This window comes from Phyllobates terribilis, unplaced genomic scaffold (assembly GCF_046119375.1).
Source record: "Phyllobates terribilis strain yellow unplaced genomic scaffold, ASM4611937v1 Scaffold_7__3_contigs__length_470593459, whole genome shotgun sequence".
In the NCBI taxonomy this organism is placed as follows: domain Eukaryota; kingdom Metazoa; phylum Chordata; class Amphibia; order Anura; family Dendrobatidae; genus Phyllobates; species Phyllobates terribilis.
The window spans coordinates 51331170-51438771 of NW_027362767.1; the positions used below are offsets into that span (position 1 = coordinate 51331170).

The window sequence follows — 107602 nt, forward strand, 5'->3', positions numbered from 1 at the left end:
TGGACTGTTTTGTTTTTCCTTTCTTTTTGCATTCCTCAACGAGCTGGATCCAATTTTCAGCCATCTTGCTTTTTTTTTACCGATTTTTGCCACCAGTATTTCATCTTTTCTTTTTCATATGTAAAAGAAAAAAACATGTTCTAAGCGTCTCCGGACCCGTATATGTTATGCAGCCAGCATTTACTGTCAGCAACCCTAATCATGGCTGTTTAACCCCTTATAAAATGCTGTTAATTTCTGATCGGCGCCTATTGTCCCAAACAACCTGCAATGTGATCACCGGGTGCTGATAAATTGTCAGGGCAGCTGGGGACCTGCTGAAGGCCTCCGTCACTGCCATCTTGATACTGCTTTGAAGCCGCAGGCTTAGCTTAGTGGGAGACCGTGATTTGTACTATACACTACAGTACTGCGGTATTGCAGTATACAGTACTTATGATCACGGTTTCAAGTCCCCTAAGATGAGCTAAAAAAAGGAAATATAAAGAAAGAGTTAAAAATATAAAGGAAGGAGGGGTTAGACTTGTATATAAAAATTTGCATCACACCCCTACCTTCTCCCTTTTTTCACAGTTAAAAAAATATTGAAATTTGTAAAATTGGCATTTTCAGTATTGCCACACTTGTCTGATCTATGAGAATATACAATTATGTAACCCGTACTGTAAACATCAAAAAGAAAAAAAAAATTGACCCAAACACCAAAAATTACTGCTTATTGGTCACTGAACTTCCTCCCCTCAAAAGATTTAAGAAAAAGCGATCAAAATGTTTTATATATATTCCAAAATGTTATAGATAAAAATTACAGGGCGCCAAAAAATAAGCTGTCACACTGGTCAGTCAGAGGAAAATTACAGTTTTAAATCTCAGAAATGGGGACATTTTTTTTTAGAGTTCAGAATTTTCTTTACCAACTAAAATAAAAAAAAAAATAATCGATACAAGTTTTAGAACGCTGTAAACTTACCGTCCTGGAGAATCTTGTGGTCAGGTCATTGTCAAGCTGTAAAAAAAAACAAGCAAAAAAAACAATGGTGTAATTGCGACTTTTATTATTCACCATTTCATCGCACTCAGAATTTTTTTTTCCAGTACAATATATGGTAAAGTAAAATGAAAATGCAAAATGAAATGGTAGAACGGTATAAACAACGTAGAAAATGAACAGCACACGCACAGCATCCTTCCTCTGTGAGTTTGAAACAAAAACAGACGTGTTTCGCGAAGAAACATGGACATAATGTGAACAGCCCCAAAGACTATTATGGTTGTGGCTCCTTCTGTGAAAAGGACTCACCTGATTGAGGCCTCAGTGCTTGTTCAAATGAGCGTTTATTTGGTCCGTTGGAGGCATGGAAAGCACACAGACCCATTAGCCAGTGCATGGGAGCGATTTTCCGCATGGATTATAAAAGTCACAATATGCGCTATTCTGGTTCATTGTAATGGACGGCTGATGAGCACACGGTGCTGCTGCCAGTCACATTTACGTTTTGTGGACCCGACTGGCCCATTTTGCCCGTGTGAATGAGGCTTTGTTCATACATTTGTATCTATGAGCTGGGACACAACTAGTACACTGACAGCGCAATGCTTTTTAGGGGGTTAATTTTCTCAGATAAGAAGAAGATGGGAAAAAAAAATTCTCTATTCTGTCAGTCTGTGAAAATCAGATGTGATCTGATTGTTGTCTGACGTTTTCCTCGGACTCATTGACTTGCATTGCCAATAATTCAATCTTAATTCGAATATCCTGCAATTTACTTCCTTGGACTGCCTCGGTCCAAGGAAAAAATTAGACATCTGCACGGCCCCATAAAATAACATTGGTTCAAGTGTGATTCGATGTTTTGTCGGACCGTACTTGGACCGAAAATACAGCTGTCTGCAAGAGCCGTTAGATAGCAGCCTGGATGAACACTTTCTGCCCACCCTCTCCATACACACGTACTTGTAGTTTGGCTGAGGGTCCATGTGTTCTTTGTGGGGAGAGGGAAGTAGGCTGCGACACACTGCGGGCCATGGCGGCGGCTAAAGAACAAAAGGGTCTGCTGTTGAAATTTAACATGTCTGATCCTTTTCTCTCCCAACATTGTTTGTTGAGAGATGCCGGCTTAAGGAAGCACAAAGGGGTTTCCAAATTCAAGATATTTATGACTTACTTTTAGGGCTCGTGCAGACAGCCGTATAACTCAGACGAGCACTATCCATCGTTTCGACGGATAGCACTCGTCCACATGTTATTCAAAGAGGCCGTGCACAGGGCTGGCGTCAGCACCCGGGCAAGTGCCGGGGCCCTGGTCCATCACGGCAAGGTCGGCACTGCTCCTTTAATTGTGCTTGTGCGTCGCCCCTGCAGCGTCATTACTAGCAGGCACAGCGCACTGCATGCGGCCAAGTCTGGTGAAGTGCCGGCAATCAAGCAGCAGCGCCGGCCGCCCTGCAAAGATGCTGTGAGAGCGGCGCCTGGGCACCGAAGGCGAGTGGGCCCCCGTGATGGTCCAGGGCCATGTCTCTGACGGCCAAAGGCACACTGGCGACCCTGCACAGCTGGATAGGACACAGATGGGGGGCAGGTAAGAGAGGCTTGTTGCCAGCTTCCCCAGTCGCCATATTAAATATATTTCTAATGCGCGTGCGTGCGTGCGTGCGTGCGTGTGTGTGTGTATGACTGTGAATATATATTTACCATTGTGCTCAAAAGTTAACATATCCCGACAGAATTTTTGCTTTCTTGGCCTTGTTTCAGAGAATATGAATGATAACAAAGAAACTTTGTAACAAAGGAATTGATAATACCAGTCAGCAGCGTTCAAACTGTGATTAACAAATGGAAAATCAGGGGCTCTGTAAAAACCAAACCACGGTCAGGTAGACCAACAAAAATTTAGGCCACAACTGCCAGGAAAATTGTTCGGGATGCAAAGAAAAACCCACAAACAACATCAGCTGAAATTCAGGACTCTCTGAAAACTAGCGGTGTGGCTGCTTCAAGATGCACAATAAGGAGGCACTTGAAGAAAAATGGGCCGCATGGTCGAGTCACCAGAAGAAAGACATTACTGCGCAAATGCCACAAAGCATCTCACCTACAATATGCCAAACAGCACAGAGACCAGCATCAAAACTTCTGGAACAAGGTAATTTGGAGTGATGAGAGCAAAATTGAACTTTTTGGCCACAACCATAAACGTTACATGTGGAGAGAGGTCAACAAGGCCTATGATAAAAGGAACACCATTCCTATGGTAAAGCATGGAGGTGTTATCAGCAAATACTGAGGGCAAATTTGCACTCATCAGCCTGGAAGCTGCGCATGGCACTTACTTGGACGTTCCAACATGACCGATCCAAAATACAAGGCCAAGCCGACCTGTCATTGGCTACAGCAGAACAAAGTGAAGGGTCTGGAGTGGCCATCTCAGTCTCCTGACCTCAATATCATTGAGCCACTCTGGGGAGATCTCAAGTGCGTAGTTCATGCTAGACAGCCCAGGAATTTACAGGAACTGGAGGCTTTTTGCCAATAAGAATGGGCAGCTTTACCATCTGAGAAAATAAAGAACTTCATCCACAACTACCACAAAAGACTTCAAGCTGTCATTGATGTTAGAGGGGGCAATACACGGTATTAAGAACTGGGGTATGTGAACTTTTGACCAGAGTCATTTGGATGTTTTTGGTTGTCATTAAAGGGAATCTGTCACCCCCTGGGCGATATTAGACCTCTACTATGGCCATACAGGGTATAGAAAAGTAAATCTATACATACCTGTATGACCCATAGCAGAGGTCTCATTGCAGAGAAATCTGGTTTTATAAAGCCTGTTTTACAGAGGCTTGGCGTCCAGGGGATGCCAAGCAAACCCCTCCTATCAGCTTACTATTCCCCTAAATCGCCGCCTCTGTGGTAAATTACTATATTCCCCCCCTCCCCTGCACATCACATGGCCCTGTGACGTGCCCTGCTCTGCCACCCCTCCGGTGCATGCGCAGAGCGTCGCTCCCATGGAGCTCGCTTTGTTTCCATCCCGTTTGGCTGCGTATTGCGCCTCAGCCTTGTATTGCTCAAGCGACGGTGAGTCACTGAGACTTCCTTTCCGCTGACAGTACGCCAGTTCCCCTGGACGCCAAGCCTCTGGAAAACAGACTTTATAAAACCAGATTTCTCTGCAATCAGACCTCTGTTATAGTCCATACAGGTATGTATAGATTTACTTTTCTATCACCTGTATGCCCATAGTAGAGGTCTGATATCACCCAGGGGGGTGACACATTCCCTTTAAGATTTAAAAAGAGAAAACACAGTAGTTTGACAATAAATGGCTTCACCCAACCAATAACCACGAGTGGAGAAAAAGTTATTTTGTTATCATTCATATTCTCTGAAACAAGACCAAGAAAGCAAAAATTCTGCCGGGATATGTAAACTTTTGAGCACAATTGTATGTCTGTTTTTATATGTGTATTTTAAGAATTTATGTTCAAATATGTACATATGTCTGTATGGGCAGGTATCTGTGTATATGTTTGTGTATGTGCGTGACTGTGTAATGTATGTGTGCATATCTGTGTACCGTGTGTGCCCACGCATGTCTGTGTGCATAATAAAAACCTGGGAGTCTGAAATGAAATGTAAATTGATGTGCATGCAAAATGTAAATGCATGTTCACACAAGGCCACTAGACAGAGAAAAACCAAAAACAAGCAAAATACCCAAATAACTGGAAGTAAATGGATAAATCTCTCTGCCCTTATCCATATGTATGTCACTTGACAAATGGTAAGGTTTTAATATTAAAGTTAGGACTGTCCCATAAGGGTTACCGTGACATGGTGGGATGGCTTTTACATTACTTTTATCAAAAATTATGTTAACTAAATACCCTTTATTATTTATCATTATTTTTGCATTGTGCGATGTATCCATTTACCTCCAGTTATTTGGGTATTTTGCTTGTTTTTGGTTTTTCTCTGTCTAGTGGCCTTACGTGAACATGCATTTACATTTTGCATGCACATCAATTTACGTTTCAGTTCAGACTCCCAGGTTTTTTCTTTGCAGTTTAGTGTGCTTTAGTGCATTTAAGGGTGTGGCCGCCCTTTGTCTGAGATGGAAGGTTCATTCTGCCTCTCAGGTCCATGCTTCTACTATGGGTTCAGTCTCTCTGCCCTTATCCATATGTATGTCACTTGACAAATGGTAAGGTTTTAATATTAGAGTTAGGACTGTCCCATAAGGGTTACCGTGACGTGGTGGGATGTCTTTTACATTATTTTGATCAAAATTATGTTAACTAAATACCCTTTATTATTTATCATTATTTTTGCATTGTGCGATTTATCCATTTACTTCCAGTTATTTGGGTATTTTGCTTGTTTTTGGTTTTTCTATGTCTGTGTGCATGTCTGCGTACCGTGTGCATGTGTGTGTGTGCGTGTCTGCGTACCGAGTGCATGTGTGTGTGTGTCTGCGTACCGTGTGCGTGCATATCTGCCTACTGTGTGTGTGTGCATGTCTGCATATGTGAAGGATGAGGGGGCAGGCTGGGCCCTGTGTTGTATACCTATATTTCTTCACCGTATCTGTGCATCATGAATTGAGCTAAGCGTTAAAGGAACCACTGAGACTCTTTCGCCCGGGGCCCACGAAAACCTGGAGCCAGCCCTGCATGCACATGTCCACTTCTCTCCTCGGAACGAGTGGCCTGAGGACAAAGATGGCAGCATGCACGATTTGTCTTGGATAATCAGATCACACTCGACCATTCAAGTCTATGGGTCCATGGAAAACATTGGACTGCACTTGGATGATATCACGGGCAGACTGAATGGAGAAGGGGGAGAAACTTTTTTTTTTTCCTCCACCTTTGAGAAAATTGGATTAGACTATGATTACACTCTGATTAGACTGTGATCAGCATATTTGAACCTATTTTCTCGGATGAGAGAAAAACAGGCGTATGACCCTAGCCATAGGATAAGTCATCAGTATCAGTTGGTGACGGTCTGACACCCGGCACTCCCAATGATCAGCTGACTGTAGCCTGATGGCGGCAGCCAGAAGTGCACAGTGTACAGAGCCATGACAGCCCCCCCGCTGAATGTGTAGTGGTCTTGGTTTGTACTGCAGCTCAGCGTCTATAGAAGTGAATATGATCTGAGTTGCAGTACCAAGAATGTCCACTACACGGTGTGATGAGCTGTGCTGTTTTGGCTCCATACACTGTGTATACCCTGCCACTGTGGGTACTCCAAACAGCTAATCATTGGGGGTGCTGGGTGTCGGACCTCCAACCATCTGATACTGATGACCTATCCTATGCATAGATCATCAGTTTTCCCAGTGTAAACCTTCGATAGACCTTTTAGGCTGATGGATATGTCCAGCGTGCTCCAGAGCTTTCCTGACAACCCTGAAAGACATAATTATTAATAATAATAGTTATTTTGTGACATTTTGCATAGTAAGTCTCAGCCTGCCAATGCAGCATCTTAATAATTCCCAGACAATGTTGCACAGATGGGATGTTGTAAGTTAAGAATCTGCACAAGGTGTCCGGATATTTGAGGTCTGGATGTTGGAGAATCGTCAAGCAGTGGTGGAAACACATGAGCTATATTAGTAATGTGGGATGTCTTCTCCTGTATTATTGCACACAGCTCTGCTCCCACGTGACTGGTCCTCCTCCTCCTCCTCCTTCTCTCAGCATCCTCTCATCCTGCAGAAGCAGCTGAGGCTCCATCACCAGACCCCTCACACCCCGCCACCTCCTGCTGCCTCACCCTACCATGGCCCGAAACCGAAAAGAAAGAAACAGCTGGGGTAAGTAAGCACCTGACTATGTGGGGTCTGGTTTACATGACTGCTGGGGGGCGCAGTGAATCAGGTACACAGCCGTCTCTTCCCTGGGTGTGTTCCATTGTATTTTTCTGCTGTACTGAGGAGGAGGACAGGTCTGATGTCGGATCCTGACAACCTTTAGTGGAAGTTTACATCTACAAAGCAGTGAGATTGGAAAAAGTGAACCAAAAAGGTTAGGTCTGCTCCGCAAAGAGGTTCTGCAGCAGTGGCTAATTAGCAAGCAGCGGGAAGTCAGTGTCAGCCTGGCACTTGTTTACCAGGACTGCTACACCCTGACATGCCCCGAGCTCCTGCTGCTTGCTAATTAGACATCCATGCCATCCTGAGCTATCAATACCAAGCATAGTCATGATGGCAGAGCCCCTGTGAGTAATCTGGTTGTGCAGGACAACTAATATGTATGCCAATACAGAGGATGCCACCCAGCTTTCCCAGAGTCCTGAAAGTCTAGTCTTCCTGGTTAAATAGTGATGCATCCTCCAATATGATATCATTACATTACTAGGCAGATTTGGAGGAGACAAAGAAAACTTGATGGCAATCCCCGTAGTAGTTGTACTGGCAGCCATATTGTCACCCAGCTTTCCCAGAAACAGATATAACCCTAAAAAGATCCATAGCTACTTTTAACCGTTTGATAGACGAGACTGAAAGGTAATGCTGAGTATTATGGTTCAGAAATGATTAAAAAAAAAAATGCTGTTTATTTATCAGCTTCATTATTTGCAGACATCATGCCCCATTTACTATGGGGGGAGTGATAGTTTACTGACACCTGTAAATGGAAAATCCATTAGTCTGTGTGTTTGCGGTACAGGGTGGGTCTCCAGCGCTGCAGACGTTCAGTTATAATGTATAAATCCCATTAATAAAACAGTCGCCCGCTATGGTCTAAATTACTGCAATCAGGCTCCATTTTTATGGAGAAGACACAGCCCAGGATCAGATATTATTTTGTGAGGGGCTCCGGCGGCGCTCGTGGGGGCAGGTTTCTATATGGAGAATATATGGTTTCTTTGTCATAAGTGGAATGATGTCAGACACAATTCTTTTTTTTTTTATTATTCATTTTCCATGATGGGCGACATTAATAGCTGAGCTAATCTGCATAGTGACTGGAAAGCTAACTTTTGGGGTACACGCTCATGGAACGTATTTACTCCGGAATTTCCTCAGGGGTAAACTCTGCAGCAAATTCCCATCTGCGCTTAGCGGGGATATCGCTGCGGTTTCCCCTGTGCAAATACTGCTGATAAATCGCCAGCTTCACCATTTGCATTGGGTAAAATCGGTGGTGAATATCCATCCACAGCATAAATGAGCAGGCAGCGACGGTCAATCTACGCAGCGCGGGCATGCGCATGTTGGTCGGAAAATCGGCTGCAAATACGTCCCATGTGGGTGTACCCTTAAAGGAGACCTATTGGGCTTCTTACTTTTATTATTGCTGGAAGTTACAGGCCCAAAGCCTGAGGCTGCACTACTGAGATCCTGATGACAACGTCTGATTTCTGTGGGGTGCAGGGTTATTAGCAGATACATCAATGTTCTGTGTCACTCTTATATAGCGCAGGTAGGATGTAGATATTGATGTGGATGGTGATTTGGTGCCACACAAGGTTTTCACGCGCTGGACAAAAAATAAGGAGGAGACATGCTGCAGTAGTGCAGCCTCAGACATCAAGATTTTCTTTAAGACGCCCTACATTATTGGTCTTCGCTTGCAGACTAGGTGAGATATTCCACTCATCACAATTTTTCCAGAATGGTACCGAAACTGCAGCGTGACGTGTGATTCCACCCGAGGACTGAGAGTAGCCATTGTGATTTCCTGGTCCTTGTTATCGGTGCCGGCCCTGGTCCTAACACTTTAATGTTTTTGCGCTCATTATGAATGATGAACTTGCGATGCGAAAAGCAGCCAGGAGACCGAGCATTAATCAGCGTTATTACTGCCGGCGCACCTCATCCTGCGGTGACTGATGGGCTGTCAGGGTCCAGCTCAGGATAAGACATATCGACTTATCAGCAAATTATAGTGAGTAGGTAGGTCCCATCCTCTTAGCCATGTGGGATCAGCAAGGGGCATCTCACCCTGTGAGTGTCAAGCATTGAGAATAGGCACTTTTGAGTACAAGGAATTTTGCAGGTGCAGTACTGCTCAAGCCCCTGAAGAGGGCCCCATTGTGGTCCCAGGAGGTTTCAAGCAAGTGTTAATATCTTCATCCATACTCCCTATGCAGTGTCTGTGTGCCTGAACAGATTACAGCAAGAACCTGAGAAATCAATATAAAACCCTTCACTACCCCAGACCACCAGGGATGTAACTATAAACTATAAACCCATCCACCACCCCAGACTACCAGGGATGTAACTATAAACTATAAACCCATCCACTACCCCAGACTACCAGGGATGTAACTATAAACTATAAACCCATTCACTGCCCCAGACCACCAGGGATGTAACTATAAACTATAAACCCATTCACTGCCCCAGACCACCAGGGATGTAACTATAAACCATTTCACTGCTCTAGACCACCAGGGATGTAACTATAAACCCATCCACTACCCCAGACCACCAGGGATGTATTTATAATGATTTCACTGCTCTAGACCACCAGGGATGTAACTATAACCCCATTCACTACCCCAGACCACCAGGGATGTAACTATAAACCCATTCACTACCCCAGACCACCAGGAATGTAACTATAAACCATTTCACTGCTCTAGACCGCCAGGGATGTAACTATAAACCATTTCACTGCTCTAGACCGCCAGGGATGTATCTATAAACCCATTCACTACCCCAGACCACCAGGGATGTATCTATAAACCCGTTCACTACCCCAGACCACCAGGGATGTAACTATAAACCCATTCACTATCCCAGACTACCAGGGATGTAACTATAAACCCATTCACTGCCCCAGACCACCAGGGGTGTAACTATAAACCCATTCACTGCCCCAGACCACCAGGGGTGTAACTATAAACCTGTTCACTACCCCAGACCACCAGGGAGGTAACTATAAACCCATTCACTGCCCCAGACCACCAGGGATGTAACTATAAACCCGTTCACTACCCCAGACCACCAGGGAGGTAACTATAAACCCATTCACTATCCCAGACTACCAGGGATGTAACTATAAACCCATTCACTGCCCCAGACCACCAGGGGTGTAACTATAAACCCATTCACTGCCCCAGACCACCAGGGGTGTAACTATAAGTGATTTCACTGCCTCAGACCACAGGGATGTAACTATATACCCATTCACTGGCCCAGACCACCACGGATGTAACTATAAACCCGTTCACTACCCCAGACCATAGGGATGTAACTATAAACCTGTTCTTTACCCCAGACCACCAGGGATGTAATTATAAACCCCTTCACTACCGCAGACCACCTGGGATGTAACTATAAACTATAAACCCATTCACTACCCGAGACCACCAGTGATGTAACTATAAACCCATTCAGTACCCCAGACCACCAGGGATGTAACTATAAACCCATCCACTACCCCAGACCACCAGGGATGTATCTGTAAACCATTTTCCTGCTCCAGACCACCAGAGATGTAACTATAAGTGATTTCACTGCCCCAAATCACCAGGGATGTAAGTATAAACCCATTCACTGCCCCAGACCACCAGGTATGTAACTATAAACCATTTCACTGCTCTAGACCGCCAGGGATGTAACTATAAATGATTTCACTGCTCTAGACCACCCCAGGGATGTAACTATAAATCCCTTCACTACCTTAAACCACCAGGGATGTAAGTATAAACCCCATTCACTCCCCCGAACACCATGTTATGGTGGCACTGCAGCTCAGATAACACTCACTTCAATAACAGATGAGCTGCAGTACCGAGAACGGCTACAATAAAGAGTACAAAGCTGTGCTGCCGCCCCTGGGCCTGAGAGCAGCTGATCATGGCACTGTTTGGTGTCAGGACCCCATCGATCAGATATTGATGACCTATGCTACAGATAGCAAAGAGGAGCTCTGGAGATGTAAGTCCTCGGTGTGCCGGGGATCGTGGGACCCTCACGTTGTTCTTGCACAGGGGCCCTCAGCTTTCTGTATCCAGCCCCACATGGTGCTGATCATTAGGATAATCAGTAACAAGGGTCTTCTCTGCTTGTACTGACCGTTATATGTGTGGGCTCCTTTATGCAGTGATGGATCTCCCCCTTCACTGTACGGGTTGGCAGACGATGCAGATATTTAAAGCAAATATTTCTGTTCTTTTTTTGCTGCAGAAATACCTACTATTATACTCGGTGCCAAGTAATTCTCTAGTGACTTGTCCATTACACCCTGGCAGAGCTCCAGCTCCCGCCCGCAGGTTGTGCACCCGGATTTCTATAGGGGCCTATTAGGGGCAGAAGTCTTGTTACATTAGCCCATTCCCTGCAGGTAAAGTGCCCCCTCCTGTGCGGATCTAAATGCTTCTTTATAGGGGGCAGTGTCCAGTATGAGCTTCTTCTACAACACACTAAGCATCATTTTCGGGTTCCTGTTACTATTTGCTCCTGAAGGTATATACTAATATACTTCTTATATAGTGCTGACATATTCTGCAGATCCCCCAAAAGTTTGTTCACACATCACAGTCATGTCATGCTCCTAGCTGTGATTTTTTTTTTCCAATATTGTGGCAAAATGCTGTGTTTTTGGAAAAACTGTGTGCAAAACAGCAACTTGTCATTAAACCCTAAGGGGCTATCTCATAAGGAACACATATATATATATATATATATATATATATATATATATATATATATATGTACTGGGACCCACATTGATTGGGGTCCTAGAGTCCTCTATGTGCATGTAGTGGTCAGCGATAATGAACGACCACCTCTCTATTCATTGTCTACATACAACAGGTGCACGATATCGGCCATGTGGAAGTGAGAAATGCCCAAATAGCCCTTTATCTCAGGTGCTGCTGCTCTGCGGCATTAGGACGGCCATGCAGTTTGCTGATTATATTGGTAGATGGAGGCTTGGAAGTAACTTGTATCTTCGCTCTGCGCCCCCTATAGCAATGCCTATAGTGTATATTGAAAATGTATAAAGTGTGCAGAAGAAAAGAATGCGTAGGTAATATGGTCATAAATGCTGTTACATGAAAACACCACTAGATGGCGATGCTGTTTTTTTTTTTGTTTTTTTTTATAAGCGATGAAGGTAGGAAGTGGAAGATACATTTTATTGTCATTAGTTAAATATTGACTTTTCATTCTTTTTTTATTTGTAAGAGGTAAAAGTATTCATTTTCAGTTACTATAAATATCCTATAAAAAAACAAACATAAAAAAAGTTAATGGCCCGTACGGGGATCGAACCCGCGACCTTGGCGTTATTAGCACCACGCTCTAACCAACTGAGCTAACCGGCCACTGATGGGGGTTGTCTTCCAAGCAGTCATTTTGGAACTTTAGCATGGTTAAGTGACCGATAGTTCTGCTGAGATTGTAGTGCTACTTTGTGGTTCTGAATTTAGTAGCGTATATATATCTGGGTAGCGATTTACATCGTCAGGATGAAGGACCCCACGTCCGAAACGCGCGTCGGGGTGTGCTCAGCATTCAGTTATAGGATCGTTCATCAGGTATGCCATACAGCCATCCTCTTTTTTCTATAATGAGCCCTCCATAGCAATTTATTGATCATTCTATCTTTTTTCCTTCCTTCTACCATGAGGCTATCATATATCAGTCATCTCCCATTATGGACACTGTAGTGATTTGGTAATGTTACATCACTTCACCACTACTCACTGGTCTGTATGGGGTGCCCATTAGTATAGCACTATTGGTATATTTATTTACATTTCATATTAACATTATTCAAGCATTTTTTGTGCATTTAATGGGCACAACATACCATCCAGTGTGCATCTATTGATGGTGCCTTAGTCTCCATACTTTTCACTGTTCTTGGTGGTGCTTTGGTTCTTATACATTATAGTACTTTGCATAGGTTGGCAGTACCCGATTGTTACATTCCTTGTATTGATATTGCTTCTATGCACATTCTGTATTTGATCCACTATTTTGACTTATATGTCTAGTTTTTTGTAATTGAATGCGGGCACTCTTGTGCTTGTTTTGTCACTGTAACCAGTACTTTAATAAAGGTTTTTTATGTATACCAATTTACGTCATACTTATAACTGGACCCGACGTTCGGTGGTTCTCTTGTTTGTTGTGTGTCTAACCGAATGGTCTGCCATTTATATTTCGTCCATATAGCACACAATCTTGATACTATGGGTATTTTATATTGACCAACTGGTCCTTGATGAAAACCCCTACATATGTGGCTATATCCTTGGTGTCTTTGTGTTTAGGGATTTTACCATGGAGACACATAAGAGCTGTATATACCAAACGGCAGATAACTATTTTCACAGCAGATTTATTTTTATATTCATTAGAGCAATAAAAATCATTGCAAAGTTATACACACGCTTTACACATGTATAAACAAGTGATCAATACTTCAATACATGGAGAGAAGTATTGGGACACACGTCTTAGTCACTGAATTCAGATTTTTTTCAGCCGGCCCCGTTTTCCGCGGTGTATTATTTCCAGGCCCAGTGTCCCTGGCGTACAAAATCCAGCCCCTTTGTATAGCCTCCACCCCCCCCAGTGTATAGCCTCCACCTCCCCAGTGTATAGCCTCCACCCCCCCAGTGTATAACCTCCACCCCCCCAGTGTATAGCCTCCACCCCCCCCAGTGTATAACCTCCATCCCCCCCAGTGTATAACCTCCGCACCCCCAGTGTATAGCCTCCACCCCCCCCAGTGTATAACCTCCACCTCCAGTGTATAGCCTCCACCCCCCCAGTGTATAGCCTCCACCCCCCCCAGTGTATAGCCTCCACCCCCCCAGTGTATAGCCTCCACCCCCCCAGAGTATAGCCTCCACCCCCCCAGTGTATAGCCTCCACCCCCCCCAGTGTATAGCCTCCACCCCCCCCAGTGTATAGCCTCCACCCCCCCCAGTGTATAGCCTCCACCCCCCCAGTGTATAACCTCCACCCCCCCAGTGTATAACCTCCACCACCCCCCAGTGTATAACCTCCACCAACCCCCAGTGTATAACCTCCACCCCCCCAGTGTATAACCTCCACCCCCCCAGTGTATAACCTCCACTCCCCGCCATGCCGTCTGCCTTTACTAGCATGTGATAGACTGGCTGGTGGTGCGGAGCTCACTGATACCGGCGCAGTCCTGTAATAGGAGCCATCGGGGTAACAAGTCCGTCCATGACATTTATTCTAAATATTCCTCTATCACCTGTGAGTGATATTATTGGGAAGTGGAAGGAACCGCAGCCATGAAGTAGATACCCTGTAATGTTATAGAGCGGGGGGCTGAGTGCTGAGGACAGAAAACTCACCACCAGAGCTGACCCCATAACTGCAGAGTCCAGACCTCCTCTGGTATTATCATCAGAACAAACACTGCGTCCCCGCCAGGAGCTTCATGGCCGAGCAGCTACATGCAGCCTTACATCACCAAGCACAATGCCGAGCGTCGGATAGAGTGGTATAAAGCCGCCACCACTGGACTCTGGATGAGACATGTTCTGTGCAGTGACGGATCACACTTCTCTATCTGCGTCTGATGGAGGAGTCTGGGTTTGGTGATCATAGGAGGACATTACCCCCTGACTGTGACGCGCCCAGGGGGATATGGGGGGAAACTCTTGGCCTTCTGTGGGATGTCACGGCAGTCGGCTCCCGGGCCTGTACCCTGGGGTCACTCTTTAAAAGGGGGTTTGTTAACAGTTTTTGTCTCGTGACGCCACCTGTGGTTCCCGGTAATGAGTACCGGCGCTGCTGCAGACCTCCGGGGGTGATGGGATGGCAGCTGGGATGTTTCTGCTCCCCACAGGCGGAGCGTGCCCCCGGGGCAGAGTTGATGGAAGGGATGCAGGTCAGAGGTGGCTCAGTCGGGTCAGGGGGAATGACGGACACGCACACAGGGGATTCGCTTCAGTACCTTTACTGGTGTAGACGGCAGGTACGGTCCATTGTACTTGATAGGACGGGTGCACTTCTGGACTCTCCCCAGTGAGCGGGTATAAGGCCTCCTGATCTGTTTCTTCCTCTCTCTCTGAAGCTTCTGACCAGCCTGAAACTAGGCCTAACTTCTGTACTCTTTCACTCTCCTCACCTGCATGCTTGGTGGTAAGCACTTTCTTCTGGCTACCACTATCCCTGGACGCTGGGGCCTTCGTGGTTCCTAGTTCTTTAAATGATTGTAGCTTCAGGTTGACCAGGGGTTTAGAATCCTCCTGGTATACTGGTTATTCCTACTGGGCGTAGAGGACCCTGTAGGCGCGGACCCGGTGTCCGGCTTGTGTTCTGGGGTGAGCCTAAGATTCTCCTCTGCCCCCATAACTGCTCTCACTCCTTGCCTCCGGCCCCGCTCTAGGCCCCCAGGGCTTCAGCACGTGCTTTAGGCCCTGGCTGGCCCTCAGCACAGCAGCTCACATGCTGCTTCTTCACTGATCTCTGTGGCAGCACACACACACTGACTGCCTAACTCCACCCTCCAGTATATATATCCCTAACAGGGCTCCCTCTGGTGGTGTGAGGTGGAAGGATGGAGGTGTCTGTTATGTAATGGGGGCCTCTGGTGGAGAAGTCCGTCCATGTACCCTTTTGGGTTCTGTAGTACCTGTAATAGCAGGGTGCCACAACTGCATTGTACCCCCTGTACAGATGGTGGAGGAGGATAACGCTATGGGTTGTTATCAGGAATTGGCCTCGGAATCTTAGATCCAATAAAAGGAAATCTTAATTCTTCAACACAAGACATTGTGGAAAATTGTAACTTCCAGCTTTGTGGGAACAGTTTGGAGAAGGCTCTTTTCTGAGCCCTATGACTGCGCCCAGTACACAAAACAGGGTTGATAAAGACATAGTTGGGTGAGTTTGGTGGAAGAACATGATCGCCCGCACAGAGCCCGGACCTTAACCCAATATAACACCTATAACGGAGATTGTGAGCCCGGCCTCTCCCCAACATCAGGGTCTGACCTCACAAATGTTCTTCTGGATGAATGAGTAAAAATTCCTACAGACACCTCCAAAATCTTTTAGAACTCGTTCCCAGAGGAGTGGAGGCAGTAATAGTCAAGATATGGGGGGACAACTCTATGGCTGTTGAATGGGAGGTCAGAAAATCTCCTGTGGGCGGAATGTGAGGGGGCACACTACTTGTCTATCAACCTTTACTACTCCTTCACCAGCTTTAGTCATTGTCTGCCGCAGCCAAGTATTAACTTTGGTGTCTCCTCGTTACCCTAGGTGGGTTTTCTGACCGAAACTACGATTGGAGTTCTGAGGAGGAAGACTATGAAAAAAAGGCTCAACCTGTACAGGTGCTGGTGGTTAAGGACGACCATTCCTTCGAGCTGGACGAAGGGGCATTGAACCGAATTCTGCTTTCTGAAGACGTGAGAGATAAGGAGGTTGTGGCCGTGTCAGTGGCAGGAGCATTCAGGAAAGGAAAGTCCTTCCTCATGGACTTCATGCTGCGATACATGTATAAAACGGTATTGATCTATTGCACCTTGTCTATATACTATATATCTACTGACTGCAATTATAGCTTATGTGGTGTTATCTGAATAGTGTGCGCACCGGAGCAAGCTTTTCTATAGCATTTCTATAACTTTTATTATTGTGGAATCAAGTATAATAACCAGTAGCTCCGAAAAGTCCCGGAGTCTTCAGAGGAACGCTCGTTACTGATCATGTCCAACAAGTGGCTGATAAATGGGGTGATGCCTCTCTGTCTGTCCTAAACATCAGAAGTGGCCAGCAGCATGTCCCCTCATGTACACAATGATGTGCTGGGGACAATAATGACAGGAGGAGGAACAGACAACCCCCCTTCCAAAGCATTGCTAGAGGACAATGGCTCCCATCAAATTTCTATATCGTCGACTGGCACTTCTCTGAAGGAGTATAGTCGAACCTTCTGACCCCTGGCCACTTTTCTTTATAGGAGCCCGTGGATTGGCTTGGAGATTATAATGCACCACTGTCTGGTTTCTCATGGAGAGGTGGATCGGAACGAGAGACTACGGGAATTCAGATATGGAGTGAAGTATTCTTGGTGGATAAGCCTGATGGGAAAAAGGTAAAAGATTTGTGCCAAATGTAAAAAAAGGGAATCAAAGTTTGTTATTTCCAATGCTAAAAAAAAATTTTCTCCATGTAATCAGTTCATTCTAGAAAAACAAAAACGCCTTACTTACTCTCCCCAGGTCTAGCACTGTGTCTCCACCACTGCTCTGTGTCTTTTGTTTTGCTGCAGCGGTGATGTCACATCGACAGCATCGCAGCCAATCACTGAATTTAGCAGCTCATGCCATGTACAGTGGCCGAGCCGCTGAACTCATTGATTGGCTGCAGGGATGTCAAGTTGACATCAGTGCTGCAGCCAAACAGAGACCAAGGCAGCGGCAAAGACTCAGCACTGGACCTGGGTAGGGTGAGTAAAGCTCAGTTTGTTTTTTTTAGAACAAATTGACAGTATAGGAAAACATTTCTGAATAGGGATGACCCACGGTAAGGTTCAGACAGCATAATTGTCATTATAACACCATTATAAATGAAAACTATGAGTTCTGTTTTGAAAATGTTCAATAAAAAAATTATCTGATAAATGAAAACTATGAAAAAAAAAGAGTTCAAAAGTTTACATAAATTACGTTTACAGGCTTTAAAAGTGTGTATAAAGTGGGATGTAATTTGCAAACTTCTCAATACTGGTTGCTATGTCTTAGTATGTGGCAGCCATATCTTACTGCTTCCGCTGTAGTTATGGACAAACCCTTTAAGACCATGTTGCTCCTCTTCCGTATACAGTTTATCCTCATTGAGTCCATATAAGCAATGTCAAAAACAGCAGAAAATCCAATAATGCCAAAGTTTTTTCTATTTTTATTCTGCAGGTTGCAGTGTTGCTGATGGACACTCAAGGGACATTTGACAGTCAGTCAACGTTGAGAGACTCAGCCACAGTGTTTGCTCTGAGCACAATGATCAGCTCCATTCAGGTAAGGTTTTAAGGTTTTTTAGGCCCTGACAATATGATGATTGTAGCTTTTAAAGCTTCGTTCCCACCATGAGCTTTTGGTGAGTTTTTGATGGTAAAATAGGTGACTTGCATTTTTTTCCAAAAATATGCAGCGTAAAAAAACTCACCAAAAACTCATCATGGGAAAGTAGCCTAATACGCACATTACATGAGCAAAAATTGCACTGCGACAATACTGCAATTTACCATCATGAGAGCCAATGTGGTTGCACTGTGAGCAAAAAAAAACACAGAAAGGCCAGATCTGCTGGACTTTTTGTAACATGTGCGTCGCAGCTGCTCAATTTTGTAGTCATAATGCAACAACATAGTGTCCATAAAAGCACTTGTTTCTGGGGGACAGCATAGGTAGCCTTTTATTATTATTGTAATTATTATTATTATTATTATGTGATTGTTTTCAGACCCTCTGCAATCGAAATGAGGTTGTCAGAAAAAGATCAAACCTTTTAAGACGTATTAAAAAATGTTTTGAACATTTATCCCAAATCTTAATTTATTTCATTTTTATTTTTTAAAGGTTTACAACTTGTCTCAGAATGTGCAAGAAGATGATCTACAACACTTACAGGTAATTCACCATTTACTGCTCAGGGCAATGTCATGTCCCCACGCTGTGGAAAAATTCAGAAATGAAATCAGCATGACACATGACACATGCAGAATTTGCTGCATATTGTGCCGCAGATTTGGTGAAAATTTCTTCCTGTTAATTGAAAGGGGGAATTTGGCAATGAACATTTCTGAAAATCCACAGATGCTCATTTTTTTCTGCATAGATATTTCCACTAGATGTGGAGAAAATCCCTGTCCATGTGCACTGTTCTGTAAATTGCTGCAGGTTTTACTTATGGAATTCTGCTGCATTTGAACCTACTTTGGACAGATCTTCTGTAGGAGAGCTAATAATTATAGCTGTAAACTTTGAAATAGACTTAGGCTATGTGCCGACGATGCAGAAATGAAGCAGAAAATCTCTGCTTCATTTCTGCATCTCCTTGCCCGGAAAAACACGTGCGGAATTTAACACGCGTTTTGCACATGCGGAATTGCCATGCGTTTTCTAATGCATTGTAGATGGCAATTCCGCATGCGTAAACGCACAAATAATGGAAATGCTGCGTATTTTTGAGCGCATCAAAAACGCTGCGGAAAAATCCGCAGCATGGGCATTGAAAGTGCGGAATTTCATTGGGGACAATGGGGGACGGATTACAAAGCATTTACGCTGCAAAAATTCCGCAGCATAAACGCTTGAAAAACACATCGTGGGCACGGACCCTAAACCTATTCCTGGAAAGAATTTTGCAAATCTGCTTTGCCTGTGACGTTGCCCCACACTTAACAATGTCTCTACCCATGTACCCAAGAATAGACTGGGTAAGTGCATGAACCCACAGTGGCTAAGGTCGGGTTCACATCACATCTCAGTACCAGTTCATGACTTTGGGGCTTCTGCCTGAATCCCGGGTTTTTAGGATTGTGTCCAGCTAAACAGACACTGTCTGAGCAGAGGTCAAAAAGAGTCCAAAGATTCATACTGTGGACTCTGTTTGCCTCATTGAAATCAATGGCTCCGCTGGGGACAATACTGAATTCTGCCAGAAACTTAAATCTATACCTACTATGAGCCAAATACTGGCATAAATCACAGTGACTTTATGCCAGTATTTGCAACAAAGCATCTATACATAGCATATAGTTTCATGCCCCATCGTTCCCTCCCTGGGTCTCGTTTTGATCATTCATTACCTTGACTATGGTTTAGTGTTTCTGTGTCAATTCCACATCAAATGATATACAAAGTAAGTATCTAACTATCTGACTTGTCCCCCACATCTAGCTCTTCACAGAATACGGCAGATTGGCTATGGAAGAGACATTCCTGAAACCATTTCAGGTCAGTAGGTTTTTTACTGGATAGCTGTTAAAGGGAAACTTCAGTTAAAACTGACTTTTCTATTGTAATTGTTCATTAGGAAACATGGTGTTATCTTTACAGTATAGTGCATTTATGATTGTGAATCCTCAGTAGATGTCACTATTCTATCTGTGATTGTACATATAGGAGCTCAGTATGGTCGGCTCTGAGCACTCGGCGTCTGAGCCGTTTGTCGGCAGCATATCTGGATACATTTTCTGTGTGTTTCTGTATAAAACGCATCTGTCACCAGGTTTATGCCGCTGTGTTAGAGCGCTGGGATACTTAATTATCACTATGGAGTAGTTTCCACAAAATCACAATTTACGAGGTGCAGCGTGAGCGGAGCCAGGAGTCCCCTCAATGATGTATATAAGCTTAGTAGTCCCCTGTATTCCTGAGCTGCGGACTTTCCCCACCCTCCTGCCACTGATTGACATCTTTTTCCCTACTACTGTGCATATGGAGGAAACTGTCGATCAGCTTCAGGAGGGAAGGGAAAACCAATGGTGCATAAGAACAGAGTTTCTGTGCTCATACGTATTGAGAGGACTCCTGGCTGGGATTATGCACTTGATAAATTGTGATTTTATGGAAAGTACATCATATAGCTGGGCAGCTTTTTTACATACAGATGGTGAAAAAAACATGTCTACTGTGGACAATATGACACCTTTTTATCCTTGTTGGGTAAGTGGAGCCAGTAGGGTCATGTAGAAGAGTTTGGAGCTATGGAGCAGACAGGACAAGTCAGGTTATCAGCTGCCAAATGTATGCTTGGTCAGAGTGCTGTTCGTGTGAAATCAGCGTTGGTGTCACGCAAGGTGAGGAAAGGAACAAGTGTACAACGACGGGAAGAGGGGGAAGGGAGCCCAACAACTAGGGAAAGGGGGAATGGACACCCCTAAGCAGATCTAATAACACCCTGACTACCCTACCATCCCTATATAGGTTCTGCACCTATCGCCGAGCAGGAAACCTAATCCCTGAATGTCCCTAGAGCTAGGCCCTAGGTAGGGAGGGGACGGGGTGAGCACTGGTCAGGCCCCACTGTAACTAAAGACAACAAGGTAAACAAAGGGGATACACTTAGCTTGGGAAGACACCAGAGAGATAATGCCAACTGTCCTCCAAGGTAAGTCCAAGAAGAAACTAGCCAACTACTAGTACTCCAGGCATGGACAGAGGAACATAGAACTATCACCTGCGACTCTCTGGAGACAATGAGAGTGTTTAACTACCAAGCAAAGGTGTGTCAATTAGCAGCAGGAGGTGGAGGTCACTGCTGAGTCCTAAGGGAAGGAAAACCAGAAAAATATTCACCAAACTAAATTGGTAATAGGGTTGGATAGTCCCGATCAGAAAAACGGCCCTTAAGGTCCCTAGCCTTATGAAAATAGTCAGAGGTAGAGGAGCAATTTCTCCTTAATCTTAAGAACTGGCCTTTAGGGATCCCTTGTTTCAAAGGAACCGGATGATAACTATCCCATTTTAATAGGCTATTTGCTGCTGATGGTTTTCTAAAAATAGATGATCTCAATGAGCCAGATTCATCAATTGATATTATAACATCCAAAAAGGCAATCTTTTTACCTCCTATCTCATAAGTAAATTTAAGGCCCAAATCATTTTCATTGAGGCGCTGTATGAACCCAATGAAGGACTCCTCATCTCCAGTCCAGAGGACGAGGATGTCGTCAATGTATCGGCCCCAAAATTGAATGTGGGGGCCCCTGACGACATCCTCGTCCCCAAAGACTATGTTGTCCTCCCACCAGCCAAGGAGCAAATTAGCATAAGTGGGGGCACAGGGGCTCCCCATCGCTGTGCCCCTAAGCTGGTGGTAGAATCTCCCATGAAAAAGAAAAAAATTATGCGTAAGAACATAATCAAGCAACTGAAGAATGAATTCGTTGTGTGGGATCAAGTGGTTTCCCCTTGTTTTCAAAAAGGACTCCACTGCCATCAGACCAGCCGTATGGTGGATACTAGAATACAATGCCTCCACGTCTATGGAAACCAAAATAGTACCAGGATCAACTGTAATGTCATCCAATTTTGTTAATAAATCTGTTGTGTCTCTCAGATAGGATGGGAGAGCTGTAACAAAAGATCTAAGCATCTGATCAAGATAGATGCTTGAGTTTTGACTCAATGCATCCACACCTGAAACTATTGGCCTCCCTTTCAATGGTGGATAGCCCTTATGAACCTTAGGAAGGGCATAAAAAGTTGCAATCACAGGAAATTTTGGAAGCAGAAAATTCAGTTCACTCAATGAAATCAGATTATTTTGTCTAGCTTGTTGCAGAATGTCAGATAAGGTCCTCATAAAGGCAGATGTAGGATCACCCTGTAATACCTGATATGTCATGGTATCTGAAAGAATATTCATACACATAGAAACATATTGATCACAATCTAGAAGCACTATGTTCCCTCCCTTATCGGAGGGTTTTATGATAAGGGAAGTGTCACCACTCAAATCCTGTAATGCTCTCCGTTCATCAAATGTAAAATTGGGGTTCACCCTATGTGCCCTTGGATTTATTCTCCTGATTTCCTCCGTGACTAACGACGAAAAAATATCTATACTACCAATATCTCCTACAGGTGGCATTTTACTACTTTTAGGTTTTAAATCCGAGAAAGGGCCCTCTCCCAATCCACGAGTGCCCTCTTTTTCAAGTTCAGCTAAGAGATGAACATCCTGGAGATCCTCCATTGAGATGCCCAATTGTAAACATTTATTTTTGTCATTGAGTGCAAAAAACTTTCTCCATCTCAACTTCCTCAAGAATAGGTGAATATCTTTAACCCACGAAAAAGGGTCAAAGTGAGTCGTTGGTACAAAGGACAGTCCTGTCCCTAAGACCCTTCGTTCAGCCTCTGTAAGTGTGTGTGAGGACAAATTTATCACATTCTTATCATTACCTGCATGTAATCGATGTGGTATTTTCTTATTGGCTAACGATTGTAATTCACCATTCTTTCCCGCAAATGGTAGCGTGCTTCCCTGTTCTCTAAAAAAGAGGGAGTTGAAGTAGAGGATAATCCCATAGATGGTGATGTGGAGAAAGATGGACCCTGGCCTGAATAACCTCGATTTTGCCATCTTCTACCAAACCCTCTCCTTCCTTGCCCCCTAGATCTACTAGACAGTCTAGGGGTTTCCTTCGGAGTACGTTCAGTATCAGAGGACTCCAGATCAGAGGAGGAGATGTCCGTTGTTGGGCCACCCTTACTATTTAGGGCAGGATATGCTCGTTTTTCCCTAAAATCAGTCAAATCTCCAGTGAATCGTTTATGTTTTCTATCTTTCAAAACGAGTTGATATTTTACTACTGACACTCTCAGTGCTTCTTCTCTTGTGGAGAAGTCCAATGCGGACTTAAAGTTAAGGGCCCTATCTATCTGCTCTTTAAGGGTGGCTGCAGACTTCTCAAAAGTGACCTTTTCTTCCTCTAGTAGGATTTGCATAAACCTCAAAGATGAGGCTGTAGATTCTTTCTCCCACTTAGATAAAAGTGAAACTGACCTGCTCCTATGTGCTGGTAACAAGTTAATCCTTAGGCCACGTGGCACTATCCCTTGTTTTATATAGTTGTCCAATGATTGGACCTCCCACCATGACTTGATGTTTTCTTTATAGACTTCTAATAAATCCGCAAAGACATTCTTAATACTGGGCTCTGTTGAAATATTGACCCCACACTCAGTCCCTGAAAAAACTTCCTTAGCCTCGTCCAACCATCTGTTAGTGTTTAAAGGTCCCGACAAAAATCCAGCCATAATACTCTGAAGTAAAACCAGAAAAATATTCACCAAACTAAATTGGTAATAGGGTATATATATTTACCAGAGAACCATAGACAGAAAAAATACCCAATAAAAATTAACTTTTAATAATTATCCTTAAAAGTGTACTCTATAGTACAAGTGAGAAAAAACTACACATATATCTAAAATACAGGATACCATGTAAGGAGAATATAATATGAAATTAGCAATTAATTCAGACAAACTTACCCTGGATAGCACCTAATAAGATTGCTCTCCCTACCTAACAGCGGAGTGTTTTTCACCCTAAGGTTCAGATGGTGTCCCCGCTCCTCGGAGGCTGTCCCTCTCCTTTCCCTAGGTATCCCTACACAGTCAAAAGATGCCACACACATACATATAAATGGACCAATTGTAGACTATTCATTTCATAATTGACATGCTCAATATAAAAAATTACAACAATACCATATCAGTGGGGAGTGGGCAAAAATATATATAGTTGCACAAATAGAAGGTTTTTGATTTACAGTAGCCCACTAATATAAATAGATAGAAATGTGTACCAGTCAGAGCAAGTCCGAAAAAAATATTAGGAATATTTTCATCCCCAATCAAACTAGGATTCAAGCAATGCCATAAATGATATCAATTAGTTGGCCTTTAGTACAATGACTAAATGTAGTCAATCCACAATACAAAATTTCCCAAAGCTATAATAGCAATATTCCAGACATCAATATTATAAGATTCCTCAGACTGGTGTAAAGTCATCCGCAAATAAGGTTATAATTAATCACTTTGTCCCAACCCACTGGAATAGGTAAAAATGTGTACTAGTCAGACCAAATAAGAAATAGTAATACACTTATCTTAATCTCTAGTCCATCTGAGATTCACACAGTGCCTTGAGTGGTGTCCATTAGATGTCCTTTTTTATATACATAACTGAATATAGTCAATCCACAATTCAGAACTCCCCAAAATAGTAACAGCACTCCAGGCATCAATTTTCCAGGTCCCTCAGACTGGTGTAAAATCATCAGCAGTAAAGTTATTCCTTAGGATTAGTCCCTTCGTCCCTACGCGTTTCACCCCCTCCTCAATGTGGGGCTCATCAGGGGACAAGAAATATTAGAGGAGATGAGCCATAATAGATGCCCGCATAATAGCTCCTTGTATACCGGAGTCCAACCGCATGTTCAATGGTGGGATTCATCCCTATATATCTGTGGAATGCCATGTGCCACGAGATTAATTTCACCTGTGATCAATCCCAGCGTTACCCTGACCACGAGACGCAAGCTTTAAGAAACTAGCGTACCACCGTGTTTAACATCACTTCCGGTCCCAACGTAATACGTCATTTCCGATTGCGTAGCCCAGGGTATTAGCTAAGGGATCGTACGAAGAATGCGTAAGCAAAGTACGTATCCTCCCGCTTTTTACGTCACTTCCTGGAACCACCAGGTGGAACGCAGACTGCGTTTCACTATCTGCATGGAGGATACCGCTACTCTCAGTTCAACGGGAACATGCAAGAGACAATCACTGCCACAAAACAATAGACCCGGAAAATCACAAGATGAGCTGAATATTCCACCATAATTAAAAAGATGTGCATCCATCCCCAAAGAAAAGGGGGGGGGAATAGGTAGCATATTATCCACTTATGTGTGAGTAACTAAGCCAGTATTAAAGTCCACCAGTATGATGAATACACACACCGGGACTATCTGTAGATATATAAAAAAGGCTGATCAGGATTTTTTATCCGTAAGGCTAATTGAAACAACAGTAAGGCTATACAAAGCTAGAAAAGCTTAACTGTTCATTAATACCCCCGGGATTCAGAGATTCGAGCCAGAAAATCCATCTGGACTCCCGCTGCAGAATTCTTTTATCCCAGTCCCCCTGTCGCACTGAGGGACTCACCACTTCAATAGAACGAAATGTAATAGAATTTAAATCACCTCCATGGTGTGTATTGACGTGTTTTGCTAGAGGAGTATCTCGCTTGTTTCGGATGTCACCTAAGTGTTCACCAATACATACTTTAAATTGTCTTCTGGTTTTTCCCACATAGTTTTTTGGGCAAGTGCACGTACATACATAGACGACACCTATTGTTTTACAATTAGCAAAATGTTTGTTCCTATAGGTGCGTCCAGTTACAGAGCTCACAAATGTATCGGAGATGGAGACATAACGACAATAAATGCACTGTCCACATCTAAAAGTACCAGTAGACCTCCTATCCAACCAGGTCCCCTCCTTCTTGGGGGGCACAAAGTGACTATGTACTAGGTGATCTTTGACAGATCTGCCTCTCCTAAAGGTGACAGAGGGATAGTCTGCAATCCATTTGGAAACATCCGGATCTGTCCTCAAGATACCCCAATATTTTCTCAGGATTGTCATAATCCTAGGATGTTGATCATCATATGTTCCAATTAGCCTAGTAAGGGAGGTCTGTTCGGGCCTGGAGTGAGACACCAGTAATTTAGATCTATCCTGTTTAAAGGCATGATTAAATGCTCTATTGATCACCCTTGTTGGATAGTCCCGATCAGAAAAACGGTCCTTAAGGTCCCTAGCCTTATGAAAATAGTCAGAGGTAGAGGAGCAATTTCTCCTTAATCTTAAGAACTGGCCTTTAGGGATCCCTTGTTTCAAAGGAACCGGATGATAACTATCCCATTTTAATAGGCTATTTGCTGCTGATGGTTTTCTAAAAATAGATGATCTCAATAAGCCAGATTCATCAATTGATATTATAACATCCAAAAAGGCAATCTTTTTACCTCCTATCTCATAAGTAAATTTAAGGCCCAAATCATTTTCATTGAGGCGCTGTATGAACCCAATGAAGGGTGATCAATAGAGCATTTAATCATGCCTTTAAACAGGATAGATCTAAATTACTGGTGTCTCACTCCAGGCCCGAACAGACCTCCCTTACTAGGCTAATTGGAACATATGATGATCAACATCCTAGGATTATGACAATCCTGAGAAAATATTGGGGTATCTTGAGGACAGATCCGGATGTTTCCAAATGGATTGCAGACTATCCCTCTGTCACCTTTAGGAGAGGCAGATCTGTCAAAGATCACCTAGTACATAGTCACTTTGTGCCCCCCAAGAAGGAGGGGACCTGGTTGGATAGGAGGTCTACTGGTACTTTTAGATGTGGACAGTGCACTTATTGTCGTTATGTCTCCATCTCAGATACATTTGTGAGCTCTGTAACTGGACGCACCTATAGGAACAAACATTTTGCTAATTGTAAAACAATAGGTGTCGTCTATGTATGTACGTGCACTTGCACAAAAGATTATGTGGGAAAAACCAGAAGACAATTTAAAGTACGTATTGGTGAACACTTAGGTGACATCCGAAACAAGTGAGATACTCCTCTAGCGAAACACGTCAATACACACCATGGAGGTGATTTAAATTCTATTACATTTCGTTCTATTGAAGTGGTGAGTCCCTCAGTGCGACAGGGGGACTGGGATAAAAGAATTCTGCAGCGGGAGTCCAGATGGATTTTCTGGCTCGAATCTCTGAATCCCGGGGGTATTAATGAACAGTTAAGCTTTTCTAGCTTTGTATAGCCTTACTGTTGTTTCAATTAGCCTTACGGATAAAAATCCTGATCAGCCTTTTTTATATATCTACAGATAGTCCCGGTGTGTGTATTCACCATACTGGTGGACTTTAATACTGGCTTAGTTACTCACACATAAGTGGATAATATGCTACCTATTCCCCCCCCCCCCCCCCCCTTTTCTTTGGGGATGGATGCACATCTTTTTAATTATGGTGGAATATTCAGCTCATCTTGTGATTTTCCGGGTCTATTGTTTTGTGGCAGTGATTGTCTCTTGCATGTTCCCGTTGAACTGAGAGTAGCGGTATCCTCCATGCAGATAGTGAAACGCAGTCTGCGTTCCACCTGGTGGTTCCAGGAAGTGACATAAAAAGCGGGAGGATATGTACTTTGCTTACGCATTCTTCGTACGATCCCTTAGCTAATACCCTGGGCTACGCAATCGGAAATGACGTATTACGTTGGGACCGGAAGTGATGTTAAACACGGTGGTACGCTAGTTTCTTAAAGCTTGCGTCTCGTGGTCAGGGTAACGCTGGGATTGATCACAGGTGAAATTAATCTCGTGGCACATGGCATTCCACAGATATATAGGGATGAATCCCACCATTGAACATGCGGTTGGACTCCGGTATACAAGGAGCTATTATGCGGGCATCTATTATGGCTCATCTCCTCTAATATTTCTTGTCCCCTGATGAGCCCCACATTGAGGAGGGGGTGAAACGCGTAGGGACGAAGGGACTAATCCTAAGGAATAACTTTACTGCTGATGATTTTACACCAGTCTGAGGGACCTGGAAAATTGATGCCTGGAGTGCTGTTACTATTTTGGGGAGTTCTGAATTGTGGATTGACTATATTCAGTTATGTATATAAAAAAGGACATCTAATGGACACCACTCAAGGCACTGTGTGAATCTCAGATGGACTAGAGATTAAGATAAGTGTATTACTATTTCTTATTTGGTCTAACTAGTACACATTTTTACCTATTCCAGTGGGTTGGGACAAAGGGATTAATTATAACCTTATTTGCGGATGACTTTACACCAGTCTGAGGAATCTTATAATATTGATGTCTGGAATATTGCTATTATAGCTTTGGGAAATTTTGTATTGTGGATTGACTACATTTAGTCATTGTACTAAAGGCCAACTAATTGATATCATTTATGGCATTGCTTGAATCCTAGTTTGATTGGGGATGAAAATATTCCTAATATTTTTTTCGGACTCGCTCTGACTGGTACACATGTCTATCTATTTATATTAGTGGGCTACTGTAAATCAAAAACCTTCTATTTGTGCAACTATATATATTTTTGCCCACTCACCACTGATATGGTATTGTTGTAATTTTTTATATTGAGCATGTCAATTATGACATGAATAGTCTACAATTGGTCCATTTATATGTATGTGTGTGGCATCTTTTGACTGTGTAGGGATACCTAGGGAAAGGAGAGGGACAGCCTCCGAGGAGCGGGGACACCATCTGAACCTTAGGGTGAAAAACACTCCGCTGTTAGGTAGGGAGAGCAATCTTATTAGGTGCTATCCAGGGTAAGTTTGTCTGAATTAATTGCTAATTTCATATTATATTCTCCTTACATGGTATCCTGTTTTTTAGATATATGTGTAGTTTTTTCTCACTTGTACTATAGAGTACACTTTTAAGTATAATTATTAAAAGTTAATTTTTATTGGGTATTTTTTCTGTCTATGGTTCTCTGAGTCCTAAGGGAGCATGATATCACTACACTACAGAGATGAGAAGATAAAGAAGGCGTCTGCAATGCGAAACACAGTGACGTTCTACAGCCGGATCCAGAACGACTGTTTGTCACACTTGATACACCCGTGACAGTTGGCCTGTGTTCTAGTGCATATGGGCTATTTTCCACATGGATCTCTCGTGGAAAAAATGAGCATGCTTTTTTCTTGTCTGATTTACAGACCAGACTACTGCATGTACCATAAACGTTGGCAGGTCCTGTACCCATTGGCTATGCAGCAAGTTCACCAATTTGGTGTACATGACTGGTCCAATAAGTTCAGCTGCCAGTGTGAGCATAGCCTTATTGTAAGTTCAGACAAATAGATTTTTGGCCAGACTGTTGTCTGTGTGCACAGGAACCACACATAGACAGCACACTGAACCAATGTTAGCCAACGTACAAGTGCATTTGCTCAATATTCTCAGCGTCTCGTTTGTTTTGTGGACAAGTCAAGGCTATGTTAAAAGTTAGAAATCTCTTGCACCCGTCTAAGGTAGGGATGAGCCCACGGAGCTGCACACGGACCCAGTTATGGCCGCCAATTTCAAGAACGTTCTCTGCTGTAGAGATGCAGGTACCACTTGTCCTGATTACTGTGGATTGTCCTACAATTTTGTACTCAATAGTCTTGTTCCCATGTAGTGAATATGCTACAGATTTGCAGGCAGAAAATATACAAGTAATAGGTTGGAGATGTTACCATATTTTACTTATGTGTTTTGCAAAATATCTGCAAAGTAAATTGACCCACGCTGCAGATTACTAATCTGCAGGATTTCATTGTACACTACACAGTGACCTGTACCTGTTTATAATGTATATGGTGTGACTGGTGTCCTGTGCATACCTTTATGCTGTACTCATAAGACCTTCCCGTGACTCTGCTGACTCAGTGCAGTTGGGTGTGTTCTGGAGCCCGGAGACTGTCACTAATACAGAAGGATCCCAGCTGTAGGCCGAAGTGCCAAACAAAACAACCGCCTACTAGTTCCAGGCCTCGGCCATTGGATGCCGACTAACTCTTCCAATACAGATTGACTTTTTGAAGGAATGGAAGGCGCACGGAGTGTTGACCCGATTTGTAGGATACTTTTCTAATGATATTTCGGGCACATTCTTCCCATACTTCGTCATGCTCAGATTAGCTCATTGCTGTTCTCTGTCAACACCGAAACACCCTGAACGTGATAGAAACACCCAGCACTGTGCTGTTAGCTCCGAATTACCCGGTATTTTATTTTTATACTTCTGGCTGAGAGTTGCAGATTTGCAGCCTGAGGCTGTCCGGGAATGCTACAGCTGGACAGCCACAAACTGGAGACCACCTAAAGTGAAAAAGCAGACACTCTGCCTGGTCTTGTCCCTTTAACTATGCCTGCTGTATAAATGAATGAATTAATATGCCTTATCTGCATATGATATTTCAGCCATGGCTGTCTACTTATAATAATAATAATAATAATAATTTAATACTAATAATAATTTTTATTTCTATAGCACCAACATATACCGCAGCACTTTACATTTTAGAGGGGACTTGTACAGACAATAAAAGACATTACAGAATGACAGTAATCACATAAATCAATAGATACCAGGAGGAGAGAGGTCCCTGCTGCTCGCAAGCTTACAATCTATGAGTGTAATGCGTCAACATACTTGTCACGTATTTTTCCTGGCACAGTGGGGAAATAGCCGGAAGGAAATGTCACAAACATTTTTATTTATGAAGAATGGGATTAGGATGTCTTGGAGATGGCCGGTGTCATATCTTGTCACACATGTTTCCAATCACAAGTTATTTTGGAGATCTTCCCAGGCGAGCTCTCTGAGCGGGTCAAGCATGGGATCATCCAGAGAATGTCTGCACACCAGTAATAGATAAACGCCGCTCCTTCCTGATAAATCGGTGGCTTCCTGGAGCAAATGTGCCATAATATGTGAAAAAAAAGCCATTTGTTTCATAATGCAGATGATTTTTCTTGCAGTGCTGCATAATCTGTTTTGTTGCTCTTATGATCTGGGACTGAAGCTGCGCAGATGGAGGCTGATCCAGAAGTAAAAGGGGACTCAGTATTTTACATCAGTATTTAAAAGCCCAAACCCAGAGTGGATGACAAATGTAGAAGTGGTGACGTTTCTATTATACCTTTCCTCTAATTGTTCCACTCCTGGCTTTGGCTTACATATACTGATGTAAAATACTGACCAAATACTGAACATGTGATTATGGCCTTTAGATGATAACCCATTCCCAATGGCCGCAAGATTCTGAAAACATCATGATGCAGCGTGTGTTATCACCGTTAGGATACATTCACACATTCATTCTACATGTCCTAATTCTATCCATTTTTTTCTCGGGCAGCACAAGTGCCCATAGGGCTTCATTCATCTATACGCACATCAGTTTAATAAAAAAAATAAGGCCCTGTGTGTCCGGTCCGTGAGACTCAGAGCAGGTCCTATTCTCATCCATTTTACAGATCAGACTCGGCAGTTCAATTTTATGGGGATCCGTATAAAACAAACAAAACATGGAATCCATGATTCATTCGTTTTTAACAAATCCATTTTTAAGAGTCACAGACAGTCTACTTGTGGTTTTTATAAAGGGATGAGAAAAAAACCCAGATACAACACAGAGGCAAAACGGATGACACATGGAATAAAAATGGTCTATTTTACATGGATGTAAAACTGGACATGGATGTCCTTGCAGAAATACATTTTACCCTTTATGTCGCAAAGGATGACATTGGCACGCTGCAGCCATGGTGGTCAATCTATGCCTCGGATTTTCTTTACAGTATGTGGATTAGATTTCTATGACTCTTCTGAATAGAAAATCCCTTGTGCATTTGTCCCATGGCACGACACCCTTTTACTTACCACTTAATGAGTTGGTTGTTCCCTTGCTCTTTGTTACTTGCACTCGGTCACCAGCAGTTATTCTCTTTTGGCCATTGTCACACGTCCAATATTCATAGTCCAAGTAAGGACTGCAATGTCCGGTCTGGCTGTAGGTGACAGAGATATATGTATTAAGCTGCGGAAAACGGTTCAGGAGACTCTGAACCGATCCCGACATCGCAGTCTATTCTCAGACAATGAATTTTGGACTTGCGAATCCGGCTTTATACTGTGTAAGGCGAGGTACACCAGCTGTGTGACTCATATGTAAGTCAAATCTATGGCTGCATATTCTGCATCTGAACTGTGCAAAAGGTAAAAAAATCTATATATTTTTGCCAATAGTAGTAAACCAGATGCGGTATATGGTGCAACACAATATTAGTAATCTAAGGGGTTTTTCTTTTTATTCTCATAGTCTTTGATTTTCCTGGTACGTGATTGGAGTTTTCCATATGAATTCCCATACGGGGCAGATGGAGGATCAAAGTTTTTAGAAAAACGTCTGAAGGTAAGCGAATTTTGAAATGTGTAAAAACAAAGAAACAGGTCATTTAGCTGGGGACAATGGGATAATTGGTTATCTCCAGGTGATCGGATCAAGAGATCAACCTGTAATATTCATTCTCCATACACATTCTATTGTCAGCAGATCCTGTGAAAATCGATGCACCCTCTAATATTATGCTAAATGTAATTTGATTCATTGATGTGAAATAAAACAGTACCGTGCCTTTAAGGCCTCAACCCAATATTTGCAGATGAATAAATGTGTAGTTTTAATTGGCAAGGACATGACCTAAACACTTTCCGTTCTGCGTTGCTCCAGGTATCTGAAAACCAACATGAAGAGCTGCAAAATGTTAGAAAACATATCCACTCCTGCTTCACCAACATCTCCTGCTTCCTGCTGCCACATCCAGGTCTCACCGTGGCTACAAATCCAAATTTTGATGGCAAGCTTAAAGGTGGGTCACTCGTACTGTTCCGTGATTATCCTCGATATACCTTCACTTTAATCACAAATTACAGGGTTATTCCCATCTCAGACATTACAGAGAAACAAACAGAATTCAAGCACTAGAAGTGACGGCTCTGATCACAAGAGCTTACGATCTTTGAGGACATAGGGGTGACATTAGAGGAAAAAATGACTGTATTGTATAGTGTTGTAGACATATTTTTATATAAAGCAGGGTAATACACACAAACTGCATGAGCCAGACACCAGCCAGTATCTGTGATGTGAAGTGTTTTAGAGTGAAAGATATCTGTGGGATCCTGATTTCATCTAACTATCTGGGGTAGCACAATCCAGAGAACTGGTGCAGCATGAGAAAAGACAGAAGTGGGAGGTTTGTATTATGGAGGATGTTATTATTAGATTATTAGCAGAACAGAGAGCACAGCCAGGGTGTTAGCGAAATGAGGAGATGTAGGGCAGTGCAGGACTGTGGAGAAGATGTGCAGAATGGTAGACTGAAATGAGGAGGAGATGTAGGGCAGAGCAGCTCTGTGGAGAAGATGTGTAGAATGGTAGACTGAGATGAGGAGGAGATGAACGGCAGTGCAGCACTGTGGAGAAGATCCGTAGGGTGGTAGACCGAGATGAGGAGGAGATGTAGGGCAGTGCAGCACTGTGGAGAAGATCTGTAGGGTGGTAGACTGAGATGAGGAGGAGATTTAGGCGGTGCTGCACTGTGGAGAACATCTGTAGGGTGGTAGGCTGAGATGACGAGGAGATGTAGGTCGGTGCACAACTGTGGAGGAGATCTCTAGGGTGGTAGACTGATATGAGGAGGAGATTTAGGCGGTGCAGCACTGTGGAGAACATCTGTAGGGTGGTAGGCTGAGATGACGAGGAGATGTAGGTCGGTGCACAACTGTGGAGAAGATCTCTAGGGTGGTAGACTGAGATGAGGAGGAGATTTAGGCGGTGCAGCACTGTGGAGAACATCTGTAGGGTGGTAGACTGAGACGAGGAGAAGTAGGGTAGCAAAGCACTGTGGAGAAGATCTGTAGGGTGGTAGACTGAGATGAGGAGGAGATGTAGGGCGGTGCAACACTGTGGAGAAGATCTGTAGGATGGTAGACTGAGATGAGGAGGAGATGTAGGGCAGTGCAGCACTGTGGAGAAGATCTGTAGGGTGGTAGACTGAGATGAAGAGGAGATGTAGGGTGGTAGACTGAGATGAGGATGAGATGTAGGGTGGTGCAGCACTGTGGAGAAGATCTGTAGGGTGGTAGACTGAGATGAAGAGGAGATGTAGGGTGGTAGACTGAGATGAGGATGAGATGTAGGGTGGTGCAGCACTGTGGAGAAGATCTGTAGGGTGGTAAACTGAGATGAGGATGAGATGTAGGGCGTTGCAGCACTGTGGAGAAGATCTGTAGGGTGGTGGACTAAGAGGAGGAGATGTACAGTGGTGCAGCACTGTGGATAAGATCTGTAAGGTGGTGAACTGAGATGAGCAGATGTAGTGTGGTGCAGCACTGTGGAGAGCTTTGTAGGTGAGTGTGAAATGTTTATATTGTATTGTGTAGTAGATGGGCAACCTGTGCAATGACTGGAACAGGGTGGAAGCATCGGTGTAGCATCGCTGCATTTAGAATAGATTGCAGGCGAGAGTTAAGTGACAGTAAGACTTATTATTAGTGGGCTATAGTATTCATGATAGCAGTGAATCGGGGCTATTACTTTATGTTCAGTGTGGGTTTAAAATCTGGGCCGCCCCATTGATCCTCAGAAGGAAGAGACCACAGCGCTGATTTCATACTGTGTCTTCTAAGATTTTTCTGTTCATTGCCTCTCCTGGCCTCCCAGCTGTGCAGGAAATTGGAGCCTTTGTGCCGCTGTGCGGGATAAAACCGTGCAGGTATTGCAGCACTGAATTAGCGCTGCGACCCTTCATTTGCAGGATTGTGAGGGGCCCAGAGGTCAGACCCCAACATTCATACAATAATGACTTATCCTAGCAATATGCCATCACTTCATATTCTACTAATACCCCTACAGAATAGCAGATGACCACTAAATGTGACACCGCAACCTGTACTGTTTACATGTGATTTGTGAATACAAATTTACAACTTACGGTATATAGTTCCTTTTTTGTCATCACTAGTTATTTTTTTTTTACTTATTTTTTTTATTGTTGTGAATCCCTTTTATTTGTCTGGTGTGAGTAAGTAGGACTTTTGTTGTGCAGTAGGTGAACACTATATAAATATCAGGAAATACAAGGCTGCATTTGTTGTTACAGAGATAGATGAAGAATTCATAAAGCATTTGAAAGTTTTTATACCATGGCTTCTGAGACCAGAAAACCTGGATGTTAAAGAAATCAATGGCAATAAAATAACATGCCGCGGTCTAGTGGAATATTTCAAGGTATTTATTTTTTGTGTCTATAATGGATGAGGAACACATGGTCTGGCACTATATGGAACTATATAAGGACCTACACTATGGAATCACTATTAATAACGCACATAACTTTTATTCACTTACATCTGTTAAATATATTTATTTTAAATGTAGTTAATGCCTCATGCACACAGCGGATCTATGTGCACCGAGCACTGCAAGTGCCACCATGACGCCTCTTTATGTCACCATATTACTGGGGTGTTCATCTAAAAGAATTGCAGAATTCCTCTGTAATACTGTATCAGCTGTACCGCCATATGGAATCAGCACCACATGGGGGTGCACTGCCTGCGTTTCCGTAATAGAGCCCCCAGCTTCTCCATGTCCTTACCTTGTCCATCACGTGGCCCTCGATTATAGCCAGATATCCATTGAGCAGCGTCTGGCTTCTCTCCCCTGACCATATGGTTGCCATTCACTTCTGCAGTTTTATAATGTGTTTATTGATGTGGATTTTACCCGTCTGTGCCCACCATTCACAGCGAGCTGCCAAACAGAAAAATAATGCCAGCATTCACAGGAGCCATCATTATCGCTGCATTGTAATGAATTAAATATGTGCTGGTGATTAATATATGTTTACTCGCATTTCCCAGGAAATCAGGGATCCTTGCAGATTCTGTCCACAATGAATTCTCTGCTGATCTTTACCGTCACATACAGGAGCAGATGCAGAGCTGTGTTACATTTCCTTTCTTCAAAAGATTTGACTGCACATAATAAATATATAAGACTTTGTGTCCTTGTTCCAGGGTCCCAAGGGGACGATGTGATCTATAAATACATAGCTGCAGATGGAAAGATTGTGGAATGTAGGATATTGTGTAGTGCACGGCCCATATCATTCTTTATTTACAATTTGCAAAGTTACAATATTCCATATATAGTTAAAAGCTTATGTTAAGTAACTTTATTTACTTACTGTATTCCATATGTTTATCTACCCCAGTCAGATCAAAAGCTGCAATCATAATTACAACCTCTTATAGGGTTGTCCTAATCTTTTATCTTCAGGCACACCAATCCTCTGCCTCCTGCTTGATAGTGGGCTGTGTGCTGATGACTGACAGTTCAGACCAATGGCATGGACGCACCACTGGCCCGAACTATACACTCTCCCATGCTGCAAATAGAGGAAGCTTTACCTCTGTGGCATCAAGGGAGCAATGAAGCTGGCTGGATTCAGTGACTCGGCCAGCTTCAGAGCAGCGCTTACAAGCTCTTTCCATTACAGCTTGCAAGCGGGACAGCTCAGTGGCTCAGTGGTTAGTACTGTTGCCTTGAGCACTGGGGTCCTGGGTTCAAATCCGATATCTGCAAGGAGATTGTATGTTCTCCCCAAGGCTTTTCTTCCAGTTCTCTAAATTTAGATTGTGAGCCCCAGTGGGGACCACAATGACAATATGTGTAAAGCGCTGTGGAATTGATGGCGCTATATTATTGAGTAAAATACGTAAGTGCTACACTCCTTGCCCAGGAGACTGGCCACCACTACATAGATGATGGGTAACCTGGGCAGCGAGCAGTAAACTATAGAATTACAAATCTTTGTGTTCTTGAGAAGGGAAAGTTTTTTTTTTTAATCAGCAAATTGTCAAGTTTCTTGTTTTTAAAAGCACTTTTCAGTTTCACTCATTTAATAAGATGAGAAACCCCCTCCAATGCAAATTTGATATGACATTATACAATGCTTTCTATGCACTGGATTCTAAGAGAAGAGTTCCTTTACTACAGGATGGGCCATTTATATGGATACACCTAAATTAAATGGGAATGGTTGGTGATATCAACTTCCTGTTTGTGGCACATTAGTATATGGGAGGGGGAAAACTTTTCCAGATAGGTGGTGACCGTGGTGGCCATTTTGGATCCAACTTTATTTTTTTCAATGAGAAGAGGGTCATGTGACACATCAAACTTACTGAGAATTTCATAAGAAAAACAATGGTGTGCTTGGTTTTAACGTAACTTTATTCTTTCATGAGTTTTTTACAAGTTTATGACCACTTATAAAATGTGTTCATAGTGCTGACCATTGTGTTGGATTGTCAATGCAACCCTCTTCTCCCACCATATAGATCTATGTTGTACAGGGTATAGAACCATATCTATATGGTTCCTGCCTCGGATTTACTTCTTCTCCAGGCACGGATCCGTCAAGCAGCTGCTAGGTTGTATCAGCTCTGTAAACTTCTAAATGCATCTTTGCATGTGAGTAAAGTGTAAAAAAAAGGCGGCCATGAGCATTAGTTTATGAATACAGACGGTTGCAACCTAAACGATCATTCATAAAATTTAGCTAAAAACCATAGTTTTAGCCGACCAATAACAAGTACACTGTCTGGAAAGAAGTCGGTGCAGTTTTAAATTATCATCTGATAGTCGCCAGTCCACAAAAGATAATACTTCCAGATCAGCTGCTAAGTCTTTTGCGCATTAAGCATGTGTGATTTTTTTGGCCAGTAAGTTCTAGAATATGTATGGTTGTATCAGCGTGCCAAGCGTTCGCTAGATGACCATTCATCCCACAGACATTAGCCATCAACTACTTCATTCAAATGTGTCTGGCAATCTACTCATTAGATTTCAGTCCACCAATTTTAGCAGGGCCGTCAAATCTGTATTTTTGTCTCTTTTCTGACAGATGATGTCGGGGAAGGATATGATTGCGTGGTCTCAATTCAATTGCCCAATCCTTTTGCTCTGTTGGCAGATAAACCACTGCCAGACAAGCCTGGCAGCATCTTATTCCTCTCTCCCCAAGCCCGTGTGTGCCTGTGTATGGGGGAATTGAGTGAGATAATAGTGGACCACGGCATATTGGCACCTTTCGATTTGCTTTAACACAATATAAGTGCTCAACCATACCTGCAGATTACATCTCAACAGTGTTAAATTGTTACCCTGTGTGACATAAAAGTGCTTTATTCCATAACAGGCCTATATCAAGATATATCAAGGCGAGGAGCTACCTCACCCGAAGTCAATGTTACAGGTAAGTTTATCTTACTTGCTCTAAACAGTGTAAAGATACTTAATAAATAGAAAATGTAGAGTTATTTCCAGGTATGGACTCCATATAATAAAATTCTTCTACCACATGTTCAGAAGATATTGTGTGTGTCCTAGAGACTTTTTTTTCTCTAAATATATTCCACAAAGTGATTGCCATCATATAGCCTAAACTCCACCAAAGCCTCTCCCCAGGAATGAGCACGAGCCGAGCATATTAGCAAGCACATCCTGACATATTCCTCGTTTCCATCAGATCAGCAGCACCAGAGAAGAGTATCAGACACTTATCTATCTCTCCTTATAGGAACAATATCCTTATATGTGGAAGAATGATTAATTGATCACTATTCTTGATTTTTTTCCCTTAGGCCACAGCAGAAGCAAATAATCTCGCAGCCGTGGCCACAGCAAAAGATTTGTACAATAAGAAAATGGAAGAGGTAAGAGAAGAGACGTGGCAAAGGTGAAGTCTTTTACAATGGCTCTACATTAAGGCCGAATTCAGACGTCCAGATATCACAGTCCGAGGCTGTTTAATTCAGATCTGGAGACTCCTGGCCTGAACCCTGATCATGATATATGGACGGCAGAAGCTGTGCCACTTAAAAGGGAATTGTCTCCAGATTTTACAATCCAAACTGCGCAAGTTATAAAGTAGCTCCCTTAGACCCGATGAGGCTGATGCACTTACTTTGCAAATCTATGTCAAAATGGCTTGTGTAATCCTTATGGGAAGTTTTCCCATTTGATGTGAAAATTAGCATCAGTTTTAGCTGGACCCATAAATTGATCATTTTAAATATTAAAATGATACAGGCATGTTGACATCAACTTTTTTTTTATATGTACCCCAGCTTCATCAGATCTATTTATTAATTTATGCAGCTTTCACTATAAAATGTTGTGACTGATCTCCTTTTCTTATGCCGCCTCTTGTTTTGTTTGCCAAAAACACAACCCATCCGTTAAATTGACCGGGCACGCTTTGTCTCATCTTAGCTTTGACCCCTTTTTCCAGATTCTCCAGTGAGGTGTAAGAAGTGTCATTTTTTTTTTTTTGCTGCTTTTCTTAGTTTTTTGTACTTGTATTTTTTACTTCTGCATCAATTTCATGTTGAAGAAAAAAATGATTATTCCCATCTATTATATATATTAATCTGATTTGATTTTTTCCACCCTTTTTACTCCACAAAGGTGTGTGGAGGGGACAGACCCTTTTTGGCCCCCACTGACCTGCAGCATAAGCATCAGGAGCTGAAGGAAGATTCTGTCAAGCTTTTCCGGGGTGTGAAGAAAATGGGAGGCGAAGAGTTCAGCCGGCGATACCTCCAGCAACTGGAGAATGAGATTGACGAGCTTTACGTCCAATACATCAAGCACAATGACAGCAAGAATATATTCCACGCTGCCCGCACCCCGGCCACGCTGTTTGTGGTCATATTCATCACTTACGTGTTGGCCGCAGTCACCGGCTTCATAGGTCTGGACATTATCGCTAGTCTATGTAACATGATTATGGGACTCACGCTCATCACCCTGTGTACATGGGCCTATATCAGATACTCAGGAGAGTACCGAGAGCTGGGAGCAGTAATAGATCAAGTGGCCGCAGCACTATGGGATCAGGTACTGCTCATTAATGATGTTTTATACTTTTACATTATTAAATGGGTTTTCTCATTTTCTTTTCTTCAGAAGCGCAGCGCTTCCTGTCCTCCTAATTGCCGATGGGCAGTGCCCTCCTGAAGATTGCCAGTTCGGACCGGCAGTATGGTCCCTCTGCTGGTCCGAATTGTGCACCCTCCCATGCTGCAAGCAGAGGCATCGAAGGACGATGCTGCCAGCTTCAAAGCAGCGCTTACAAGCTCCAAAGCAAAAAGCTTGTAAACACATGTTCCTTGCCTATGAAACCTACCTCTGATAGACTCTAGAGGTGGACGGTGACCCGAGCATCAAGCTTACACTATAGAATTAAAAATCCCTTCCTTCTTGACATCGGAGAGGATTTTTAATGAAAGTTAAATGGCAAAGTTTCTCCTTTTGACAAGCACTTTGCAATTTTTTACCCATTTATTAACAGGAGAGAACCCCTCTAAATGCTATGTGACTGCAATAGAGGTGGAATGTATGATAAAATTAAAACAGACATTTTCGTAACTGATACTAAATCTGCTAAGTTGTGCAGCAATACATCCCCTCGTGGATTTTGAAGAGCCGGGTGACTTGGATGTAATCTTTTATGTAGCAGATGAAGAGAGAAGCTCCTGCTTTACAGGCAGAGCAATGCCATTGTTTCTGTAGGTTACAAATTGTATTGCTATGGGAGGTGCAGAAGTAGCATTTGCACCTGAACCCTGGTGTCTGTAGGGAGCAAAGGCCTCTCTGGGGGGCTATTACGTGTTTTGCATTGGTTCCCGGAAACATGAGCTCAAGACTGCTGTAATAAAACTACTAGTGGGGAAAGGGAAAAAAGGGAAACTGACAGATTCATGGTGCCCAAACCAGAGGTACTGGATGCATGGCTATGTGTGTTTTACTATGCATTTCAGATGACTAGACCAAGAGACACGTGCCCCAGACTGACAGGTCTCTCCCTATGTGTGTGTATATCGAGAGACCGATCAGTCTAGGCAGTGGGATAGGGAGAAGCCAAAGGGAACCGGCCTCATGGGCTAGTCATCCGAAAGGCATAGTAAAACATACATGGCTGCAACAAGGCAGCCGGCGTCCGATTCATGCAGCATGTGATCCGGGCAGCATGAATCTCCTGTCAGGTTCCCATGAAACGACCCTTCAGGTCCCTTGATTGGAGTCCTGAACTTTTTTACATGCTTTATGCTCTTCTGATTGACTTTTTTTCTTCCATATACTCACATTTTTTTCAATGTGGGTAGTGAGAGTGCACACAAACCATGTAAATTACATATATTGACTAATCCCTACAGAAAATAGTTTACAAAATTGACATGACTTTTTCTTCTTTTCAATTGCTGCTGGAAAAGGGAAGCACCAATGAGGTAGGATTTCTACCAATGATCTGTATGAATTGTGTGACCGGTGACACTCCATGTAACACGTCATTTGGAATATCCGAAATGTGCTGAAGTCTGCGCCGCGCTGAATCAGTTCCCATGTTTAACTGAATCAGTGTGATGGAGATTTAATCACGTTCAGTGTGATGGAGATTTAATGACGTTCAGTGTGGTGGGGATTTAATCACGTTCAGTGTGGTGGGGATTTATTCACGTTCAGTGTGGTGGGGATTTAATCACGTTCAGTGTGGTGGGGATTTAATCACGTTCAGTGTAGTGAGGATTTAATCACGTTCAGTGTGGTGGGGATTTAATCACGTTCAGTGTGGTGGAGATTTAATCACGTTCAGTGTGGTGGGGATTTAATCACGTTCAGTGTGGTGGGGATTTAATCACGTTCAGTGTGGTGGGGATTTAATCACGTTCAGTGTGGTGGGGATTTAATCACGTTCAGTGTGGTGGGGATTTAATCACGTTCAGTGTGGTGGGGATTTAGTCACGTTCAGTGTGGTGGAGATTTAATCACGTTCAGTGTGGTGGAGATTTAATCACGTTCAGTGTGGTGGGGATTTAATCACGTTCAGTGTGGTGGGGATTTAATCACGTTCAGTGTGGTGAGGATTTAATCACGTTCAGTGTGGTGGGGATTTAATCACGTTCAGTGTGGTGGAGATTTAATCACGTTCAGTGTGGTGGAGATTTAATCACGTTCAGTGTGGTGGGGATTTAATCACGTTCAGTGTGGTGGAGATTTAATCACGTTCAGTGTGGTGGGGATTTAATCACGTTCAGTGTGGTGAGGATTTAATCACGTTCAGTGTGGTGGAGATTTAATCACGTTCAGTGTGGTGGGGATTTAATCACGTTCAGTGTGGTGGAGATTTAATCACGTTCAGTGTGGTGGGGATTTAATCACGTTCAGTGTGGTGGGGATTTAGTCACGTTCAGTGTGGTGGAGATTTAATCACGTTCAGTGTGGTGGAGATTTAATCACGTTCAGTGTGGTGGAGATTTAATCACGTTCAGTGTGGTGGGGATTTAATCACGTTCAGTGTGGTGGGGATTTAATCACGTTCAGTGTGGTGAGGATTTAATCACGTTCAGTGTGGTGGAGATTTAATCACGTTCAGTGTGGTGGAGATTTAATCACGTTCAGTGTGGTGGAGATTTAATCACGTTCAGTGTGGTGGGGATTTAATCACGTTCAGTGTGGTGGGGATTTAATCACGTTCAGTGTGGTGGGGATTTAATCACGTTCAGTGTGGTGGGGATTTAGTCACGTTCAGTGTGGTGGGGATTTAGTCACGTTCAGTGTGGTGGAGATTTAATCACGTTCAGTGTGGTGGAGATTTAATCACGTTCAGTGTAGTGAGGATTTAATCACGTTCAGTGTGGTGGGGATTTAATCACGTTCAGTGTGGTGGAGATTTAATCACGTTCAGTGTGGTGGAGATTTAATCACGTTCAGTGTGGTGAGGATTTAATGACGTTCAGTGTGGTGAGGATTTAATGACGTTCAGTGTGGTGGGGATTTAATCACGTTCAGTGTGGTGGAGATTTAATCACGTTCAGTGTGGTGGGGATTTAGTCACGTTCAGTGTGGTGGGGATTTAATCACGTTCAGTGTGGTGGAGATTTAATCACGTTCAGTGTGGTGGAGATTTAGTCACGTTCAGTGTGGTGGAGATTTAATCACGTTCAGTGTGGTGGGGATTTAATCACGTTCAGTGTGGTGGAGATTTAATCACGTTCAGTGTGGTGGGGATTTAGTCACGTTCAGTGTGGTGGGGATTTAATCACGTTCAGTGTGGTGGGGATTTAATCACGTACAGTGTGGTGGAGATTTAATCACGTTCAGTGTGGTGGGGATTTAATCACGTTCAGTGTGGTGGGGATTTAATCACGTTCAGTGTGGTGGGGATTTAATCACGTTCAGTGTGGTGGGGATTTAATCACGTTCAGTGTGGTGGAGATTTAATCACGTTCAGTGTGGTGGGGATTTAATCACGTTCAGTGTGGTGGGGATTTAATCACGTTCAGTGTGGTGGAGATTTAATCACGTTCAGTGTGGTGGGGATTTAATCACGTTCAGTGTGGTGAGGATTTAATCACGTTCAGTGTGGTGGAGATTTAATCACGTTCAGTGTGGTGGAGATTTAATCACGTTCAGTGTGGTGGAGATTTAGTCACGTTCAGTGTGGTGGGGATTTAATCACGTTCAGTGTGGTGGGGATTTAATCACGTTCAGTGTGGTGGAGATTTAGTCACGTTCAGTGTGGTGGGGATTTAATCACGTTCAGTGTGGTGGGGATTTAATCACGTACAGTGTGGTGGAGATTTAATCACGTTCAGTGTGGTGGGGATTTAGTCACGTTCAGTGTGGTGGGGATTTAATCACGTTCAGTGTGGTGGGGATTTAATCACGTTCAGTGTGGTGGAGATTTAATCACGTTCAGTGTGGTGGGGATTTAATCACGTACAGTGTGGTGGAGATTTAATCACGTACAGTGTGGTGGGGATTTAATCACGTTCAGTGTGGTGGAGATTTATTCACGTTCAGTGTGGTGGGGATTTAATCACGTTCAGTGTGGTGGGGATTTAATCACGTTCAGTGTGGTGGGGATTTAATCACGTTCAGTGTGGTGGGGATTTAATCACGTTCAGTGTGGTGGAGATTTAATCACGTTCAGTGTGGTGGAGATTTAATCACGTTCAGTGTGGTGGAGATTTAATCACGTTCAGTGTGGTGGGGATTTAATCACGTTCAGTGTGGTGGGGATTTAATCACGTTCAGTGTGGTGGGGATTTAATCACGTTCAGTGTGGTGGGGATTTAATCACGTTCAGTGTGGTGGGGATTTAATCACGTTCAGTGTGGTGGAGATTTAATCACGTTCAGTGTGGTGGGGATTTAATCACGTTCAGTGTGGTGGAGATTTAATCACGTTCAGTGTGGTGGGGATTTAATCACGTACAGTGTGGTGGAGATTTAATCACGTTCAGTGTGGTGGAGATTTAATCACGTTCAGTGTGGTGGGGATTTAATCACGTTCAGTGTGGTGGGGATTTAATCACGTTCAGTGTGGTGGAGATTTAATCACGTTCAGTGTGGTGGGGATTTAATCACGTTCAGTGTGGTGGGGATTTAATCACGTTCAGTGTGGTGGGGATTTAATCACGTTCAGTGTGGTGGGGATTTAATCACGTTCAGTGTTGTGGGGATTTCCAAATTTCTTGGCACAAATGCTGCTCTAGTGAATACATGGACGAGTTACGGTCCAGCCACCATCACAGTTAAAGAACTTATACTTTGAGAACAGTAAAAAGATTCACAAGACCCTGTTCCAGAACCGACTAATCAGAGAAGGCGCTGGAGATGCCGGCAGGTTGGAGAAGGTTCGCAAGGCTCTGACTTGGTGGCTATGGACTACCAACGTGGCTGATGGACCAGGGTCCTGCGAATCATGAAACACTGGAAGGCTCTGTCATTATAACAAACTCCGTTTTACTCTTGAACGTTGCTGCATTTTAGAGGAAAAAAGAGCAATTGGCTTGAATGCCAGTTTACTCATGACTCGGGTGTTAGGCCGCCTGTAATTCCTTGCTCCTCTTCCTCTTTTGCAGGCCCTCTATAAGCTTTACAGCGCTGCCGCTACCCACAGACACTTATATCACCATGCATTTCCTGCCCAGCAACCTGAGGCCGCTGAAGATCACGACAGGAACATGTAACGCGTCTGTTATAGGCCCACAATAAAAGCTGCATGAACTTAAGTGTCCAAAAACTGGTAATTATTAAAAGGCAACACTGCACTTTTAAGAGGGGGCGTTCTACCATCACAGTTGTCGAGGAGGTTCGACGCCGCCTGACAACTTTTACTAGCAGGTCGTGGCGTGGGATTTCGTGATGGTGCCACCAGGCACGTGACCGGACCTACACTGGCTTTCGCTAATTTGCTTTGACACAAGTGTGTGATTCTCTCATTTATCCTACGATATCTCGCTTATGTGGCCACTCCTGATCACTATATTACATGCACACTTTGTTTCCGACTACTGGAGTTAATCGATGTCCTGTTGCAGCTTATATGTTACCTTACAGGAGCACAGGACCGATGCCATCCTGACGGGTGGTCGGCCATCGCGTCGGCACGTGCTCTGTACTGCTGCATTCACGCTGCTGTACACTTGTATTTATTACTATATTGTATATTTTGTTGTTATGGTACACACCGGTTATGGAGATGTTTCACAGGTTTTCTAAACATACATTAAAGACGATTCTGAGAGATGTTTGTTGTGCCGTTATACCCCTCGTGGGACCCTGTGTTAACGGGAACGTCTGCTAACACCATGCTGTCTGTAGGTCCGCACTGCTTAGTTTTATAATATATCATGGCAGAGGTTACAAATTATTTGTGAATTCTCCAAGAGCCATCATTTTTTTCATTTTCTGTAGTCAGAGTCGTTGTATCTGAGTTGTACTTTTGAATGACACTATTCATTTTACAATACAATGGAAAAATTGAAATTGTGCAAAGAAAAAAAAAACAAAAAAAAAGCAAGCTGCAATTTAGCCTTTTTTTATGGGATAGATGCGACACTTTGATTGCATCTTATTGCATTTTTTTGGTGCCGTTACATCAACCTACCCCCTCCCATGCAATTTTGACGTTGTTATCCTTTTATTTTTTTTATGGCCTTTACCATATTGGTTAATTACTTTTATATTTTGATAGATCAGACTTTTACAGAAATAGTGGTACCAAATATGATTTTTAATTATTTTAAGTGGAAGAAAAGGTAGGTGATTTGAATTTTTATAGCATTTTTAATAATTTTATTATAGAATAGAGTAAAAATCACGGTCTCTTATGAATCTCAGCCACAGGGTGGTCTTTACAGGAGCAGCGTTCATGGCTGGCACAGGGCACACACCCACCAGCACCCGTGATCGCATGGCTCTGTTGTTGTTATAAGCAGATGCTGGCTGTGTAACAACTGTCAGCTGCCGTGTATTATGCAGAATACACTCTCAAGTGCGCATTATAAAGAGGAAGCCATCATTGAGCCTACCAGTACATTACAAAAAATAAAAAGGCCCATATGCTGAGAGCAAATAACTTTTATTTTATTTTTGGGTGCATTGGGGTTCTTTTTTCTTTGTGTCCATTTGACTTTCTAATCTCTTAATTCCATTTTTTGGTAATGCCTAGTAATTATACAGCAATTTTACCATTTCAAATTAAAAAAAAAAAAAAAAAAAAAATGGCCCAAAGTTATCAAAAATGGCAAAAATAATAACATTGCCCCTTTTTTTTTTTATATATGCATGATAAAAACGGTTGCAGCATAAATGGATTTGTTCCACATTTTTTTTTTCGTGTCTAGAATATGTGACTTTTGTATTAAGTTTTAGTGCGCAGTATGAAATATTCCTTATCAGTAAGTAAAAAATTATTTAACAGACGGCGTGAGATATAGCTAAATTTTACGACAATGAAAGTGTGGCATTCTGCACAAAAATGTTGGTACAGAAGCGACAAATATGCCTCTGTTGCCTGTATAGTAATCATCTGCTTTCCACAGCTCGGCCGCCTCTGTGCGAGACGCGTCACTAAGGAACACAGGCTGCAGTGACACACGCCTCTGTTTGAGTTACAAGTCAAATACGTTCAACATCCGTGTTGGGCGTCCAGAATCTGCATGGACAGAGCTAGAAGAAGCAAAATGCCTTTCTGACGCCCACGTAGAGTTGGATACTGCTGATTCTTATGTAGCATTGTCTTCTCAAAGGGATCAATTCCAAAGCGCGTCCGATCCATACCTACAATTAAGTGGAATGTATTGTTCCCTGCTACTAACCATTCTATGATTGTTTTTAATGGGATAACAGGAAATCTTGCCCCACAATTATTATGGTCTCTTCAGAATGACATCGGATGAACCTAATAGTCTGATCTGTATGGGGGACTTCCTACATAATAATGATCCACCAAGTCCGATTTAATCTCCATGAGATAAGCCACCGCTGGGAGTTGGACAGCGGATCTCTGATAGAGAACAAGGGAGCATGTGGGCAAGCGAGCGCTCCAGTGTATGGAAGAGAGCGGCTGGACGTAGGATCAGACAAGCCATTATTCTGCCGCTATACCTAAATATTTTTTTTTGGAGCCCCTTAGTATGGGTGACTAATAGCAGAAGGAATAGGAAGGAAAAAAAAAACACAATGTAAGAAATTAATGTATTTTCAGATTAATATTCACAGATTTTTAGGAATAGACAAAAAAAAAAAAAAGACAGTACATTTCTAGAAAATGTAAAGGATACAGAAAGGTGGAATAAAAATTGTGCTTTCTTAAATATAAAACCCACTGCATAGTAATTATTGGATGTTCGCATACACTACAGTATATTCTTCCCGCTGATGTCCATAATAAATATACATCATTTACAGAGTGCACCGGTAATTCACAGACGATGACTGGGAACCAGTGGAGATCAGTTAGGACTTCATCATTCACTTTATTTCCAGTTATATGAGCTCACAGCGGTTTTCCTAGACTTTGATATTGCATCATTGGTATAGGACATCAATATGAGATCAGTAGGGGGCTGCCCCCAGACCCCCACAACGATCAGCAAACATGGTGGGGTAATAAAGAAAGTGTATGGCTTTGAAACATCCATTTTCAGCGGCTCCAGCTAGTTACCATTGAAGTGAATGGGAGCTGGGCTGCAGTACCCAAGAACGGCCACTACCTGGCGCACGGCCCTAATTAGACGACATTGTCTATTGTGGTGGCTTAATAGATTCGGTAACAACTATGTAGGCCCTGGCAGCATGCAGTGCCCGCGGTGTCATGGCGGCTCCCTGTACTCGCCACTTATTGCTTTCAGTTAATATTCTATTGTGGATTATCAAAGTTTAAGTATTATAATGGTAATCAACTTTTATTAAGACAAAACTATATGTTTGTGAGTTTCCCTTTGTGGATAATAAAGGTTGAGGGGGAATAAAGAGGGGACCATTTCCAGTCCTGAAGGAAAGAAGGGGCTGTGGTGGTCTCAGAAGTTCTTGTGCTGAGAGTACCACTGTTGTCTCTGTTTTCTGGTCTCCACCTCGGTGATCAGTGTCTGTCTATAGGCCTCATACAGTTTTACTATCCTCTCCAGTTCTTTCATGAACAGTAACTTGAGCATGCCCTGGTACGTGTCCAGATCTGCCAGCTGGAAGAGTTCCCACTTCAAGATGTGGTCATATCTGTGAGTAGGAAGAGAAATATGTGTTTAGAAGACTTGCATAATTCATGGCGGCCCGCAAGAAGGAAAAGCCAAGTGAAATGCAGTAAGTAATAGAGGTGCTTTGTATTGTACTAAACTTTTAAAAGGACCAGGACCCAAAAGGTAAAAGAGCAGACTCCATCCTGTGCAGGGGAATCAAATACAGCGACGCTGATTATATACCGCACCTATGTGGCTATATACTCCTCCTGCGCACAATTAAATCTGCTCATACTCTGCATGCAGCCTCCTTTCTATCAGGATAGGAGAGTAAGGCTATGTTCATATATCAGGCTGGGTGCCCACGTAGCGTTTTTCAAGCGTTTATGCTGTGGAAACGCTTGTGAAACGCTAGGTAATCCGCACCCCATGGTCCCCAAGGGGAATCCGCATGTTCTATGCACATGCTGCAGATTTTTCCCCAGCGTTTATGCTGCGTACAAAAATCCGCAGCATGTCATTTAATTTTGCGGAAGTGCAGCGGAACTCCCGCCATTGACTTGCATTGAGACGCATAGAAACCGCGACAGTACATTTTTACAAGCGGCTTCTATGCGTCTATGTGCGGATGGTACCCAGTTCTGGAGGAGAGAAGACTCTCATCCAGACCTGGGTACCATTGTACCTGTAAAAAAAGAATAAAATAACAAATAAAGTTTATACTCACCTGTCCGGCGGCTTCTCTCTGAATGCCAGCATCGCTTGAGGACCTGCGGTGACGTCACAGTCATGTGACCACAGGCCCTTCACCGCTCTGTCTCGCGATATGCCGGCAGCCAGGAACCAGACAGGAACGAGTGCTGCAGCCACGCCGGGGCCTCGGGGGTGAGTATAGCTTTATTTGTTTTCATTTTTACGGTTCACACTGTATAAATCCATGCTGTTTGCATGGATTTATATAGTGTGACCTAGTTGTCAAGCACTTTCCAAGTGATGCTATCGCCTGGAAAGCGCTTGTCAATCCGCATGCAGAAACGCACGTGAATCCGCATGTGGATAAGCATGTATTCTGCTGGAAAAACGCATGCACAATCTGCATGTACAATCTGCATGCGTTTTTTCTGCCAGGGAGATGCAGAAATTTTCTGCTTCATTTCTGCATCGTGGGCACATAGCCTCATGGGGTTTTTTTCAGCGTTTTTTGATGATTTTTGTCTGTCTGAGATTCCAGAAATCGCATGCACACAGCATGGTTTTTTTTTTTTTGTTCAGGATTTTGTGCTTTGCATGTTTTTTTTTTGCAAAATAGAGCATGTCACTTTCACCGTTTTTTTCACCCATAGGAAGTAATAGGTGGTGAAAAAAAACACGCACCAAAAACTAAGGTGGCAGGTTTTTCAGCATTTTTTGTGCCAAAACCAGAATGAGATTTTTTTCCCCACTGTGCATGCATAAAAGACAAAAAGAGGATAGTGAAAAGAATGCTGGAAAAAAAGCACCGAAAAAGCAAGAAAAATCCTAAACAACCTCCTGGCAAGAGATCAGGTGTTGCTGCAGAAAAACAAACAAACAGATGTGTGATATGTAATACATTATCTAATGATAATCAGACAAACCTGACAATTTTGGCAAGACCAGCCAACCATCTAATCGCTATGAGCCAGATCTGTTGGAACCAGCTCAACTGTTTGTTTGGCGCAGAAATAAGTCCCTGCTGAAGGCGTCTGACAGCAGCTTTGTCTCAGGAGTACAGGAGCGCTGCTGGATATGCAGCATCAGGAGAAGGCGTCCATCTGACAGCCATCTAATATGTAAGGGCAGCTCACGAAGCTGCCAGACTCTTTGACGCCATCTTACTTCCCCTCAGAGCAAAAAACTTCAGTGCTAAAATTGAATACCTTTTGCAAAGAGATGAATGAACTCCATACACTTTTTTTTTCCCTAAGGTATATGGGCACCTTAAAGAGGCTGTCCACTACAATAAATAATGCCCCCATCGATTTAAACTGTGGAAAGAAGTGCTTTCGTAACTACCTTTTGTTGCAATTCGTGCCAGTGAGTGGCGCTAATGCTGACCGCTCACTGGGCATTACGTGACCCAGCTGCAGCCTCCTCTGATGTCAAGTTCCGGGACCCAGTCGCACACATCCCCTCCGATTGACTGGGCTGTGGGTGGCGTTTCACCGGTGAAAAGCCACCCACAGCCAAGTAAATCGGAGGAGATGCAAGTCACTGGGTCATGCTTCTGGGTTCCAGGAACTTGATGTCAGAGGAGGCTGCGGCCGGGGTCACGTGAGCGGTCAACAATAGCGCTGCATACAGGCAAAAATGACTATGGAAGGTATTTAAAAACAAACAAACATTCTTTCCATTGTTTAAATCGATGAGGGCATTATTTATTGTAGTGGACAACCTCTTAAAGGGGGCTGCCAGCTTATTCTTTACTCACAAGTGGTATGAGCCGGTTCAGGTGCCATCACAGCTCGGGAAGCAGCACCTCTGAGTGTGGAAACAAACCAACCAGGCCAGAGTTCCCAAAGCGGCACATGGACTAAGGTTCATTAAAGCAGAATGGCCGGTAGAGTGATACGACAGCCGCCAATCTGTAAGCTTTTACACAGGCTGATGAAAGTAAATGATGTGCAATGAACGATCGATACGAGATCACCTAGTGCATAGACTGCCATTGTTCTCTGCAATGCAAATCCTGTTTACACAGGTTAATGCTCCACCGAGAACAATGGTCTCCTACTGCATGAGATCAGTGACATATGGCCAGAATGCAAGAAGCATTACTACACATACCATTATGTTGCAGTGTGAGTCCAGCTCTACCCACCTTCCTTTCGGGCAGATTACGGTACATGAATTCAGCGTTCTTTACAGATAGAACAATCCATACCACGAGAGTAAATTATTATTCAAGAATTATTGACCTGGGACAGCCCTTTTAACAGATTACCCTCAGCACAAGGTGAGCGTATTCACCATTACATCTCTCCAGAGAACCTCTAAGAACAGGAAGGTCAAGTAGTGAAACCTTCACTAATATCAGTAAAGGGACTTGTGTTTATTAAAGGCTGACAAAAGCCTCCTCTGTACACAGCCCAAACCAGGCCCAGGGCAATTCCTCCCGAGTACGTGTCCTAGGACGTCCTCACAAAACAGCTAACTCGCCTCCAGCACAAACACACATTACCTTTCCATTAATTACACACAATGAAGAGGAAGGGGGAGGCTGTTGTTCCAGAGAAAACCCATGCTATAATGTGGAGCAGCGTACAGGGCTGAGCACACTGCACACCTTCTGGAGTTGCAGCAGAAAAAAACTGAGTAAAATATGCATGTTTTTTGCCCCCATTCTTTGCTGCAAATTTCAATCTGCAAAGAAAGAATAAGCAGAATGTGCAGGAGAGGTCAGAAATCTCATTCGCTTTGCTATTACTGTAAAACACTGCCTTTTTCCCACAACAAAAATGCAACATGTGCACACACCCTAACAGAACGCGACTACAGTAACACTTCTATGCAGATCATTAAAACACTAAGCAGTAATGTAATACTGATCTGACAGTGGCATATACCAGGGGCCGGATATATTAGGCAGCAAGTGACTAGACACTTATTGAAGTGTTGGAAGCAGAAAAAAAAAAAAACATGATTATAAATCTGGGCAACTCTAAAAGGACTCATTTTCTTTTACAGCACGTGCCCACACCCGGCCATCTATCACAGTACAGATGACGTTAGAATTTGAGAAATTAGCACCATTGTGACTAAAAGGATCATAACAAGATACAACATCAATCTCGTATGATAAAGGCTGAATTTACACTGGAGGACTGCAGCCGCTAGACAACCGCCGATCGGCTCCAGTAAGCGGCTCAGCAGTCGTTTAACAGCTGTTCACACAGAGACCGTGGTGACAAATCACAGAACGATCAGTAACACATTGTTCTCGGCCACACACACAGCAAGCTCAAAAACCATTTCACCCGACGAATAAGCAGGTTGCTTGATGGTAACTGTGGCCCATTTACACAAGGCAATTCCTAGGGATGTTCATTCCTGATCGGCCAGGGTCAGTGCACCAAAGAAAGAGGCCGTGGGGTCACTCTGGCTTTTAATTGTGGAAGGTAAAGACACATTTTGGCCCTGGGGGCGGGATGGAAGGAAAACTTTGGCTGATGGGTGTACGAGTCAGCAAGAGGTTTATGGAAACGTTTTTTCTGTGCACCTACTTTAAGAAATCAGCAGCAATTCTAAGCATTGTTTAGGTATAGCTTTGGGACTGGGACTGCAGCCACGAATATATCTTATAGATGCTATGCACAAGTCAGCACTTATGAAGCATGTGCTTCACATTAATAGGGCTCACATGAAATTATTATTAAAAGGCATGACACACTCCAAGGCGGAGTAGTCAAATTAAGCCAAAATGTCACCCATGCACACCCTATCAATGAGGTCTTCCCTCTAGAGACGTAGTATCCGAGGGTGCCGAGAAAAACCAGCTTCAGCTAAAAAAAAGTGAAATCACTGGCACTTAACAGTGCTCGCTTCCCAGCTGCTCCAGTGGTCCGGTGGTGGGCACTGACTACTGTCTTTTGGATCATCTCTGTTGTCCAAAAATATTTAATTTCCTTCACTTCCATCTTCATATCCACCAATCTTGTGCAAGTTTTTCCCATGGTCACACCCACATGACAGCCCACCTACCCCCACAAAAATACCCCTTTAGGAATTAAAGTAACATGCAAATAAACGAGCCTGAGCCTGCATATACATGTGTTATAGCTCAGAGCTATTTTTTTTTATTGCTTCAGTGCATCAGAAGTGAAAAAGGATCAACATTGCAAATATTAGAACACTGAGAATTTACTACCGTTTTGCGCATACAGCTCCTATACAGACCTATGCCTCCCCCTGGTAACATACAGAAAACTACCCCTGCGTAGTCCAATTCATCAATATTGTGTCCTATCTGCCCACTAATATACCAAATGTCTGCTAGGAAGTAATTGAAAAGTCTGTGAGCATGGCTGCAAGATCAGACTACACCGGGTGTTTGTCGTCTGTTACCATGGTGACCCATACATCAGCATAACGGCAGCAGACAAAAGTAGCACATTTTGCAAAGTTGCTTTTCTAATTTTTCACACATTGGAGCAATAAAGGTTAGCTATTCCCCTTATGTCCAAATAATGACATAAAGAGATTACAGAGTGGTGGTCACAATTAATTTGTTAAAAAGCAAGAGCCATGCCAAATAGTTTCTGTACCTAGAGGACTACAAGGTTGTAAACTACAGTAAGATCCGGGCACCATTCAGATGTCAAGAGTACTGAAATGGTTTATGAAGGGGGCTGGCTTATTGAAATGAGCAGCCAGCCCCCTTCATATGCAACAATGAAGAGGACTTGCCTGGACTAGAGCTCTGTACATAAAATGTATACCTAGCTAATTTAAAGGGTTTGTCCACAAAGACAAAACCTTTCCTAAAATAACAAAAAGTATACTTACCTCCCAGACAGGATCCGTTCACCTCAATCTCCCTGCTGTGTGATCTGGCTAGTTTGTGACATGCACAATGTCACAGGAGCGCTGCAGCCAATCAGAAGATGCAGCAGCTGATCGGTTGCAGCCTTCACAATCCCATAAGTGCCTGCTCCTTTAGTGGATCATGTCAGCGGTCAAAGCTCTACGTACGCATGAATATAATCCATAGCTGTGCTTTATAGCAGCACATACAAGGAAGTTATGGCTCCAGAGAAACATCCCAACATGCCTGTCAATCCATGGTTTTCTTTGTTTTTTTACAGTGTCCACTGCTCCGCTATTATATTAAACATATAATCTAGCTACTGCCATCTACAGTACTCCCCGTCCCCCACCAGCCACACTATCCTGTAGGGGCCACGTACAGCAGAGACAGAAGAAAAAAAGAAAACTCCAGGAATTGAAATAACAGATGAAATTATATTATAAATCAGCTAATAACAGACACATGATCCCGCAATTAATCCATATACTGCGGCTATTTCATGGCTCACTTCACCACGACCTCATGCAAAATGAAAAGCAAACTTACTTCACGGGGGCCCTGGCGTAGACTTGAAGCCAATCTGGGATCTCGGCCGTATGGTATGGATTGGCAGGCACGAGGAGCGCTTGGCTTCTTTCCACTTGCTGCGGCTGATAAGTTACAGGAGGGGGGAGGGGAGGGGGCTGATCGTAGCGGGGAACGCTGCAGGACAAATATAAAGCTTGAATGAGCAAAAGAAGCCCACCCAAAAGATTGTTTAATTGGATGAAAACAAACAGAAGAATCCCACCTTGAACGCATTTACACAGGATACCCTAAACATCCGGGGTTGAATACAGCATTAGCAAACAATGCTTTTTCCTTAGTTATCCCAATTTGAGGATCAGAATGCAATTAGGCAAGTTGCAGAATGAAAATGTTGGGCAATTGCACATAAAGCAATTCCATAATATTCTTTTATTATTGATCTGATAATGGAGCAAGAAAAAAAAAATCCCTATTTCCCATAGCTTCTCTGAAGACAGTTTGCACTAGTAGAGTATAAGCTGCTGTAAATGGAGACGCGCGTCCTGGGGTCTCGGTGCCACCCTGCCCCATCATCCTATCGCTCCCACTAACATTTGAGATTGTGGTCCCCTCCACCCCCCTTCCCGAACAATCTAGGCTCCGTATGGAAGAAAAATGGTAAACAACATGGGAAGCATTTGTAATGTGAAGTCTAGGGTTTATTCACACAGGGCAGATTTGCTAACTAATTTACAGGCCTGTGTGAATAGCCCTCTGCTGCAGTGCCCTAATGCACCATTGGCATTTGCAGAAGAACGACACTCGGTGTCTTTACCTTGGCGCACACGGATGCTTGTACTGAGCCCGCTTATTGATATGATCCACATAATAAACCCCAAATTCTGCAGACTCCACTCGCTCCCAGCCGGGGGGCAGGCCTTCCCTCTCCAGTGGGTGACTCCAATGCGTAGTGTTGGTATTGTGGTCAATGTAGTACTTCCTGCCCCGTATCGTCCAGTCCAGGGACCACCCGGCAGGAAGGGGCATGTCTTCGGAGCTATGATTCGTCAGGTTTCCTAATGAGGTTGCGGCGATCCTTCCGATACCTGATCCGGAATATAAAATGCTGATATTAGCGTCATCCCGGACAGTGATGGAGGAATCCACATTTACTGCTATTTCAGTCTTGTACACAGGATACGTCTGGCTGTAGAAGTTCATTCACCCACCCAGCAGTTTATAAAACACACGGGAATGTAAAGTGTTATATACCCCTCCCCGAGGAATCCGATTTGTGAAAGGTTCGTTTCATACCACAGAGGATGAGCACATCGCTGTTTTTTTTGGAGCACGGTCAGATTTAAAAGGGCCTTAAAGGGAGACTACACTTAGACTAAAACATCACCTGCTGGTGTATTTCTGGCTGATTCTTGCACTATAGCTTTAGTCCTATACAATGTTTGTATATGGCGGTATTTATTCTGCACAGCTCGTTGGCTAGCAGCTATTTTACGCTACAGTCACAAAACGCGTTGGGTAAGCCAAGTCCACATCTGCACTCGGATTTCTTAAAGACCAAAATAATGGCAGCGTCAGATTCGTCGTATGAAGGAAACCAAAGGCGCTCGACAATCCCTGTGGTTTCCTTCATCTTTTTACAGCAGCGTGGGATCTGTGATGGAGGAGTATCCGGCACTGACGAGCATCCAGCCAGGACGAAGCACTGGTTTCTTTCCCCAAAGATCCCTCTCAAAGATGAGTGGGGGAAGGGAAGTGACAACCAAAGTGTCATCTAATCTTAAAGCGTACCTGTAGAGGAGCATGGGCTTGCTGTCTTTGTCCCCCTCTCCACAAGTTGAAACTACTTAAGACGCACATACTAGTATAATGTGTTCAGGAACAGTCAGGATTCTTATGATCTGTTTCTAGCTACTCACTGTCTTGAGTGAGCAATTCTGCTTTATCAGCATTCTGCCAGCACTATAGGTGCCGGGACTTCCTTTCCCTCACTTTGTAGCATGCATTGCTCCATCCACTGTCAAGGAAGACTACCCTAATGCCTAAATGCAGCGTCACAGACTGGAGCAAAGACAAAGCCGCTGCCCCGACTTCCAGTAATCCATCACAAGACGGATTACACTTCACAGCGGGCAGATGAATACACTGAAGGGAGACACCCATTATCCCACAAGCTGATCAGATTATTTATTTTTTGGGGGTGGAAGAGTGACTTGCAGATTTGTCACATTCTCAGATTCATTTAAGTTGTCTGAAAGTGCAGCGACCATTAACGCCACAGAACAGCTCCAGTTTGCAGACTTGATCACTAACCTGCAGGATGTCGGCCCGGTCCATGCAACATCCTTTGTACGTGATCGCCTCCATGCTCATAGTATCTATAGTCTTCATGTGCACGCTCCCCAAGCTGCTTCCTTCTCTGTCCATCATAGTGGTGATCCAAGAAGTACCTCGAGTTTGCATCGCCATTCTCCAGAACCGAATTACCCTCTGTTAAGAAGGACTGAGATGAGGATCCATATTCCCGAGGAACATCACCCAGTCCCCGCACTAAATAAGAAGGGGCAGAAAGTCTATTGCTCTCCCTGCGCATGACCTCATGGGGTGGTCTTTGAACATGAGTCCGCAAAAAGCTTTGGTTCTTAGAAGCCATCCCGTCCCCTGTGGGGTTATATTGAGAAGGAGCAGGTTCTGGCGGGCAGATATCAGTCCGTCTTGGTATGGTCGGTCCATGGCGGATGAAAGATGGCATCAGATCTGCAATTACAGGGTTGTAGGAAATTAGTAAGCAGTAAAACTGCACAGACATAACATGATGGCTGCATGAAAGACCACCATAACCATTCCTGGCACGCCATGACTGACTACTGCCTGCAACAAGTGACATGTGATGTAGCAAGATTTCATCCACTGTAGGCTGGAATTAGAAATGTGCGACATGACTGGGTGATTACAGCGAATCACATACAAGTGTGCACGAGCCCGCTACCCGCCGCCGCGCTGGGCACGAGCCCGCTACCCGCTGCCGCGCTGGGCACGAGCGCAGCAGCTCCAGGCGAATGAAACAACCCTGGTGTTTCGAGCATTTCCCTGTTTAGGAGGAAGCAGCCAGTGTTACTAAATCGCCTCGATACAGATTTCCATAAAAGCATCACGTTGTTACTGCACAAATGTAGCAGAAGACACTGTGCTGCCGACACTCGAAAAACACAAGGTCGCTAATAGGTGAACTACAAGTTCATGAATTGTTAGTGTATAGAAATGGACCGCTGCCCTTCAGCGCTAGGATCATTCCCTTCCATCACTCAGCCCCCCGGCCTGTACAAGGACCCCTGAGGAAGCTTGTCTTATCCAGTGATACTTGTTGGGCTTATTCCACCCACAAATTCACTTTGGGATCCCTACCCCCATTATAGCTTACGCTGGTCCTCTGTCATATGCTTTCATGCCTATCAGTCTTCAATTTGTCATTTCTATGCCATTTCCTATCCAATATGATGAAAACAAAAGTGCCCCCCAAACAGCATGATACCTCACACATATGGTATGATGACCCTACTTTACCCCCCTCAACTCCCCTGGCAAAGTATGGTGACCCCAATACAGTATGATCCCCCAACTGTGATCCCCACATAATCCTCTATTCAGAATAATGGGCCCCACAGGCAACTACGCCCCCTCCCGGGGCGGCCGATCGCCAGGCCACTACGCCCCTCCTCCCTACACCCCACCTCCCCAGGCAGCCGATCCCCGGGCCACTACGTCCCATCTCCCAGGGCCACTATGCCCCCTCTCCGGTGGGCCAAGTGCTCAGCTCCCCTATAAATGATCCTCAAGACTACTCCCCTGCACCCGACTCCCAGGGGACAGTTCCGCTCACCTGTCAATTAACCCCCGGACCGCTCCCCCCTCCCCCATAGAGCACCTCCGGACCGCTCCCCCCTCCCCCATAGAGCACCTCCGGACCGCTCCCCCTCCCCCATAGAGCACCTCCGGACCGCTCCCCCTCCCCCATAGAGCACCTCCGGACCGCTCCCCCTCCCCCATAGAGCACCTCCGGACCGCTCCCCCTCCCCCATAGAGCACCTCCGGACCGCTCCCCCTCCCCCATAGAGCACCCCCGGACCGCTCCCCCTCCCCCATAGAGCACCTCCAGACCGCTCCCCCTCCCCATAGAGCACCTCCAGACCGCTCCCCCTCCCCCATAGAGCACCTCCAGACCGCTCCCCCTCCCCCATAGAGCACCTCCAGACCGCTCCCCCTCCCCCATAGAGCACCTCCAGACCGCTCCCCCTCCCCCATAGAGCACCTCCAGACCGCTCCCCCTCCCCCATAGAGCACCTCCAGACCGCTCCCCCTCCCCCATAGAGCACCTCCGGACCGCTCCCCCTCCCCCATAGAGCACCTCCAGACCGCTCCCCCTCCCCCATAGAGCACCTCCGGACCGCTCCCCCTCCCCCATAGAGCACCTCCGGACCTCAGTACACACCCCGGCTCCAGACACAAGGTTCAGGCACATCCTGGAGCCTGCAGTGTAGTCGGGTCACCCACTGCCAGCCCCTTCCTCCCTCTGGAGACCCCGCATCTACAATGAAGCCTGCAGGTCTCTGCCCGACTCTTCTCCACCTCCAGCCTGAAGTTCTCCGGCCACTTACTCCGCAGCAGGGGGGACGTCTCCTTCTTCACGTACTTCCCCTGCACCTCGGAAGGCTTGGAAACTTCTTTCTTGGTTTTCCTCCTGGATAACATCCCCTCCCCGGACTCCGCTACGCGGCGCGCCCCCCCATAGTGTCCGCTCTACGGCTGCAGTCGGAGCCGCATCTCCTCGGGCGCGCCCTCTACTGGCGGCACCAGGGACCGGCTCGGCCACATAGCCGCACAGCGCGTACTCGCCATAGCACGCCCTCCAATCACATGCTGCCTTCACGTCACCACGCCCCCCCCACCGAAAGATTCCTCTTTTATCAACAGGCAGTGACGTCAACAACTCGTTTCCTATTGGACGAACTATGTCCGTGTTAACAGTGATGGGAGGAATTTACAACGGTACCTCTAGGTGGCGATAGCGGCTTACTTCCTGTGGATAAATAGAGTTTTCATTACCAGAAACACGCACTAGAGGGCGACAGATAATGAAAAAGAAAATGGTTTTGTTCCACAGTTTCAATTGTTTCTATTCTTTCATCTCCCAAACTTCCACCCTGAAATGAAGAGGAATCCTGGACGATCACTTCAGCTTCAGCCTGTAATATATTATTATTATTATCTATATAGCGCCATTATATACATCCGATTATCTGACACATTTGGATCCTTCAGACGGAACCTGAAAACCCATCTCTTCAAACAAGCTTACAGCCTGCCAAGACCCCACTGCCACCTCAACACCGGAGCTACTGCAGCCCCCCAACCTGCTGTCTCCTTCCCCATCCTGTAGAATGACATCAACACCCTATATAAGGTGTGCTTAATTATTAGGCAACTTCCTTTCCTTTGGCAAAATGGGTCAGAAGAGAGATTTGATGGGCTCTGAAAAGTCCAAAATTGTGAGATGTCTTGCAGAGGGATGCAGCAGTCTTGAAATTTCCAAACTTTTGAAGCGTGATCACCGAACAATCAAGCATTTCATGGCAATTAGCCAACAGGGTCGCAAGAAGCGTGTTGGCCAAAAAAGGTGCAAAATAACTGCCCATGAATTGAGGAAAATCAAGCGTGAAGCTGCCAAGATGCCATTCGCCACCAGTTTTGCCATATTTCAGAGCTGCAACGTTACTGGAGTATCAAAAAGCACAAGGTGTGCGATACTCAGGGACATGGCCAAGGTAAGGAAGGCTGAAAAACCACCACCTTTGAACAAAAAACATAAGATAAAACGTCAAGAATGGGCCAAGAAATATCTTAAGACTGATTTTTCAAAGGTTTTATGGACTGATGAAATGAGAGTGACTCTTGATGGGCCAGATGGATGGGCCAGAGGCTGGATCAGTAAAGGGCAGAGAGCTCCACTCCGACTCAGACGCCAGCAAGGTGGAGGTGGGGTACTGGTATGGGCATCTATCATCAAAGATGAACTTGTGGGACCTTTTCAGGTTGAGGATGGAGTGAAGCTCAACTCCCAGACCTACTGCCAGTTTCTGGAAGACAACTTCTTCAAGAAGTGATACAGGAAGAAGTCAGTATCGTTCAAGAAAAACATGATTTTCATGCAGGAAAATGCTCCATTACATGCATCCAACTACTCCACAGCGTGGCTGGCCAGTAAAGGTCTAAAAGAAGAAAAAATAATGACATGGCCCCCTTGTTCACCTCATCTGAACCCCATAGAGAACCTGTGGTCCATCATAAAATGTGAGATCTACAGGGAGGGAAAACAGTACACCTCTCGAAACAGTGTCTGGGAGGCTGTGGTGGCTGCTGCACGCAATGTTGATCGAAAACAGATCAAGCAACTGACAGAATCTATGGATGGAGGCTGCTGAGTGTCATCATAAAGAAAGGTGGCTATATCGATCACTAATTTTTTGGTTTTTGCTTTTGCATGTCAGAAATGTTTATTTCTAAATTTTGTGCACTGATATTGGTTTACCTGGTGAAAATAAACAAGTGAGATGGGATTATATTTGGTTTTTATTAAGTTACCTAATAATTCTGCCAGGGCCATAACTACAACCGGGGCAGCTGGGGCACTGCCCCGGGGCCCCAACCACCCAAGGGGCCCCAAACTGATGGTAAAAAATTGTATTTTAATACTTTAATTTCTCATAAAATACCCAGCTCCTATATTCCTGTCAGACAATGTCACCCGGAGGACAGGAGAGACTATCATTTCAATAATTTCCAGGAGCTCAATGAATGGAAACCTGCACTGGGCTGGAGAGTCTCATAGCACAAGATTTGTAACAATATGTTAGTCTGGAGATCACAGAGAGTTGGCAAGGCCGGCACAGTGCACACTGACTAACAAACTCTCAGCATCATTGAGAGGAGACAGTCTCAGCAGACACATATCTCTGTGACAAACTGTGAGAAGCCCTGCTATTTAATAAACATATACAGTTATTTGAAAATTGTGCAATATTTGGAATTATTCACCTTATTAATTTTCTAAACATATTCACTGAATATTTAACTTCTAAAACTTGCATCATAAACACCTAAATCTATTAAAGGTCTTGCGGAACGTGGTGAAGCCTGTGTGCTGTATACAACAATGCATAGCAGGCTTCACCGCGTTCCGCACAACCTCTAGTGATTGAAATGTTTAGGGGCCCTACTATGACGTTTTGCCCCGGAGCCCCGAAGTTTATAGTTACGGCCAGGGGTGGATAAAGAGTAGCAAGGGCCCCGGGCAGTTTAGAAGGCGCGGGCCCTCCCCCCACACACACACACACCTGATGTATCACATGTCACATGATCCCCTGTGATAGATCATGTGATAGTTCACGTGAAATTAATTTGGCACAATATTAATTATAATAATTTTTTTTAGGCTGTGTGCCCACTATGCGTTTTTTAAGCGTTTCCGCAGCGGCAATTCCGCTGCAGAAATGCTTAAAAACGCTTGGTAGAAGGTCTGCCATGTTCCCCAATGATAATCCGCATGTGATGTGCACATGCTGCGGAAATTTCCGCTGCGGATTATCATTGCGGAAAAAAATGCAACACTACCAATTATTTTGCGGAAGCGCGGCGTTTTCGCCACCATTGACTTGCATTGGAACGCATGGATTACGCATCACTGTATATGTAAATGCGCATGCCATGCGTTCCAATGTGCGGATGGTACCCGGGTGTGGAGGACAGGAGACTCTCCTCCGGACCCGGGTACCATAGAACCTGTAAAAAAAAGAATAAAATAAAAAATATTATATTTACCTTCTGATGGCCCCCGGTGTCTTTATCCGATGCGTCCTGGCTTGCCAGCAGCTCGCGATGGTCTGAAAAGGACCTGCCGTGACGTCATTTAGTCATGTGACATCGGCAGGCCATCAAAAGGTAAGTATATATTTATTTTTTATTATTTACCATTCTTTTACGGTCACACTATATAAATCCATGCCGTTTGCATGGATTTATATAGTGTGACCAAGTTGTCAAGCACTTTCCAAGTGATGCTAAAATCGCTTGGAAAGCGCTTGTCAACCCGCATGCGAAAATGCATGTGAAGAACGCTTCATTTCCGCATGTCCCTGGCAGGAAAAACGCATGTACAATCCGCATGTACAATCCGCATGCGTTTTTTATGCCAGGGAGATGCAGAAACGCTAAAAAAAAATCCGGAGCATCGTGGGCACATAGCCTTACATTAATTAGATGACTCAATATTGAGCACACGTAGCCATCTATACACAGCGGGAGGCCGCACATAGCCATCTATACACAGCGGGAGGCCGCACATAGCCATCTATACACAGCGGGAGGCCACACATAGCCATCTATACACAGCGGGAGGCCGCACGTAGCCATCTATACACAGCAGGAGGCCGCATGTAGCCATCTATACACAGCAGGGGGCCGCACGTAGCCATCTATACACAACGGGAGGCCGTACGTAGCCATCTATACACAGCAGGAGGCCGCATGTAGCAATCTATACATAGCAGGAGGCCACACGTAGCCATCTTTACACAGCAGGGGGCCGCACGGTGCCATCTATACACAGCAGGGGGCCGCACGGCGCCATCTATACACAGCAGGGGGCCGCACGGTGCCATCTATACACAGCAGGGGGCCGCACGGTGCCATCTATACACAGCATGGGGCCGCATGGTGCCATCTATACACAGCAGGGGGCCGCACGTAGCCATCTATACACAGCGGGAGGCCGCACGGCACCATCTATACACAGCGGGAGGCCGCACAGCGCCATCTATACTCAGTAGGAGGCCGCACGCAGTCACGCACACACACAAACATATACATACATACACGCATAAACACATTTGAAACACAAAAATACATATAAACAGACATCACACAATGATATCTGCCTGCACACACACACACACACTCAATCTCACAAACTCTCACACACTCACACACACTCACCATCCCCCGGCTCGGCTCCAGTCCTCCTGCTCCTCTCCGGTGCAGCAGTGCAGGCCGGGCGCGCACTTGCGTGATGTCACAGCTAGGAGACACGGCCGCGCACAGGGCCGTGTCTGCTAGAAGTGACGCGGCAGGGCCAGCACAGGGAAATTAACTGCTGCAGTGCTGGCCCGGCCAAAGAAGTAGCGGCCGTAAGCCGCTGCTGGAGGAGCGGTTCGGGGCCCCCCCGCCACTCTCTACCGGTTGGTGACGGGGCGCCGCACATATAATGAGGGCAATCTGGCCATAGACACCCCGGAGCCCCGGGCCCCCTGGAGGCGCGGGGCCCCGAGCGGTAGCCCAGATTGCCCTCATTATAATCCGCCTATGATTCTATCTATCAATCTATCTATCTATTATATATTTAATATGTTTCTAACATCCATTTATCTATATCTGTAAATAAGATTGCTTTATTAGTTTGTAAACTAGCTTTAAATTACATAAATAATTACAGTATGTAAAAGATGATGTTAAAAATGCATTGTATACGGATGTCATACGGATGCTGGTGAGAAAAAAAATCGCACACTAGCATTACACTTGCATAACATAAGATCAGCCATACGGATTCCATACGGAACTTTTTTTGAGCAACATCGTATCGATTATTTTATACTCGATTATGAGCAAGCCCTTGGAGCAAGACAAAATAGACATAATTTTACACAAAACCCCAAAAATGGGCTGGACAAAATTGTTGGCACCCTCAACTTAATATTTGGTTGCACACCCTATGGAATAAATAACTGCATCAATCGCTTGACAAATCCCCGGGCCCGGATGATATACACCCACGAGTACTGCAGGAATTAAGTAACGTCATAGATAGACCATTATTTTTAATCTTTAAAGATTCCATAATAACAGGGTCTGTACCACAGGACTGGCGTATAGCAAATGTGGTGCCAATATTCAAAAAGGGGACAAAAAATGAACTTGGAAATTATAGGCCAGTAAGCTTAACCTCTACTGTGGGTAAAATCCTGGAGGGTTTCCTAAGAGATGCTATACTAGAGTATCTGAAGAAGAATAAACTCATGACCCAATATCAACATGGGTTTACGAGGGACCGTTCCTGTCAAACTAATCTGATCAGCTTTTATGAGGAGGCCAGTTCCGGACTGGACCAAGGAAATGCAGTGGATGTTGTGTATATGGACTTTTCAAAAGCTTTTGATACGGTTCCACACAAAAGGTTGATACATAAAATGAGAACAATGGGGATAGGGGAAAATATATGTATGTGGGTTAAGAATTGGCTCAGTGATAGGAAACAAAGGGAGGTTATTAATGGAAAACACTCAGACTGGGTCACAGTTAACAGTGGGGTACCACAGGGGTCAGTATTGGGCCCCCTTCTTTTTAACATATTTATTAATGACCTTGTAGGGGGCATACAGAGTAATATTTCAATATTTGCAGATGACACTAAACTCTGCAGGGTAATCAATACAGAGGAGGACAATTTTATATTACAGGAGGATCTATGTAAACTAGAAGCTTGGGCTGATAAATGTCAAATGAGCTTCAATGGGGATAAATGTAAGGTAATGCACTTGGGCAGAGGAAATAAAATGTATAATTATATGCTTAATTGTAAAACACTGGGCAAAACTGTCACTGAAAAAGACCTGGGTGTATTGGTGGACGACAAGCTCACGTTTAGTGGCCAGTGTCAGGCAGCTGCTTCAAAGGCAAATAAAATAATGGGATGCATTAAAAGAGGCATAGATGCTGATGAGGAGAAGATAATTTTACCTCTATGCAAGTCATTAGTGCGACCACACTTAGAATACTGTGTACAGTTCTGGTCTCCAGTGTATAAGAAAGACATAGCTGAACTAGAGAGGGTGCAGAGAAGAGCGACCAAGGTTATTAGAGGACTGGGGGGTCTGCAATACCAAGACAGGTTATTACACTTGGGGTTATTTACTGTGGAAAAACGAAGGCTTAGGGGTGATCTTATTACTATGTACAAGTATATGAGGGGACAGTACAAAGACCTTTCTACTGATCTTTTTACTCTGAGGCCTGAGACGGGGACAAGGGGGCATCTTCTACGTCTGGAGGAAAGAAGGTTTAATCATAATCACAGACGGGGATTCTTTACTGTAAGAGCAGTGAGACTATGGAGCTCTCTGCCGCATGATGTTGTAATGAGTGATTCACTACTAACATTTAAGAAGGGCCTGGATGCCTTTCTTGAAAAGTATAATATTACAGGTTATATATACTAGATTCCTTGATAGGGCGTTGATCCAGGGAACTAGTCTGATTGTCGTATGGATTCGGGAAGGAATTTTTTCCCCAATGTGGAGCTTAGTGTTTGCCACATGGTTTTTTTTTTGCCTTCCTCTGGATCAATATGTTAGGCTATGGGTTGAACTAGATAGACTTAGTCTTCCTTCAACCTTAAAACTATGTTACTATGTTCCTATGTATAACCATCAACAAGCTTCTTACACCTCTCAACTGGAATTCTGGACTACTCTTTTTTGCAAAAATCCTGGCAGAGTGCAGTACATAAAGAATACCTTTTTGCTAAATAAAGGTATATAGAGAAATGTTTAATATTTAAATATGTACTATTTATTTTATTTTTTATTTTATTACATTTCTTGGAGTACCCCTTTAAGGCCAAAAGCAGTTGTGTCCATAAGGGGTTAGAAGAGCATTCATGTCCAGTGCATTGTTGTAGGTGATTGTCGGTTGTGAGGTCACGGAATGTTGTGACGCTGATATATAAGCAGCTGCCGGACGGAACTCCTCTGAGGGTTTCAGTTAGTGGAGTGTGAGTAGCATCATGTATATCAGCTCCTGATTTATATCCTATAATATCCCTTGTTTCTGTGTCTCTCGCTCCCCATTTCCCTCATTCTCTAATAATATCTCAACCTTTGTTTCGATAATGAGCAAAATGTGTCATTAATCCAACCGGCCTTCTCTCTTTGTATCCACCGTCCATACATGCGACCAATACAGTTCAATGTATAGATTAGATATAATTAGGAATATAGAAATAACTGCCATAAATCTTTATTTTTTACTGTTTTTTACCAGTTACATAATATTTAGAGGGTCTTAGGGGTAAGGTTTTTCCTTGTGGAGGGCACCAGTTGGCGTGGGGAGACTTATAGGCCAAGTAATGCTCCTCTGGGGAATTTAATATGCAAGATGCCTGTTCAGAGGAAGAGAACAGGAGCTCTAGTGCCTCCTATTGGTGGTAGCTTTGCACTGATAAGAAGCAAAAAGCCCAAAACGCTTGTCTGTAAATGGAGCTTCTGGTTTGGCTTTTATCCCAAGTCATGTGTCAAGGCTCATTAAAGGGTCAATAGTGACTTTTAGGATTGCTACCTCCAATAGATGGTACTAGAGCTCCTGTCCTCTTCCTCTGTGAACAGGCTATTTGCTTGATATTTAGATAATTACATTGATATCTTATATAAGGTTTTGACTTAGGATAAAGAATCTAAGAGGGTTGTACAAGGTTTGAAAAATTCTGTCTTGTTTTTTTGAAAAACAGCGCCACACCTGTCTGTTGGTTGTGTCTGGTATTACAGTTCAGTTCTATTCACTTCTGTGAAGACAAGTTGCCAAACACAAGCCGTGCACAGGTGTGGTGCTGTTTTTGGAAGAAAGCAGTTATGTTTTTCTATTACTGCACAATCCCTTAAAGCACCATTTCATGGACACTGGATTGGGTGCAGGTTTTGTCACTTCCGACAGTTACTGTTGTTCTTGGTGATTAGTGATCCATGGAATGGGATGATGACATCACACAGTGACATCATGGTAACTGCTGAGGGGACACTCACTTGAGGGTGCAGTCAGCAGTGAAGTGTAAGTGAACTTTGTATTAGTCTCTTTTTATGTCCTTTATTATGTCCTGGTAGTTTCTCCTGTATCTATAGGGATTAACCCTGTAATGTCAGGATGTCACTTCCATGTCCTTATAGATTTCTATTCTCAGTTAATGAGCTGAGGTGTCAGTGACCGACCCTCCCCCTTCAATTCTTCACAAATATCAAAACAGGAATGAGATACAATGTCTGCTATAATTCTTTATTTCTCTATCATTTTAGGGTTTTATAGTTACAGAGCGCGTTTATAGAGAGGAGAATGAGGTAAATGCTTACTTATCCTAAATCTGCAATTTCTCTGGTAGAGTAGGGCCACTTGATGGCGGAGAGTCACCTTCCATGTCACCCATAGTCTCCTGCCATTCTGCTTCCCACAGGGAAACATTGAAGCTTGTGAGGAAGGAGAATGGCCGGTGACTCTGTATTACCGCCAAGCATTAGCCAAAGGCCAAGTTCAGATGTAGCAGATTTATAGTGTCCACATTTTTGGAAATTCATTCATAGGGGGAGAAATTCACCCTAAGCCCCCTTCACATGTCCGTATAATACCAATACTGGAAAAAACGTTATGAGTGTCATCAGTGAGCCATCAATGAGCAGCGTGTCACCCATGTGTCATCAGTGAGCCATAAGTGTGCCACCCATGTGTCATCAGTGAGCCATCAGTGTGTCACCCATGTGTCATCAGTGAGCCATAAGTGTGTCACCCATGTGTCATCAGTGAGCCATAAGTGTGTCACCCATGTGTCATCAGTGAGCCATCAGTGTGTCACCCATGTGTCATCAGTGAGCCATCAGTGTGTCACCCATGTGTCATCAGTGAGCCATAAGTGTGTCACCCATGTGTCATCAGTGAGCCATAAGTGTGTCATCAGTGTGTCATCAGTGAGCCATAAGTGTGTCACCCATATGTCATCAGTGAGCCATCAGTGTGTCACCCATGTGTCATCAGTGAGCCATAAGTGTGTCACCCATGTGTCATCAGTGAGCCATCAGTGTGTCACCTGCATGCCATCAGTGTCATCAATGTATCACCCGTGTGCCATCCATGTGACATCCGTTTTTCTCCACTAAGGCTTAAGAAAAATTAGTTCCAAAGCTTCTCCTATATTTGCAATGTTAAACACGGACAGTTCACGGACGGCACACGGATGACACATGGATGCCATCTGTCTGCTGTACGTGTCTTACACGGACCCATAGACTAGTATTGGCCCGTGTCATCTGTGCTGCTGGTAAAACATGGACATGTGAGCAGTCCTATAGGTTATAATGGGTATGTGTGGATACGTGTCTCCAATACGTGTGAAAATGGATGTGATACATACCGGTGACACATACATGTGAAGGGGGCCTTACACTGCGACAGTTTCTGGCATACAAAAGTTGTACATTTTAGTGACCATCGATAATCTTGTGTTATCGGCTATGGAGCGGATACAATCATTTCTAATAGTCTTCCTTCCTCTTCAATAGGATGAATATAGCAGAGGAGGAGGATGAGGAGTTTGATGAACATCTATTCGAGCTGTATGTATATCATATAATTGGGATTATTGATTCTCCTAGACTCTACCTGTAATAATCCACCGCAGAGATGTTCATTATCAGTCTGCATTGGTTATATTAAGGCTCAATAGTATAATTTATCTTCCTACCATTATGGTGAATGTGTATCTGTAATATTATTCATTCTTTCTCTTGTCTTTTTCTTTAATAGATGGCTGTGGCGGGTGCAGAAATGGAAGCCAGGATTTGAGTAATTATCTTATTACATCTTCCTTCCACATTCATATAGGACTAGTATGTGTACCAGTAAGGGGAGGACTCCATAGTGATGATACCAGTAAGGGGAGGACTCCATAGTGATGATACCAGTAAGGGGAGGAACTCCATAGTGATGATACCAGTAAGGGGAGGACTCCATAGTGATGATACCAATAAGGGGAGGACTCCATAGTGATAATACCAGTAAGGGGAGGAACTCCATAGTGATGATACCAGTAAGGGGAGGACTCCATAGTGATGATACCAGTAAGGGGAGGAACTCCATAGTGATGATACCAGTAAGGGGAGGACTCCATAGTGATGATACCAATAAGGGGAGGACTCCATAGTGATGATACCAGTAAGGGGAGGACTCCATAGTGATGATACCAGTAAGGGGAGGACTCCATAGTGATGATACCAGTAAGGGGAGGACTCCATAGTGATGATACGAATAAGGGGAGGACTCTATAGTGATGATACCAGTAAGGGGAGGACTCCATAGTGATGATACCAATAAGGGGAGGACTCCATAGTGATGATACCAGTAAGGGGAGGACTCCACAGTGATGATACCAGTAAGGGGAGGAACTCCATAGTGATGATACCAGTAAGGGGAGGACTCCATAGTGATGATACCAATAAGGGGAGGACTCCATAGTGATGATACCAGTAAGGGGAGGAACTCCATAGTGATGATACCAGTAAGGGGAGGACTCCATAGTGATGATACCAGTAAGGGGAGGAACTCCATAGTGATGATACCAGTAAGGGGAGGACTCCATAGTGATGATACCAATAAGGGGAGGACTCCATAGTGATGATACCAGTAAGGGGAGGACTCCATAGTGATGATACCAGTAAGGGGAGGACTCCATAGTGATGATACCAGTAAGGGGAGGACTCCATAGTGATGATACGAATAAGGGGAGGACTCTATAGTGATGATACCAGTAAGGGGAGGACTCCATAGTGATGATACCAATAAGGGGAGGACTCCATAGTGATGATACCAGTAAGGGGAGGACTCCACAGTGATGATACCAGTAAGGGGAGGACTCCATAGTAATGATACCAGTAAGGGGAAGACTCCATAGTGATGATACCAGTAAGGGGAGGAACTCCATAGTGATGATACCAGTAAGGGGAGGAACTCCATAGTGATGATACCAATAAGGGGAGGACTCCATAGTGATGATACCAATAAGGGGAGGACTCCATAGTGATGATACCAGTAAGGGGAGGACTCCACAGTGATGATACCAGTAAGGGGAGGACTCCATAGTAATGATACCAGTAAGGGGAGGACCCCACAGTGATGATACCAGTAAGGGGAGGACTCCACAGTGATGATACCACTAAGGAGAGGACTCCATAGTGATGATACCAGTAAGGGGAGGACTCCACAGTGATTATACCAATAAGGGGAGGACTCCACAGTGATGATATCAGTAAGGGGAGGACTCCATAGTGATGATACCAGTAAGGGGAGGACTCCACTGTGATTATACCAATAAGGGGAGGACTGCACAGTGATGATATCAGTAAGGGGAGGACTCCATAGTGATAATATCAGTAAGGGGAGGACTCCACAGTGATGGTACCAATAAGGGGAGGACTCCATAGTGATGATATCAGTAAGGGTTGGACTCCATAATGATGATACCAGTAAGGGGAGGACTCCATAGTGATGATACCAGTAAGGAGAGGAACTCCATAGTGATGATACCAGTAAGGGGAGGACTCCATAGTGATGATACCAATAAGGGGAGGACTCCACAGTGATGATACCAGTAAGGGGAGGACTCCATAGTGATGATACCAATAAGGGGAGGACTCCATAGTGATGATACCAGTAAATGGAGGACTCCATAGTGATGCTACCAGTAAGGGGAGGACTCCATAGTGGTAATACCAGTAAGGGGAGGACTCCACAGTGATTATACCAATAAGGGGTGGACTCCATAGTGGTGGTATCATGGCATTACTGCTCTCGCTCATGGGCATTTACAATGTTTCCATAGGAAGGATAAAATTGCTTTCAATAATAAAGAATTTAGACCCTGTTGAATTCTTCATACTGTTCCTCATTCCTTTTCTTCATGGAATAACATTGAGGTCATGAGCAAATTACAGTAATGCGGAAAATGTATCCGGACTCTTGACCGACCAAATGTTGTCTTGGAGCCCTAGATTAATGTATAGTCGCACTGTGTAATACAGTCTATGTGAACGCAGAGCTATAGAGATCCTGGAGTTTATGTCCATGTGGTAATCTGAGGGACAGGTTATATAGATAATGGCCCCCGATTCATCACCACCTTTCTCTCTACTTTTGTTGTTTTCACCCAATTCGTTATTCTATTTGCGCCTTTTTTAAGTCTATTTTACATGTGCTCGCCTTTTTTGTTTTCCTCTTTGTGGCTGTAGTTTAGCAATTCCAGATGTTTTCGTCTGATTCAACAATTGTGACTTTCTAAAAGTCATAAAATTTGGCACAATTTCACTCTAGTCTCCCCTTTCCGTCTGGTGTATTTTTGAGTATATCAAAATATGGGACCAAACTTTGCAAAAGTAGTTCAAGAGAGGAAAAAAGCCCATTTTGGACTTTGCGACAAATTCATTAATCACGTACATTATTTTTGATGAATTTGATGCCAAAACTGCAATTAATACCACAAGACAAAAAAGGAAAAAAAGTGTCTTAAAAAAAAGCCAGAAATGTTGAGCCAATGTGTTAATGATTCTAACCAGAGCTGTGTGTTCTTTTATAGGAGTGATTTATTTCAAAAAGCTTCCCGCGTCCCTACTCTGGAGACAATTTAGTAAGTTGGTGTAATAAACAGGGTCATATTTGTAAGAGGTTCCCCCATATATTCTATTGCCATAATCAATGCATCTATAAGGGGGAATGATGTAGAAAAGAGTTGGAAATTCATGAGGGTTTCACATACCCTCATTGTCACTGAGCCACCATCAGCAGACACAGGGGCACTCATGTAGAAAAACTCTTCTAAGACAAAGTATCAGTGTGGCCCATCACAGCCAATCAGAAGCCAGATTTCAGCATCTCAGTTTCCGTTAAAATGAGAGCAATGATCTGATAGGTTGCTGTGAGTAACACAGACATTTTTCTTAGAGAGATTTTCATGGATGATGCCTGGGAGTTTTATAAAACCATTTATGTCCTCCATACACAGTCCACCATAAATAGCAGCCTTCATTCTGCTAATGATTGGCAACTGGAGGATAACACTGATCATATAGAAATTCAGAAGTTTTTAGAAAAATTTCTTGTATAAAATGAGGGATTATAACAATGGTAGTTTATGAGAGCTGCTAAATAGAGTCTATGTTATCTATCCAATAGTGAGGAGGAGGAGGAAGAGGAGGAGGAGGAAGTGATGGACATAACATCAGAAGGCAGCAGCAATGAGAACATCAGTTGGTAAGTAGAGAAATAGTGAGATTATAATGTAGTCGCCAACACTCCCAGAACATCTCTTAATCTGGAAAAAGGTACTCGAGGATATATCTATAGCAGATGTATACAGTCAGATAACTTTATCCGTAGGCTTCCTAAGCACAAAGTCTTCTGCTAATGGTTGGCAACTGGAGGATAACAGTGACCATGGATAGAAATTCAGACGTTTTTAGAAAAATGCATTTTATAAAATTAGTGTTTATAACAATGGTAATTTATGAGAATTGCTAAATTGCGTCTCTGTTATATATCCAATAGTGAGGAGGAGGAGGAAGAGGAGGAGGAGGAGGAAGAGAAGGAGGAGGAGGAAGAAGAGGAGGAGGAGGAAGAGGAGGAGGAGATAGAGGAGGAGACAGAGGAGGATGAAGAGAAAGACAAAGAAGAGGAGGACAAAGAAGAGGAGGAAGAGGAGGAAAAGGAGGATGATATGATAGACAAAACATCAAAAGGCAGCAATAAGAACATCAGAATGTAAGTAGAGAGATAGTGAGATTAAAACTTAGTCGCCAACAGTCCCAGAACATCCCTGAGTCTCCTGGACAAAGTTACTCAAGGATACATCTATAGCAGGTGTATACAGTCAGATAACTTTTTCCGTACGCTTCCTAAGCATCAATTCTTCTAACCATCTGTATTTTTTTATTTCAGGCTCTTTGGATACCATATAAAAATAGCATGGCCCAGTGTGGAGTCACTGCCGTAAGTAATTGGGGTAATCATGGTGCACGACTTTCAATGTGTGAAGTCCTCAGTTATTTTATACTATGAGACATACAGTACAGACCAAAAGTTTGGACACACCTCATTTAAAGATTTTTCTGTATTTTCATGACTTTAAAAATTGTACATTCACACTGAAGGCATCAAAACTATGAATTACACATGTGGAATTATATACTGGAAAAATTGGTCAAACTTTGAAAGTGTCCCCAAGTGCAGTTGCAAAAACCATCAAGCGCTACAAAGAAACTGGCTCACATGAGGACCGCCCCAGGAAAGGAAGGCCAAGAGTCACCTCTGCTTCTGAGGATAAGTTTATCCGAGTCACCAACCTCAGAAATCGCAGGTTAACAGCAGCTCAGATTAGAGACCAGGTCAATGCCACACAGAGTTCTAGCAGCAGACACATCTCTACAACAACTGTTAAGAGGAGACTTTCTGCAGCAGGCCTTCATGGTAAAATAGCTGCTAGGAAACCACCGCTAAGGACAGGCAACTAGCAGAAGAGACTTGTTTGGGCTAAAGAACACAAGGAATGGACATTAGACCAGTGGAAATCTGTGCTTTGGTCTGATGAGTCCAAATTTGAGATCTTTGGCTCCAACCACCGTGTCTTTGTGCGACGCAGAAAAGGTGAACGGATGGACTCTACATGCCTGGTTCCCACCGTGAAGCATGGAGGAGGAGGTGTGATGGTGTGGGGGAGCTTTGCTGGTGACACTATTGGGGATTTATTCAAAATTGAAGGCATACTGAACCAGCATGGCTACCACAGCATCTTGCTGCGGCATGCTATTCCATCTGGTTTGCGTTTAGTTGGACCATCATTTATTTTTCAACAGGACAATGACCCCAAACACACCTCCACGATGTGTAAGGGCTATTTGACCAAGAAGGAGAGTGATGGGGTGCTATGCCAGATGACCTGGCCTCCACAGTCACCAGACCTGAACCCAATCGAGATGGTTTGGGGTGAGCTGGACCGCAGAGTGAAGGTAAAAGGGCCAACAAGTGCTAAGCATCTCTGGGAACTCCTTCAAGATTGTTGGAAGACCATTTCCGGTGACTACCTCTTGAAGCTCATCAAGAGAATGCCAAGAGTGTGCAAAGCAGTCATCAAAGCAAAAGGTGGCTACTTTGAAGAACCTAGAATATAAGACATATTTTCAGTTGTTTCACACTTTTTTGTTAAGTATATAATTCCACATGTGTTAATTCATAGTTCTGATGCCTTCAGTGTGAATGTACAATTTTCATAGTCATGAAAATACAGAAAAATCTTTAAATGAGAAGGTTTGTCCAAACTTTTGGTCTGTACTGTATATATATATATATATATATATATATATATATATATATTTTTATATTTATGCAAGAAGTTAACTTAAAAAAGATTTCTCACACTTTTTCTATTCCGAAAAGTGACAGAGAATTCCTGTCAGGGTTAATCCTTTGCTTATTTAATGCCTTTCTGTGCTGTAACACATTGGGACCCATTACGCATTAACTGTCCTCCTCCTCTCCTCTCGCACTTCTGTTATGGAAGGGTACTATTCGGGGGTCAATATCTGTCAGTTGGACAGATAGGAGGTAGTGAAAAAGCCATAAAAGTGAGAATAAAAGGAAAATGGCCACTAAATTTAATGTCCCCTAAATGCCCATTTTCCCCTTTAGCAGAACCGTATTTGGTTTTCATGCTGATCTAGGCACCGTAAGTGATCACGCCCCCTACTGATCAGTCAGAGTAAGGCTATGTACACACAGTGACTTTTTCAGGCCGATCTACTCTGTAACCCACCAGAAAAAGCTCTAAATAAATGCTAAAGAGAATGAGCTCATACACTGTGATGTAAAGACGCCTCGCTGTCCGCATGTTCAGTCTTTTATTAATGTGTATGCTCGTTAAATGGCATTTGGGGGGTGAAAGACTCGCTTTAAATATCATTGTTCTCAGCAGCACATTGTCCTGTGTGCATGTGCTGCAGAGAACAGATGATAACATCAGAAAGATGTTGGTTTTCTTAAAGAATCTAGAGGATTCTTCTCTGTGGTGGGTTCTCACCATGTGACTGAGGTGTGTTTCTTCCCATATTTTTCCAAAATCGCAGCAAAAACCAATGCAAAAAAATGCACCATGATTGCAATGTGTGTACACGCTCTAACCCCTTCTTATAATGAGTTCTGTTATTTAGTGATGAAGAGACTGGAGAAGAGACCACCATAATCCAAGAATTCAAGATAGATGAAAGTGACGAAAACATCTGTCCGTAAGTAAAGAGATAATGAGACACACATATTATGGGTAATATATGATTGTATATGTGTAATTGTGACTGATAACTGACTGTAAGGCTGTGTGCCCACGATGCGTTTTTTAAGCGTTTCCGCAGCGGCAAAAACACTGCAGAAACTCTTAAAAATGCATGGTAGAAGACCTGCCATGTTCCCCAATGATAATCCACATGTGCTGTGCACATGCTGCGGAAATTTCCGCTGCGGATTATCATTGCGGAAAAAAACGCAGCACTACCAATTATTTTGCGGAAACGTTGCGTTTTTGTCGCCATTGACTTGCATTGAAACGCATGGATTATGTATCACTGCATCTGTAGATGCGGAATCCATGCTTTTCAATGTGCAGATGGTACCCGAGTGTGGAGGACAGGAGACTCTCCTCCGGACCCGAGTACCATAGAACCTGTAAAAAAAAGAATAAAATAAAAAATAAATATTATATTTACCTTCTGACGGCCCCCGCTGCGCTCGTCCTCCCATGCCGGCAGCTCCCGATGGACTAAAGGGCCTGCGCTGACGTCATAGTCATGTGACGGCAGGTCCTTCAGTGTAGTGCACCGCGAGCTGCCGGCAAGCCAGGACGGAGCGAAGCAAGACTGCGGGGGCCATCAGAAGGTAAGTATAGATTTATTTTTTTATTTTTTACCATTCTTTAAGGTCACACTATATAAATCCATGCCGTTTGCATGGATTTATATAGTGTGACCAAGTTGTCAAGCACTTTCCAAGTGATGCTAAAATCGCTTGGAAAGCGCTTGACACCCACATGCGGAAATGCAAGTGAAGAACGCTTCACATCCGCATGTCTCTGGCAGGAAAAACGCATGTACAATCCGCATGTACAATCCGCATGCGCAATCTGCATGCGCAATCCGCATGTACAATCCGCATGTACAATCCACATGTACAATCCGCATGTACAATCCGCATGTACTATCCGCATGTACAATCCGCATGTACAATCCGCATGTACAATCCGCATGTACAATCCGCATGCGCTTTTTCTGCCAGGGAGATGCAGAAACACTCAGGGAAATATCCAGAGCATTTCTGCATCGTGGGCACAGAGCCTTACAGCCGGGTACAGACTGAAGAGGGCTCAGGCTGAGGTTTATAGTAGATTTCACATGGCAGACATCGAGGCCTCCAGAAGGTTCCTGGCTGCCATAATAACGATCGCCACACCACAATTGCATCTCACGTAGGAGGGGAAGTGTCAATGGCTGTCAGAAGTTAACCCACTCTAAGGTCACATTCACACGTTCAGTATTTGATCAGTATTTTCCATCAGTATTTGTAAGCCAAAACCAGGAGTGGATGAAAAATACAGAAGTGGTGACGTGTTTCTATTATACTTGGTTCATAACAAACGTGCGGTTTATTAAATGTCCATAAACCGTCTGGCTTAACAAACGAAAACTGCCTCTTCTGGTCCAAAAGGTATAACAGCACCAAAACGGAAAATAAACAGCCTACATATCACACGGGATCACACGATTATACGTCAGAGCTTCACTCAGCCTCCAGCTGACACTGAGCCACACAAGCAAGGTCTCGTCACCTTGCACACACCACCCCAATGATACAGCCGGACTTCTGTACCACGCCCCAGGATGGGGATATGTGGATTCCCATCTAACTAACTGCTCGTAAAATCGGCCCTAGACACACCCTATTAAGTCTCTCTGCACTATATGTGCTGGAACCTGCTTTTCCAGGCTTAAATCACTGAGGCTACCAACCTCGATGATACATATCTCCCTTTGTGGACCTGTCCCACGGCCATCTTACAATATACATAGCTGTAGTTCTTCCTCTGTAACGGGGTCAATGAATGTCAGTTGTGGATAGATGAGATATTGAACATAAAGTCACAAAAGGAGCAATAAATGGAATGTGGTCACAGAAATCAGTGACTCCTATCTGCCCATTTGCCCCTTTAGTGTAAATATTCTGTGAGGAATACATAAGACCAGTGAGGTCAGAAGCCCTCCAGTCGTTTGTTCTGAAGTTTTCACCTGCGGATGTAAAGGTTCTTACATAGATAGAAGTGAAGTTCATGGCGTCCATTGTTGCTCAGCTGTTTTTTATCTACTAACTCTCTATAACTGCCCCTGATCGCTACTACTTCAGTCATTGCATATATTTAGGAGACACACTATACAGAGGATATTTTCTAAGTGTCTCTGTTTCTAATGAAAACGTCATTTTTATTATAGATATGAAGTAAAGACAGCGTGGGCCGACACAGCGCCAATCCCGTAAGTAATCAGAGCAATCATGGCGGCATTTACTCCACTGGAGCCTTGGACTTGTGAAGGATGACGCCATATTGTGACATAAGCGCAGGACATTACACAGGACAATATCTCTGTATAGATCCTATAGACTGATCAGAATGATAATGTGAACTGTCTGACTCTCAATTTGTTTGTTTGGATTTTTTAAGACCCAAACGTAAATGGTGGATGCCCAAATGGTTTAGAAGAGAGAACAGGACCCTTGTCAAAAACATGTAGGTATTTTAACCCTTCCCACAATTGGACGAGCCCTTATGTCCTAATTGCTGTCTTCTAGATGTAAAATTATACATTGATTCATCCTGGTAGTTACAGAGGAAGAAGATCAGTCGCCTTACAAGTGAATGTGATATTTATGCAATGAGCTAATAATTAGCAATGCCATCTATCTATATCATGTGGGGAAGTATATGAGACCGGTCATACATTATGTGTATTGTCTGTGTCCCTATGGGACTAGGATTTGTTCCTGATTATTATTTTACATGATATTTATTTGTGATAATTTCTTCTATTTCTCCAGCAGTAGCGACAAAAAAGCAAATGTCAGCCATCCACCAACGTAAGTAAAAGCTTCCCCCATTGCTGTATGTGACACGTTGTTACACTTAGGGCTCATTCACACTGACGTGTAATACAGAGGAGCACAATGCGAGAAACCATCACATTTCACTCCGACCAATGTTATGCAATGAGACAGTGCTGATCTGCGTATGGTCTCATATATCGGCCGAGACTCACAATGCAAGTCAATGGGTGCGAGAAAAAAAATTGGATGGCACACGGACCATGCATATGCCATCCGATATTTACGCACACATCTCAAAGGAACCACGAAATGTAATCAGCCAAGTACAATAAATTCACAGCCAGAACCCTCAGTGTTATGTTCTGCTACCAAAGCTAAGGAAAGAGAGGAGATCTGTCCCTACTATAGGACTCAGCTGAATCCCTACGATGTAACAGGGAACCTGATCCTGCGATCAGACCTGCTAAAGTCCTAATCTAGTCTGTACGGAGACCTATAGATGTGGGGAGGGAATCCCTACAAGTACTAAGGACTGGGAGGAATATGGGACACCTCCTAACAGAAATAGTAGCAGACAGACGAACAAACAAAATAGATAGAACATAGAGGTCCGTAGACCAAGCAAACTAACAGAGTTAGATACAGAGCACAGGCTAGCTAGAAAGTAGATATACAATGAAGTCCAGCAAAGCCAGAAGGGCGGAGCAGGATTAAATAGGCCAACAAGGTCATGTGACCAGCAAAGGAAAAAAAACCTAACAGCAAGGTTCTAACAGTACCCCCCCTTCTAAGAGGATCCTCCGGATCCCCTAGGACCAGGCTTATCAGGAAATCTCCTGTGAAACGCTCTGATAAGTCTGGACGCGGAAACATCATCTGACCTCACCCAAGAGTTATCCTCGGGTCCGAAACCTTTCCAGGCCACAAGATACTGCAAACTACCTCTATACCGTCTAGAGTCAAGGATGCGAGAAATTTCATATTCCCCGTCCTCCACCACCGGAGGAACAGAGGCAGAGGCGTCACAATCCGACACAACAGCTTTTTTTAACAGAGAGACATGAAAGACCGGATTAATTCTCCAGGAGGTAGGAACCTCCAACCTAACAGCAGATTGGTTGACAACCTGAAGCACCTTAAAGGGCCCTACAAACTTGGGACCCAATTTCTTAGAAGGAATCCTCAACCGCAGATTCCTAGAGGACAACCAAACCATGTCACCAACAGCGAACAAAACCTCCTGTCGTTTCCTATCAAAGTAGTCTTTAGATTTTCTGTTGGCCTCCTGAAGATTACCACGCACATCCGTCCAAACTCTTTCCAAATCACCGGAAAAATTCTCCTCCTCAGGCACGGCAGATCCCAACTTGGAGAACGACCCAAACGACGGATGTCTCCCAGAACAACAAAAAAAAGGCGAACAACCAGCAGAAGAAGATGTATGATTGTTCAGAGCAAATTCGGCAAGTGGCAGAAACTCAGACCACCCCTCTTGATTGTCTGCCACAAAACAACGCAAGAACTGCTCAACATCCTGGTTTTTCCTTTCTGTCTGGCCATTAGATTCAGGATGATATCCGGACGAAAACGACAAATGAATTCCCAACCTGTCACAAAAGGCACGCCAAAAACGAGCCACGAACTGAGGACCCCTATCAGAAACAATGTCAGTAGGAACGCCATGAAGTCTGACAATTTCCTTGACAAAGGCCTTAGCGAGAGTTTTAGCGCAGGGCAGTTTGACGAAGGGAACCAAGTGACACATCTTGCTAAAACGGTCCACGACCACCCAGATGACAGTAAAACCCTCAGAGGAGGGAAGGTCAGTTATAAAGTCCATAGCCAAATGTGTCCAAGGAGCACTGGGGACCTCCAAAGGACAAAGCAACCCCGCAGCAGGAGTATGTGAGGACTTAGATCTAGCACATATAGTACATTGGCGCACCCACTTAATGACTTCCTTCTGCCATCCAGGCCACCAAAAACTGCGACCCACCAGTCTCTTAGTCTCAGAGATTCCGGGATGACCTGCCAACCGAGATTCGTGACACTCAACAAACAAATCTCTCCTAAAGGTCCCAGGCACAAACAACCTCCCATGAGGAGTGTTAGATGGGGCATTCTCCTGAGCTTTAAGAATCTCATCTTCCAAAACGGAGTCTAAAGCAGCTATCACAACACCTTCTTGTAAAATGTTTTCCTCTTTCTCAGCACCGACTATGGGAGAAAAACTGCGAGACAAGGCATCCGCCTTAACATTCTTAGTACCAGGGATGTAAGTAACGGAGAAATTAAACCGCGAGAAAAACAGTGCCCACCTAGCCTGACGGGCATTCAGGCGCTTGGCAGCATCAAGATATATCAGATTTTTATGATCCGTAAGAACCTGAACGGGAAATTCCGCACCTTCCAAGAAGTGGCGCCAGTGTTCAAATGCGAGTTTAATAGCCAATAATTCCCGATTACCAATATCGTAATTCAGTTCAGTCTCCGAAAATTTTTTTGAAAAAAAGGCACAGGGATGTAATCCATCCCCGTTATCCTGAGACAATACTGCGCCAACCCCCACAGAGGAAGCATCAACCTCAACCAAAAACGGCCTAGTAACATCAGGCTGCATAAGGATGGGAGCAGAGGTGAACCTCTCCTTGAGATACACAAAAGCTTCAATGGCCTCAGAAGACCACTGAACCGCATCAGCACCTTTCCTGGTGAGATCAGTCAGAGGTTTGACAATACTAGAAAAATTTTTTATGAATTTTCTGTAGTAATTGGCGAAACCCAAAAACCTCTGTATCGATTTCAAACCAATAGGCCTAGGCCATTCCTGCACAGCCTGAACCTTAACCGGATCCATCTCAAAACCTTTGCTGGAGATAATGTAGCCCAAAAAACTAATTCTCTGTACAGCGAACTCACATTTCTCCAGCTTAGCAAAAAGCGAATTGTCCATTAATAACTGTAATACCTCACGCACGCTCCGCCAATGAGACTCCAGATCTGGCGAATAAATCAAAATGTCATCCAAATACACAACCACATTTTTACCGATCAAAGGTCTAAGGATGTCATTAATCAGATTCGCAGGAGCATTAGTAAGACCAAAAGGCATAACCAGATTCTCAAAATGACCCACAGGAGTGTTAAAAGCAGTCTTCCATTCATCACCCTCCTTCATGCGCAACAGATTGTATGCCCCCTTAAGGTCAATTTTAGAGAACCACTTGGCCCCCAATAACTGGTTAAACAGATCAGGAATCAATGGCAGTGGGTAAGGATTGCGTACCGTAATTTTGTTAATCTCACGAAAATCCAGACAAGGACGTAAACCGCCGTCCTTTTTTTTTACAAAAAAAAATCCAACCGCCACAGGAGACTTAGAGGGCCTAATGTGACCGGCGGCCAAACTTGTCTGTATGTATTCCTCCAAAGCCTTCCTCTCAGGAATAGTAAGGTTAAATAAACGACTTTTAGGAAGAGTCGCTCCAGGGACAAATTCAATAGAACAATCATAGTCTCTATGGGGAGGCAAAACCTGCGATTCCTTCTCAGAAAAAACTCTCCAAAAATCCTGAATAGGAACAGGCAATTCTCCCCTATCCAAAGCTGCAATACGCCCGTTACAACACTTGTCATAACATTTATGGCTCCAGGATTTAATTTCACTGGTAGACCAATCCAGTACAGGATTGTGAAATTTTAACCAGGGCAAACCCAATATTACTGGAGAAGGCAAGTTATTCAACACTACCAAATCCAATTTCTCATGGTGAACACCATTAATAGTGAGAGGAAATTCACTGACCTTGAGAGTAATATTCTTCAAAGGGGAGCCATCCACAGAAACCACAGCAATGGGGGATGATAAAGGTTCAGGTTTTAAATTGAGTTTTTCCACGAATCCCCCATCAATTACATTCAGTGTAGACCCGCAATCAACAAACACCCGAAATTCCATTAATTTTTCCTGAGCAATCGTGGAAGCAGCTAAAAATATACCCTTGGAATTTAAACAGGCAATACGGGTGTGACTGACCATTTTTTTTTCTTTCTTCATACGAAGCTCACAGCCTTTAATCAAATGACCAGATTTTCCGCAATAGAAACACAAGCCTTCCGAAAAACGACGGTCTTTTTCTTGAGAGCGAGGTGCCACCGATCCAATCTCCATCGGTTCACCACTGTTAGTACACACATTATCATAACCAGAAACTGACATAGCAGAGGATTTGCTCTCATTAACCCTAGCACGCAGTCTTCTATCCACCCGTATAGCTAATTGCATAGCCTGTTGCAAATCCTCAGGTGTAGGATAAGCAATTAGCAGGTCTTTAACCCTTTCACTGAGCCCAGCAAGAAATAGACTTTTCAGAGCAGAATCGTTCCACCCTGTTTGAGTGGACCAACGACGAAAATGAGTACAATATTTTTCGACATTACCTGATCCTTGTTTTAAACGTCTCAACTCAGTCTCAGCTGATGCCACACGGTCAGGATCATCATATAATAGTCCTAAAGCAGAAAAAAAACTATCCACTGATCTGAAGCATGTATCACTAGGTTGCAAAGAAAAGGCCCACTCCTGAGGCTCTTTGCGCAAAAGTGACATTATGAACCCTACGCGCTGGGATTCATCCCCAGAGGACTTGGGTCTCAAACGAAAATACAATAAGCAAGCATTTTTAAATGAAAAAAATTCTCGATGTTCACCAAAAAATAAATCCGGCAAACATACCTTAGGCTCCAAGAAATATGCTCCAGGACAGTTACTCACGTGCTGACGGAGCTCGGCCACTTCCAGAGAGAGTCCCTGCAGGTGTTTAGCCAAATCCTGAACCGACACCATGATGGAACAAAAAAAAAAAATCTTTCCTTAGAGAATTTGCAGGCTGGACTTACTGTTATGTTCTGCTACCAAAGCTAAGGAAAGAGAGGAGATCTGTCCCTACTATAGGACTCAGCTGAATCCCTACGATGTAACAGGGAACCTGATCCTGCGATCAGACCTGCTAAAGTCCTAATCTAGTCTGTACGGAGACCTATAGATGTGGGGAGGGAATCCCTACAAGTACTAAGGACTGGGAGGAATATGGGACACCTCCTAACAGAAATAGTAGCAGACAGACGAACAAACAAAATAGATAGAACATAGAGGTCCGTAGACCAAGCAAACTAACAGAGTTAGATACAGAGCACAGGCTAGCTAGAAAGTAGATATACAATGAAGTCCAGCAAAGCCAGAAGGGCGGAGCAGGATTAAATAGGCCAACAAGGTCATGTGACCAGCAAAGGAAAAAAAACCTAACAGCAAGGTTCTAACACTCAGAATAGATAGATATCCTATACAGTACATATTTCATATCACAAGCCCCCTATATATAATAAACTTACACCCTTTAGTGCCTTTCATCTGGCACAAAGGGTGTTTAGCCTTGTTTAACCTAATAAATAAATGACTTAAAAAAATTACATGGGGTCTCCCCTATTTTTGATAACCAGCAAAGGTAAAGCTGACAACTGTGAGCTGATATTATCAGGCTGGGAAGGTCCATGGTTATTGGGCCCTTCCCAACCTAAAAATACCAGCCTGCAGCTGCCCCAGAAGTGGTGCATCACATCACATGCGCCAATTCTGGCATTTTACCCGGCTTTTCCCGATTACCCTGATGTAATGGCAATCGGGGTAATGGTAGTTATGGTTCATGTCAGCTGTGATTTGTCAATCTATTTCTCTAACTATGTCCCATAGTGAGAGAAAAGCGTTTCGCTTTTCAGTTCCCGTTTTCCAAATTCACTAATCTTCCCGTCTTTTTTTCTCCTTTCTAAACACTAGACTCCTCAGAGCGTTTGTCTGCTGCTTCAGCAGCACCATGGCTGATTAAATAAAACGTAAGTATAATTTATTTATTTAAAGATTTTAACATTTACAAACACTGATCAGTATCATCTTAAGTGTTGATTGATTATCATATAAACAATCTGGTGGTCACAAATGAGTTTGATTTCTATGAAAAAGCACAGAATTATACGCTGATGAGGGCAGGTAGATGTGTGTATAGGAGGGGAGGTAGGAGGACGCATAATTATTTTACATTGAAAGATAGATTCTTTTTACAGAAGCAAGGCACTGCCATGGGCACGGCCTGTGCGCCATCGTATGCAAATCTCTTTCTCAGGGCTATGGGGGAGGGAGATTTTTCACAGTGACCCCCAGGCTGCTTCCCATGTGCATTGTTGGTACAGGTACATTGTTGACCTGCTTAGAATTTGTCAGGGCACCAAAATGGAACATAAAGATTTTATGACTGTGCTGAACCGCAATGACTCCAATATCAGGCTCACAAACAGGTTTCAAAATCAACAAATTGATTTTTTGGCTATCCAGCTCAAAACATCAGGGGTTGGCCTAATACAAACGGATGTCTTCAGAAAGGAGACATCAGATAATTCATTATTGCACACATCTTCAGCCCATATTAGATCGATTATACAGGCCATTCCCACTGATCAGTTCCTGAAGATAAGGAGGATCTGTTCCTCTGAGAAAAGTTTTGAGACAAGCAGATGATCCGAAAGAACTATTTTGCTATAACCTCGAGCCAAACATCTATCAAATATGGCTATCGCTGTGGTAAATCTGCACCCTGCTTGAATTTATTGACCTCCACTTTGAAAAAAAAAACACAGAGTGATCCCACATTGAGATTTATTTCCACTTAGAATTCTCAATGGGAGGTCATTGTGACATTTTGCAAAAACATTGGTCTATCCTAAAAACTGACCCACCATTGGCTCTGACACTTCCTGAAGTTCCCTTATTGACAAATAGAAGGATTAAAAACTTAAAGGATTTGCTGGTTAGGGGCCACTATGTGGCCAGACCAATCAGACTATTCAATACTGTATGCAGGAGACCAAAGATGGGGTCGTTCCCCTGCAGAGATTATATTGCATGTAAAAACATCATTGGGTCTTTTACATTTGATTCTGCAGATGCAAAAAAAAATTAAAATCACAAATTACATATCATGTAGCACTACACGTTATTTACTTATGTAAGTTTAACTTCCCGGGAACTCTGTATATACGGACCAGGGAGCATGTCAGATATCCAGGCAGCACATGAGATTTATGACATCTCTGTGCTCAAGACCATTTCAAAGCACTACAAGTCCTGTCATGGCTGTCACCCTACTGGTTTTAAGGTGTGAGGCATTGACCGGCTCCACTGTGGCATCAGGGGGTGATGTAAAACACCTGCTGGTACAACTAATAATAACTTTGGTACCATGGAACAATATTTTCCAAATTTCTATTTATTATTTTTTCATTACTTTTTATCATTGTTTTGTATTTCTTCTACAAAAAATATTATTTTCTTTAATCATTTTTACTATGATTTTGTATAAATTAGTTACAGCAAAAGATTTCATACAAGTGATAACCAGTAAATAGACAAAGACAGTGAAATGATCACAACTCAAGTTAACAGCGAACATTTGAGTAACCTGTATGGGGTCAATATGGAATATGTAGCTTAATAATGAACAAGTCATGCGGAATTTAAAGGGTGGGGGGAAAAACTGAGGGGGGGGGGGATAGGTCCAGTTCTGGTATACCTATATAAAAGTCATATGATGTCACATTATTCATGCTTCTGGGCAAAACCTGTCTATTGGGCACAGCTGTCTAATGTATGGAGCGAAGTCATGCATCATTACTGCCATTCCCGGCTCAGAAACTGGCAATCGCTGAGGGGATTCATAAGTCTTTAGTCACACACACAGGACAAACCATTTAAGCAACTGGTCCAGGCCAATCTTTTGCACAGTACTTTATATCTGTATAGATCTCTTCTTGTCTCTAACTTGTTCTCATTCTTCCTTAGCTTTTACAAACGCTGTCTGGTTCCACCAAAAACTTAGAACAAGACAGCCATCCCCAGCAAGGACATCCATATGCCATGTTGTTCAATCAGATGAAATCCCTAATGCCAGAAGCTCCACAACTATTACAGCAGCAGTCCCATCAGACCCCGCAGCAGTCCCATCAGACCCCGCAGCAGCACCATCAGACCCCGCAGCAGCCGCATCAGACCCCGCAGCAGCCGCATCAGACCCCGCAGCAGCACCATCAGACCCCGCAGCAGTCCCATCAGACCCCGCAGCAGCACCATCAGACCCCGCAGCAGTCCCATCAGACCCCGCAGCAGTCCCATCAGACCCCGCAGCAGCACCATCAGACCCCGCAGCAGTCTCATCAGACCCCGCAGCAGCACCATCAGACCCCGCAGCAGTCCCATCAGACCCCGCAGCAGTCCCATCAGACCCCGCAGCAGTCCCGTCAGACCCCGCAGCAGCACCATCCTCTTGTGCAGTTTCAGCCTCAGCTGCTCATGCAAATACAGCAGCAACAACTGCAGCAGCAAATCACCCAGCAGGCTTTTCCACAGCAACAGTTTTCAGAAGTAAACCAACAGCAACACTTCACTCTGTTGCAATATTCAAAGCAGCAACAGATACTTTGTCTACAGCAGCAAACCATGCAGCACTTCTAACAGCAGCACGCACTTCAGCAGCAGCACCAGCAATTGCAATAGCATCTTCAACAGCAACAGACTCTACAGCAAACGCATCAGCTTCAAAATACACAGCAAATTCTTCAACAACAGCAGACTCCTGGACAGCAGCAGACACTAAAGCAGCAGGAGATGACAATTCAGACGTCTATATAGCATCAACAGATACTACAGCAGAAAATTCAGCAACAGCAAACCCTTCAGCCCGGTATACAGCAGCAAAACCTTCATCAAAGCATTCAGCAACTTCAGCAACAGCAGATAACATTTAACATTGCAGCAAAAACAGCAACTTCAACAGCATACTATTCAGCAGCAGCAGCAGCAAATTCAGCCTCACCCTCAGTTACACACACGCAGCAGCAGCAAATCCAGAGTGAAGCTCTACAACAGCAGCAGATTCAGTCACAGTCAATCCAGCAGCAGATTCAGCCGTCAGCCATTTAGCAGCAACATCAAATGCAAGCACAGTCCCTACAGCAGAAGCAAATCCAAGTACAATCCCTACAACACCAGCAAATCCAGGCCCAAACTCCATAGCATTATGTGCAACCACAAGCCCTTCAGCAGCAGCATCAAGTACGGGCACAGCACTTCAGCAACACCAAATGAAACCACACAATTTTCAGATTCAACATCAAACTCAGAATCAAACTCATAAATCGCATCAGAATCCCTCACAAATGCTCCAATAACAGCAAATTCAGCAGCAACAGCTGCAACAAGCTGGCCTTCAGCAGCAGCAAATGCCGCAGACTCCGTAAGCACAAATTCAATAGCCAGTGACGCTGCAACAGGTGCAGGTTCAGCAGGTGACCTTGGTTCAGCAGGTGACCCTTCCTCAGCCCCCGCGCCAAGCCTAACAAGCTCAGCAGCAGAAACACAATCTTCAGAAGTTACAATAGCAACTTCACCAGCAGCAACCATCCCAGTCTCAACAACTTCACGGACACGACCCATCACTGGATAGTAAGCTAATTAGAATTTTTCTTTTTTTCCCTACAGGTGCTTTTACTATATTTCAGGTTTTCTTGCACTACAGCAACTCCACTAATTTCTTTATGTATGTCCCCTATGGCCATAATTCTCTAATTAGGCATGCAGCAGAATAATTCTTTATTTTACTTCTATGGCGCCTTCATATTCCACAGCGCTTTCCAGATATCATAGTCATTGTCTCCACTGGGCCTAACAATCTAAATTCTCTATTACTATGTATTTGGATTGTGGAAGGAAATTGGAGTACTCGGAGTAAACCCACACAAACACAGGGAGAATATACAGTATATAAACTCCTTGCTAGATGTTGTCCTCTGTGGGATTTGAACCAAGAGCCCCAGAGCGGCAAAGCAACAGGGCTCCTCATAGAGCTGTTATTAAATATTCCATCTGTGAGATAACTCTGCCTAATCTGTCCCAGTCTACACAGTAAATTTGATAAGCGAGCTACAGAAGCCGGGAATGTCAGCTGTATGTGTGCTACAATCGCTAGTCTGATAACTGCAATATTTCCAGATTTATTTCTTTTGTGATAGTCACATCACGATCAAATTGTAATAAAAGCTTGGTTGTCATTTTTCTGATGATGCATTATTCCCTTTCATTTATGGGTCTATCTTTGAACTTTCAGTTCCTGAAGATTACTTTGAGATGGGCTGTGTGTTTGCACTCGCTGATTATCCGGAGCAACTTGGAAACGGGTAGGTTTATTGTGATTTGTCACCTCCTTCCTCAATGTCTTACATGGTTTCATTAGCATTTCTACTAGTTTGTGGTGGCGTTTCCTACTTGTAGTTTTCACTTTTTTATATACTTAATCTTTTATCTAGACCTTTTAAAGATTAAAAGTATATTCTTAATCAAGTGTTACATATATGGGCTATAGATGGCTAAAGTGTATGAAGCTTATAGGGTTTTGCCAGAAAAAAAAGTGTCACCTAAGACCTGCCATAATGGACTCCTCATACCCCACCAATCCCAGCATTTTTACTGCACAGTGCGGCTCGGACGGAGCTTGAGGCAACCTAGCGCTGTTAGATTATTTTTCACGGACCCATAGACTTTCATTGCAAAGTTTGATCGAACACTCGGATCAACATCAAATGAATAAATAAATAATTATGCAAAAAAAAACATTTAAAATTAAGTTTTTCTACAAATAAATACATTTTCATTAAACTTTTAGTTTTCTAATCGGGATTAGACAAGAAACATAGTTCTATTGGTAAAATAGGGTTCTGCTGAAAATTAGCAATCAGCTAAAATACAGTGCAACCAGGAATTACACTTAAATGTCAATCACTAACCTGTAATGTGACTGTATATTTAGAACATAAATTTTTTTTTTAATTTGCAGATATAATCTAAACGCATGGTGGTACTGTGGACCCTACACTAACAAGCCACTGTACACATCTCCTGTGTGAGAGCCAAGTCAGTAGCATGTATGCCCAGGTAGGTGTTAATGTGACTGAATACTTCCATGCAAAATATTAACTTCTGTACTGATGCGCTAGTTCACCCATGGCATTCAGAGGTGTCCTATGTGATCATTTGTGATAGAATTCTGATGTTGCCCTTAAGGGGTTCTCCGGAGAGATAAAAATGTATTCCTATCAATATAGTTTCATAAACTCTAAAAATCAGAAATCTGAAATAGAAAAGGAACCAGGAAAAAGGAGCAACCTGTACAGACTAGAGGACACAGGAGCCCCTGATAAAGAAACTAAGGGGACACTGGAAGATAAAGTGGACTGAAATGAAAAATAGACCTTCACCATCTTGTCTAGGATTCTTTTGCAAAACTGGAGAAGACCAGAAGGCTGACATGGGAAGCCTGGTTTCTAGAAGAGGAAAAATAAAGGGATAAACAGCTCTGGGCTTCAGACCTGTGTCTGCCTCCTATGTGACACTAATCTAGCTCTGGGCCTCAGACCTGTGTCTGCCTCCTATGTCACACTAATCTAAACAGGTTTAGTCTAGTGTGTGCAGGTGGGTGTAGTCTGCAGGGGAGGGGCCGACCTTTGTAATTCTTAGTGTCAGCTTCTTGGTGCCAGCAGCATACAGCCATGGTTCATGTGTCCCCCAATGAAGCGGCCCAAGAAATGTTCTGTTTTTGGCTAGGAAACAGCTGATGGGGCAGCCTGAGCTAAGCAAGGCAGGGAGAAATGTTTATACCTTATTGCAAATGAGTGAAGCTCCTATTACAGGCAGACACAGAAAAGTGAGGTGAGGACACGGCTGAGCTCCTGAGATACACAGAGAAGATTTCTTTAAATTTCACAGTCTTAAAGGATGATTTCCATCATTAAAACCACCAAAGGATAGATGTTAACTAGCAGATTGGTCAGAGTTCCTTTGATATTGCCGCCACTGATCTGCAGGTTAGCCTTGAGGTGTAGTCTGCTATCTCCGGCCGTCCCATAGAGAATGCTTGCAGTTCAATGCTCCTCTCTCAGGATCATTAGCACTTGGACCCCACGGATTTGCAAATTATCACCTACTTGGGGTTCATTTGCAAATTATCACCTACTTGGGGTTCATTTTAAATGGAAACTTGAGTAACCTGATGACTTAAATGTTTTATGCTGTTGGGGGGACTATATAAGCAATCTGATTCTGTCATTTATAGGCAGTAAAGGAGAGGAGGCGATGCATCACCGCTCACTGGCTGAACACGGTCTTGAAGAAGAAGAAAATGGTGCCGCCTCATTGAACTCTACACTTTCCAGAGACCCTTCCTCAGCCCCCGCTCCAAGCCCAAAAAGCTTAGCAGCAGAAACACATTCTTCAGAAGTTACAATAGCAACTTCAACAGCAGCGTCTCCAAGGTTTACAGCAGCGGCAAATGCAAAATCAGATGCAACAGCAACTGGGACAGATACAGCAAGTGCCACCCCAGACACCTAATCAACAGCCACCCCAATCTCATCAACTTCACGGACACGACCCATCACTGGATAGTAAGCTAATTAGACTTTTTCTTTTTTACTACAGGTGATTTTACTATATGTCAGGTTTTGCTGCACTACAGCAACTCCACTAATTTCTTTATGTATGTCCCCTATGGCCATCATTCTCTAATTAGGCATGCAGCAGAATAATTCTTTATTTTACTTCTATGGCGCCTTCATATTCCACAGCGCTTTCCTGATATCATAATCATTGTCTCCACTGGGCTTAGTAATCTAAATTCTCTATTACTATGTCGTTGGATTGTGGAAGGAAATTGGAGTACTCGGAGCAAACCCACACAAACACAGGGAGAATATACGGTATATAAACTCCTTGCTAGATGTTGTCCTCTGTGGGATTTCAGTTTTGGAAATGATCGGGGCTGATTAACCCCTTTAATACAACTGTCAATCAAAGTGGTTAAAAGGGGGTTAAAAGACCTCCTTTGTCAGGATCGCCCCCCCGAGTTCGTAATGGCGGGTGCCTACCATTGCCATGTTACCCTGAGGTCATATGATGACCCCAGGGTACGGTGGCCTGTTAGATCTCACTGACTCAGAGTCAGGTCTCAGGCACTGCAATACACGAGTTCAGCAATGCATGAGAATAGAGATCATAGTAAAAAATATTCGGGGGCATGGTCTGGCCATGAAGGAGTGAGGTTGTGTTTCTCTGGTGTTCCTTGGCCGGCTGTGTTATTTACTTCTCCTTAAAAACAATACCGAAGCATTTTAAACTTTGCCACAACCCTGACCCACGGGGACTCAAAATCAGAGGAATGGATAGAGTCCACTGTGGGATCAGAGGTGGGGACAGTAAGAAAGCACTGGCTCAGCTGGAGCGGAAATGGCTTGTTGATTTGGGAACAATGTCCCCATGTGGGCTGAATGAGAAGCTTAGTTTCTCGCCTTTCCTGTGATCTCTGCGTTTTAAGTTCTGTGCCCTTTTTTAATTTTTCCTTTTTCTTCCTTTCTTGATTATAGTAAAGAATTTGTATATACAGCTCCAATTGTTCTACTGAATACCGGACCTACTTACCTTGGAAGAGAGATGCGTGTCAGCCGGACGCCATGGTCGGAGTGATGATGTTATATTTCCGTGACTGAGAGTGTCATCCGTCAACCTGAAATACACGAAGATGTTACAATATTTTGGGACTTTTCTGACTTTAATTGGGTCTAGGTGTACAGTGCTCTAATTGTCTATCGCTTTCTGATTCAGCACACTGGGACAAAGACTTGTGGTTTGATTAGTACTAATATTCAATGATGGTAAATTTATGACTATGAGAGGATAGTTCACCATCAGACTTGATCTTTTGGTATACCATCTATATTGCCTTTGGTTTGCTGTACGGGGATAGTAATGGTGTTAGGAGATAATTGCATTTTCAATACCCTTGGACCTTGGTAGTGGTTATTTGTTCTTGGAACACCCTGATAAATTGTCTTGCACGATATGAAGATATTCTCTATATGTACATATATAGTTTTCACAATATATTGTATGATTGGTGGGTACGGATGGACTTACCTTGTGTGTGTTAGGTTATGTGACATGTTCTGTGCATATGGGTAGACCTGCATATATGTGAATATTTGGATATGGACCTGGCAAGATGGCAGCGTACATGGGACTCCGTTAAGATGGCGCTAGCATGCACATGCGCTCCAAACCTGTCAGTCCCTGCATTGGTGAACGCCTCCGTCACTTCCGGTATGCACCGATAACGTCTAATGGGGATTTCCCCTGATCCATACCAGAAAGGAGTGCAGGAACCATATGCACCTGGGACACAGGGACGGCACGAACATGCGCTGCGTTTATTGGCGCACATACCTTTGTAACAGGTATAAATAGGATGGGACTTTACTCTTCAAACACTCCCCTTGAGAAAGCCAAGAGAGTGTGAAATGCGCGTCAGGGTGTTCTTTGGTGGTGATCCAGATTTGCACAAGCTCACATGGGTAAGCTGCTTACATTACGATAGTCTGCCTTATGCAGGCGGTTGCTCATGGTTGGCTGCTGGTGAAGCAGTATAGTGTCATCATTATACCCGCTCCCTTTTGGTGATTTGGGGAGGATAATCTTTGCAATATGGTATACTGCTTTCCATATAGGTGATTTGTACAGGCACTTTGAGGGGATACATATATTTTTGAGCTGTGATTGATAAGTGGACATTATTCGCTCACTCCACTATGACCACATAATTTGGAGGAAGGGGGTTATTGCTGACCCTTCTGCTTTTTACGGTGGGCAACTGTTACATTATCTCTACAACATATATGTATATGACAGCTGGACCTTACCCTGGACCATTTCACCTACTGTTTCTTGAATTTTCTCTTTCCTCACCTCCATGTGGTTGTCTTTTGATGCCGCATATTGTTATGTATTTTAAATATATTTAATAAAGAGTTTTGTTTTTATATATGATTTGCAAGTGGTTTTTGGATCTTAGTATGCACGTATAGGTGGATAGAGTTGAGTACCCACTGCATAATGTTGCTTTACATTACTGATGGGGAGATAGGATTATAGAAAGTCTCCAGCCAATATGAATTTTCAATGCTATTTAAATATTTGCTTGAAAATAAGTTTACTTTAGTTGTATTTTTTCAGTGGTCTGAGATTATTCTTTTCTTTTCTTTTGTGAAAATGCGCTTTTGTTTTATTATTTTTTTTTATTATAATACATTTTTTTTTAATTAAATGGACACAAGTAGGAGTTAGAAAATGATTAACCCCTTAATGACCGCCAATACGCATTAAAACTGCAATTGTTAAGGGAACTTATTCCGGATCGCCGTTTTAGAATGGCGGCCAGGAATAAGTGAATAGCGCCCCGCCATGGGCGCAATTCCTGCGGTTGACAGCTGATGCTCTGCAACATCTGCCCAATCAGTTTTGCAAATGATCGGGGCTGATTAACCCCTTTAATACAACTGTCAATCTAAGTGGTTAAAAGGGGGTTAAAAGACCTCCTTTGTCAGGATCGCTCCCCCGAGTCCGTAATGGCGGGTGCCTACCATTGCCATGTTACCCTGAGGTCATATGATGACCCCAGGGTACGGTGGCCTGTTAGATCTCACTGACTCAGAGTCAGGTCTCAGGCACTGCAATACACGAGTTCAGCAATGCATGAGAATAGAGATCATAGTAAAAAATATTCGGGGGCATGGTCTGGCCATGAAGGAGTGAGGTTGTGTTTCTCTGGTGTTCCTTGGCCGGCTGTGTTATTTACCTCTCCTTAAAAACAATACCGAAGCATTTTAAACTTTGCCACAACCCTGACCCACGGGGACTCAAAATCAGAGGAATGGATAGAGTCCACTGTGGGATCAGAGGTGGGGACAGTAAGAAAGCACTGGCTCAGCTGGAGCGGAAATGGCTTGTTGATTTGGGAACAATGTCCCCATGTGGGCTGAATGAGAAGCTTAGTTTCTCGCCTTTCCTGTGATCTCTGCGTTTTAAGTTCTGTGCCCTTTTTTAATTTTTCCTTTTTCTTCCTTTCTTGATTATAGTAAAGAATTTGTATATACAGCTCCAATTGTTCTACTGAATACCGGACCTACTTACCTTGGAAGAGAGATGCGTGTCAGCCGGATGCCATGGTCGGAGTGATGATGTTATATTTCCGTGACTGAGAGTGTCATCCGTCAACCTGAAATACACGAAGATGTTACAATATTTTGGGACTTTTCTGACTTTAATTGGGTCTAGGTGTATAGTGCTCTAATTGTCTATCTTTTACTGATTCCGCACACTGGGACAAAGACTTGTGGTTTGATTAGTACTAATATTCAATGATGGTAAATTTATGACTATGGGAGGATAGTTCACCATCAGACTTGATCTTTTGGTATACCATCTATATTGCCTTGGGTTTGCTGTACGGGGATAGTAATGGTGTTAGGAGATAATTGCATTTTCAATACCCTTGGACCTTGGTAGTTGTTATTTGTTCTTGGAACACCCTGATAAATTGTCTTGCACGATATGAAGATATTCTCTATATGTACATATATAGTTTTCACAATATATTGTATGATTGGTGGGTACGGATGGACTTACCTTGTGTGTGTTAGGTTATGTGACATATTTTGTGCATATGGGTTGACCTGCATATATGTGAATATTTGGATATGGACCTGGCAAGATGGCAGCGTACATGGGACTCCGTTAAGATGGCGCCGGCATGCACATGCGCGCCAAACCTGTCAATCCCTGCATTGGTGAAGGCCTCCGTCACTTCCGGTATGCACCGATAACGTCTAATGGGGATTTCCCCTGATCCATACCAGAAAGGAGTGCCGGAACCATATGCACCTGGGACACAGGGACGGCACGAACATGCGCTGCGTTTATTGGCGCACATACCTTTGTAACAGGTACAAATAGGATGGGACTTTACTCTTCAAACACTCCCCTTGAGAAAGCCAAGAGAGTGTGAAATGCGCGTCAGGGTGTTCTTTGGTGGTGATCCAGATGTGCACAAGCTCACATGGGTAAGCTGCTTACATTACGATAGTCTGCCTTATGCAGGCGGTTGCTCATGGTTGGCTCTGGTGAAGCAGTATAGTGTCATCATTATACCCTCTCCCTTTTGGTGATTTGGGGAGGATAATCTTTGCAATATGGTATACTGCTTTCCATATAGGTGATTTGTACAGGCACTTTGAGGGGATACATATATTTTTGAGCTGTGATTGATAAGTGGACATTATTCGCTCACTCCACTATGACCACATAATTTGGAGGAAGGGGGTTATTGCTGACCCTTCTGTTTTTTACGGTGGGCAACTGTTACATTATCTCTACAACATATATGTATATGACAGCTGGACCTTACCCTGGACCATTTCACCTACTGTTTCTTGAATTTTCTCTTTCCTCACCTCCATGTGGTTGTCTTTTGATGCCGCATATTGTTATGTATTTTAAATATATTTAATAAAGAGTTTTGTTTTTATATATGATTTGCAAGTGGTTTTTGGATCTTAGTATGCACGTATAGGTGGATAGAGTTGAGTACCCACTGCATAATGTTGCTTTACATTACTGATGGGGAGATAGGATTATAGAAAGTCTCCGGCCAATATGAATTTTCAATGCTATTTAAATATTTGTTTGAAAATAAGTTTACTTTAGTTGTATTTTTTCAGTGGTCTGAGATTATTCTTTTCTTTTCTTTTGTGAAAATGCGCTTTTGTTTTATTATTTTTTTTTATTATAATACATTTTTTTTTTAATTAAATGGACACAAGTAGTAGTTAGAAAATGATTAACTCCTTAATGACCGCCAATACGCATTAAAACTGCAATTGTTAAGGGAACTTATTCCGGATCGCCGTTTTAGAATGGCGGCCAGGAATAAGTGAATAGCGCCCCGCCATGGGCGCAATTCCTGCGGTTGACAGCTGATGCTCTGCAACATCTGCCCAATTGGTTTTGGAAATGATCGGGGCCGATTAACCCCTTTAATACAACTGTCAATCTAAGTGGTTAAAAGGGGGTTTAAAGACCTCTTTTGTCAGGATCTCTCCCCCCGCGTTCGTAATGGCGGGTGCCTATCATTGCCATGTTACCCTGAGGTCATATGATGACCCCAGGCAGATCAGATCTAACAACTTTCCATCTTTACATAGTAATTTTCCTCCTGCTGAAGTCCTAGATCTCTCTTTCATTGCCCCATAAAGTGTGATGCCAATAAAAGGGCCCCCCAAACACAGTATGATACCCCCATGGTGAATTCCTCCACATACACAGTATAATGACGCTACTATACCCCACCTCAACTCCCAGGGCAAGGTATGCTGACCTCAACACAGTATGATCCCCCAACTGTGAGCCCCTAGAGCTAGAGAGGATGGTACATAATAAGGGAGGGTGTTATACATAATAAAAGAGGAAACTATATAACTAAGGACGGCGCTATACATAATAAGTGAGGACACTATATACTAAGGGACTGTGCTATACATAATAAGGCTACATTCCTGCATCTGTGTGCAGTGTCGGTGTGCTGCCCTGTTTTACCGACGCATTGAGCATGTCCTATTCTAATCCTCAAAATCGGATCAGAACAGGACATTCTCTGACCCTCTTAGATCTCATTCTCAGATCCGTGATTTTCATGGATGTGTGAATGGATCTGTAAAACTCTACGAGTCCGTGGACCATCCTATAAAAAGATCTGGCAGCACACGGACATTTCACACAAATGTGAGAATGCAGCCTAAGGGATTTTACAGATAACATTATCACTCCAAGTCACACAGCGCAGATACAGAATAATATTTACATCCAGGCACTTACCGCTGATGTGTCATCTGATCAGAGCCGGTTTCTGCTTCTTCTCCATCTGGTCGGACCTTCATGTCGACATCTCCCAGCCACGACTCGTCTTGTCACGATGATCTCCAGCCTAGAAAATAGCACGGTCACATATTGTATGCATACATGTGTCTCCCCCGCTCTGTGTCCTCGAATACAGATATGTACCCCCCCCATTAATATACTATTAGCCACTTAGTAATCAAAATATAAAATGATAAGCAGCACTATGCCCCCCATTAACTATAATCTCCACTGGCCAATAATATAAATTATTCAGTCTCTGTGACTCTCCCCAATTAACTGTAAGGCTATGTGCACACGGAAAACATACCAGGCTTCACAGTACAAAGTGAAACCCCCATAATTGCTCTCTCCCAGCACCCCCATCATTGCTCTCTCCCACCACCTCCATCATTGCTCTCTCTCAGCACCCCCATCATTGCTCTCTCCCGGCACCCCTGTCATTGCTCTGTCCCAGCACCCCCGTCATTGCTCTGTCCCAGCACCCCCGTCATTGCTCTGTCCCAGCACCCCCATCATTGCTCTCTCTCAGCACTCCATAATTGCTCTGTCCCAGCACCTCCATCATTGCTCTCTCCCAGCCCCCATCATTGCTCTGTCCCTGCAACCCCATCATTGCTCTGTCCCAGCACCGCCATCATTGCTCTCTCCCAGCCCCCCATCATTGCTCTGTCCCAGCACCTCCATCATTGCTCTCTCCCAGCACCCCCATCATTGCTCTCCTCAGCCCCATCATTGCTCTTACCAGCCCCATCATTGCTCTTACCTGCCCCATTATTCCTCTCCACAGCCCCATCAGCCCCATTGCTCTTCCCAGACCCATCAACCCCATCATTCCTCTCCCCAGCCCCATCATTGCTCTCCCCAGCCCCATCAGTCCCATTATTGCTCTTCCCAGCCCCATCAGCCCCATTATTGCTCTCCCCAGCCCCATCAGCCCCACTTTTGCTCTCCCCGGCCCCATCCGCCCCATCATTCCTCTTCCCGGCCCTATCATTCCTCTCCCCGGCCCCATCAGCCCCATTATTGCTCTCCCCAGCCCCACCATCCCATTATTCCTCTCCCCAGCCCCATCAGCCCCATTATTGCTCTTCTGGCCCCATCAGCCCCATCATTCCTCTTCCCGGCCCTATCAGACCCATCATTCCTCTCCCTGGCCCCATCATTGCTCTCCCCAGCCCCATCATTGCTCTCCCCAGCCCCATCAGCCCAATTATCCCTCTCCCCAGCCCTATCATCCCATCATTCCTCTCTCCAGCCCCATCAACTCCATTATTCCTCTTCCTAGCCCTATTATTGCTCACCCCAGCCCCACCATCCCCCATCATTGCTCTCCCCAGCCCCCGTCATTCCTCTCCCCAGCCCCATGATTGCTCTCCCCAGACCCACCATCCCATTATTCCTCTCCCCAGCCCCATCAACCCCATCAATCCTCTCCCCAGCCTCATCATTCCTCTCCCAAGCCCCATCAGCCCCAATATTGGTCTTCCCAGCCCAACAACCCCATTATTTCTCTCCCCAGCCCCATCATTCCTCTCCCCAGCCCCATTATTGCTCTCCCCAGCCACACCATCCCACCATTGCTCCCCCCCCCACCTCCCCTCCCCAGAGTTTCAGTAAAAAAAAAACAAACAAAAAAAACCACATCTTACCTCAGCATCCTCCTGGTTGCTGGCAGCTTTCTTCCTGACCCAGGCGCGCGCTGCATGATGACGTCATCAAGCTACGTGCGCCTGGGTCAGGGAGGAAACAGAGGACGAACACTCCAGCTCCGCTGCTATTCTCCTCCTGACAGCAGCAGAGCTCCAGGGATCGCTCACTGACCGCCACGTGCAGGGAGCAGCTGTACCTTGCGGGCCCCTTGGTGCAGCTGCATGTTAGGGACCCGGCGCAGCTGCACCAGCGGCGGTATGTCCACCCCTGTGTAACATACCTGGCGGCGTCCTTGCATGGTGGTCCATCTCCCACTGTGCAAGAGGGCGCACTTGATCTCCTGTCCAGAATGTCTCTCTGGCTTCCCTCCATGCTGTCTGTTTGTGTCTGTTTCTGCTGCTTAAGGGCGGCGCCCGATCACTTCCTGCCTTTTGTACCTGCTGTGGGTCACACCCCTTGTGCGTCCTCAGCCTATTGCTGTCTGTCACCTGGTATATAGCTCAGCAGCTCCCTTCTATCCCTGCCTGAGCATAGTGTTTCCTTCAGTGTGTGCTTGCACTCTGAAGGTGCCAGGTCCCGTCTCTTGTCTCCTGCTTTTTGTATCAGTTCCCGTGTCTGAACTGAGTCCTGTATGTCTCCTGCTTTGCGGTATCAGCTCCCGTGTCTGAACTGTGTCCTGTATGTCTCCTGCTTTGCGGTATCAGCTCCCGTGTCTGAACTGAGTCCTGTATGTCTCCTGCTTTGCGGTTTCAGCTCCCGTGTCTGAACTGAGTCCTGTATGTCTCCTGCTTTGCGGTATCAGCTCCCGTGTCTGAACTGTGTCCTTTTTGTGTTCTCTGGTCTGTCCTGTCTGAACACGCTCCTTGCCTGTTCGTTCCGCCTTCTAGTGGCCGATTTCCTAGACCCGCTCCTGCGTCTGGTCTGTCCTGTCTGAACACGCTCCTTGCCTGTTCGTTCCGCCTCTCTGGGGGCCGTATTCCCAGACCCGCTCCTGTATCCCTCTGCAGTGTCGGTCTCCTCCGTACACTCAGTTCCAGTCTGAACTCTCTCCTGTCCTTTACCTGTTTTGCCTCTATGTCCGTTCCCTTCCTTTTTCTGCAGAGTCTGAACTCGTACCTAACTCCTGCTTGTTGTCTCTGCAAGTACTGTGTGAGTATCTGGCTCTGTCTTTCCCTTCCTGTCTGTTCCGTGTGAACAGAGCCCTGTCCTCCCTGCTCAGCCTTGTCTGCACTCTAGCTGTGCTTGCCTGTAACCCTCTGCCTGTATTGTTCCTGAGTCCCGGTGTGTACTGGGTCCTATCCCGCCTGTGTTCCTACCTGCTAGTGCCTCCCTGTCTGCACTCTAGCTGTGCTTGCCTTTACCCCCCTGCCTGCATACCCGCCTGCCTGCATACCAGTCGTGCCTGCCTATACCCACCAGTCTGTGTGCCAGCCTACCAGCCTGTTCCTGTATTCCCCTGTGTGGGTCAACAGCCGTGTCCGGGGTCTGTCCTGGAGTAGCACCTGGTCCCTCTGCTCGGTTCCTCCTTGGTGCACTGGCGTCGTATGCCGTCGTGCGACCCTGGTCGGATCGGGTGAATACTTAGTCACGCCCCTCCAGGCATTCACTCTCCGGCACGGTCCAGTGGAATCACTACAATCACACGCACACGCCGCTTAGCCCGGGCGTGTGCATAACAGCATGCTCAGGCCATGGTTCCCGTTGAGCCCCACGGCCTTCGCTCTTTGAGAAGTTTTTCCAGCGAATACATGCATTAAAATAAAATAAATAAATTTTTTTCCCCCTTTAGCTGAGTTCCAGGCGAATTACGCACCCGTCCAGATGGATCTATCAGCCCTCGTTCCTGCGGATCCGCCACGTTACTATGGGGATCCAAGACAGTGTCGTGCATTTGTGGAGCAATGCATGCTACACTTTAAGGCCTACCCTCTCTATTTTCCTTCCGATTGGGCTAAAGTGGCCTTTATGATTGACTACCTAGCGGGTAATGCCTTGAAATGGGTCACCCCCCTATGGGAAGCATGGGATCCTGTCATCCTTGACCTGCAGGCCTTCCTGGTGGCCTTTCGTATGGTCTTCGAGGACCCTAACTCTGAAGCCCCTGCTGAAGCTTCACTTCCCAATATCCCGGAGCAGCCCCGACGGGTAATGTGTGTGGGTAGCGCAATAGTCCTCCAGCCCAATGAGACTACTGCCCACCCAGAATCCTCACAGGGTGACTACGCTTTCCGGAATACTTCTCTCAACCTCAAGAGGCAGCCCAGACGTGCTAGACTTAGAGGCAAGCCGTCACGCCAGGGTCTGTCCTCCCTGAGACCTCCTGACCCCAACCTTGAAGTCCCTACTGAAGCTTCATCTCCCTGTATCCCGGAGAAACCCCAATGGGTAATGTGCGTGGGTAGTGCACCAGTTCTCCTGGCCGAAGAGACTTCTGCCCATCCAGACTCCACACAGGAGAACTTCCTGCACCCGGCATCAGATGCTTCTTTCTCTTTAACCGGTGTGCATGTCCAAGGATGCTCCAAAGCTGTGGTTACCTCAGAGTCTGTGCACCTCTACTACCTGGCGGAGGATCCCCTGTTGCCTCCTGAACCCTCCGGGATACCACTCGATGACAAATGGAGAGAGACTTCTCTACACCCGGTACTCAATACTTTGTCCGCTTCGTCCTGTGAGCCTGACAATGGGTACCCCAAAGTGGTAGTTACCTCCGAGTCTCTACACCCCTCCGACCAGGCGGAGGATCTCCAGTTGTCTCCTGAACCCTTCGGGGTGCTACCTGGTAGCGAAAGGACAGAGACTCTCCTATACTCTGTACCTGATACCTCGCTCGCTTCGTCCAGTGAGTCCAACTTAGTGTACTCCGAAGCAGAGGTTACTCCTGAGTCTCTACACCCCTCCGACCAGGCGGAGGACCTCCAGTTGTGTTCAGAATCCTTCGGGGTGCCACCTGGTGGTGAATGGACAGAGACTTTCCTATATCCTGGATCTGATACCTCGCTTGCTTCGTCCAGTGAGTCCGACCTAGTGTACTCTGAAGCAGAGGTTACCCGTGAGTCTCTACACCCCTCTGACCAGGCGGAGGACCGCCAGCTGTCTCCAGAACCCTTCAGGGTGCCACCTGGTGGTGAATGGACAGAGACTCTCCTATACTCGGTACCCGATACCTCGCCTGCTTCCTCCAGTGAGTCCGACCTAGTGTACTCTGAAGCAGAGGTTACCCGTGAGTCTCTACACCCCTCTGACCAGGCGGAGGTCCGCCAGCTGTCTCCAGAACCCTTCGGGGTGCCACCTGGTGGTGAATGGACAGAGACTTTCCTATACTCGGTACCCGATACCTCGCCTGCTTCCTCCAGTGAGTCCGACCTAGTGTACTCTGAAGCAGTTGTTTTCTCTGAGCCTCTGCACTCTTCTGACCCGGCGGAGGACCTCCAGTTGTTTCCTGAATCCTCCGGGATATCACCAGATAACAAAGAGACAGTGACTTTTCCTCATTATGTACCTGATAACCCGTCTATTTCTTCCTGTGAGCTTGACAAGATGTACCTCGAAGCAGAGATTACCCTTAAGTCTCTGTCCCCCTCCAACCCAGTGAACGACTGGCCCTCGAATTCCCTGCGGAAGATTCTGGCAGGCCTGAAGAAGAGGGGGCGTAAGGGGGGAGGTACTGTAACATACCTGGCGGCGTCCTTGCATGGTGGTCCATCTCCCACTGTGCAAGAGGGCGCACTTGATCTCCTGTCCAGAATGTCTCTCTGGCTTCCCTCCATGCTGTCTGTTTGTGTCTGTTTCTGCTGCTTAAGGGCGGCGCCCGATCACTTCCTGCCTTTTGTACCTGCTGTGGGTCACACCCCTTGTGCGTCCTCAGCCTATTGCTGTCTGTCACCTGGTATATAGCTCAGCAGCTCCCTTCTATCCCTGCCTGAGCATAGTGTTTCCTTCAGTATGTGCTTGCACTCTGAAGGTGCCAGGTCCCGTCTCTTGTCTCCTGCTTTTTGTATCAGTTCCCGTGTCTGAACTGAGTCCTGTATGTCTCCTGCTTTGCGGTATCAGCTCCCGTGTCTGAACTGTGTCCTGTATGTCTCCTGCTTTGCGGTATCAGCTCCCGTGTCTGAACTGAGTCCTGTATGTCTCCTGCTTTGCGGTTTCAGCTCCCGTGTCTGAACTGAGTCCTGTATGTCTCCTGCTTTGCGGTATCAGCTCCCGTGTCTGAACTGTGTCCTTTTTGTGTTCTCTGGTCTGTCCTGTCTGAACACGCTCCTTGCCTGTTCGTTCCGCCTTCTAGTGGCCGATTTCCTAGACCCGCTCCTGCGTCTGGTCTGTCCTGTCTGAACACGCTCCTTGCCTGTTCGTTCCGCCTCTCTGGGGGCCGTATTCCCAGACCCGCTCCTGTATCCCTCTGCAGTGTCGGTCTCCTCCGTACACTCAGTTCCAGTCTGAACTCTCTCCTGTCCTTTACCTGTTTTGCCTCTATGTCCGTTCCCTTCCTTTTTCTGCAGAGTCTGAACTCGTACCTAACTCCTGCTTGTTGTCTCTGCAAGTACTGTGTGAGTATCTGGCTCTGTCTTTCCCTTCCTGTCTGTTCCGTGTGAACAGAGCCCTGTCCTCCCTGCTCAGCCTTGTCTGCACTCTAGCTGTGCTTGCCTGTAACCCTCTGCCTGTATTGTTCCTGAGTCCCGGTGTGTACTGGGTCCTATCCCGCCTGTGTTCCTACCTGCTAGTGCCTCCCTGTCTGCACTCTAGCTGTGCTTGCCTTTACCCCCCTGCCTGCATACCCGCCTGCCTGCATACCAGTCGTGCCTGCCTATACCCACCAGTCTGTGTGCCAGCCTACCAGCCTGTTCCTGTATTCCCCTGTGTGGGTCAACAGCCGTGTCCGGGGTCTGTCCTGGAGTAGCACCTGGTCCCTCTGCTCGGTTCCTCCTTGGTGCACTGGCGTCGTATGCCGTCGTGCGACCCTGGTCGGATCGGGTGAATACTTAGTCACGCCCCTCCAGGCATTCACTCTCCGGCACGGTCCAGTGGAATCACTACAATCACACGCACACGCCGCTTAGCCCGGGCGTGTGCATAACACCCTGGACTGCTATGGGGCCCCCCCCCCCGGCTCACGGGCCTCATAGAAGTCGCGTGGTCTGCCGCCATTGGCGGTACACCACTGGCCCTAGGGTACGGTAGCCTGTTAGAACTCACTGACTCAGAGTCAGATCTCAGGCACTGCAATACACGAGTTCTGCAATGCATGAGAATAGAGATCATAGTAAAATATATTCGGCGGCATGGTCTGGCCATGAAGGAGTGAGGTCATGTTTCTCTGGAGCTCCTTGGCTGGCTGTGTTATTTATCTGTCCTGCTGGGCCTGTAGTCTGGTGACGCCAGGGAAAAAGAGAGGATCTTTGGTCTCCTCGCCTTGGACAATAAGAACTCTCAGAAACATGCAGCGATTCCTTTCTTCAGCAGCTCCGTCCACATCCCGCTCGGAGGCAGAGATGACACCGGCGGGTCACTATGAGTTAGAGATGGCGTCCTCGGCTCCTGCTCTGTTCGCACCATAGGAAGAGAGAGAAAGAAACACAATCTTAGTTCGCAATACATCTCCTGGTATGGGGGTATTCTCATGGAGGATACTACAGCACACTCCAAGGGGGCAGCTGCCCAGCTCCTTCCCCTCCCCCACGATCACAAAGTATGCAACTGGACTTTCAGGTTGTCAGTAGTGATGAGCGAGCACTAAAATGCTCGGGTGCTCGAAGCTCAGGCCGAGCACATCATGATACTCGGGTGCTCGACCCGAGCAACGAGCCCATTGTAATGTAATGCCACAACCAACATGGCTGCGGCATTACAGTGAGTGGCAGGCAATCCCTGCATGTTGATTGGCACTCTAAATAACGCCAAACATGCAGGGAGGAGACCCGAGCTCCAGCCCGAGCATCTCGCAAGTACTCGGCGAGCTCCGAGCATCTCGAGAACTGAGATGCTCGGGCGAGTACCGAGCAGTGGCGAGCATGCTCGCTCATCACTAGTTGTGAGAGATTTAATGATGGCTCTCCCCACAAATAAATGCCTGGACTCAATTGTGTCAAGAATTGAACTATCCCAGCAGCAAGCGCTTAATGTTATACACGGGGAACTGGGGTCTTCTGATAATAGAATCTTTGCATCTGAACCAGCAAACAAGTTCCTAGCAAAAAGATTTTCTACCTTGGAGAAGAATATGAGAGATCCAGTACTCAATTAAAAGACTTTGCATTCCTCCTGGATGATCAGTAAAATAGAGGCAGGCGGAACAATGTGAGACTGAAAGGTATCCCTGAAAGCTGGCCTCAAGAGCTTGTGCCCTCCCCCACTCGGCGGAGTGTTTCGCTCATGACTATCATGCGGGCCTTTGGGCTCCCTCCACATCGTTTACCTCTCTTCCACCCAGGGCTGGTCTGGCCATTTGCCATTTCTGGCAAATGCCAAAAGGGCCAGACCCTGTAGTGAGCCACTCGATCACCACTGTAGTGTCGGCGTCCCTGCCTCCTGTTAGGCAGGGACGCCGTTCCCCTCACCTCTCCGCTCCGTGCCCGGCGTCTTCCTCCCGCTCTGCTGGCAGCGTGCGCTGCTTCCCGGCCTCTGTGCTCAGGGCGCGCGCGCTCCCCCTCTCTTAAAGGGGCCGCGCGCGCCGTCCTAAGGAGTCCCCGGCCAATGGCCGGAGGACCTCACCATATATAAGGCACCTCCTCCAAAATGGAGGTGCCCGAGCAAAGTTGTTGCAAAGCCTTTCAACTCTGCTTCAGCCCTCAGGTCCCGTTACCAGTTACCTGCCTGTCACCTGCCAGATTCCTGCTTGATACCTGCCTGATATCTGCTTACCTGCTTGCTATCCTGTGGTCCGACAGTCTGCCTACCAGCACCTGCCAGTCTGTCTATGGATCAGTCCGCCTGCGGACCAGGAAGTACCTGCCAGATACCTGCCTGATACCTGCCTGCCTTTCCAGAGACTCTTACTCGCTCACCTGGGAGCGCTCACCTGCTACCTGCCTGCTAGCCTACCTGGAGGCTTAGCCGTCACTTGCTGTGACCACCTGCCTGTCCAGAGACTCTTACTCGCTCACCTGCTACCTACCTGCTAGCCTACCTGGAGGCTTTGCCGTCACTTGCCGTGACCATCTGCCTGTCCAGAGACTCTTTCCCGCTCACCTGGAAGCGCTCACCTGCTACCTGACTGCTAGCCTACCTGGAGGCTCTGCCGTCACTTGCCGTGACCACCTGCCTGTCCTGAGACTCTTGCCCGCTCACCTGGGAGCGCTCACCTGCTACCTGCCTGCTAGCCTACCTGGAGGCTCTGCCGTCACTTGCCGTGACCACCTGCCTGTCCAAAGACTCTTGCCCGCTCACCTGGGAGCGCTCACCTGCTACCTGCCTGCTAGCCTACCTGGAGGCTCTGCTGTCACTTGCCGTGACCACCTGCCTGTCCAGAGACTCTTGCCCGCTAACCTGGGAGCGCTCACCTGCTACCTGCCTGCTAGCCTATCTAGAGACTCTTTCCCTGCTGTCACTTGCCTTGACCACCTGCCCGTCTAGAGACTCTTTCCCTGCCGTCATTTGCCGTGACCACCTGCCCGTCTAGAGACTCTTACCCTGCTGTCACTTGCCGTGACTATCCGCCTGTCAAGAGACTGTCTCCGTCACTTGCCGTAACCTCCTGCCCTTCTACCCAGAGACTGTCCCTGTCACTTGCCGTGACTACCTGCCCGCCTTCCCTGGGAGCCACCCGCTTCCTTACAAGGACCGCCCCTTTGTATAGTTGCTCAGAGGTTCCACCTCCCAGACCCGTTACAACCTCCACTCTCTTTCCAGCAGCATGCACGCCAGGCGGCATTAACTTGACACACATGATTGTGCTGCACAGCTGAAATCAGCAGGACCAGGTGGCAGCATGCTGTGCTGTTCTATGCCACCCCCTTGTTCTGCTGATTTCAGTTTTGCAGCGCGATTGTGGGCACAAGGCAAACTAATGCTGCCTGGTGTGCATGGTGCTGAAGAGAGAGTGGAGGTGACAATAGATCAAGCCTCTATATCAGGCCCGCTGAGATGTCCAGGAGACCCCGCTCCCTCCTTCCACGAATACATTTGAATAGTGTGGCATGGGGACTGGGACAGAGGGCCGCAAGTCAGCCCGCCCCGACGTGCAGCAGCGTGTTGAGGTC

General features: G+C 44.7%; 2 protein-coding genes, 1 long non-coding RNA gene, 1 other non-coding gene and 1 pseudogene across 7 annotated transcripts; 3 read left to right on the plus strand and 2 right to left on the minus strand.

Annotated features, from left to right (window-relative positions):
• The first annotated feature begins 6670 nt into the window (after positions 1-6670).
• On the plus strand, positions 6671-45809 carry ATL1 (atlastin GTPase 1). 2 transcript variants are annotated; one of them, XM_073638553.1, is made up of 14 exons: positions 6671-6830; positions 16233-16480; positions 16936-17070; positions 17888-17992; positions 18554-18604; positions 19877-19933; positions 32463-32555; positions 32874-33012; positions 35308-35435; positions 38413-38469; positions 38858-38929; positions 39684-40115; positions 41492-41506; positions 45145-45809. In XM_073638553.1, the coding sequence occupies exons 1-14, from the start codon at positions 6797-6799 to the stop codon at positions 45250-45252; spliced, it is 1674 nt and encodes a 557-aa protein (XP_073494654.1). In that variant the 5' UTR covers positions 6671-6796; the 3' UTR covers positions 45253-45809. The 2 variants fall into 2 exon arrangements, with proteins under 2 accessions (XP_073494654.1, XP_073494655.1); XM_073638554.1 differs by lacking the exon at positions 41492-41506 and having other exon boundaries at positions 6673-6830.
• TRNAI-AAU (transfer RNA isoleucine (anticodon AAU)) lies at positions 12228-12301 on the minus strand. The gene has a single exon. It is a non-coding gene; the product is annotated as a tRNA-Ile (tRNA).
• A 1940-nt stretch (positions 45810-47749) lies between the features above and the next one.
• SAV1 (salvador family WW domain containing protein 1) lies at positions 47750-59776 on the minus strand. Of its 3 annotated transcripts, none has more exons than XM_073638556.1 (5): positions 59470-59774; positions 57128-57571; positions 55632-55902; positions 54836-54991; positions 47750-48784 (listed from the first exon to the last, which is right to left on the minus strand). In XM_073638556.1, exons 1-5 carry the CDS (start codon positions 59561-59563, stop codon positions 48589-48591), a joined length of 1161 nt encoding a protein of 386 aa, XP_073494657.1. In that variant the 5' UTR covers positions 59564-59774; the 3' UTR covers positions 47750-48588. The 3 variants fall into 3 exon arrangements, with proteins under 3 accessions (XP_073494657.1, XP_073494658.1, XP_073494659.1); XM_073638557.1 differs by lacking the exon at positions 59470-59774 and adding an exon at positions 59304-59451; XM_073638558.1 differs by lacking the exon at positions 54836-54991 and having other exon boundaries at positions 59470-59776.
• Positions 59777-59817: 41 nt separating this feature from the next.
• LOC141153604 (uncharacterized) lies at positions 59818-72364 on the plus strand. Its single transcript, XR_012247326.1, has 4 exons — positions 59818-61311; positions 69241-69294; positions 69485-69523; positions 72306-72364. It is a non-coding gene; the product is annotated as an uncharacterized lncRNA (long non-coding RNA).
• A 13111-nt stretch (positions 72365-85475) lies between these two features.
• On the plus strand, positions 85476-88201 carry LOC141155350 (uncharacterized; annotated as a pseudogene).
• The last annotated feature ends 19401 nt before the right edge of the window (positions 88202-107602 follow it).

Bases quoted from the DNA above. Each gene is read 5' to 3' on its own strand.
- SAV1 (XM_073638556.1), bottom strand. From the start codon at position 59,563: ATGTTATCCAGGAGGAAAACCAAGAAAGAAGTTTCCAAGCCTTCCGAG. The intron at 55,903-57,127 runs GTTAGTGATCAA...ATTCCGGATCAG, and splicing joins ACCGGGCCGACATCCTGCAG to GTATCGGAAGGATCGCCGCA. The intron at 54,992-55,631 runs GTAAAGACACCG...TTTGTCCTGCAG, and splicing joins AAGCATCCGTGTGCGCCAAG to CGTTCCCCGCTACGATCAGC.
- ATL1 (XM_073638553.1), top strand. From the start codon at position 6,797: ATGGCCCGAAACCGAAAAGAAAGAAACAGCTGGG. The intron at 35,436-38,412 runs GTATTTATTTTT...ATTCCATAACAG, and splicing joins GTCTAGTGGAATATTTCAAG to GCCTATATCAAGATATATCA. The intron at 38,470-38,857 runs GTAAGTTTATCT...TTTTTCCCTTAG, and splicing joins ACCCGAAGTCAATGTTACAG to GCCACAGCAGAAGCAAATAA.